Source organism: Pygocentrus nattereri, chromosome 28, assembly GCF_015220715.1.
Source record: "Pygocentrus nattereri isolate fPygNat1 chromosome 28, fPygNat1.pri, whole genome shotgun sequence".
Taxonomy (NCBI): domain Eukaryota; kingdom Metazoa; phylum Chordata; class Actinopteri; order Characiformes; family Serrasalmidae; genus Pygocentrus; species Pygocentrus nattereri.
The window spans coordinates 14,586,260-14,691,496 of record NC_051238.1 but is presented as its reverse complement, the minus strand read 5'-3'; the positions used below and the strand labels follow the sequence as shown (position 1 = coordinate 14,691,496).

Below are 105,237 nucleotides of genomic sequence, written 5' to 3'. Positions count from 1 at the left end.
CAGCAGATATAATACCAGCCGTGGTGCACATTTGAACATTTCAGTGTTAATTCTAATTTACAGAACTGGGAAATAACAGGTAGATTTAGTCATGTAATTGTGGCCACAGAGTTTCAGTCTGAGTTTCTTCTAAGAAAAGGCGTGAATCAGCAGGAAAAATCTAATTAAATGCATGTTGAGTGTCTTAGTGAGGGCAAATGTTGAGGAATGGCTGCTCTTCCAGAGCTTTATTCCGCCTGTACTGTAAGAAAAGCCATACTGAAAAGCATGTATGTGTGTGCTAGAGTGCTAGAGTGAAACACAAGTCAAATTATGGCAGACCACGTGTGTATGTGCTTAAGTGGGTGTTTATTGGGGTTAGTAGGAGGTTCATGCTGTTTAGGAATGTCGGTTTCGTGTGTATGGATGACTCAGGGCACTCCCTAAAACACGCGGTGCTCTGACGTAAGCAGACAGGTCTGAACAGACTGGGAAAAACACTGAGGGCTGGGATCCAGTGCCGGAAATCTTAAAGCTGCAGTGCGTACATTTCTCCCATTCAGGCTTCATATTGGATCCATGTGAATGGGACTCAAATTTACACTCATGCAACTTCAACCACTTTTTCAATCTCTTTTTCATATTTCAGTCTTGTGTCACTCTACACCACCAAGAGAAATCAGCAGCTGCACTTTACATTGTATGAACATTCCATAACGAATTTCTGCTGGCCAAAATGCCTTGCATTTAAAGTACACCAAACTCAGGAAAGCTTTCTCCGTCCATTTCTATATCATTTTGTAATCATTTTTGGAAATGTCTACAGTGTCACGTCTATAGTGTTTTATGTCTAATAACAATGACTCAATTGGTGCAAAGTTCAAACCATGGACTGGAGGCCTAACGAATTGTTTTTGCTGTACTACAATACTTGGTACATTGCACTACTTACTAACTTGAGTTAAGAAAAGTAATTGCCATTTGGCAGTAGACTGTTCTGTTTCCTGCAACATTACTCATCACTTTTAAACCCTGGACTCAGGACTATGTCCTGCACTGGCCTTGTACACCTCCACCCCCACATCTCTGTGTCTCTCTACCAACACAAACAGACACACGTAGACAGTCAGATAAAATCAGTAATATCAATGTTCTAATCTGCTACCTTGGTAAAGGTTTACTTAACCAAAAAAAAAAAACAACCATAGCATAAGTTTTTAAGTCAGCTTTGCTTTTGTTTCTTTGTTTTAGTACAACCCGTGCAAATCCCAACCTATATAATCTGCTGATATAGGTTCACTAATCATTCACTCGGCTGGCAAAAAGCTACCCCTGAGACAAAGAGACAAAGACCCTTCATTTCTTTAATTTCCAGTCCAAACAGCCATTAAGTAAAAGGTACAGATTTTTTAGAATGAAAACTATAAACAGAATATTATATAGAAGCCTCTTCATCTAAATATCACATTTTCAATATGTTAGTATTCTCCTTTTGCCTTTAATACAGTTTCCATTCTTTGATTTCAGGTTTTCAAAGAAATTATTTCTCTACACCAAGTTCCAATTTTCAGTTTTAGGAGTTAGTTGCATTTTCTGCTTCTCACCATCCAAGTATTCGCAAGCACATTCAGTAATGTTGGTCTGGACCTGTCTGGTCTGTGGTGGCCAGTCTGTTATTCTTAGAGGACCAGCAGGCCCTTTCTTTGATTAGCAAATTTTTAAAATTTTCAAAATTTTGAAATTCTCAGTAAGTTTCTTGGCAGCTATACTGTCAGAAATAAAGATACTGTTCAGGTACATTTTTCACCGTTCAAGGTGCAAACCATGTAGATTTATCTTCAAAGACACAACAGTTGTTTTAAAGTCCAGTTTGTACCTTAAGTTTTTTTTCTCAGGGAAAGTTATATATTTGTACCTTTTTATAACCTATTGTTTGAAAACACAGTAAATGCAAAAGGCTGCAGACGTGTAAACATCCTTTCAGATCCATAGCGTTTTTCAGATCTGACATGAGAGTGGAGCTTGATTTTCTGCTCTCTTTCAAAGATGAAAGCTTCACATACTGTTTATCAGATGGTCACAGTTTTAGTGATCTTGCATGGTTGTTAGGAGTTCCATTTTCTCTCTAGAAGGCAAACAGAAAGACAGTGCCTCAGAAGAAAAACAATAAAAAATCAAATCTAAAATGAATGATTCATGTAAAAAAATAAATGAACTTTCACTTAATGACTGTTTTGACTGGAATGGTCTCTTTGATGGGTGGTCTCTGACTTTTGCACAGTACTGATTGCACAGCACTGTATTGTACTATGTAAGCTCTCAAAGTAATATTATGCTTTACAAAAACAAACTTGTATGCTAGAGTCACTCATTAGGTTAAATGGGAATTCATGCTTTATAAACAAGAATGTGCATAGTTTATAAACACACAGACATACGCTGTGTTAAATGATCTGGTCAGTGTTCAGTTTTCAGCTGGACAGTGGTGAAATGAAAGCACAACTCTTTGCCTTACTTTGAAAGCCAAAGACAAAATTGCTGAAGTTTTGATAAGCACTTCAGCAGGTCAAAGTGTGTTAGCTTTTACTGTGGTCAGATATGGGCTGATAGGAATGTGTGTGTATGTGTGTCACCTGGTCTGTGATTGAGCTTCACTTCACCTTATGGGAATCAGTTAGTCTCCTCCCACAATCCCCAGGGGTTATTCATTAATCTGGAGTTTCCAAATGTCCACGAGGCCAGAGGAATCTGTCAGGAGGAGCATGTGTGTTCAGACTGTGGTTTGAGGGATGGGGTGATCATGACTCACCTAAATTCATTTTTTATTTTTTATTCTCTCTCTCTCTCCCTCTCCCTATATGAAAATTGAACATATTTCAATGATTTGTTGATAAGTGCCAAAATAGGAGAATAATACAGGCCTGGTGAAATATTTAGTCTATGATGAAAATTCAGTATATTATATATATATATATATATATATATATATATATATATATATATATATATATATATATATATATATATATAATATACTGAATTTTCATTATATTGCACTCTGTCTCATTTTCTCTCTCTCTTCCCAAATAAAACAAGAATTTATTACAATGTGTTGTTGATAGGTCTATTGTAACTTTTTGAATGGTTCTCTCTCTCCCTCTCTCCTGCCCTATGAAGATGGAATATATGCAGTGTACTGAGAATATATTTCAAGAGCTATAAGCAATATATTGTATTACATTTTCAAAATTACAATTTTGTACTAGTCTCTCTCTCTCTGTCTTTCTCTCTCTCTCTGTCTCTTGCTTGCTCTTGCTCCCACCGCCCCCTCCCCCCCATGTGTGATAAGAAAAATGAATGTAAAAATGAAATATAAGTATTGCAATATGTATTATTTGTTGACACATTCCAAACTCTGAAAGGAATACAGGCCTAAGAGCTTAACTTTCTCCCTCCCTCTCCTTCTCTCTATAGGGAGGGAACTGTTCCAGAAGCTTCTGGTCAGCCACTCTTCTTTCATTATTACTCTCCAATTTCCTTCTTCATGCTCCTACCCCTCTTCCCTCCTCCCTCTCCTGGACTTTTCATCTAGAAGATTTCCTGGGAAGTGATGATTGCGGAAACTCCTGGAAAACGAAATCTGCTGTAATACAAGGCAGTGCTGTTTCAGCGTACTCACACACACAAACTCAATGTTTGCCTCAAAAAAGACACACTGGCAGCTTTGCAGCTTCACTCCCTCAGCAGCAAAAAAAAAAAAAAGAGCAGCAAAAGAGCCAGTAGGTCCAGGATTCTATTCTTGATTCTCAAGCTGCATTTACAATCACTACACATTACATACATGGTTATACTCCAGCCAGTTCACTATGGATAGGTTTCCTAGTCCCAGGTTAAGCCTAAGTCTAGGCTAAAAGAATTTCCAATGGTTTAAATTTACAAAAAGATTTGTGCAAGTTTAGCCTTAATCCACGTCCTGAAAAATGTCTATCTAGAGTAAATGCTATTTAATGAATAGTAAATCAGCAAGGGGCGGTATGGTGGCGCGGTGGGTAGTGCTGTTGCCTCACAGCAAGGAGGGCCTGGGTTCGATTCCCCCGGCTCTGCAGTTTGCATGTTCTCCCCGTGTCTGCGTGGGTTTCCTCCTGGTTCTCCGGTTTCCTCCCACAGTCCAAAGACATGCAGTCAGGCCAATTAGACATGCTACATTGCCCCTGTGTGAGTGACTGTCTGTGTCTGTCTGTCTGCCCTGCGATGGACTGGTGACCTGTCCAGGGTGTATCCTGCCCGATGACCGCTGGGATAGGCTCCAGCAACCCCCCCAGAAGACCCTGAGGGAGAAGTGGTTTAGAAAATGGATGGATGGATAAATCAGTGAGTTAACTAGTGAACCATTCCAAAGACAGAAAGAGTCCAGTGCTGGTTTGCATTGTTTTCCATTCAGTTACTGAATAATAAACTTTAGGATGTACTAAGCTCTGGAAATTTAAGACTGGAAGTTCAAGGGCCAGTTTTCTAGACATAGATTAACCCTAGTCTTGGACTAAATTGCAATGGCAATGATCAATCACATTTTTACGGCCCCGCTTTATCCCTCAGAATTGAACAGGCTGTTTTTGTTATTGGACCTATAAGACACATATGAATTACCTCTGTTCTGATTGACTATCCTGCACTGGGCTTCATTCAAAAAACTTTAAACAATGTTGATGTACTCCATCAAATGCTTTTTTGTTAAAGAAGGACAGTCCAGTTTTCCATGATTGGGCCCTTAAATTCATTTTTATTCATTAAAATGATCAGATATGTTTACTTCTGTGGGCTATTATTTCTTCAATCAAGCAAAATTGCATTTCACTTAAAATGACCAACTAAAGTACAAAATGTCTAGAAATACACTATACATGCCAATTCTGTCAGTCATTCAATCATGCACACAGCTTGTATAGTCTCCACAAAAAAGCATTGCCAGGAGAATAGGCCACTGACAACCACTGCAAATCCTTTTTGGTCTAGGCTTAGGCTTAATCTGGGTATAGGAAATCATTCCTAAGTCAGGTCCTTTGGTTTGTTGTGTTTGTAGGCCAGCATCAGGGTAATTTCCCCTTTGTGCATGTTTCTTAGGTCTGGGACTTTGTCACAGTAAAATCAGGAGTTACACTGAACCAACACCCCCACATAAGTGATTTCAGATCTGTGAAAGTCAAAATACACTTCGGTTTACATAAATGAAATTTCCTGACTTGTGATGAGACTTTCTTTTTCCCCAAAGAGAAAAAAAGCCCAGTAGGAGCACGGTGCTCATTTTAAAAGGGGTCTGTACTGTTTCTGTGCCTGATCTTAAGCAGTCTTCTCTCATTCTCCCATAAGGCCAGCTGCCATCGCTGCGGTGCTGAACGCTGCCAAAGTCGGCAGAATAGTAAAGGCATGCTGACCTTTGACCTGCATGCTCCTCGATCAACACACGTCTGGCCACAAAACCGTCTGGACCAAAGGTCAAAGGTCAAATCTAGTCACATAAAGGCTTAAAACGACCATAATAGATGGCTGCAATTCTTGGACTGAAATGCAATCGCACACGATTCCTTTTCACACTTCTCTACCTGTGTTTTGTTTAAGGCGCACCCCCCATCAGCGGTGCTTCGGCCTGGTGCACTTAGCGACCCGTCCTGCAGCGGCAGGCTAAAATTGGCCAAACCTGACACAGATGCGGCAACATAAACAAATGGAAACTAAGTGAGGTTAGTACATGTTGATTTGAGTGGTGAGTTCTTTGAGGGTATCCTTCAACCGCATCTCAGTATTTTTGAGGTCGGTCTCCATGGCGACGAACGTCTGCTTCCTGCTGTCCCCCGTCACAACTCCGGGGAGCTTCTGTTCGACCTTCGTCACGCTCTTCGGTCCTGCTCTGATTGGCTGCCTGCCGTGTGCTGGTGCTTCCCCTGCGCTCTCTCGTTCTCTCTGTCTGTCGTGGCCTGTGCTTCCTTCCTCCTCTCACTGACGTGCTTATGCAGATGCGCGTGTGTCTGCGTGAGCATGGTCGCAATGTAAACACAGCTTGACCCGTAACCTTCCACAACAACAGCACTCATGTAGTTTACCATGCTAACATAAGGGGACATGCAACACCTTTACCGTGACTAATATCGCTCACGTCTGGGCCGGTTTTAACCAGACAGAGTGGAGCAGCTTTATTTTTTCCTTTGGCAATTTAAGCCTGCGATCACATTCTGGTTGCACAGCGAGCCGCTGCCATAGACTGTGAATCATACAACAGCTTTCAAAACAAAAATTGTTCAGCATTATTGTTACCATCTTCTCTGTGCTGCCAGAGTTCTTCAGACTGTGAAAAAGTCTAAGGACAAAAAAAAGTCTAAGGAAAAAACTAATGTGCAGAAACCCACCACTCCATTAGGAGCTCTTTGACAGTCAGGTCTACAAAAATGTATGAGTTCTTGCTATTTTAGCTGTCTAACTTAGCACACTGGAGTTGCAGTTCAGTACTGCAGCCTTTCAGCTTCATGTTGAGGGTATTTACGTCCAAACCGGCTGAACTATGGGAAAATTACAACCATTTGCATGCAACACATTAGCCAAATCAATAATCTGGTACAGTTGTCTGGTGATGTTTGTAAGTTCCAGACTTCAGACAGACATGACAATGTAATTTAGGATCATGGTAGTTTGTCCAGTCACTCATGTGCTCCTCAAAATATGGGGCGAGAGGGGCTGTGTATGAAGATGATTGTAATTCCTACATCATTCACCTGATTTGGATGCAAGTTCCCGCAAATTAAAGCTGAAAGTGTGCACTCTGAGCTCATATTAACTAGTCAAGTTCGACTCTAATATGCTGGTTGACAGCTAAAATAACAAAAACATGTCACTGTGCACATATTTATGGATCTGAGCAGGGCATTGGCTGGGCGTGTAAAGATCCAGAGCTCAGCGCAGTTCACTGTGGGATTGTTTTGAGGTATCTACCCCCAGAATGCTTTTAAATTAGCCTGTAAAATGTGTAGTTTTTCCTTTTTTACACACCAACAAATCTTGCAGTGTTTGTGCATTGTTGATTGAATAGCTTGTAAAAAAATCCTTGCAACAAAAGTAGAGGACATTTCAGAAATATAGAGAAATATAGAGAAATATGTAACAGAAAGCATGTCAAAAAACAGAGTTGTTTCCCCAACAATGATGTTCTCATCACATTTTCTCTCTCTCTGCTAATAGAGCTCAATGTCTTATTTTCTTTGGAAGATTTGTTAATAATCTGTACTTGTCTGGTCTGCTTAGCATATCACACATGTGTTTATTTATCAAGACAAAACATGTACCATGCTTGGTCTAGCTTGATCTAGAGTCTATAGCTCCAGGGTTTGAAGAGTGTGTGAATGTGCCCCTGAATGAAATGGACAGATGATGAGAGTGATGCATGGATGGATGCAAACAAGCTATAGTGAAATGTGTGACATGTTACTGCTGTTCATAAAGTTCAGGGCTGGTTAAAAAAATATTAAGTGCTGTAGCCCCAGAAGCCCAGACCAGGCAACACCCTTCGACCTGACTGTATGTCCACACTTTAATTTCATGCTTTCATTATTATAAAACCTAGACAGGTGACATGACAAGTGCAGATGCTTCCAAACAGGTCAATTGTATGATAGAGTTAAGCAACAGACATCCTACCATGCTCTTTGGCACGTACATAGATACTGAGTAGGCCTGGTTGACCTCGATCTTAGATTAAGATGGCAAAAGGAAAAAAATGTGTGACTTTGATAAAGGGGTTCATTCTTGGCAGGAACTTCTGTCACAAACACTGATCACTGGCTAGTGACTTAAGTGATCTTTGCATTTAGGTCTGTGGGAAAGACATCAGCACATAGGGTTGGAAATTGTGGTTGAAAGTGCATATTCACTGTCTGTGATGCTCTTGCATTAGTGTGATATGTAAGAGCAGCTGTTCCTCAGGTGACTGAGAATGTGAATGAAGTAGAGCATAAAAACAAAGACAAATTACAAAGACAAATGTACATTTAAGAGGACAGTGGTAAACGTCACTTTCAGGATGACAATGCACCCCATCCTCAGCGTACAAGGGATCACTGATTGTAGTGTGATAGCGATAAATCATATGCTACGGCCTTCACATTCTCCAGAACTCAGCCCAGTGGGAAATCAGTGAGTGATTCTGAACTGATTAGACTACAATCTTTACCACGACACAGTGACACATCACTAGGACATTTGTTGTTTTTGCCTGTAATTTGTCACACATCTGTATTAGTTATTATTATCTCTGAGGAGCAGCTGTCTGATTCAGAAACTGTCTTCAGGAGTTACTGTCTATATGCATCAAAGGCAAAAAATGACCTTTAAAACCTCAAAGTGTGCCTTTAATGTTTGCGAAGTCACACACAAATCGTGCCGACCCATCATGCCCATTTACACTCTTGAACTGTGTACATTTGACTATAGTCTTTCACCTCTGGCCACATCAGATGTGGCAGCTTGGGAGGTGTGATGAGGAGGCCGCATTTGCAAAGAGAAAAAAAGAAAAAATAAATCTAGTAAACACTAGTTGGCATATGTATATTTCCTGTTATTGGAAATATGGTAAGAATATTTAGTGTGGGTGCAACTTCTGAAATGCCTCATAAAAAGAACATGCAGATATGTTGACATGGGTATGGCTGGTTGTAGCACATGTGCTGACAAAAGGGGAGGCGATAGAAAGGAAATTAATATGCTAGCTCACAGTTCATAGATTGATCTGGTTCATACTGGTGTGGAAGCATTTCCTTCTTCACTGCAAAAATAAACAATTTTCCAGCATCTTAAATTTAGGCAATATGTCAGTTTTTTCCACATAGAGATTGTTCTTTAAAGGACCCAAATTCAATATTTTTCTTATTTTTTATTTTTTCCCTTTACAACATACAGATATAAGTATTTATTTATGATCATTTCCCGACCTCTCTTTATCTCTCAGAATTAAACAGGCCGACTTTGTTACTGTGCCTTTAAGACAGAGCTCTCTGGTGGTCTTCTTTGCACAGTAAGTTAGAGAATATTAAACTGGTGGCTCATTAAGACTTCCTTGGAATTTGTGAATGACCTCTGTTTGTGCCACAAATAAAAGACACTCCTTGTAACTTTAGTGTGAATGGGCAGAGATTTACTGATTTAGGCATTTTGATTGGATATATGGGGAAAAAAATTATTCAACATGGGTTAAAAGAGTGAATGACACAAAATCCGATAGTATTCTTACAGTGATCTCAAAATCTACATTTAAGATAGCAGAGATATCACTTTTTCCAGTGTTCTTACAGATGTGCCAAGCTCTGCATGTACACTAATGATTTTAGTGCCACCCACTCACTAGAAAGGCTTTTATAGAGGAGCAGATAAGTCATTGTCATTTTGCGGTAGTATTCAAATGTTTTTACAGTAGTGTTATTACATTAATGAGTTATGTCATGACGTGTGTTCGGTTTACAGACTGCATTGTCAGATTTGAGTCAGTTTGTTTGTTTGTGATGACAAAAACATGAAATAATGGCTTTTCTGTCCAAAACAAGACTGTGCACAATATAAATAATAGTTTATCAAACTTGAATCACATTAAATGTGACCGATTTGAATCTTTAGAATCCTTAGAAGTAATACAAGTGAAATATATTACATAATAAAGTTATAGAATGCTATTGTTAGCACCCTCACTTTAAAAAGCTACTAAGGTTGCTGCAAAGCTCTACATGTAAACTAGCAGATTTATGGCCTTGGCTATTTTGCTCACTCGTAGTGTGTCAGTTTAGCTGATGTAGTAGAATTGGATGCGGTAGACGTAGGGTGATAGAGGCTATTCTGCGAGAGGCTGTTCTGAGAATCGGCGTGTGGGCGCTCAATCGGCATAGCTCAGGTAAACTGTAGAGACAGGTAAGGCATGTAGGAAGGAGTGGGCGTATGAACAGGGACGAGGGGTTTGTCACTGCTTTGTCGTGACACGAGTCCTTACTAAATCTCACTCCCACACAGACACTTAGTTTCCTGCTGGGTCTGCCAGCTGCGTGTCTTGGTTTGAGTGCGAGTGTGTGAATAAATTCACGTATGCAATTGTGCGCGTGTGTGTATTTGCATGTATCGTAGCTACAGGAATGTTCTCAAAACCACTCTGCTGTGCAGTTATCCACTGTAGTCAACTGTAATAGACAGTGAACACTTTGACCACTGAACTTAGTGACCCCCTTGGAACACTTCTCTGTTTTCTTTTCTGCTTCTCAAACTTGCTCTTCATCCATTTTTGACGCCACACTCTGTGAGGAATTTTGACCCATGCCTCAGTTTTTCCATTCTTTCTCGAAGCATGACTACACATCCTCACTTCAGATAGCATGACTCAACTGATATTCTTCCACAGGTGTGGCAAGAGACACACAAAGGCAGAAAAGGGCAGAGCGCTCCAACAGAAAGCCTACAGATGATGATCACCCCATTCATGTCTAGCTTCCTTCTGCCAATTGGGTGATCTTTCCTAGATTGCATCAGGGAGTTGTGACGTAAGCACATAAGCAAAGATCTTAATGAGGCATGTACAGTATATTAGAGTGACTTACCTGTCTGCTGGTGTGAATAACAAGAATTTAGAAGAGGAGCTTGAAAGCAATTGTCATTTTGCAATACTATTTAAATGTAATTACATAATTATATAATTACATAGTTAGGTTAGTAATGACATACGTTGGATTTACATTCTGCATCAGTGGGTTTAAGTCACATTATCTGTATGTTTCAACGTCAAGAAATGACCAAAAAAGGAAAATGAAAAGAATGTTCTTTCTTTTTCACAAGAGAGACAATAACTTTTCATCACTGAATCTAAAATTTCAGCTTTTAAAATGAATGTTCTTTGTATGATACCATATAAGAATCAATTTTGGTTCCTTAAAAAACACAGATAGGTGAGAATGTTCTAGGAAGAACCCTTATATCGGTACACAACCTTTACATTATGTGAAGTTTCTTTAAACCTTTTAAATCTTCCTCACACAAATCTCTTTTTCAAATACAGTTATTTTAAGGAGCCAAAACTGGTTCTTCTATGGCATCCCTCAAAGAACCCATTGTGGCATTTTTTAAGAGTGTATTTAAAAAAATGTGGTGTTGATTGAAAGTTTAGAATTTGCACTTTTGACAGAATTTCTCAACTTTTTTGTGGGTCAGTGGCTGAAAGCTTAGTGCCAAGAAAGATGAGCCAGCAACCAGAAGGTTGTGGGTTCAAACCTCAGGACTGGCTGGGTATTTCTGGTTGTGCTCTTGGGCAAGGCACTTAGGCCCCCACTTCCCCAGGTGGTGCTGTTCGTCTGGTGATGCTGTGCTGCAGCCAGACTGGGCATAGCTAGACAGCAAAATGACAGATTTTCTATAAAGCATCATTTAAAACAGTGTGCTTTTGGTAGTGCCTGCTATCAAAGGAGAAGCAGTCCTGCTCCAGAAGCAGAACTCAAAACCTTAAGTGTAAAGTGTGTGCCGTTAAACAATTTCTTATTAAAATGTATCCAGGTTCTAGCTGTTCATGGCATATGCACTCTGGACACATAGTGTAGGTTAAATAATAATAATATATTTATATATTTATATATATTATATATATTATATTTTTATATATATAAAAATGAGGATCGTCACATATATGTATATCATCTCTCAGTCTCAGTTTCTAGTCTAATACATTTTCTAGGGAAAAATGTATTATACTTAAAACGTTTCAATTTCGTGTTTACAATGTGTACCACTGTTTAACCCTTAAAGAAGGTGGCTGTGTCATGTTTCACTTCCCCATCAACAGTTAGAGGGAAACTAAAGCACTTGGGTGAAATCTTGTAATTGTGGAGTTTTTTTCTGTATTGTACGTGCAGATGATAATACACTAGAACATGTGGTACAGATGAGACGGTCAAGGTTTTTTACTCCAACCATACAATTGTAGCTTTAATAGCTGTTATCCAAGTTTGGGCCTAAAAGTCTTGATGAATGTTTCTCTAGCATTGAGCAACAGCCCTGCAGGGTGACGACACTATGCACATTGTTTCAGTAGATGAGCTGAACAGAAGCACTGGTTGCCAACACTATATATCCAAAAGTTTCTAGAAACCTGCTCACCCAGTGTTTCTTGTGAAATCAAGAGTATTAAGATGCAGATTGTCCCTCCTTTGTCGCAGTAACAGCCTCTACTCTTCTGTGAAGGCTTTGCACTAGATTAGAACACTGCAGTAAGAATTTGATTGCATTCTTGTGATTGCATCCACAAGAGCATTAGTAAGGTCAGTTCAAGATCGCAACTGCCACTCCAACTTGGTTGGAGCTCCATCCTTACAGAGAATGCAGTTCTACTGCCCAATGCTGAGGAGCCTCTTTAGCTGACACTTGACACTGGACATGGTCATCTTAGGCTCACGTGCAGGTACTCTAGAGCATCTCATTCTATTGTAGTCTATTTTATTCTTGCACATCTTTATGGAGATTACACAAGTCGTGTGTAAAACTGAACATGTTGTGGATGCAACTTAAATTAGCTGAATTAGCTGATTAGAAGCAGGGCCTGTGCCTCAGGAACTAGAACATGCATAGAGCTGTGGGGTTCCTGGTTTGCATCTTGGTGAGTACCAAAAATGCTGATTTAGTACTGGACGCCTGCACTGACACCAAACCCTTAAGCAAAATTTGATCAACATTTTAATATTTTAGACATACACATATATAGATTCAAGAATTTTTCTTGTCATATGTACAGCAGAACAGGCAGTTACACTGTACAATGAAATTCTTACTCTGCTGTTCCTCCGTTCACCAAACATAATCTTAGAAGAGAATAGAAAAATATATATAAAAATAAAACATACAATTAAATAAATATATAAAAAGATATATAAAAAAGTAAAAACAATAAACAGTTATATAGAGATTATTTATTTATTTATTTATTACCCTAAAACCAGTCTATGTGTTGTATCATGGTGTTCCACCCAGGTGTCACTTATATTCCCAGATACAATGCGTTGTTTCACTGGCTCATTGTTCATTTATTCAAGCCAGGCAAGCCAGTGATTTTTTTCAATTGGACATGTCTCTGGACCTTCCCTCATGTTATTTAAAGAACTCAATGTGCCCAGCTTTGCTGTTCTTCCTGGCACATACTTCCTGATTGAGTAACCTTATTTACTATTCTGTCAGTTCTACTATCTGTTCTACTACTCAAAGATGTATATATTCCTTATCTTGTATAATAAACGCAAAGCATACAGAACTGCGTCATTCAGTTTAATGGTTCAGTCAGGTGTGACTGGGCTATATAGTTGTATTTGTTCTAAGACTTGTAATCAGCTGTGCCAGCTTACTTCTCCCAGTTCACCTGCCTAACCTTTAACATACTTACCGTCTGGCACTGGGAGGATGAGAGGAGAATGAGAGAGAGACAGAGAGTCAGGTGATGAAATCCGGTGATGAAAGTACTGATTATACACTTACATGTTTCAGCAAATGGAGCAACATTCAGTACCTTTGGGATGAGCAGATTTGGCATTTTTGATCCAGTGTCTGTTTTTGATCCTATATTCATATTACAAGCCTCACTGCTCAATTCAAATTTCTTTGCTCAAATCTGATCTTTCTAACTTCACGGTTTACATTTGCATGGGTAACAGACTTGTATCTGTCATTAATGTGAATGAACCGGCACCATGAAACGACCCACATACGCACATGCAACTCAATAACGTCGTGTGAATGAACCCTGTGCATCATGAATAAAACTATCTAATAGTTCAAGCCATCATCCCAAAGATATTTGACTCTGCTCAGCTGTTCATTGTTAGAGTGAGACAAAGGCCAAAAAAAGGTCAGACTGGGAAAAAAGTGGCTCAGATCTGATTTGAAAACATCAGATTCGTCTGTCCACAAAGCTCTTAAAAAATCAGATCTGTGTCATATTAAGACAGAAGAAATCAGAATTGTGCCACTTCGGCCTGGTAATGTGAGTGTAGCCTAACACTGCCATGGCAATCAAATCAAATCCTCACAGCAATGTTCTAATAACTAATGCAAAGCCTTCCCATTTAGAATAGAGGCTTTTCCTGCAGCAAAAAGAGGACAAACTGTCAATTAGTAGCTTTGATTTCAGAAGAAATGTTGAGTAGGTTTCTACAAACTTGTAGACATATCATTTAGGCAGGGGTGCTGTAAGGAGATGGAAGATTAGGACACCTACAAGGGCCCCTAAGAGACAGGGGCCCACAAAGTTTGTAAAAGCCAGGAAGACAGTTTCACACAGCTTCAGAAGTAATGGGGGGTTTTATCAAGATATACTGAAGCTGTAAATAGGAAGGAAGCTTATGCTATACCACTTGCCTTGTCAAATGGAAATGCTGTCACGGAGCTGCTGAGAGAAAGCCTTATGTCCTACTGTGAAAGTGGAGCATACCTTCTTTTGTGGTAAAATGTCACACCTTCTCAACCACTTTTACAAGCTAAAAATGCCAAAATAAGGCAATACAATCTTTATTCGACTCAAAGTTAGCTTAGCAGTAACATACTATTTGCAGAAATTAGCATTATCATAGAGGTGTTTTTTTTAACTGAATTTCATGAGCAAAAGCTGGAGAAACAGGTGTATTTGTGGAGATTTTAGGGGACATTGAATCACATATCTATACAAGTCAAAAATAGTTAATTATAAAATTTTGCTTTGACTGCAATTTCCATAATTTGGCCAGTTGTATGTCATATTTTGAAATGTGTCATGTGACAGGTTTTCCTAAGGGAACTGAAGTGAGGCAAGGGGCCCATGTATAATATTTTCAGGGGGTCAAAATTTCCTACCAGAACCCCTGTGTGTAGGCCCAAATGTAATGTAAGTACCAGTTTAATTTAAACTTGCAAAGTGCTAATGTGTTAATACTCTCCAGGTTAGTATTATTTGGCCTCATGCAGGAACATGTATACTTTTCGATATCCATAAAATCTACCCCCATCCACAAGGGAAAAAAAAAGAAAGACATATTCAGGGAAAACAAATAGCAGGTTTGGCTTAAGTACACATTCTAAAGTACACATTTAAGAAATATATTGACTTTTCAAAGAAATGAATCCAGGAAGTATCTGAGATTTTAAACGTCATCAAAACTGTGGCCCATACCCAAAGGAAGTTATTGAAAAGGTTATGACTCATCTGATCAGGACTGTGTTGAATTGCAGAGCCTTTTCTTGCTTTCTTTCTACCTTTTTTTGCTTTGCACTCATTCGTGTTCATCTCCACAGGAAGGAAGAGATCCAATATCACTGTGGGCAGACGGTTGAGATTCCACCACGTGAGTTGTTGAGACGTGGTTTCTTGTGCCCACATATGCTCTTACTCACAAAGTCATTATCAATTTTGATCTGATTGTGAAAGTGTCCTATTTCGAGCGACCTGCATTGTTTGCCTATCTCATAGAGCGAGGAGCAATGACATCAGACACAACCTTTACGTTAGCACCGCGGGGAGAGTGCCATCGCTCTGAGCTAGACCCACATTTCAGAGGTGCAAATGCATGAAATCCTCTACCTAATGGAACACAACAAGGTATGGCTCATGATGAGTCTCAGCTAACAGTTGGAGCATACCATCTGAACCTTAAAGTTGCTTCCATTTTCAAGAACTCTAAGTTCTAGAAATACCAAGAATCAGTTACTTGTTCACTTACATAAACATTTCTGGAACCATGACGAAGTAGTACAAGTGTACAGGTCTATTGTTTGAGGTACCTTCTAATCATCGCCACAAGGCTTTAAGAGTGACAGCTGACATAACGTTTAGAGTTCGTGGCTGATGATTCCAAATTATGAATCATTAAACCAGTTACTGCTGTCATATACACCCACAGGTCTGACATACATCACATCAAAACACCATGTGAGAACGTGCAGTGTAAATATAATTTACGGCTTTGGTTTGAGTGTCTTTTGTCCAACTGACTTCAACCTTTGTTATTGTTGATGCACATTTGTCGCACATTCACAGGGCATTTACTGAGGTGTTACCAGGATAATTCTGAATGAATTATTTATTGCACATTACTGAGATGCAACCCTCAGGGAAACATCAGGGCCCTCTAGGCCATTAGAGAATTACATTTCTGCGAAATGCAGGCCTGTAATTTTTAGTTCACAGTTCATATAGTTCATTTTTATTTAGTACAATGTTAATTTTTTTTACTCCATGCTATTGAGGTAGATACAGCCAAGATAGCTCAAGAGCTGAACTGAAGGCCTAACACGTCAGACAAAGGAACAATTTTACAAGACAAAAAGTTACTTAATGTCTTCTGGATATCCTAGATACATCACTGACTGTGAGTATGTGTGAAAGCCTTATCCAAACCAGATGTTAGAAATAAAAAACATGGCAGCTCTATATTCAAATTAAACATGGGATGTCTTTTAAAAGCTTCAAGTGCACAGAACATGTACACTTTTTGATATCAACAAAAGCTCCACCCACCCCTTTTCTTTTATAAGCTGTCTTTTACAAATGTCAGTGTTTAATCTGGGACAGCCAAAACTCTTCATGTGATTCATAGCCAGTTACTACTAGAATCCTGACGTGTAGAGGTGTTTTTCCTTGGTATTTATGCCATGAACTGAATGTCTAGCTCTAATAGTCATGGTTCACCACTGCATACTGTCATGATGCCCACCAATACCAATATGCAGTGGTGAACAATGACTATTAGATTATTTTTTACTCTATAGAAATTAGGTAGCTCTTTTACTCATGGTTCACCACTGCATATAGTCACCAATACTGATGCACAGTGGTGAACCATGACTATTATTATTATTTATTTTTTTTCACACAGCATACATGAGATAGCTCTAACAGTCAGGGTTCACTACTGCGTATCGGTATTGGTGGGCAACATATTATGGTAATATCATGATACACTTTTCTGAGTTCATCAGGGGTGTTGTTAGTGCATGTACAACATTGAACAGCTGTACTGTTTCTACTTATGGTAAAACTGGCTCACCTGCAGATAACAACCAGTGTGTACTAACTGTAAACTAAATAATACCTGCATAATAGCTGATTATATTAAATCCTACTTTATGAGTTTATTTTGATAAATTTTATTTGTTTAATTTTTGCACATGCTAACTTAAAAAAAAAAACCTTAGTATAACTACTGTTTTGCTGTTGTATTTTGTCCAGTGAAATATGTTCACAGGTGTCAAAAAATCGAAATATCGTGACACATAATACGTGTCGTAAACACATCTTAGTGTTATGCCATATTGCCCACCATTACATACAGGGCTCGGCATGACATGACTATTGAACATTAACTTGTTGCCAACCATTGGATAAACAAAAACACACATCCATATGCACACTTGATTCACAGTAGGCATATACACACGCACTCTTGTGCGTTGGATGACACAGCGCTGTTCTCCAGTGTTGCAAGAACAGGAAAGCATGCCGTTGCTCAACTTTGGGCCTTATGATGTGAATCGTGTGGCCGTGCAACACGTCAAGCGAGTGCTGCTGCTGTGCAGCCACTCGGCCCAGAATTGGAGAAGTGTGGCGGTGGGTGTCGAAATCTGGGCCAGCATGAGGGTGGGTCAGAGCTCCGCCCTTTACGGACAACACGGACAGATGAGTTCCCGACAACGTTGCCACGAGAAACCGGATGTCCGTCCGCATGGACGCGTTGCGGTTTTTCCTAAAGTCACACATGTGGGCCCACTAGAGGTCCGCGGACCACAAAATTCCTCTTGCTAGCACCATAATGGACCAAACAGAGAGAAATAGAGAAAGCGAGATGGCTATTGCTAGATTACAGACTTCACTTTCTAGTCTTAGCTTCCTCTCTGCAGGGCGCTGTTATATTCTGAAACTAAACAACTTCAGTAAACATGTTTTTGTACACTTATACACACTTCAAACACCTCATGACATGTATGCATTGAATTAACTGTACAGTGCCATGAAAAAGCAGAACACCCCCCCCCCACCTCTGTTTTCTTGTTTTTGCATATTTGTCACAATTGCTTCAGGTCTGCAAACAAAACTTAATATAAGACCACCTGATGCTTTTTCTTTTATTGAAGGGAATAAAGTTATGCAACACCAACTGAACCCTGAGTTACTCAATCAACCAATTACCCAAATTTAGTTGATAATTGGGATCAATTAAGCTAGACACGCTCAGGCTTGACTACTGCCAGCCCTGTTGAACCTAAACATCACTTAAATAGAATCATTCCAGTAATGTGAAGTAGGCTAAAAAGTTACAACACCATTTCTAATGACCTGGGACTCCAGGAAACAACAGTGAGAGCTCAACTCCAAATGCCTTAACTCCAAAATGAGATAACTTGAAAACTTGATTAATTGCCCCAGAAATGGCCAGCCTACCAAAATTCCTCCAAGAGCAGATAGGTCAGTGTTTATGATTCCACTGTTAAAAGAAACTGGGCTAAAATGGTACCCAAGGGAGAGTTGTAAGGTGAAATGCTAACCAACACAAACATAAAGGCTTGTTTTACCTTTGACAAAAAGTTACCTGATGACCCACAAGACCTTTGGAATGATGTTCAATGGACTGATGAGTTGAAAGTGGAAGTACTTGAAAGACAGGAGTTCTTTTACATCTGGCATACAGCTAACAAAGCATTCCACAATACGAACATCATACATGCTGGTGATAGGGTGGTCTTATGGAGAGTCTTCTGAGCCTGGGTGGCTTGTTGAAACCATGAATTCTGCTCTCTACCAGAAAGTCCTGCAGGAGAATTTTCGGTGATCAGTTTGTGGTCTGACGCTGAAGCACAATTGCGTTATGCAGTAAGACAACAATCTGAAGGGCAAGTGCAAGTCCATCTTGGAATGACTAAAAAAAAAAAAAAAGTGGCCTAGTTGAAATCCTGACCTAAACTCCATTCAAATGCTATGGTAGGGCATTAAATGGTCAGTTCATGCACAAAAACAATCCAATTTGAATCAGTTAAAGCAATTTTACAAAGGATATTGGATTAAAACTCCTCCACAGCGTTGTGAAAGACATGTGGGTGATATGGGCGTTGGAATTTTTTTTCTTCAAGAATGAAATGATCATCGTTATGTGTTTCCTCATATTCTTTTTGTCTTAAATTGCATTATGTGTGAGGATCTGAAACCATTTAAAGTGACAAATATGCAAAAATAGAGGAAATCTTTCATTGTTTCTTTTGCTGTTTTTCTCATCATGGTGTTGGTAAGCTTTTGTTCATCAATGGGACCATGAACTCAGAAGTGTAGGCATTTTGGATGCAAACCTGCAGAAGTCTGCCAAAAATTGTTTAACGATAACAATCTAAACCAGCAGACTTTTGAAAGAATACTTTGCCACAAAAAAATACAGTTTTCCAATTGGCTGGTTAAAAATGCCACCTAGTTTGACATTGTTTCCTAACACAATGAACTTAGTAAATTGTCAAGAAAGGCACAAATGTACAATTTCTTGGGGGGGTTCACTGTATATTGTGGAGTATTGCAACATGTCTTCAACATGAGCCTGAGTCGGACAGAGTGGTCAGCAACATTGGTGTCCCGCAGGGAACTGTCCTCTCTCCCTTCCTCTTCACCCTCTACACTTTAGTTACTGCACAGAGACTTGCCACCTTCAGAAGTTGTCTGATGACTCTGCAACAGTTGGATTTATCAACAAGGGTGATGAAGAAGAGTACAGGGCAACGATGAAGGACTTTTTCGCATGGTGCGAGCTGAATCATCTGCAGCTCAACGCGACAAAGACAAAGGAACTGGTGGTGGACCTAAGGAAGGACAATGCACCGGTGACCACTGTGTCCATCAGGGGGATCAGTGTGGACACTGTGGAGGATTCCAAATATCTGGGAGTGTATATTCACAATAAACTGGACTGGGCTAAGAACACTGATGCCCTCTACAGAAAGGGCCAAAGTTGTCTCTATTTTCTGAGGTGCCTGAGGTCCTTCAACATCTGCCGGACTATGCTCAGGATCTTCTATGAGTCTGTGGTGGCGAGTGCTATCCTCTATGCTGTTGCATGCTGGGGAAGCAGGCTGAGAGTGGCAGATGCCAACAGACTCAACAAACTGATCCACAAGGCTGGTGATGTTGTGGGTGTGGAGCTGGACTTGATAATGGCAGTGTTGGAGAGGTGGATGCTGTCTAAGCTGCAGGCCATTATGGACAATGGCTCCCCCCACCCACTCTACTACACGGTGATGAGACACAGGAGCTCATTCAGTGCAAGAGCCATTCTACCAAAATGCACCACAGAGCGCCACAGGAAGTCATTCTTACCTGCAGCCATTAAACTCTCTAACTCCTCCCTCTATGTACAATGACTTAGAGGTTTTATACAGTATGTCTCATATTTATTATGACAGTCACTGCCACTTTACTGTATTTGTAAGAATTTAAATTTGTACATATCGCGGATTTCTCTTTTTTGTCTTAAATTATTAAAGTGTTTATAGTGTATATAGTGTTAAGTGTTAAATAAATGGTTGCAACTGTAACAACTGCAATTTCCCTCTGGGATCAATTAAGTACTCTGATTCTGATGATTCTGATTCTGATTGCTAGACGTAAGCAAACTTAAGGACAAATAAGTGTCATTTTTATCCATGTGGTAATTTTATTGTGTTAGCAAGCAAATAGGCCTACTTGTGACAGATAGGGTTATAAGAGTTCAATGAGAGAGACAATGACAACAGCCAACACAATTACACACAAAGCTCTGCTGTGGCCTGTTACCATGCAAAAGGCAAGAAAGTATTCAGCAGTCTTTTAGTTCCTTAAGTTCTTGCATTGTGGACGTTCTGAGCAAGGGATAAGAGCTTTTCCTATGAATCTTGACTTTCTAATTGCTGACATTAGTGTCTACTAGGCTAAAGTTCTGCAAAAACAGCTTAGATCAGTATGTAATATCCTATTATAATGTATGACATGCTCAGGTTATTAAAACCCTATAACCGACATTAAAACAGAAATACAGTCTAGTATTACCCCTGGCTTGTTCCTTGTAGATTCAGGTACTGACCCAACCTCAAAGTGAGAGCCAGTTAGTAAAAGATCTGAGTGTTAATCAGCATTTTGCATGGCATGACTGTAGACTATTTGGCAATGCTGCTGTTATCTCTTTAGGGCATGACTAAGGCTGCTAGAGCACTTCTAGTGAATAAACAATGATTCTTTATTCCACTACCAAGGTAAGTTCACTGTCACTGTTTCACTGTCACAACTATTTTAACAATGTCACCTAGGGGCATTGCTAGGCCAGTTTTAGCTCCTAAATGTTCCTTAAATGTTATTTATGTTGATACCCAGCATATGTGCTCAATATATGTATCACAGATGTGGGTGTGGTAATTCAACAGACACTTGTTCCTTAAGATGTTTTAGCTGCTCCTCATACAAACAGCCATGTCTGAACTATTTAAACAATGTCACCAAGAGCATTGCTAGGCCAGTTTTAGCTCCCCCTAAATGTTATTTGCCCCCCCCCCCCCCTCCCTTAAAAATGAACGTTTTTAGTTCAAATCATCAATAGTTTCTCATTCAACTGTGCTACTGTGTCTCCAAATTCACAACGTACTCTGATAGCAAGGAGCTAAGAATTTGGGGAGGCACTGCTGCTGCTCTCATTCACCGCTGTCTTGGCGTTGACACCAGAGATTTACTAACATAATTTCAGAGCAGACAGCAATCCTGCTGTTAGCATTGTGGAAAAGAGTAACACCTGGCCCTGTCAATCATATCAGACCATATAAGTTGTAAGCCAATTATAACAGGAGGTGAGTCTCTAGTGCTACTCATTCTGCAAACGTCAGAGTGTGCTGTGACAGGATTTAGCTAAAAGCTCACCGCGATAAACATAAGGGCTTTCAAAGTATATGTTCAAAATATACATACGTAAATACATAATATACATAAGTAAATAAAATATGCATAAGTAAAATTAGTAAGTAATTACAGAGTGAAGATACATGCCTACAACACAATTCTGTGAGAAATGGTACATATGGCTGGCTATTGAGTTTTTACTAGTTAGTTACTGGCTTGTTAGTTAGCACTAGTTACGTGAGGTAAATAGGTGGGTGATATGACACTAACATTGGCGAGCTGACAAGCCAACTATTTTAACGATTTAAAGAAACTTTTCAAATAGGAAGAGTGTGAAGTGAAAGAGATAGGAATGAGGGTATTGGCAGCTAGTATTATTCTTTCTCTTTAGTATTTGAAACTGTCACATCAGTAGCCATAGACCAGTATTTACAGTACGGTAATATCAGTGATATTTGAATTTATCACAACACAACTTATACATATCCCTCGATTCCTCAACCTGTAGATGGGCAGCTCAAGTGAAGACCAGTAGAGTGAGAAGATTCTTGCCAGTTGTAATAAAAACATCACTTGTAATTCTGAGTTCTCATAAAACTAAACACAGACAAGGAGAGGAAGCAGAGGGAGGGAAATGAGCTGATGGAGACTTACAGAGCTAAAGGAGTAGGTATGATCAGGGACTAATCTATAGTCTGTATTTGAATAACACATTTAGGAACTGCAGTTTGACTAAGAGAAAAAAGACAGGATTGTCCCCATCCCACCAGGAATGGTCTCCTATACATAAATCACTAGTAATGCCCTTGACGTGACTTAATTCTGACTGAAATAAGTGATGTGACACTTTTTTGGATTCCACAACCAGGGAAATTCCACCTCCGCATTTAACCCATCCGTGAAGTGAAACACCACATACACACTAGTGAACACACACACACTAGGGGGCACACTTGCCCGGAGCGGTGGGCAGCCGTATCCACGGCGCCCGGGGAGCAGTTGGGTGTCTTGCTCAAGGACACCTCAGTCATGGACTGTCGGCCCTGGGGATCGAACCGGCAACCTTCCGGTCACAGGGCCAGATCCCTAACCTCGAGCCCACGACTGCCCCCTTAAATAATTAGCAGACTCTACTTTTATGCAGGATGGGGTGATCCTGTGGATTTTAGGTTATATGGACTGAAGCTGTCATTCTCCAAACCCTAATCACCTCAGCCAATATACTGAAGTTCATTTTTGGTTTAACAAGAAACCTTAGGTGAGGGGCAGTGATTCCCCCCCCTGACTGTCTAAAATGTATCTAATCCTAGGTTAATATGACCTCCTTAATACTCTGATTACATATCATGCTTACATATATAGATGTATTTACACTCATGTATATAATGAATTCCTGGCAACCTTCTGTCAATCTTCATTGACAACTTGCTTACAATCTGTCATACTTGTGTCCTCAGTGCACTCAATGTGGCCTTTTTTGCTGTTCTCTTTGTGTTTTTTTGTCATCATTTGTTGTGTTTTGTGTCGTAGGGAAGTGTGAACAGATGTTTGAATGGTAAATCTGAATCATAGCTGCAGAACCCATGATTTGAATAACAGCATCAAAGTGTGAAGTGAAAGAGATAGGAATGATGGTATTGGCAGCCATTATTCTTTCTCTTTAGTATTTGAAACAGTCACATCAGTAGCCATAGACTGGTATTTACAGTAAGGTAATATCAGTGATAAGGCCACATAGAGTTGATCACAACACAACTTATATATCCTGGAAGTGGGTTTGGAAGGTTCACTGTGAGTTTGAGAAGAACGAGTCCGCCTGGTTAAAGAAGGCAGTAAGTCCAATCTAGTTATATCTCTGTGATTTTGCAAAAACAAAACAAAAAAAAATGTAGCACACCCCCTCTTCCCAAAATTCCACCGGCATTGCATCTACAAAAAGTATATGTTGATACCCAGCATATGTGCTCAGAGTAAATATGTGTATTACAGATATGGGTGTGGTAATTCCCACATAAAGGGAAACCTTACAGTGTTTGGAGCGTAGAACCAACAGACACTTGTTCCTTAACATGTTTTAGCTGCTCCTCATACAAATAGCCATGACTGAACGTACTGGGTGCCATTTCACCTATACATACCTCTAGAGTGAGAAACAAAGATGGTAGAGGAATGGTCAAGGCACAAATTAAAACATGCCCTTATTTCATTTATCTCTGTCTTGCATTCACAAGGCAACCAGGTCCTTGAGAGCCGTTTCAGTTCTCTCCTGCTGTAAAGCTCCAGCTCAGCTCATGAAGGTTTTGGCTATTTGTAGATTAACTGAAACTAAAACAGAGAAAATACTCAAAATACCCACCCTTACACTGAAAGTACTGCCAGCATGTGCATGACAAATCATCAATTTCACTAAAAGGTAATTCCACCAATTCACTAGTTCACCATTTCTGCATCATTCAGTCATTTAGATGTAAACAAATGTATTAGCTTGATGTGAAGCACTAGAGGAACTTACCAAGTCAGAATTGTTCACAGTGGTGGTGATGGGAACCAGACATCTAAAGCGCTTAAAACGACCTCACATAAAGCGATTACACAAACTGGTTAAATACACAGCCTGTACCTGAAACAGTTTTACATTAAAACTGAGATAAAGTTTTGGCCTAAAATGTGTTTGTAATGTATTTGCAGGCCAAGGTGTGCGGTGTACGCAACAGCTGAAGATGTTAGAAGACGTATTAAAATACTTAAATAAGTAATACGTATTTAAACCCATTTGATCAGGCTTCGGAAACCTATCAAAAAGAACGCCAAGGATGACCTTCTCAGCTGCCATATTTGAAAAGCTTGTGTAATATAACAACACAGCACCCTTTCTGTTTAAATGAATGTTTTGCTGTGTTTTGGACAATGACCGTCTGCTTCAACACTGGTGGGCCGCCCAGAAATCGCTGATCAACATGCCAGCTGACCGCCAGCTTTGCCATCAGAGGGCCAACAGTGGCTAACTACCCTCTAGTTAACACGGACGCTCCATTTCACATCAAACCACGCCAGATGACTGTGTTTACATCTTAACGACTGAATTGTGTAGACATTTTGCAAAAGCGACCCACTTCCACTTTAACACAGGAAATCACGTGGTAAAAGTAGAAACGGCAGCGTGTGATTGTTTGATTTAGGATGAACAGCTAATGTTTTGATCCATGTATCCACTCTGAATTTTACGGAATCAAAACGAAATAAAAACAATGCGTGGGAACGAGATCGCGGCTTACTAGGTCGTGGCCACACATTAAGATCTCGGTCCCGCGCTTTACTAAGTTGTGGCCACGACTTAATCATCTTATTCCCATGCCTTACTAAGTCGTGGCCACGCATTATTTTTATTTCTACAGGATGTCACCAGCGGGGCTCCATAGCATTTACATTATCCGCCGCCGTCACAGCTCTTTACACAGCTACACACACTTTAACTCTTTAAGCTCTGGTGAAAAAGAACTTTCTAGAACAGCTAACAAACTGCGCACTGGAGGCAAAGAAGTGTTTAAAAAAGACCTAAAATAGTTCAGTGAAAGGTATTTTGGTAAAGTGCATACTAATGAATGATACCCACGCTAAGATATGTTTATGGGAAGTGTGAGCATCCTGTTTTACTAAGTTCCTTGAAACGTTTACCGTGCTGTGGTGGTGCTAGCTGTGAGCAGTATTCCCAGGAAAAAAAGGCCACAGGAATTGCCCATGTAGGGAATGTGTTTCTCGGCTCGGAGGCCTGCAGTGCAGCGCTCTTGGGAAGCAGGGATAAACTGAGCCGGAGGAGTCTTTTGGACACTTCGCTTTGTTTGGCAGGAGACATTGCGCAACAGCCCGGTTACGGACACACGCCCCACCGCTGCCGGTAAACTGTGCTTGGGGACAAAAGGGGGCGGGACTTTGGAATGTGGGCGGAGACTGGAGCGATGGCGTCAGAGGGAACGTGTGGGAAAACCCCACGCTCGCTAGTACTGCGAGTTCTAGGACGCGGATAAGGATCACGTGACAATAGTGGGCGGGGTCTGGTTCAAAGTTAACTATTAATGTACCAGAACACAGCAGATAGACTGAGTTCAGATTAAATGGGACAGTTAAGCTTCTTGGAGCTGCAGCGTGTTGCTTTTGTCAGTCAGTGTGTTACAAAGTTACAAGGGTCACATGTTTATACTAAAAGTGTAGTGGTTGTGTATTTTCTGAATATGAATAATTGTTTAGATTTTGCTGTATCTGTACTGAGCATGAATAAATACATTTGACTGACATCAGTTTTTAAAATAAAATGCACTGTGAAAGCTGATGATAAATATAAAGGGAGTAATTTTTGACCTTGATTAAAATGAATAAGCATTGATTCACACACACACACACACACACACACACACACACACACACACACACACACACACACACACCTTCTAAGTTGCTTATCCTTCTGGGTCGCGTGCTGGAGCCTATCCCAGCAGTCACTGGGTGGAAGGCAGGATACACCCTGGACAGGTCACCAGTCCATTGCAGGGAAGACAGACAGACATTTTAATAGTGACTTAAAATTTTACCTGTGTGTGTTTTAGCCTTTGATCATAGACTATTGATGCATTTAAATGAAGAAGTAGTGTCGCAGTTCAGCTCTCCAACTGTTGCGCTCTGATGGGGTGATGGGGCAGATCCTCTATACACAGTTACAGCACTAGGAAGCCTTTGAACATCTATGTAGAACTGTACTTAAGCCTCCACTGAATCTCAAAATTGGTAACTTTTCAGAAAATATTTTTTTTAAACATTCAATGTAAGTTATTATAGTATAGTTTTATTCCAAGTCATTTTAGGCTTTTTTTACTGGAAATGAACTTTTCATACAATATGAAGGGAAGCTAGTATGAAATGCAACAATGGTGAGTTTTTAATCTGACAGTGATGATGTGAACACTGTTAATGAAAGAGCATTGCTTGTGAGAAGAAAAGAAAAAGCGGTCTCTCATTTCACTGCTGTGATGGAGCCATGGATCACGCCTATATCAAAACGACTCGCTCAGACTAGATGGGTTTCCCAGCTTCCTTTTTTCACTAACTACAGTAACCTCAGGTCACCTGTGAACTAGTTTACAGCTAAAAAGTGACTTCAAATGTGGGCAACATAGACGGAGAATAAAGTATATGTTGTGGTTTTGTTGGTCTTATATACAGTACTACACTGAAAAATGCTGTATCACAGTTGAAATGGGTTTTAACACAAATGAAATGATATGTGATTCTGAACTAATGGGGAAATCTAAGTGAAATGTACAGATATCTCTCATAGAGTAATGGTCAGGAACATGCATTCAGTTCATCCTTTCATTCTGACTTCATTCGGTGAGTTCGTTCTGTCTCCTCATTCATTTTCTGTGAGATGCTTCTGACAGCATAGACTATAGTAGTGGTTGTTACTGTTGTAGAGCTATAAATGTCTGACTTTTGGCTCAGTGTAGTAACTGTACTCGAGTAGTGCTTGTGAAAGTTGGGCAACAAAAAAATAGACCCACTTTGAAGGAGAAGGAAGTTGGAAGTATTGAGCAACACGCAGCGACCCTGCGCTCCTCCTTCAGAATGGGAAGTGTTGTGAAATGTTCTGTACTCACAGCAACAGTGTTTCCCCAGGTCTGCAGTAGGTTCACCATGGCCATACTCTCAAACATTGAAAAAAAAACTATAGCTTAAGCTTTCTTACTTAACTATGACATCATCAGCTTGAACACAGTGTGCTTTTAATGACACAAACGTGACACGCTGAAGCACAGATATCATAACCTTAGTGTCATAAACTTAAGGAATTGTTGTAGCACACAGGTAGAGCAGAATAGACTCTGAAGGCCACTCTCTCACTCTCTCTCTATAAATATGATGTGTCCCATATGATGCATACATTACTGTGTGTTGCACTGGTATGAGTGGATCAGACACAGCAGCGCTGCTAGAGTTTTTATACACTGGGTCCACTCACTGTCCACTTTATTAGACACTCCTGCTGTAATGTTGGTCTAGATGTAAAGTCAGAGACAGTAGCTCATCTGCTGCTGCAGTTTGTGTTGGCCATCCTCTAGTCCTTCATCAGTGGTCACAGGACGTTGCCCACAGGATGCTGTTGGCTGGGTAGTTTTGGTCGGTGGACTATTCTCAGGCCAGCAGTGACACTGAAGTGTTTAAAAAACTCCAGCAACACTGCGCTGTCTGATCCACTCGTACCAGCGCAACACACACTAACACACCACCACCTCAGTGTCGCTGCACTACAATCCTGTTTACATTGTATACATACATAAGAAGCTATATGTAATAATCATGTCTCATAATAATTTCCCATACATAGTATGATAAGTGTGTAAGAAGTATATAATATTATTTTAGTATTTCAGCATCATTGTAATGTTCTGTATCAAATAAATATATGTAAGAACCCAAGGATGTATGTATTCATACACAAACACACACACACACAAACAAAACATCAACTATGAATAAACATATGCTGCTGTTAATATTTTGTAGCATGTTTAAAAAGCAGCTAGAAGCTTTTTCTTTTTTGCTTCTGGCAAAAGAAAAGCCAGCAGAGGTGGCTGCAGATAATATAGAATTCTGTAACAAAGTAGATACACCCACACATACACATGCACACTCCTCAGATTCACCCCCCCACTCCCCTTTCTTGCTCTCCCACCCTCCACTGTCATTGTGATGACCTCTTCTTCCACCACTTTGACCAGTCAACACCTGTCTATCAGGTTTCTTCCTTCCACTCTTCTCTCTCTCTCGGTTTCACGCACTCACATATACACACCCAGGTGGGCTTCCCACCCCTTCAACCCTAAAGAATCCCATACCTGTTCAGTTGGATTCACAACATGGCGTACATGACAACGCCCCAGAATAAACAGATTCAACCCACTTGCTGTCCTAACACAACCCCTAACTCACCATAGAGCGTAATTTTTCACAATCATGTTTCTCATAGACGCTGTTTATTGCAGCGTGATGCAATGTATGGTGCTTTTTTTTAAAGATTGTATCAAGCTGTTACAGCACCAGTGCTTGAGGAAGTTCAGTTTAAGTTTGTTTATTTTACTCTGGAAGCTTGTGCTCTTGACTGAGAATCAGTTTATGACTCGCACTGTAATGGAGGGGTTTACTGAGGCCTATGGCGCTGACTCCACAGGTGTGGCTCTTTAATGACGCCTAAGACTCTCAAATTATGTGCTTAATAAGCTTATCACTGACTTTGTGTGTCAGTGTGGAAAGAAGAAAGAAGTGATTTGGACAATTAACCCTTCAGTGCCTGAGACTGTATGCTCAGTGATATAGTATTAGTGGTGCTATATTTATACTTGTTTGTTTTTTTTTTACATCATTTATAAACACCAGCTTCCCTTTTACATTGTGGGAACATTTAATGTAGAATGGACCAATAGAAATGCTCCAGTTACTTGGAAAGAAATCTTTTTATACACACACACACACACACACACACACACACACACACACACACACACACACACACACACACACATATATATATATATATATATATACTATACTGTGTATTAAATTATACATGTAGTTGGGTTAACTAAAGGAGGTTATGTTAATCTCTCTTAGCTGTTTATATCTAAACACTCTGACACCTTAAAAGTTTTGACACCCATATTATGATGTTTGTTTCCTATAAAGCACATGCTATCTTGTTTTTTCGTCCTCTTTTGTTTTCAAAGAACTATAATTACTGAAATCTTCTTATGTCCACTTGTATGACTGTGAACAGAGTGCAGCATAGTGGGTTGCTTTGGGGGCTCTTAGATGGACATTGATCCAGCCTTGACCCAAGAGCACTGAACTCATAGACTGTTGACAGTGCCTGTGTGCTTTAGATAAATCTGCTTTACTGCTGGTCGAGGTGGACAAAGGACAAATCAGTTAAAAGGCTCCACAAAGTCTTCCATACTTGCAAAGTCTTCAGTAAGAACATAATGTTCTTAATATTCTTAAGAACATATTGTTTTTCATCAGGCACCATAAGCTAATATAATCATGTTCAAGCATAGATTGTTTCATAGCATCACATACGTTGGTACTTTTGAGGGGAGGGCGTTAAAATCCTCTGCAAAAATATTGCTGTGGACATTATGGAGGAATCTGTCGCATTATTTTTTCATCCAAGCCCTTCGTCGTGCCCATAAATATTTCAGCTCGATCGGAATAATAAACTAAACCCCAAAACATCTGCATCTGCTCACATTCAGTGTGATCTATAATAATCTAGCTGTGGTGTCTGTGTGTCCTAAGCTGACAGCTCTTTCTAGACAGCAGAGAAGGGGGTGTGTCTGTGATTAGGAGGCAAACAGCAAACAGATGCAATTAGAGCCAAGGTTCAAAGGTGTAAAAATCATTTAATCCAATAAAATATTATATAGCAATAGAACATTTGTACCCTTATTCTCTTTAGCAGACTACTTCATTGCATTGCCAATACTGTTACAATGAGTTGCATCATACCTCTGCAGTACAACTCTTCCCTTGACAGCCACTGCCCCAGATATGGGGGAGAAAAAAAAGACAGGGTATTTTAAATAACAGAGATTTTTTCTTATCCCACCCGTACAAAAATACTGTACCGACCAAAAAACACATCAACAAACAGGACACCAAAAAGTGACATAAAAAAGAGTCCCCAAGCACGAGGAGAGTGTTGCGCAATCCTGTGCGCGCGCCGTTGTCCATTTTCGCATGCTGTCTCGCGCTTGTAAACATCATTATTCATATTATTTGTGAAAATAATAAACAAAAATAAAACAAACAAATGGTTCATCACAAGTCCGTTTTGGAAACCTGCCCTTTGCGCTCGAGCCGTTCACAAGAGTTCAGAGCAGAGTGGACACAGATCTCAGATCTCGCCCGGGTCAGCACTGTCCGGTGGCGGACAGTAGGTTGCGCAGCGTGGCGAGCTCGCGCGACAGCTGTTCCACGCGCTTCTGCAGCCGGTCGTTTTCGGCGGCGAGCTCGAGCACCTTGTGCTGCGTCTCCATGTTGCGCTTCTTAGCCTTGTCGCGGCTCTTGCGCACGGCCAGGTTGTTGCGCTCGCGCCGCAGCCGGTACTCGTCGCTGTCCTTGTCCAGCCGCTTCTTGCCCTTGCCGGAGGGACCGGGAGCCGCCTTGCCGCCTTTGGAGGCGCTCGTCTGAGGCGAGGGACCCGGAGTACCCGGCGGGCTCGAGCATGAGGACGACGCGGCGGACACGTCGCCTAGGCTACCGCCGACTGCACTGCCTGCTGCCTGGTAAGCCGCCGCCGCGCGCAGGTACGCGCCGCCGTCCATGCGCCCCTCGTCGCCGCCCCGCCAGCAGCGGCCCAGGAAGTCCGCGCCCAGCACGGCGTCCAGCCGCGTCTCGTTCAGCTCGGCGTAGTCGAGCCGGTGCGCGGCGCGCTCGTGCTCGCGCTCAGCGCGGCCCTCGCGCTCCGCCGCCGCGGCTGCCGTCGCCTTGGCGTCCTCGGTCGCGTAGTCCGGGAAGAGGAGCTCGTGGCTCAGGGGCGGCTGGTGCTGCTGGTAGTGCTGGAGGAATGGGGCGTCCACGTAGATGCTGATGTCGATCGCCTTCTCGTGCTCCGAGATGCCCAGCTTCGTCATGGAGCCGTCGGCCAGGTGCCGGTACGCGTCTTCGTACGTGTTGCCCGGGTGCAAAGTAAAGCAGTCCCGTTCGTAGATGCCGGCCACTTCCATGGATCTCAACAGCCAGGAGCCGGAGAAATCAGGGGCTGAGTGCCCTGACGAGCTTTTACAAGTCACGAGCGTGTGGGGAAACCGACGGTCAAAATCTGAGCGCGACTATAAACACACATAAATACCTCTGGTTCAAACGTCAGCGGTGACTATACGGTGCTCAGATGTGCTCGGGCTGGCCGTGTGTGTGTGTGTGTGTGTGTGGAGGAATGCGCAGCTGTCAGTTCCCATGTTTGCAACGCCGTGTTTATATCCGCTTCACGAGGGGGCGGAGCCTCGGCTGACGTGAACTTCTGAGCGACGAGTGCAAACCGGCCTAAACCTGATGGTGTGCCTGTGTGTACTCTGAGTGATGCTCCCCCCTCTACAGCACACACACGCACACACAGGAGAAAAGTTTCCGTGCCCATTTAACCAGACCCTCACAAACAAACAGTCTAGTTTCAGATGGACGTCCTACAGCATAAAAAAAATTATAAACTGCTTATGCGTTTGTCCCAGCAGTTACTCTAGAATAAATGAAGCCAATTCTCTCATACTCTCATTCATTTCCCCTCTAAAAATTACAGCTGATTTAGCCTATTCACTGTCCATATTGCTCATTCATATATATACTTTATATATACTTTAGAACATTAATTGAAACTGGAGTAAAGAAGTTTTTCATGTGGCCACTTACCTGATGCTCTGTAAAACCCGAAGCTGAATATTTTATTCAGTTTTGCTCCAAAAAAAATAATTTGCCAATGAGTTAACCTATTTACAGTCTACATTTGCTCGTTCAGAAAGAATGCACTGCTTGGCATCATTTGAAACTGGAATAAATAAGAATTTCCTCTAGTGCCACTTTACCTGATACTCCATAATATCTGGAGCCAATTCTTTTATTCTCTTATTCAATTCACATCTAAAAATGTTTTTTTAATTGAACTCATCTATTCACTTTCCAATTTTGCTCATTTAAACTGAAAACTAGGTTAAGGGTCATTGAAACTGGAATAAAGGTTTCTTAAAGTGCCCCATTACCCGATGTCATACGATACCTGAAGCGAACTCTTTCATTACTTTATTCAGTTTCCTTATAAAACACTGTTTTGTAATTGAATTAGCCTATCAGTACTCTAATTTTGTTCATTTAGAAGTAATACACTATAAAGCATCAGCTAAAACAGGGAAAAACAAGAGTTGTCTTGAGGGGCCTCCTACCCGATGTGCCAAAATACCAGAAGCCAATTCTCTTATTCAGTTTCAGTCTATTTATACTCTAGTTTTGCTCATTTAATAAAAATACACTGCCTAAGAAACAAATAAACCCAAAGTAATGATACTGTAAATGGTGGCCAATAATGCTTGAAACCAATTACTTTCTTGAATATATATATTAAGTACTTTTGTAATTGAATTAGCCTTTTACAGTCTAATTTTATTCATTTAGAAATAATACACTATTAAGCATCAGCTAAATCTGGAATTAACAAGAGTTTCCTTGAGTGCCCTCCTACCTGATGGCCCATTGTACCTGAATCCCCCTGTATAACACACAAAAGGAGTTGCAGGTGCTCGGCATGGCTCAGATGCCACTTTTCAGGAGAAACTGGACATTCTAAGATGTTAAGCAGACAGCAAGACACACAATAAGCTGGATCTAGTCTTCAAATCTTGTCAAAGTCAGATCCTCAGCATTGTGCTGTTTCTACTGCTCTAATACACCCCCCTGGTGTAGATCTGAGGCTCTGGAGCACACAGTTAGGTCTTTCCCTGCTATTACACATCCAGATCACATGCTACAAGGTTTATTTATTAGCTGGTTAGTTTAATTAGGTGTGTTAGAGCAGAGAAAAGGCTAAAATGCCCAGAGACTCCAGAAGCAGAACTAAGAAACATTGGCTTACACAGTTGAATTGTAAGCATAGATTTTGACCTATGTTGTACAAAGACAGAGGAAACTTCACCTCACCTGCCATGTTAAATAATCTAAGTACAAAGGTGTGTAAAGTGGTTTTGATCTGTACTCTAATAAAAATATGGCTACTGTAATAAATTAATGATTTGTATAAAAGTAAAAGCACCTTTCCAGAAAAAGTACCTTCCCAAAAATAAGTAAAAAAGTACCAGATAAAAAAAAAACTTAAGTACTGAATAACTTTCAGAACTGCAGTGGAATTTCTTAGCACATACAGCTTCTATCATCATAGGAACTGAGGTTTGTCAGGTGCTGTCCTCCATTTTTGGGCTTCTTTTATTCTAAAATCAAACTATACAGCTCCACAGTGAGATGAGCGACCAATCACAAAGCTGACAGGAGCTTCACAAAATTAAACAGAGAAATGAGTAACTAAATATTATACATACCAATGTGTACGAGGACAAGTAAACGTATGAAAATAATCATCCATCCCAATTTTACTTGGGGACATGAAACCGAGTGACTACAACCAGTTACTAAGTGGCAAACAACGAATTAATGAACTAAACCAAACTATTCTGTGACATAGTATAAATGATCCATAGCACAGGTCCACCTGATTTCCCTGCTCAACTACACCTACTAAACTGAGAAACTGACCAATGAATTGGAAGTGTACAAACACCGTGCCGAACTCCAGGCCTCCAGGACCAGAGTCAGACATCACCGCCCTAGTTTATCAAATTCTCTATTTCACCATATTTCTAAGTCTTATGTGCATTAATATTTAATGACACTCTGTAGTGAACATATATAAGCAGTCAGTGATGCCTATAGATCTCAGAGCACTGCAGCGACTGTCAACTCCAGTCAACTGAGTTTGAATGTCCTGCAAAAGACAGTTACTGTACTGCCATCTAATGGAGGCTTTTTGTCTATGCAGCAGAAGTTGGGCCTCCACGCTGGAATGTCTCTTACCTGTAAAATCCTTTCTAGCTGTCATCTGTCATAGAAGATGCTAATCATTCCCAAATGATTTCAATCTGTCATTGCTTTTATTATTAGAGATGCCTCGTATACATGCCACTAAAGACATTATAACTGTGTTTTTTTTTTTTTGTTTTGTTTTTTTTAGGGGCAAGATGGCTTACCATAAATGATACATAGTCATACTGTTGCACCTGAGTACTGGCTACTCATTACTTGTGAGATTTATACAAAATGACTTTTGCATTCTCTTTATCACATACATAGTCGATCAAGCCATGTTAAGACGTGTAGTGTCCAAAGGTTCCTTCTTTAGTTTTGCATTGGGGAAACGAATCGTACACACTTACAAAAGATGGTTCTTCAAGGGTTCTTTAATAAAGGGAACAGCGCTATTCAGAGCCACGAGGTCTATATATAGAATCATTTCAAGTTTGCATAGTCCTTTGCCTGGTGAAATGATTCTTCAGATTGATGGAGAATGTGTTGTATATGTTTCTGTTTATAGAACCTTTTTGAAAACGGTCCTATATAACACTAAAAAGGGTTCTTCTATTGTTAAGATGTCAAGCTTGTAACAATAGAACCCTTTTTGGTAATATATATATATATATATATATATATATATGTGTGTGTGTGTGTGTGTGTGTGTGTGTGTGTGTGTGTGTGTGTGTGTGTGTGTGTGTGTGTTCTGTATAGAATCATATACAACACATTCTCCAATGTGTTGGAGAAATGCCTCTGATTATAACTCGTGGTTCTAAACAGAACCACTGCGTTTACCAAATAAACATGTTTTAAGTGTGTAACGTTAACTAAAATGTAATGGACGTCTATGATACTTGGTGACCTCTGTTCTTTTACCCTAGTAGATCCATATCAGTCCACCTGTAGCACCTCGCTGTCTTGTCCAGGTTGTTCGGTGAACCGCTCTTTCTTCGTTTGACTGGTTTTATGTTTTGAAAGGCGCTGGAGTGTAGTGGGCTACACCCTTATCTCGGGATAAATCATAGGCATCTAAAGCTGTTTTCCGATTGGTCGCAAACGGGTGGGGTCAGGATGTGCGTGTGCTCTCTCTGCAATTTGATTGGCTTGTTGGCCTGTCACTAAAGTTATGTCTCGTTGCTGATTGGCTAAGCTGCAAACGTGATTGCGAAGCGGCGTGGCCTGTGGTTGGAGGCGTGGCCGTGTGTGGCAGGCTGTGTGTGCGTGTGAGAGCGGGGAGAGGAGAGGGCTGAACCCGGAGTGAACATGGCGAGCATCCTGAACGAAAACGGAGCCGGGGAGGACTTTCAGAAGAGCGAGCCGAACGGCGCGGTCCGTTCTTCGGCTAGATGGGGTCCCCAGCACGCCGGTGCTCAGGAGCTCGCCAAGTTATATTCCCCAGGTGAGCGCGTGTCTGTGGTATTCGGGCTCCGCCTGGCGCCGCTTAGCCTGCCTGCTAGCCGGTTGTCATCCTGCTGCTGCTGCTGCTGCTCCTGCTAGCGGGGAAGGAGCCGTTCAGAATGAGCTAACTCGCTAGCGTTATGGGTCACGAGTTTCGGCCGGAGAGAAAAATGGCACAGCAAAACTTTGAGTGCTCGCTTTGTAATAAACACAGCAGTCGGCGAGAGAAGGGAGACCGCGTATGGCGCGGCTGAAGCCACGGGGTGCGTGTAGCGTGTAGCGAGTTAACATTATTTGACTGTGTAGTTGGAGCAGAGAGTCAGCAGCGCGACTCGCATAGGGGTTAACTGGGTTAGCAGGGTGAAATGTGGCTTAATGAATAAATGCCCGAGATCAAGATATTCGAGTGTGTTCATGTTTGAGCCAGTATTGAGAAATGCGTGCGTGCAACCAAAACCACAGTAGGTTAAGTGTCACCCGCGTATGATCGTTCTGGGCGGGTCGAGTATGTTTCCAGTGTCCACATCACTTTGGCGGGGGGGCGTCTTTCATTACGTTTTAGCTTCTGAAGCAGTTTTGTGCTTCTTTGGAAAACCTGTTGTTTTTAAGACTGTGACTGACATGAGGTGACGTGGAGGAATAAGTCATGAGGTTCCGCGCAGCCTGTTGGTCTTTTTTTCAGCCCCGCCGACTGACCTGAACAGGTTTTAATGACAGGCGAGTTGGAATATGTTAGAAATGTGCAGGCGCAGCCGCGGAAACACCGTCTGGTGGCTTTAAAGAAGCTTCCGTATAGACTAATGGCATTAAGATGTAGGGAGCACAGTCCAAATGACGAAATGACCTACTTTTAACCAGAGGTTAACCGGGAACAGGACATGTCGATATTGGCACGTGTGAGGATGTAGAGCTCCAGAAGGACAATACAACCAACTGTTTTTCAGTTTTATTGCATGACTTTGCCCTGGAGAAGTCGTGCAGAGTGGCTTGATGTGAAATGGTTCATTGTAGAGAAACTTACCAATTCCTATTTCTTTACAATTTTATTATTATATTTATTATTATTACATTGATATTATTTTATTATTATCATAATTTCTTTTTAAATATTTGTGTTGTTTGGGTTCTATTTTTCTCTACACCAGCCTGCTAAACCTCTCTGCCATGAAAGTATGTTTTTAAGAAAAAAGTTTTAGGCCAACACCTGATCTCAGATTTACCGTAAAACACATCAGGCATCAGTCAATATACTGTATCTGTAACTACTTTTAATGTAATGATTTTGAGAGGTGTGTGTTAGAGGCATTAAACCCGTTGAACTTCTTCACCTAATTTACTGTCAATACTGTCGTGTGCTATTTTGGTTCTGTAACTTGTGGTAGTTTTGTAAAATAGATCAGAGCAGGTTGACCATACTTTACCATGCAAGGGTTCAATGTGTGTGATTTATAGTACAGTGAATACTCACCTTTTGTACCTGGTCACTGCCAGTATCAGGTACTGTAACATGAAGTCTGTTGATGGGGAACTGTAAATTTATTTTACTAGCACTTCATTAGCATTGTTTTTTATGCTGCCCTTTCTTCTTTTCAGCCGATGCAAAGCCACATTGATCAAATCAATGCTAAACAAGCTACATTCAGTGGTATTGTGGCACACATCTTGCACCAGGTGACCTAAGTTCCTTTCTTGTACAGTAGTGTCCGTGATGATGAAGAAAGTGGTTAAGTTTAAATTTTGGCGTCTGTGCAGCGTGGCATCTAATGAATAGACGTCTTTGTCCTAAACATGTGATAAATGAAAAAGAAATCAGTTTGTAGAGGAGTAACTGGGCTCAGAAGCAGTAGACGAGTACAGCACTGAGGTTGTATTGTGAACTAAGGTTACTAGAGAGAGTAAAAAGCGTGGAGATAAAATAATAATGAGTATTAATATTATATGCAAATTACTGGAAAAGACAAAGCAAGCACTGTCATTATGTAGCTGAGGTGTGGAGTATGGAGCTTAGCCATAGTCCTATGAGGTTGGCCAAGCCTCTCTGTGCTGGCCAGGCCACTGTGTACATCTTTATGAATTACTGGTTACACTGCATTGTTTAGTACTTGAGAGCACTTCAGTCCTAAGAACCTCTGTTGCTTCCTAGCTGTTGATATTTATTAGCTCCCAAATGAAGACAGACACAAATAAACAAGCAAACAGTACTCACAGCTGCCTCCTAAAGGTGGTCTAGTATTAGTCAGAAGATAGAACGTTTTTGGTTTTTATAAAACCCACAATGCATTTTCTGCTGACTTTTATTTACATGTATTTGTATCACAAATGATGGGCCTTAACCTAATTTTTGTTTTATTTTCCACAATGTAAAAACATACAACTGTAAAGGCTAAACGCTGTGGACTGCAATCAGACAAAATAATTGTGATCAGCTCAAACAAGTGCGATCAGGCAATAATGTAATAATTGTGATGGGCCCACCTAGTGTGACACACATTGAATTGAAGAAGAATGAGTTATCAGACGTAAGTACTCTGACATTACCTTCTTTTTTGTAGAGAGAATGTAATGTAACAGCTGTGGAAATTTACTAGTTTTAAGCAAGCAAGTAAGTAAACAAGAAAATAAATGCAGGCAATACAGAAAGTTTTTATATCAGTATCATTATCGACACAGACAATGTGACATCGTGCCATCTTTAATTGTGTAACATCTTTGTTTTTCTGCAAATGGACACGTTATTCATTCTTCCTCATACATAGTCATGCAGCCTAGGTGCTAATCCAAGTGGAACACATCCTTGAAACATTTTAGACCAGCGTTTAACAGGGAAAAAAATCTGTAGCCTTTAACTTCAGCCCTTATCCAGCACAACAGGCTGAGATATTTACACTTGGCTGAAACTGAAAAAAAATGACAGTAAATAAAATTATTGACATAAAATAAACTTTCTCAAATTATAACAGTTGTTAGCTACTGTATGTACCACAAAATCCATTGACCATGACAGCAGAGAACGGTTTGTTACTTAAGGCAATGAATTTCCTTATTTTTAGTTACAGTTTGTGCACTGGCTCTGTCGTTTGTGAATCTTTTCATAATTTCAGTAACTACGGATTGTGTTGGTATGTTTGTGGCAACTTGCTACTTCTGATGTTTTTCTGTATTCTCTGTATTGAGTGGGATGTTGTGTTTTCAAATGGTACATTAAACCTGTAATGTAGAAGTTCTAGGAGGTTGTTTCCTCTCTTGTTATGCAATGTGAACAGTGTTAATAAACGCTTGCGTGATGTCCTATAACATTTTCAACATTGATCTGCTGCTGCTCAATCTATTTAAACGTGTCTGTGCTGACATGAATGGAAATTAAAGGAGTTTTTTAAATCACTGTTTCTCATAGAGATGCAACGATACAACCATTTCTCTTCTAATATCGATACCTCATACTTAAGTACTGGCCGATACCGAGTACCCATACCAATCATAACTCTGTCTAACCAAATTCACCTAAAAGTCCTGATATTTACAATTACATTTACATATACACTTTTCCTTTTTTGTAAATACTTTATATTGGTAAAATCTATTTTGCATTACAAATAAAACACACTTGGCTAGATGGCATTTACTTGGATTATATTTATTAAGTGTTTCAGAAAATATATTTTTATTTACTGTATATATTTAATTTTTAATGTTATATAATTAGTTATAAGAACCATGTTTAACAACTTACTGTAAAGCTTCTCTATTGTGTAAAACAGTTGAACAGAACTGAACAGCATACAGATAAATCTGTGGTGTTTACAAAGCGGCACACAGCAGCTCCTCTCGCTCAAAAACGGAGCTGAATGTTGTTTTACATTCTACCCACCCAGAGAGCGAAGCCAATTGTTAGACAGTTGCACCACTTGGGACCAACAGAAGTTCACGTCCACTAGCAGGCTGCTATGCTAAAGGCTAAATCAGGCTAGGGCCTATCAGTATGCTGAGAGTCTGGTTGTTTCTTCCGATCTCAGTAGCAATAGCTAACTGATTGTAGATGACCACACCGCAGCAGGCGAGTGATTACTGAAAAAAGCACCTCAGCCGTTCAGTTAAGTGGTTGCTTTAACATTTTTTAGACCATATACTGCTGTTACAGATTCTGCCATGAGCATTTTTAGTGCTACTTGTCGTTCCACACCACTGACGTGTTGTTAAGTTCCATGTTGATGTGTGAATTTTGTCTGCGTTTTTGTCCATTTTTTTCTGTTTGGGATTACCTAACAGCTCAACACAGTTTGAGGCAAGTGTTTGATGATGCAGTTTACACGGTGCCCTTTGGTGTGGTTATACGCTTCCATGTCTTAGCTATATTAGCTCTGTAGCTTTGGTGCAAAACTAATGAACCAAGCATATCTTTGCTGTTCAACGGCACTGTCTAAAGGTGAAACATCAAACCACCACTTAAGCAGCATAATCTTTTATAAGCCTGTTTTGTTGTATGTTCTGTTGCCAGGCATCCTGATGCAGAAGATGTGAGTTGTCATGCAAAGGTGTATGCCTGGAGGTAGTGAGAAGCAATGTGTTTCCAACCCTGGAATGCAAGGGCAAAAGCTTTGTTTTTCATTCTCTTCCTTTGAATAGAAGCACGGATTGTGGCAAATTATTTTGATTGATAACTGACAATTATATCTGTGATTAAGTATCAACTAACAAACCTATAATCACAAACATGACACATAAAAACATAATGTACAGCTCTGCATTTTAATTAAATTACAAAAAATCAAAGCCTGGCATAACAGATATTAGTAACATAATGCTTACATTTACCACATACAGGTAGCCCCAGTTAACAAACATGTGGCTTGACTGGCACTAGCTTTAGTTAAAAAAACAACAACAATAAAGTTAAAGATGGTAGCTCACACATGTTAAACTTTTTTGTCATAAGACTTACAAGTAAACTGAATAGGGTCACTGTCAGCTAATAAACACATTTTTAGGTTATCGTTTAAGGCTATGCTTAACATGACCTATATAAAACAAAGAGAGAGAGAGAGGCATTTGTAGCCTAGCATAGCAGTGTCATGTGACTAAATATCCTAGTTGTGATAATGCTGTAAACTACATTTAGGATGGTTTAATATCTGCTATATGCCTTTATCAATAGCTCTGGTGCTATTGGTTAAAATTAGGTGGAGTCAAGGCGTCAGCTCCAGAAAAGGAGGAGTGGAGAGTCGACTCCAGAATAGCCGGTACAAGCTGCACTTTTGTGCTCTCATGCATACAGTTAAAAAATGGTGCTCAAATTGAATGAAAAAACACTTATCAGAAATTATATTAGCCTTCTTAACCAAAGACATTAGTTAAACAGTATGCATTAGCAAAAAAATCTTCATATATTATATATCATATTCATATCTTCATAAATCTCAGTTGGCTTGAGAGTACCAGTGGGAGGCACACACAGTGACATCAGAGTGTTTTCGCTGTTTGGCTGTGAATGGCTCTTTATACATCCACAGTAGATGCAAATAATCCTCTTACTCAGTGATCGGAGTGGGCAGAAGGAAAGAAATGCCACAGAAATTTAATTATAGGGCATGAGGCCAAGTTGTTGGCCCATCAGAGACACACACATGCGTATAGCATACGCCCTTTCCCTACACCCATGAACAGCTATGCTCAATATGAGGCATGTGTTTGTATGTAAACATGTTAGCGAAATATGCCGATGCAAACACAAGGTAATGACATTTAAGCTGGCTTTTGGGTGTAAGTCTCTCTCTCTCTCTCTCTCTCTCTCTCTCTTTCTCTTTCTGTCTCTCTCCACTATTCATGATATATTTTGCAATAGGAAACTAGACATGGCGTTCTACACACAAGCACATAATTTTGCAGCAACCATCTCTAGGTTGGATGACCTTTATAGAACATTGTCTCATTTCACCAAATAAAGAAGTGTAGCAGTTTTTGGTCAGAGTTGCTACATAAAAGCACCTCTTTTACAACATTATTGCAAAACAAATTGGAAAAACAAAATTGGGTAAAATGAATGGAAACAGTGGTAAGTAGAACAAAATATCAACTGTAATAAAAATTTAAATATCAAGAGTTAGAGCAGTTGTATCAAAACTGAAGTGTAATAACTCTGTCACTTGGTTTTCAAGTACCACTTTAGTGTAGCAGCCCTACAGTTTTTTCTTCATACATCTTTGTTGCCACATGTGTACTGAAATGCAGTGCGCACTATAGCACACCCAAATGCATTTTTGCTTCATAACTTCCAAAAAGCAAAATTTTTAAAGACAAAATCTTTTCACCAGTTCCGTGGCTGAAGACAAACTAATGTGCAATTTGAACCATTTAGTTCTGCCTTTTGCATGATATGCAAAAGCTACTTTTGCAAACTAGTCCTAGGTTTTTCATGCAGTCCTCATGTAACTGATACAAAAAAATCACAACAAGACCCTGAACCTCAATAATTATAAAAAACATATTGACTTTTGGAAGCAATATGACTGCCATAGCCTTATGAACTCGAGAATGCTTCATCCAAAAAAAAAAAAAAATCATGAAACTTGAATGGTGAGTCTATGTAGGCACTTTCCAAAAGCCAGTGAAGTTTCAAAATGTTTGGCCACAAGCAGGTGCTATTGAGAATGAAAGCACTTTGCAAAACAGCTCTGTCAGAAATTTGAACATGTCATGTATTTTTACATCTAAAGTTGACCATTTTTGGAATGTTCTGCAAAGCTCAGTATATCAGTAGATATGAAATTAGGCATGCGTCATGTTTAAACACCACAGCTCAACAGTAATGTGATAATGATTCAGAGGGATTGCTGCAGGAACATGGATCAATTTTGCTGACTTTGTGATACAGAGATAACTGTGTGTCTTCTTTGTTTCTCCTGATTAGGGAAAAGGTGTCAGGAATGGATCAGTGTTGTTCTCTGTTTTGCGCTCATGGCCTTTAATTTCTTTCACCTCCTCGCCCACTTCCACCTGGGCCATGTCTGGTACATCCTTTTGGGAATCGGTTAGTACCATACACACACACACACACACACACACACACACACACACATACACACACAATGGACAAACAAACAGCTTGTCTGTTCTTTATTGATGACCAGCTATGACTCAGCACATGTGTGTGTGCATATAAGCAAGCAGACTGAAACTCAAGTTAGGTTTATATTTAGAGTTTTCAGTCAGAGCCTCAGCTGTCTTCATACTATGACAGATTTGTGTGGTGGGAGTTAAGGTTGTGCATTTCTGACAGCACTTTGCATTGATGAAATGTGCAGCAGTTCTATTTATATAATGTGTAAATGTTTTACTATGGTGCTTTTATACAGCTGGGCTAAATTCACAAAGAATCTGATTAAGCATATCCTATTTATAGCCATTTTAAATATAGATAAAACAGCAGTCTGTCTAAAATGGACATTACATCAACCTCTCTTAAAGGGATGCTCGTTTGTAACAGATTGAGAACCAAGTACTTTTATCAAGGTATTTTTTCAGGTATTTAGTTGGTTATTGCATTCATGTAATATCTGTATTAATTTCAGTATTTTTGTATTTTCTGCACACAGTGGGCGGAATCTTAACTGCAGACTTTGCATCTGGACTGGTCCACTGGGGGGCTGACACATGGGGATCGGTGGATCTGCCCATCTTTGGAAAGGTATGGGGTGCATTGACATGACTTCACTTTTCTCCCCCTACATCATCTCCTCAAATATGTTGCTGGGGTTGCACAAAGGCAGTGTACTGACAGCTGTAATTCTCAGTTCATACAGTTAATTTTAGTGTTGAGCATTTGGCTGGATGAGAAAAGAGAGACGGTCTGGTGTTTGTGTTTGTGAGATGCTTTGTGTGCTTTGGGGAGCAGGTTTGCAGGTCTCTGTGTGCTGACACTGCCATTCCTCTCCTCCCCAAGGCATTCATCCGGCCATTTAGGGAACACCACATCGATCCTACAGCTATCACACGGCACGATTTCATTGAGACAAATGGTGATAACTGTATGCTGACTATCGTCCCTCTGGCAAACATGGCCTTCAACTTTCATACGTTAACACCAGGTAAGACAGCAGAGCAACCGTGGGACACCTGTTCCAAGCCTCGTCTTTCACCGTTATTTTGCTATACTATTTAAGTGTAACTACATCATTAATCACAACATTACGTTCATTCAGTTTACATTTTACAGGTTTGAGTCTGCATTTTTTGACTTTTTCAGTGTGGTTTGGTATCCAAAGTATGAAAAACAACAATGTATGCACAACAGTAGGTTTATCTAAAATATGTCCTGTAACTTATGAACACGTGTGCTTTCGATGGAAAGATTAGAATCCACACTTTCAGCAGAACAGTTTGAAGTGATATTTTAACATGCTTTTGTCAGAACTGGCTATAACTATGACTTTTAAGGGTTTGTTGAAAAGAACTTGTTTCTTAACTTGTGCCAATTTTATCAGAGACTTACTTGAATGAATTCCTAACATTTTGATCTAACTCTCACTCTTTCCAGTGGAGATTTATCATATCTACCCCTGGTACTGCTATTTGTACGCGCTGGCCATCTTTGTGACGTTGACTAATCAGATCCATAAGTGGTCTCATACTTATTTTGGCCTGCCATGCTGGGTCACGTTCCTCCAGGACTGCCACATCATCCTCCCTCGCAAACACCACCGAGTTCACCACGTATCACCTCATGAGACCTACTTCTGCATTACCACAGGTACATAACACTTGCACACCTATGCATCATCACCATTTATTCTGTCTTGCAAGTGATGTAGCTCTAGGCCATGTTTACATTACAGGGCTGAAATGGCACAGATCTGATTTTTTTTCACCTAAATGTGACATAGACCTTTTTTTTCAAGGGCTGTGTGAACACACATATCCTGTCTTTTCAAATCGGATTTGAACCACTTTAATAGGTCATCCTAGATTGCATGACTGAAATTCGTGTTTGTTTGTTTGTATTTTTGTTAAACATCACTCTTCACTGCATGCAGATATCACTGTTGTGCTGCATCTTCCCATGTGGACATTTTTAGACATAGAGATAGATTCAGTTTGCTTAGAGCTTGTTTACACCTTGCATTAATATGTTTCATGTCTGGGTCATGTCTGGATGTAGTTTGTCTGAATTCCATTACACTTTTGTTTTATCTCAGTCAAACGCACAAAACAGAGCAGAGCATAAGACTTCACTGAAATGCATACATGGTGTGACCAGATGAGATCTGAACTAACTTTCCCGTGCATACATCAGTAAATGTTATTTCAGTTTTACTTCCAGTAACGTACTGTAGACATGATTTCTAACTTATTACTGTCAGTGATTTATACACTGGCAAATATTGGAAAAAATTCTGTAAAATGGGCAACTAATCGTCTGCCTCTGTGGAAGAGATGGCTTTGTCTTGAAGCCGATGTGATTTCTGCATTGGTAAGAGTCAGTACTGTGTAAGACTTGCTAGAGAAGTTAATAAAGTAAATAAACTTGTTTAAAGTGAATTCCTGAGTGTGTATACCCCTGGCTTTTCATGTGGTCAAGTGAAAACCAAATGTGATGCAATGACCAAAACGTATGCAAGCTGTAAACAGCGTATTAGACACAAAAGTGAAATATAAAGGTTAAAGGATAGAATTTGACTAAAAAAAAATGATTTGCGAGTTTTGTAGCCATCTACAGTTGTCATTGAATGTGTGTTTGCTCCCTGGTGATAATGCAACCATCTGTGGTTTAGAGTCCAAGACAGCATAGTTGGCCTCTCTCTCTCTGAGTGGGTAGGATGGCACTCATTCTCCCACCTTCACTCACTATTAGCCAGTAGAGCTGAACAATTTGAGGAGAATATCTGAGTTATTTTTTGTTGTAAGTGCAATTTAAAGGCAATTATTTTCTATAAATCAAGGTCTAGGCTTGTTATTTTGGCCAAGAAGACCAGTAAATTGTCTTTTTCTTGCTTGTGGCCTGAATGTTGAACATTATCAGTTAGTTGTGTGGTTTTGTAAACAGTACTTGTGTGTTTAATTGTTTCTGATAGGTCAGTTTATCTACAGACTGTGCACAAGCTCTGCATTATTGAGTTAAAAAGACAATAATTATGTAAGCTAAGTTACTATAAGCTAAAATTAAAAATGGCACTACTTCAAATTGCAGTTTTAATGAATAAAGATTCATTTTTAAACCAGCCAATTCAGATGTCTGTTAGCTGGTGTAACAGAAGTGGCAGTTAGCATTCTGCTCCAAGTGCGATGAGCTGTCCAATTACTATGCATTAGTGGCACTTTGGAAATATTCAGTGGCATTTCATGTGCTTCAGAGGAAGCATGTGCTAGCCTTCACCCTTCCAGCTTGGTTGCATCGGTTAGTACTCCACACACAGTGATGGGTGACCTAGTGAATGGGTGGAATTGTCCATGACTGACTTTTCATGAACCAAAAGAATCAGAATTAAAAAAATCAGCCTTATGACGTAAAAACACTGTTGGGTTGTCCATTAAATAATGGTGATTGTGTTTATGTGCAGGCTGGTTAAACTATCCACTAGAGAAGTTTGGTTTCTGGAGGAATCTGGAGGACATCATCCAGGGCCTGACGGGAGAGAAACCCAGATCAGATGATCTGAAATGGGCTCAGAAAACCCAGTAACCTCTCTCTAACTGGTGCCAGACCCCTCTCCTACCTCACACCTCTGCAAAGGGGACCAGCCTCCATCTCCTCTTCATTCAGCTCCCATCAATCTCCCTGAGCAGTGGAGCAGATAAGAACTTGCCACCCTTGCCAGAGACTGAGTGAACACCAATAAACAACAGAAAAGCTCCAAGCCCACAGAGAGATGAAAGGAAGAGAGGAAAATTAACAGAAGGTTTGAAAGCAATACTGCTCCACACTTCTTATCCAGCAACAGCAGTTTGCTCTCCAATCTGTTTTATATTTACCCGTATTCACCCTTTTCCTGCACAGAGAAACCGTGAAGCCATTTTACCCCCTTAGGGGTATAAAGCGTCCAAAAAAAAAGCCCTGTCGAGAAACTTGACCCTACGACAAAAATGAATATAACTTTCTCAAAGCGCAAAAAATGGAAAAATCCAGATTGAAATACTTGAACAGAAGTGAGCTCCAGTTCAAATGGATGACTTTGGTTTGTTTTATTATTTTTATTTTTTTTATTTCATTATAAAAACTGCTCACACATCTCTGCACACTGGTTGGTCTCTTTGCTCACAAGCTCTGTCGGTTGGTAAACTGTGGGACTGGACCTGTCTACACAAACTTCAAGCAAAGGGGAGCAATCTGCCTCTTTTTTTCTCCCCCAAACACTGTAGTGTCTCTTTGTAAGGACATCGTGGCTCGTTTTGAAAGAGGGCTGGAACTTAGTGTCTTCACCTGTCGCTGGTGTCTGAACGGACATAGCAGTCGCATATGCAGTCTTTTCCTAGGTCCGCCTTACTTATGCAGTACATGCAGAAGAGACATTTTTCTCTCACGTACGCTCCACAATGTGCACTTTGCACTCCATTATTTACACAATACACTTCACAATCTACACTATACACTCCACATACACTCCATACAAAGCCTTTTGGCCTATGCCTTCTAATCACACACTTTTCTGTTACATGTTACAGTAAGTTTTGCCTCATGGTTACACACAGGACACACACACACACACACACACACACACACACACACACACACACCCGAAGCAAGCATCAATCATTAAGGAAACGCTTTTTTTGCACAACCACTTTTTCCATCACTAATGTTCTAGCTGTTCTACCTGTTTATAGGTGCTGTGAAAACAACCAAACATGACAAAGACAAAGTGAAATTTTTTACTTGTGGTCTAGGCTGCAATTTGATTTAGCCATCTGTGCATCATGGTAGGAACAAGTGGTCTTAGCTGTACTAAAAACTAAATAGATGGTGAAAAACAATTCATAGCTTAGGTTAATGTTTAGGAAAGTCATTTTTAGGAAAGACAGGTTGTATAAAGAGATGTTCTTGTCTTGAATTGCTACACATAGCTAGGTCAGTTAAGTTTTTTATTTTTATTTATTTTTTTTCCATTGCTTTACTTGTTTTTTGGTGCCCAGACATATACAATACTGTGCAACGGTTTATTCAATTTCCAGTCAAAATGACAATTAAGAAGAAATTATTCATTTTCAGCGTCAAAGTGAAAAAAAAAGTAGAAAACAATTTTATGTAATATTTTTCAGTATTTATTGCATCCACTCCTTTTCCTTTAATACAGCTTTCATTCATTTTTGGAGTTTTTAAAAGAAATCTGTAGGGAGATTTTTCCACACCTCCAAAATTCAGTTTTACAGGTTGGTTGCAATTAGTTGGTTAATCAGGTCTAATTTTTAAAATTCTGGTCTTAGTAACTTCCCTGTATGGAAGTGAATGATCTTATATCTCCTCAGATACATCTCCAAAAAATTAATTACTTGTACTGAATGGACGTTTTGACTGGATATAAAATAAAGGCAGGGTGCACAGTGCTGTGTGTAGATGCATTACTAATGACTCTTTTTGAGGAATACAGATGTTTAGGTCAGTTTGAGCATGTTTAGTCACAAGCTGTTATAACAGCATTTAAGGTTTTATAGCAGCATTTAAGGTTTTCAGTAGCTCTAAGGCTACGTACCATTTGTCATAACAAACCAGACAGCACGTTATAAAGTCATTAATAATGGCTTTGTAACTGCTGAATGTGTATAAAACAACCATGAGAATATTAATCATGTCGTGTTATTATGATGTAATTACTATGTCTTAATGAATGTCATCAAAATCAATCAAGATAGTTACTCATTTTATTCCACAGATTATGTTTAGATTATTTAAAACTTTTAAGAACCACAATATGTTTAAGAAGCAAGTCGTATAACCCGTGCACAAAATAAATGTCTCTGATAGGGTAGTATTTACCATGAAGAGACCACATTGCTTTGTTTAAACCTACAGATAAACCTAGTATTTTTCCAGAGATTTGTGTACATAGATTATTAGCTAGTGCTGGCCATGCAGATGAATCCTCCTTATCACGATCCTCACAATGATCATTACTTGAAAGAGGATGGGAGATCTATAGCAAGTGATTTGTGTATAGAAAGATATCTAACTATGTTACATAACAAAGGTTTTGTATTTAAATTTGTAGAACTGATTGCTTTTTTTACACCTTGTCAAATGTGCCATTTATCCTTCCTGCCAGCTGTAGATCCTGTACTTTAACAGAATGTTCTATGTGGAGTAGCCTTACCAAGTTGTGTCTAGCCTTTCGGAAATCCAGTCTTTTCCTCACTTAATGTTTTTTGATCTTTACCCCTTGAAAGCCAAAACGTAAAACATCTGTGGTCAATTCAAAATGACTAAAACAGGGATTAAGGTGGGCGTGAAATATTATGTCATAAGCTTTCAAAGCACTGCAAAAGGAAATAAGGAAATGTTGCAGTTCTTTTCAGTTATGGGTCAACATAGAAAAGTATTAGGACATGTCTTAGGTCAATACTTTAAAGGTCATTCTTTATTTCAGATGCGTCAAATAACACACAACATTAGAACAATTGCCAAGAGTTTCTATTTTTACATTTTTAAAATTTCTTTACCACTTAAAGCAAAATGCGTTGTGAAATGATGTGATGTGTACATTGAAGCCTCAGATATGCTTTTTTTTTTCTTTCTTTTTTTTTTTCCCCCTTTCCTTTCTTTCTAATGGGTGTTTGAATGGGATGTGAGTTTGTAAATTAAGGTTGATAAAGTGTGGCCTTTTCCTAATTTGATGCTGATTTGAGATGATTTAACCTACTTATCATGCTGTAGTGTATTTAGGCTAATGTTTATTTAAGCCTAGGAGAGCTGAAGAAGGTGGAATTCCATGATTCTCACAGAAATATATTTATTTCTTAAAGAAAAAAGGAATACTCTGTGTACATAAAGTATGTCTAAATCTGTGGTAATCTGGAGCTCCGTTTTGTAATCAGTGTAATTAAACGTTTGTTTCAGCTCTAGTATAAGATTCCTAGATTATGTACCTCTCTGAGATATCCCTCATGCTTATGGGGGGAATTCTGCCCATTTTAAACAATTTCTGTATAATTCAATCCTCAAGGTGTAAACTACATCAGTGTGTCTTGATGTGAAATGGTTCATTGCCAAGTCAAATTTCTTTACAGTGGTGGTGATGGGAACAAGGGATTGTGGCATCTAGAACAAAACTGTAACCATTTTATTTGCTATCCAAAATGACAAGTGAACTTAGTCATGTCTTAGTCATGAGTTTTTATGTGTAATGTCAGTAATGGTAACTATTTTGCCTTACAATACCTTGCATATACCTCTCTGCTTTTAAACATACACTTTAGGCCAAAAGGTATTGGTAAAATCATTATAAAACACTGTCTCAGGCATCAGACACCATTTGTAACCATTTAATGTTATCGCATTCTGTGAGGCTGCTTTTAAAAGCATCAAACCCTTCAGATGTCTGGTTCCTATCATTATCAATTCTGGCTCTGTACGTTTCCCTAGGATGGCACATTTCATATCAAACAACTTTAATTAACTTTGTTTACATCTTGACCATTTAATTGTGCAGACATTTTGACAAATCTGCAAAATTTCCCTTGAAAGGAGGATCAATAGCTTCACTGATTTTTGCAGCTTGTTAATTACAGTAATAAAGCTGATTTTTAATTATGGTTTAACCAGTGCTAGTGCATTCCTAGGCTTTAGGCCATCATCAGTGATGGTCCAGACACAATATATGCTCCATAAGCTACCAATATTTTAAAACAGTGGACAAATCAAACTACAGAATGCAGTTTTTCTCTTTACCTGTATTAGATGGAAGCCTCGTTCAGTCGTGTTGGTGCATAAATGACTTGTGACCTTGTGTGCTGCAGTCCAGTAGACTGTAAAGCTCTCATGTGGGACTGTATGGACTTTAGGAATTTGAGTATGAAGTGTCATAACATTGTGTACACATTTGAGGAACACTGTTACTATGTTATTATTGTTATTATGGTGTACTAAAGGGGCTAATTTTATCACTGAATGTGGCTTTAGGTGTGTTGGGTGATTGATGAAGTGACTGTGCTCAGGCTTTCAGACTCATGCTTATTTAAATGGAACACACTGCAATGGGATAGTGTCTTTCTCCATCCAGTCCTGTGGGATAACACTATACATACGTAAATTGTCTGCTTCTGAATCGATTGTGCTGAATTGTTGCAGCAGCATTAATCGGCCATTTGATTGTACATGGCCCATCGAACATTGTGTTGTCTCTCAAATTGAATCACAGAGAGCAGAAGTTGACTGCAGGCTCTGTACGTCTTCAGCACTGTCTTATTTGACGTTGCCTCACACCTCAAAGTCTGAGATCAAGTTAACGTAGATTAACTTTTGTTCTGGGTTGACATTTCTCATGTGGGTTTGGTGGGAGTGGATTTTGTGGTGGTCTACTTAAATATCAAAAACAATGCCTTGATGCCTTTCTGTTGTCTCCCATTAGGAAGACTTTAATGTTACCATGTATATATTATATTTATAATGAAATTAATAAACTACCAGAACTGTTATGGTCTGATGTGGTTAAATATACTGTGGAGTGAGACTGATGACTGGTAGGTGTAAATAAGTTAAGGATGAAGCTATTTATAATACTGTTTTTAGATCATTGAATACTCAATACTTTGATAAAAATCTAATAAATAGCATTGAATTTATATATTTTAAGTCTCCACAATCTGAGTACGCTAACCCTTTGTGGTGCGCTCACACTCATTCGCTGTAGTGAAGTGAAGATCGATTCAATTTCTTAGAGCCGATTCTTTTGGACATTACGTTTCAATGAATCGGACGTTCGATCCAACGATTCATTTGTATACAATTTAAGTCAGTTCTTTTCTACTCCATATACAGCGGCGTAATGTTCTGCGTGAATTGGTCTGATTTCACTCACCTTTTCTACTCAGTAAAGGGGTTAGACCCGTCTTTCTGAGCGCAGGTCTAAAATACGCGCAGCACGTAACAGGAAGACAGAACAGCTGCACCCTACAAAGAGAAAATGTAAAGCGATTCAAAGAGGTGGGTGTTAATATGTCACGAGCCGGCCTTTTATGCTATAAACTTATGAGATTTCATTTTAAAATGATGAATAATGGTTCATGTTCGGCGTTTCAGCCTCAAACACGGACGGAAACATTAAGTGACGCTACAAAGTTAAGTTGGACTCGTGAGTCGGTTCGACTGATTGATTTAAAAACAACCGGTTCAAAAGAACGATTCACGAGTCGGACTTCGCTAATTCACTGTTTACTCACAAGATGGCGGTCGCCGCCGGATCAGGTAAGTCATCTCCCTCGTTTTACAGCTCGCTTTTCAAGCATTTTATGAGTTTGTTCAACAGCTACCGATCAGGACTCGGAGGTTATAGTTGCTGTCAGTTCAGCCAAGTTTTAAGGCTTAAGTTAAGGGCAGTTCAGCTGGCCAGCACGCCGCTGTGCTAACCTACCGGCTACCGCGGCATGTTGAAGTAGCTCTCGCCAAACCGAGTCTGAAATTATTTAACTGACATCGTATGAAAATGCGTTTTCAGAAACGGTTAAACAATAAATTGCCTTCAGCTCGGTGGCTGCCTTGCAGTTATGTAGTTTGAACGGCTGTGTAAGCGTGGCTCGGTCGGACTGGTGGGTGTACTGAGCTGCCAGCTGCTTTGTCACCTATGCGTTGCTGATAGACCAAATTAAGCCCAACCCGGCTGCTTTCAGACACTGCTGCTGTACGACATGTTCGCTTTATTCATTTACCTTCGCCTCTCGTGTGATAACACATTATTTTATTAACTGATAACAGGCGATAGCTGCACCGTCGCTGCAGCATCATTCAGGCAGTGTAAATAACCGAGGACAAAGACCACGCTGTCTGTGTTATTATTGGGGGTAGTGTTATATCCACACAGACGATTGGTGCATTTTAAATCCTTCCTGAGTTTGTAGCACGTGTTTTAAAAGATTATTTGGATGCCGTGAGGTTGTATGTTCTAAATGAATGAAGTCTTAAGTAAAAGTGGCTTTCCGGCCTACTACTAGCGTTTAATTTGTCATGTTATGCAATATTCTGTGGTGCAGCATTGCATTGCGAGCCTCACTGACTAGACAGAATCCAGGTTGTGCATCCTTTTGTATTTCTGGCTATTCATTTTCTATCACTACAATACCCAGCATGCCATGTAGAAATCCAGACTGCTAACGTACCAGATGTAAAGGCTAAAAAATACAGTCACAATATTCAGCTTCCTAGCAGAAACAGTAGCTGTCTGGCTTCCTTCTACATTTGCCTGCCATCGAAAAACTCATTTAAACAGTCCGCCCTCAGCTATCCACATCAGAGCCCTAGGAATTTTCACAAGTTCCTCCCACCTTCAAGATATGTCATCAGACGTTTGTTTTCCTAAACTTTAACATGTAAAAACCTCACTCTGGAGACTATTGCGGCACTACATAGCATGCAGATAGACACGTTTCCAACAGGTGTAGCAATGGTTACATTTTTCATATTGGCTGGAGTGTCTCTTTAAATAACATAAGATAAGATAAGATAAGATAATCCTTTATTAGTCCCACAGCGGGGAAATTCACAGTATTACAGCAGCAGCATAGTAACAGAAGTAAGGTGCTCAGTAATAGAAACGGCAGGCTATAAACATTATAAATAATAAAAATTAAAGTTAAATCTCTAGATAACAGATACTCTAATAACAGTAATATTCACTGCATAAGCACTAGTCAGAAGCCTCGCTTAAAACATTTTAGCTTCTAAGATTTTTATTAGACCTCAGATGTTCCAGATGTTTGTTTATAATGGGGTTCACATTGTAATGGGAGAGAAAAATGCCAGAACTTAGTTCAGTGATTCTGTTAATATAGTGTGACTCAGCGATTTCTTACAGGCCACTCTTTTTCACAGTCTTATTCAGCATTTCTTGCCTGTTTGTATTCAATAATGGAGCCAACTCATCAAGCATTTTAGCACTGGACTTAAAAATCTGCATGAAGCAAAAGCAAAATCATCAGCTGATTTAATAATTCTTGGGAGTCACTCAATTCACACTAACCTACACTGTTAGGAGAGATTTTGCATTAGCCTGTAGTCATATTTTAAGCCCACGATCAGGCCTCTGTGCATGAGATCAGTAACTGATGCATGCATTCTCATCCTGAATGTGATGATCAGAAGCTGTGGCCAGTTTTGAAATGATACCATCACAGGTTATGCCTTCTTGAACAGTTGCCATTGAAAGAAATAATGAAGGTCCTGTAAGGAATTGTAACTAGACGGCCTCTAACTTCCAAGAACGGGAAACATTGCCTGCTGAAACCTGAACCCAGCTAACCAGGATTGTAATTTTCATCTAAACTAGTCACATTAGAATCTCAGTCTGACTCTTTGGGTCAGTGAATTTTTTTTTTGGGGTGCTGGTTAACTGTTAATCTTGTTTATTGAGAAAGCAGATGTCTGAACTGAGGTGGACCTACTGAGAGAGCAGAAATTGTTTGATGATATTGGCTAGATTTGTGCATGCAAGTATTTTGTCTATGTTATTTATTGTCAGAAAGGGCGTAACCTACAGTGTTGGGGGTTTTATGTGGTTTTGTGTGCCCAGGCGTGAAGGTGCCACGGAACTTCCGTCTGCTAGAGGAGTTGGAGGAGGGCCAGAAGGGAGTGGGTGATGGAACAGTGAGCTGGGGGTTGGAGGATGATGAAGACATGACCCTCACACGCTGGAGAGGCATGATCATTGGCCCACCACGGGTAACACACACACTATGTTGTAAACACCTTGCACTTACACTTTTTGTCCACTTTATGAAGTCCACCTACATTATATAGTCACTTCATATTCCATTAGTTTTGTGCACAACTCAGAGACCACCCTTCATTTATTTAATTCCGAGTCAAAACAGCCATTGATGTAGAATTCCACAGATTTTTCTAAATTTCAATGTAATTTAATGTTTAAGTAAACAAGGTCATTCAGATTGGTTTGTGATGGAACCATTTCACATAAAAGCACCCTGAATGACTTTGTTTACATCTCAATGTCTCAATTACAGGTGCATCTCAATAAATTAGAATATCATTGAAAAGGTTATTTGTTTCAGTAATTCAGTTCAAAAAGTGAAACTCGTATGTTATATAGATTCGTTACACACAGAGTGATCTATTTCAAGCGTATTTTCTTTTAATGTTGATGATTATGGCCTACAGCCAATGAAAACCCAAAAGGCAGTATCTCAGAAAATTGTAGAATATTGTGAAAAAGTTCAATATTGTAGACTCATGGTGTCACACTCTAATCAGCTAATCGGCACAAAACATCTGCAAAGGTTTCCTAAGCCTTTAAATGGTCCCTCAGTCTGGTTTAGTAGGCTACACAATCATGCTGCTGTATCCAAGCATATAAATGGAAAGTTGGGTGGAAGGGAAAAGTGTGGTAGAAAAAAAGTGCACAAGCAACAGGGATAACCGCAACCTTGAAAAGATTCTCAAGAAAAGGCGATTCAAGAATTTGGGGGAGATTCACAAGAAGTGCTGCTGGAATCAGTGTTTCTAGAGCCACCACACACAGACGTGTCCAGGACATGGGCTTTTCACATTCCTTATGTCAAGCCACTCCTGACCCTAAGACAACGTCAGAAGTGTCTTACCTGGGCCAAGGAGAAGAAGAACTGGACTGTTGCTCAGTGGTCCAAAGTCCTGTTTTCAGATGAAAGTGAATTTTGCATTTCATTTGGAAATCAAGGTCCCAGAATCTGGAGGAAGAGTGGAGAGGCACACAATCAAAGCTGCTTAAGGTCTAGTGTGAAGTTTCAATAATCACTGATTGTTTGGGGAGCCATTTCATCTGCTGGTGTTGGTCCACTGTGTTATATTAAGTCCAAAGTCAGCGCAGCCATCTACCAGGACATTTTAGAGCACTTCCTGCTTCCCTCTGCTGACAAGCTTTATGGAGATGCGGATTTCATTTTCCAGCAGGACTTGGCACCTGCCCACACTGCCAAAAGTACGAAAACCTGGTTTAGTAACCACAGTATCACTGTGCTTGATTGGCCAACAAACTCCCCTAACCTAAACCCCATAGAGAATCTATGGGATATTGTCAAGAGGAAGATGAGAGACACCAGACCCAACAATGCAGACAAGCTGAAGGCCACTATGAAAGCAACCTGGGCTTCCATAACTCTTCAACTGTGCCACAGGCTGATTGCCTCCATGCCACACGGCATTGATGCAGTAATTCATGCAAAAGGTGCTCCAACCAAGTACTGAGTGCATATACTGTACATACTTTTTCTAAGTAGGCCAACATTTCCATATTAAAAATCATTTTTTAAATTGGTCTTATATTCAAATTTTTGGAGATACTGACTTTTGGGTTTTCATTGGCTGTAGACCATAATCATTAACATTAAAATAAATAAATACTGGAAATAGATCACTCTGTGTGTAATAAATCAATATAATATAGAGTCTCACTTTTTGAACTGAATTACTGAAATAAATGAACTTTGTGATGATATTCAAATTTATTGAGATGCACCTGTATGTAGAAATTTTTCAAAGCTTTATTAAGGTATTCCCTTTTAAGATATAATTTGCATGAGATATTTAGGGTGGGAAATTAATAACTTGTACTTAATGACAAGCAATAAAATAAATGTAAGAGTGGTCTCTGACTTTTGCACAATACTCTATATGGGTATACAAATACACACTGCGGTCCATATGTTGTCATGCATAATTTGTAAGCCTCCTTCTAGCTGATTCACCATTGGTCAGTTTCTGCTGTTCAGCAGTGACGCTGATGTGGTACAGCAGAATTGATTAAGCTGCTGTTAGATTAAGAGTGGTGCACCACCCAAAGATATCTAATAGACCATTGATGATGAGGGGCCAGATGAAGACTAAAACTAAATATACATATAAAGTGGGCTGCAGTCTCTGTCTGTATGCACTCTTGCTCGATCATTGTGAGAGGCGTGATCATCAGGCTGCCACTGGCAACACACATCAGGGTTCACTTGTAAGCGGATTGAGACCTGCCGTTTTTGGTGGACAACCATCATGTGGCTTAGGGTGCACCCGAGTACAGGTGGAGTCGCATCTTTGAAAACAGACTGAATGCAAAAGTTTGATTAGTCCACACGAAACAAGGTAAGTGTGGCAGCAACCATAGAATCTACGGTCTCAACCTTGTTACTGCAGTTACTCACGTGTAGGACTGAGTACCTGAGTTCAGTACCTTTATGGCAGTGACCGACTTACTACAGTAGTACCGAGCATACATTATTATTATTTTTTTTTATTCGGTACAAAATTTCAATTCCTCAGCTTTCATCTTAGCATGCATGAGCCAATAGTCAGATCAGTCATGGGCTGGAGGTTAGGGAACTGGCCCTGTAACCGGAAGGTTGCCGGTTCGATCCCCAGTGCCGACAGCCCATGACTGAGGTGACCTTGAGCAAGACACCTAACCTATAGTTGCTCCATAGTGTGTGTGCATTCACTAGTGTGTATGTGGTGTTTCACTTCACGCATGGGTTAAACGCGGAGGTGGAATTTCCCCGTTTGTGGGATTAAAAAAAAAAAAAAAAAATAAGTATCACTTAAATTACATTCCGCCTGCATGTTATCAACATCAGTGATCATTTTTATTAGTCTGCTTTAAGACACACCCACTCTTTTTACTCTGTAATTAAAAGGAAGGTAAGAAAAAAGTAGATTTTTGGAACTGCTATAGAAGTCAAGGTATTAGTACAGATATCTATACTGAAAATCTTAACGGTACCCAGCCTTACGCATATACCTACTTAACACTGAACTGTTTATTAAACAAAGAATTGCCCATTTTCAGGCATGTTTTGTGTTCTGTTAGACCTGTGACAAATGAAACTCATCAAATAGGCTCGTGAGAGGAATGCTCCGTGTCATCTGCTTTCTCAGGAATGAGTCACATCCTTTGTCAGTCAGATATTTCCTGTATGCCAAGACTAGAACTGTTAAAATCCAAGTCATTGTATGACAGCAATTAGACAAAGGAAGTGCATATCTGTTTTGTCTTTGTGAAGGCTTAAAATGGAAATGTTAGCTTTTTATCTGTCATCTGTATCTTTCTTTTGATATTTCTACATTTATTTTGTCTGTCAAATCTGCCAAATCAAACCTTTTTGTTATAAGTCTGAACACAAAAAGGCAAGATAGTTTTGTGAATGTTTTTGAGTAAAAAGCATTTGTGTGCCTTTCAATAAAAGATTACAAGTCAGTAACTTGTTATTAATAAAAATGAGAAGGTGGATTAATAAAAGAACAAAAAAAATGATTGAGAAGTACGTAAACATATCTGGCTCTCTAATTAAAGCACTGTGTTTACAGCTTAACTCTTCCAACTGTATATTTGCTCTTATTAGTGTTGTATTTATCTGTCTTTTCTAATTGGTAGACCATCTACGAGAACAGGATGTACAGCCTGCGAGTTGAATGTGGTCCCAGATATCCAGAAACACCTCCATTTGTGCGATTTGTGACAAAGATAAACTTGAATGGAGTACACAACTCCAATGGTGTGGTAAGTTTACAGCTCTTAGTTTCTTTCTTAAGAATAACATCTTGAGCTGTTTTTGGTGTTGTTGCCATACAGAATATTAGCATACAGCAGTTCTAGACAGACAAGACGGTTCAAGGCAATTGAGTGTAAATAATATGTAAATAATTTTCCCTTTACTCCAAATATGATTTATAAGCAAGTATGTGGTCTGACATTTACTTGGACTGGAACTACAAGGCTGGTGTACACTATATGGTCAAGAGGTTTGTACCCCTGACCCTCACACTTATATGAGCTTGGTGGACATCCTATTCCAAAACCATAAGAATTAAAATGGAGTTGCCCCCTCCCTCATTTTCATCTGTAACAGCCTCCACGCTTCTGGGAAGGCTTTCCACAAGATTTTGGAGTCTGTCTGTGGGAGTTTGTGCCCATTTGTAAAAAGAGAGTTCATGAGGAGAAGAAGAGAGTTCTGTCATGTATATGTTGAATGAGAAGGCCTGACTCTCAGTTGATGTTCTAGCTCATCCTAAAGCTGTTCAGGTGGGTTAAGGTCAGGGCTCTGTGCCGGCCACTGGAGTTCCTCTACACCAAACTCCACACCAATAGCCTTTTTCAAACTGTTGCCACAGAGTTAGAAGCATATAATTGTCTAAAATGTATGGTGGCTGACCAGGCCCTATGCAGAATACAATTAAAAACATGTTGCAAACTTCTAGGCGAATTCAGAAAACACTTTCATCAACATGACTACGCATGAACTACATTTCACAAACATGCTGCAAATATCGAGAACGCATGCAACTTCACAAATGCTGCAAAGACAGTCACAGAAAATGTAAGTAAGCCACAATACAACAAACAGAAACGTTTCTGGAAGACTCTGAAGGGGAAGGAGATTTCTGTGATGGAAAATCACGGACAAAATTCGATAAGCTTGATAAGACTGCGGAGGCTAACAAGGCTCGTTTTGATTAAAGTATTTTGTGAGTTTGCAGAGTATCTACAAATTGGCGGTGTGTTTTATTTTGCAGCTCCTTTGTAAAATGCAGCACATGTTGTCATTTTGATGAAAGCAATTTCTGAATTTGCAGGTCATTTTTTATTTTAAATTTGTTGGGTTGTCTCAGCCACTATAAAAATGTCTTTGTATGTTATAGCATTAACCTTACTCTTCACTGGAAGTGAGAGTCCTAGCTTAAACCCTGATAAACAGCCCCAGATTATTATCCCTCCTCCACCAAACTTTACTGTTCAGTGAAGCATGACTCATCACCATAGTGAACACATTTCCATGGTTCCAGAGTCCAGTGGTGGGGTGCTTTACAGCATTCCAACACTTGGCATTGCGCATAGTGATCATAGGCTTGTATGCAGGTGGTCTACTACTCTGGCCGAGCTGTTGTACCTAGACGCTTCCATTTCACAGTAATTGCACTTATAGTTGACTGGAACAGATCAGGGCAGAAATTTCACTGCCATGTGGGAATAGTGGTATCCAATGACTGTGCCACATTTTTAGTCACTGAACTTTGCAGTATGACTAATTCTACTGCCAGTGTTTGTCTACAAAGATTGCATGGTCATGTGGTTGATTGTATGCACTTGTTAGCAATTGGTATGATGGAAACCCCTGACCTCAATAATTAGGAGGATTGTCCATATATGTGCATGTAATGTAGCTAGCAAGTAAAGGAAGACTATGTACAGTTATTAGCATCCTGAATCATCACATACCTGCCTCAGATATCTCAATTTGCTTAGGTGGTTTCTGACTCTGTTCAGTACAGAAAAAGTAAGGCTTTATGGAACATACGTTTGCCCATATTTGCACAATGCTAATCAATGTAGATAAGATTGCATTACTTAGCTACATTAGTCTTGTAGCTCCAATGTAAACAAGTAACAGCAAACATTTTTGCTGTTTGATTAAATTTGCAGTAAAGGGACAATTCAGAGAAGGAATATGTGCTGGACCGTGCAAAGAATCAAAGATGACTATTTATTTAATATCTGCAGTACTGTGCAACAGTCAAAGACCTCTGTCAAAACAGCCATTAAGTTATTAATTTTTCAGTGTCAGAAAAAGGAGAAAATAAGTATTTAACAGAAAATTACACAGAAAATTCAATGTATCAGTATTTAGTGTGTCCTCCCTTTTTCTTTCATTACAGCTTCAATATTTATTGAGAGACTTGCTTGCAATTTTTAAAAGAAATCTGCAAGGATATTTTTCCATAGCTTTGAAGTTCAGTCTTCAAAGATTATCTGTATTTTGCTTATCCTGATCCAAGTAATCCCAAACACATTCAGTGATGTTGCGATCTGGACTCTGGGGTTATCAGTTCAGAGAACACCAGCAGCTTTGTTTGGTTTGCAAATGTTCTTACTTTTTGTGTGTTTCATTTTCTCAGTAGTCACTTCTTGTCAGCTACACATCCTTTCAGACCTTCTGAAAAATCTAGAGAATACTTTAATGGCTGTTTTAACAGGAAATTAAATAAATAATAGGTTGGTCGTCTGTAGGGTGCTTATGTAAATAAAATGGTTTGATCCTTGAAGGTGACATGTAAATATGTGAAGTGTGTGTGTGTGTGTGTGTGTGTGTGTGTGTGTGTGTGTGTGTGTGTGTGTGTGTGTGTATTTAGGTGGACACAAGGGCGGTGTCATCCTTGGCAAAGTGGCAGAACTCCTACAGTATCCGAGTGGTGCTGCAGGAGCTTAGACGGCTCATGATGTGCAAAGAGAATATGAAGCTACCGCAGCCGCCTGAGGGACAAATATACACCAACTGAGACTGTACTGTACTGCAAACGCACACACATCCCCGTCTGTCCGTCTTTCACTACTTTTTTTTTTTATCTTATCTCATTTGTATTCATTCTTTCATTCCTGTCTCTGCTCACCTTCTAGTCATCTCTGTCGTCCTTGAATTCATTAATGCACATACCCTCTCTGTTCTCTCTCTCTTTCTTATTCTCTCTCTCTCTCTCACTCTCTCTCTGTCTCTAAAGTACATACACCATCTGGAAAGAACTCATGCCTCAGCTCAAGCCACATTATGGCTCCATTTGCTCATTTTTTGAACTTCAGTGGACCACAGAAGATGAGTGATTGTATCTCTGGTTTGTCTTAGATCAGGTCATTTGAATACTGTACATCTTACTAATCTTTTTTTTATTATTGTTTGTTATAAATTCAGATTGTACAATAACATAAATAATCTTATTGCGTGTGCCCTGTGGTTTTGTGTGTTTTGTCATTTCCATATCAGAAGTCTTACCTGGCTGGAGAACGACCTTGGTCATCTTTAAGCCTTGGAATGTCATTGTAGATGTTTGATAGTGAAGTCTTGGTATTAGCATCCAGAATTGGCAGGAGAATCAAAGATGTCCGTGAAAATGTCACAATCTGTCAACAATCATTATGGCTAGTGGTATCAGCATTTGCAAACGTCCTAAAAATGTAGACAAAAGAAATTCAGTAACTCAGTTTTTTAGAGACGCTAAAATAAAAGTGCCTCAGATTCTGAAAATGAAATATTTTGAGTAGTACTGATGTACAGTACTGTGTAAATGTTAGATACCAACCCTGATTTATTTTATTTCCAGGCAAAATGGCCATTAAGTACAAAGTAATCATTTTTCAAGAGATCTTCCTAAAGAGGTTAGATGTAGAATAATCCACCTGCCCAAGGAAAGATAAGGTCAAAGAAAAATAAATGAAAATCCAGGATTTTCCTAAACCAATGTTTTAAAAAAAATCACTAAAGGATACAGAAGAATTAGGCACATCTATGCAAGATCTCATAGACCAGTGTTTCCTACTGTGCTCTCAGATGCTGACTGTTCTGCATGTTTTTCATTAGCTCTAAAAAAAAAAAATATGCACAGGAGTTTCTGTCCATCCTTCCACTGTGAGAAGACAACTTAATGCTGTGGGTCTGAAAGGATGTGTAGCTGTCAAGGAGCCATTACAGACAGAAATAGACAATAAAGAAGAAAAAATACAAATCAAATGAAGAAGCCGCTGCTATTCTCAGCATAATGGACTGACCACCCCAGAGTCCAGGACCCCACATCGCTCAGTGTGTTTAGGATTATTTGGATCATGAGGAGCAAAAAATTCAACCAACTTCTTAGACTGAACTTTGGAAGCAAGAAAAATATCCTTGCAGATTTCTTTGAAAAACTGAAAGCAAGTCTCAAAACAAATGGACACTATAATGAAGGCAAAAGGTGGACACACTAAATACTGAAATATTACGTTTAGTTGTTAAAGCTTCTGTGTAATTGTTTAATGTATATTATGCTTTTTTTCCTAGCTATGAAAAGTGTCCAATAATTTGAACTTAATGAACATAATGTTTTCACTGTAAAGCTAATAACAAACAACAACAGTTGCAAAACAGCATTCAAATGAACAAATGTTTGATTAAATCTTATTTTAGGTTCCTCATTTACTCATTTAAATGGCTTTAGGTGCATTATGATGTGACATACATGTAATCCCGCTCCAATCTGACACATTTCAGGGTTATTTTGACCTTGACAGTGTACCATGGCAAATCTAAAGTGACCATTTCCTACATTTGTCTTCTTGTTAATTTTTCCCAGACAAATTATGGCATTTGTGTGGGTACTTATACCAAAAACACTCACAATTATTTTTTACATGATCTAATGGGGGGGTGGGGTTGACATCATACAAACAATAAACTGAAAAGGGGCTGCTTGTGAAGCTTGTATTCCATATATAGACTGTTTGCATACTACATCAAATTCTTTTATACAGTCCAGTTAAAACTCACTGATTTTATACAGTCCATTTAAAAGTTCACTGATAGCATTATTCATTTATGTAACATCAGCGCCTGGATAAACACGCAGTTATCACACCATGACCAGTGGTACATTTCCAGTACTTTGTTCTGTGAGCTATAATTACTCCAGGTTTATTGTCTAAGATAGAGGACTTTGTTCAGCTAGGATTCCGAAAAAGGTAGTATAGATTATATATGGCATTTATAAATTGATGAAGTGATTGTGGTCCCTGCTTGATTTAAGTATTTATTAGGCAACCAAGGAAGAAATCAACCATGGAAAAAAAGATTAACATGACTGAACAGCATGGTCAAAGTTCAGGTGCATCATAACAACTACTTCATTTACAGCTGTAGACTGTCCACCAGGAAGCAGACTTAGGTCTTGTGCACAGGAACATTCCTGTAACTATAACCCCTGCATGCTCTCTGTCTACTGGAAATCACACAGCACACACAATTTAGTTTAAAAAGAATAGCTTACTAAAAATGAATTTATGAAATTAAATGAATGTTTTTCTTAGCCAAATTGACCAAGACCTGCTGTCTGAAGTTTGCTTCTTTGATTTTGCACTAGAGCCACAAGGCTAGACAAGGGAAGTCACCAGAGCATTTATTTTTGATATTCATCCTTTTGGCACTAATAACTGTTGAATGTTATGTCTATGTTAGCCATTAGAGACTTACATATTCACAACAGTACAGTGAACAGAGAGTGATGCACACCTTTGGGTGACACTTAACATATCCTTCTTGTGTTAATACTGGAAATTTCCAATTGGAATAAAATGCATGCACTTCTAGACCGTGCCTACATCTGTGCACATGCATTTGTCATTAAATAATTTACATTTAATTAAACATTCATTCTAACAACAATGAGCATACCTTACCTGCAAAAAAAGTGATATAGGTGACCATTCGGTAACCTTCAAGGCCTTTGGCCTGACTGAGAGTGATTCTTGCTGATTTTTAAACTGTAAAGTTGAATCAGATATACTGGAACCACTCAAGGTCATCAAAACAACAGAACAACAAGATGTTAATTTGACACTGCCCAGTCCTGATTTTGAGTCATGCGCAAGCAGGCTGGAGGTGCTACATGATGATCTTTTAGGTTACCACCCTCTTTCCGGAGTTAAGGTTCAACAGAGGTGAGCTCTTGTGTGATATCACAGAGAACCGCTAGAGCCACTGACGTGCTGTGATTTCTGTTCAGCTCTCCTGTATGTCGTGTCTGATGAGTGGAGCGAGGAAGTGAAATTGATCGTTTCCCTTGACTGACTCGATCTGTGAGTAGAAGTGGGAATTTCATGCCTTACTGAACTTTATAGCAATGTCATGCAAAGTTCTCTTTGACGAAAGCTCTGAGTGGTCACAAATCAGTGTGTACATAGGTCAGATTATGCTCCTGAATATGACCATGGGCTCTGCCTCCAGACTACTCACACATGGGAAAGGAATGTCAAGTGGTTTTTATTTAGTTCCTTTTAATATTGGTTTAGTCACAGCCAAATGCAATCAGTACGTAATATACTCTTATAATGAGTATGAGTATGATCTTTTATTCTTATAAGATTTGCCTTCAGATTCTGGGTATATTTCGAAAATGTACTGAAGCTAAATTGATCATATTGATCGCAATGTTTAAACCAGTGCTATTGTCTTTTACCAGTGCTGTTGTCTGGTAGACCAAAAAATCAATTGGTGACTGGTGTAATGTGCACCTGAAGGAATTTTTAAGCATCTGGCCAGTACTTGGCTGAGGGAGATCTCAGATTGCCTATCTCCTGTGAATGTGTACCAATGTAGCTGCCAATCCAGGCATCCAAATGTTATTTTACCTTATTAATGCACCCTTGCAGAATAAAAGTGTGCAATAAATTATGGAAAAGCAACTGCAAAGAGCATATAAATGAATGAAATAAAAACTAAAGATATAAATTGAGAGGTGTGATCACAAACAAAGAAATTCAGGCACCAAGCCAACAGAACACAGTTCTATAAACTAAATATGAAAAACTGAAATTGGGCAAGATTATTTTCCTTACAAATATAGAAACAATGTAAGTACAAATGGTAACATTTGAAAATTTTAATTTTTAAAATAAATTTTTAAAAAATCTGAATTTTACATGATGTTAATTTAACTGTGTAGTTACTATTTACCCTCTCATAGGATAAATGGAACAGGCTCAAAATTGTTACAATAATAACAATAATAGTAATAATAATAATAATAATAATAATAATAATAATTGAATCCATCAAATATGTCAGTTCTAAATGAAATGGAAAATCTGAAGGTAAAATGATCAGCCACTGGATGTAGATTGTACAGTACAGCTTTAAGGCCCATCATCCCTGTATTTTAAAGAAGGAAACTAATTGCGCAATGTGACAATTTTGTGGACTTTGTTATATGAAGATGTCTCTCTCTGTCACATACACACAAACACAACATGACAGAAGTTATTAACACATTTTAAACCAAAAAACACCTAATGTTTTATTGGTTTGCACGCACAGTGTACCCAGCTCTTAACTCTTACAGCATCATTGCAGAAAGTGACCCTGGTTAATCAGTCATGGAGAGTATACACTTTTAACACCTTTAACTTCAGTAATGTGGCATCTGAGGCCTGCGAACTTTCCCCTAGTTTAGAGCATATTACAAAAAAAGCAGATGACATGGCCCTGGTTGGAGTTCTTAAAATTTGCTGAACTGAATTGTTTTAAACAAGGATTAATCATCAATTCAAATTAAGAGTCACTGCTTAGTCCTAGTACTGGCAGATAACACCATCAATGACAGATCGCATCTTCCTAGACCACAAATCCAGTGCATCTAAATGATTTAAAAATTAATTGAGGCTTTATGTGTCCCAACAGGCAGCGAAGTAGTGAAAAGAAAGAAGCATGAAATTCATGTTACTGTGAATAAAATGTCCACCATTTATTGTGGTTTATAATTGGAGGTTATTATGTGGCTTAAATGATTTTATTTGATCTCATCTTTGTTTTATATATGCAAAAATCAAGTAATGTTCTCTCAAAGAATGAGTCCAGCTGTAATGCGTTTAAAAATGAATGCCATCTTTGACCTCTAGAGAAGAACATGAACAAACCTCTGTCCTTTAATATGCCACTACTCAGAATAGTTACTCCAAAACAAATTTACAGCTCCAACAGAGGTCGAAACTGTGGCAGACATATTTTTGCTAGTGCTACTTACATGTTCTTTTTTATGGCTGTTTCACCATTAGTAAACTCACAAAAAACAGATAAGCTTGCACGCAGATAACACCTGCTGAGAGTAACTCCAGCTCTGCCTTTCTTGTTCTAATTATAGAAGTCATCTATCTCTTTCTTTGCACAAAGCTTAGCAGTTTCTACTTCAGCTTGCTCTGCATTAACAGCAGCGTAAGCATCTGCACAGTGGCCATAGGGATCCTTTTTTATCCTTCTTCAATTGTTTCTATTCTTGCCGAAATCCTCCAGGAGTTGCTCTTATTATTTATTTCCCTGTTCTTTCTCTAGGGTGGATAGTGGATGACAGAGGTAAAACAGTGATCTTCTACACTGGATTGGCCAGATATTCCTGAAACCTCATTGCTGTCTGACTGGGACTCTGCTATCCACCATGTCTTTGTATATCCATATACTGGCCTGTGCTTTCGGCTTGGGATCCTGGGTGGCCATTAATGGACTGTGGGTGGAGTTACCACTAATTGTAAATGTTCTGCCAGAAGCATGGGACTTGCCCTCCTACCTTACAGTCATAATCCAGCTAGCCAATCTCGGCCCCCTCATAGTGACCCTCGCTCACAAGCTGTGCCCTGGCCGATTGCGTGAGAATGTGGTGATCTGTGTTGTACTGACCATTGGTGTGGTGGTATGCATCCTCTTGACAGTGTTTTGGAGGAACACCACTGTGTTCCTGGGGGCGCAGAGGAGCACGGCCTTCTTCGTCCTTACGTTCTTCCTGGCCCTGGTGGACTGCACATCTTCCGTCACTTTCCTGCCCTTTATGATGCAGCTCCCTGCCAAATACATCACCACCTACTTCATTGGGGAAGGACTGAGTGGCTTTGTGCCTGGGCTGGTAGCTCTGGGACAAGGGGTTGGGATGTTCAAATGTGTCAACGTCTCTCAAACATTGAGTAACCTCTCTCAGCCTGGGGATGAAAGCTTTGTAGTGGAGACTCAGTATCTCCCTCCCAACTTCTCCATTGAGGTCTTCTTCTCCTTACTGGTAGTCATGATGGTAGTGAGCCTTGTTGCTTTCGCACTGCTAAACCGGGTTCCCCGAACCTATGAACTTTCCACTGAATGTCTGGTGCACAAATCAGGCCCTGTAAATTCAGTGTCTGGGGGCTTGGATAACCCTGCAGTGAGCGATCCAAATCCAGAGAAAAAGACTCAAGAGGATGATGTCAAAGACCAGTCTAGACCACTGGTGGTGAAGCCATTCTACTCTTGTTACGAGTTGGCCTTCATTTACTTCATGGTGGTGTGGATGAATGGCGCAACTAACGGTCTGCTGCCATCAGTGCAGACGTACTCCTGCATGCCCTATGGAAATATGGCTTATCATCTGTCAGCTGCTCTGGCATCAGTTGCCAACCCACTGGCCTGCATTATCGCCATGTTTGCTCCCAAACGGTAAATGATAAACACATTTATCATTTATTTATCAAACAGATTCCAGTTACTGTGCAAAAAATATCTTGGCAAGTGAAAATCTTAACTCTTATGATGCAATCAATTACTCTAACATCTATGAGATTATTCTAAGAATGTAAGAACATATTTAATTTATTACTTGTTTTAAGTAATTTTATCTGGAAAAATGGTGTTATTCTTATGGCAGATTATTTTAGTAATTTTTTTGATCAATTTAGTCATCTTGCCTAGTAATGCAAAATTACCTGCCAATACAATAAGAAAATATCTCTAGATAAAAAGATTTGTCTAGAAATAAGTTGAATAATCTCATAATCATCCCACAACAATGTCAAAATAAGAATTATTACTTATCATCACTGTCAAAACAAAATGTCATATATACAAAATGTTAACTTTACAGGGAAAGGAAAAACATTATCAACTTATAATGGAAGTTAAGATAAAGAGATTTCTATTGGTCATCATGAAACCTTAACACAATGTAAAGCAGTGGTCTCCAACCCTGGTCCTGGAGAGCTACCTTCCTGCAGAGTTTAGTTCCAACCTTTTTTCAATAAGCTGCCCCACCCATTACTTAACTCTAATACATCTGATCCAGCCAATCAGGGACTTGGGAAGAGGTTGATAAGTTGGAGCAGGTGCAAATTGTGGTTGGAACTAGGCTCTGCAGGAAGGTAACTCTCCAGAACCAGGGTTGGAGATCACTGATGTAAACTGGAGTAACTGGAGTTTTCACATTATGCAAAAGCAATAAAAATGGAGATACAAGGTTTCTGAATGAAAATAATGATATATTGACTAGATTTAGATGTAATGTAATGTAACGTACCCTGCGATGGACTGGCGACCTGTCCAGGGTATATCCTGCCTTCCGCCTGATGACCACTGGGATAGGCTCCAGCACCCCCCCATGACCCTGAGGGAGAAGTGTTTTAAAAAGTGTGTGTGTGTGTGTGTGTAATGCAATGTAATTTAGATGTATTCTTTGCAGTGTAGTATCTGTAGAAATCCCTTTTTTTAAACTTTTTAAAGTTTAACTGATAAGCATTTGACTGAAAAACGTTTTGAGCGAAATTGATCGAATGCTGTTTGCTATGATGTTTTGATGTATGTGATTTCTTTTTTTTTTTTTTAGTTCACTGGTGTTCTTGGGTGTTCTGTGCCTGCTGGGTACTGGCTTTGGTGGGTTCAACATGGCCATGGCAGCCATGAGTCCCTGTCCACTACTGCAAGGTTCAACTGTGGGAGAAGCTATAATAGTAAGTCACTGGATGTTGTTGGTCATAACTTATATAGGGTCTTCACAACATCGTGTGAGAAATCTGTCCATTCTCGTTCTGTAGGATTACTTTTTATTAAGACAGCTCTATCAAGATACAGCCAACCCAACTTGGAATTTAACTCCGTGGTACTGGGTTGCAGTTGTTGGCCTTATTCACTACTAAATATGTGATGGCTGACTGATCATGGTTTGTCAGTTATGGATGATTTAAATGGCTGGTCTTAATACACTTTTTGTTGCTGCTTAAAAAAAGTGCTCTATGCTATTAACCTTGTAAATTGTAGTGTCTGATTACTGCATCACCCAAACACATGTCTTGCATCTCTCTTAGGTGCTGTCATGGGTTTTCTTCACTGGCCTGCTGTCATATGTGAAGGTGATGGTGGGCGTCATTCTAAGGGACCAGAGCCACAATGCCCTTGTGTGGTGTGGAGCTGCAGTGCAGCTTGGCTCACTGGTGGGGTCCCTCATAATGTTTCCTCTGGTCAATATTTATCATCTGTTTCAGTCAGGGGATTTCTGCAGCACCAAGTGCCCATTATGATCAACTCATGTGGTGCTGGGAACAGTGCCACCATGTGGTATGGGCACATACAGCTGATGAATGATCAGTACAATGTAGTACTTCACTTTGTACACTATTGGTCCTGAGATTTGCCTGTGCAATAATGTGTAATTTCAATGTAATCTGTAATTAATGTCTGTAATCCAGAATTCATGCATAGGTTAAGGAAAAAAAAATTGTTTCAGCATTTTTGATATTGAAGTTTGAATCTCCATCTCCAAGGTTCTGTTGGAGAATGACTTCTGATAGTACACCAGCTTTTTAAAATTTCAGCTCGGCTGAAACAAACATGTAGTCTAGAAAACAAAAAGTAAGTTTTAGCCAATAACTTTAGCCAATAAGCTTGTCTTTGATTAGGAGTCATGTTAAGTGAGTAAATTAAGAACTTGGTTGTAGAACTAAGGCCTTACAGTCACTTGAATAAAACAAGTGAATTTTAGCCTTTCAGGGGAATTCCACTAATTTTTCAAAATTTGGTGCGAGATGGTTCTTTGTAGAAAACTTGGATTTATTTACAGTGGTGATAAGAACCTGGGGTAGTGGTGTGTACAATGGAAATATAGCCATTTTATTTTTTAGGTAAAATGACAAGTGAGCCTACACATGCCTTCTGGGATCTATATGTAGTGTTGATGATGGTAAAATAGTGATGCATCTGAAAAAAGTAAGATTTCTTTACGTAGTATTTTGCCTTTTGTCTTCTCCACCATGGATGGATTTAAAAAAGTATGCTTTAGGTGAAAGCCTTGTTAAAACTATCGTGAAACAGTGTCTCAGGCATCTGGCAGTGCATTAATAACTATTTCATATAATAACTTTGTGAGGGAATTTTTAGAGACATTGAGCTCTTGAGCCATCTGGTTCCTGTCGCCATCACTGTGAACACTGTGAAAGGAGCATTTCACATCAAACCACTCTGAATGACTTTGTTTAAATCCTAATCATTAAACTGTGTGGAAAGTGTGTAAAAAAGTGAGCTGCTTAAAATCTTTTCAAGAAAATGTTTAAGTGGAAAGTGCAAAAAAATATAATTGTTAATAGAGTTTTAGACCCAAAGTTAGTTTAAGCACAAATACAAAGTTAGAATTTAGATGTGTACCTTTTAAGTGTACACTTTAAGCTGTTAACTTAAGATAAATACTCAGTGTTTTATGTAACTGGCCACTGCTGTGTGGCTAATGAGATTATACTGAATTGTACCGAAATTGCACTGCACTGAAGTTAGCATAATGCAAAATGTTATTTTGAGAGTATTTCTCTGGATTTCTTTCACTGAATTTCTTATTTAGCAATGCACTACATTGTGCACTTATGTCTGTTTATTGAAATGTTGCGTTTTCACAATTTTGAATCCATGATCAATTAGCGTGCTTGTGTCTCTGACAAATTTAAAGTATCATAATATTTAGACTGCAGGAGTGATTAACATATGATTTCAAACTTTTGTAATTTATTTGCAACATGCATTTATTTCAGTTTGAATGTGAAAGTATGAACAGTTATACGTAATCATTGATTTTGCTTTGGAAATCCTTTCATCAGCGGTGACCTGAATTTATTAAACAAATGAGCAAACACGACCACTAGATGGAGACAGATAATCACTTAATTCTTCATGTATTCTTGATCTTGCTAGTAGGTTTCTTACAGAACTGGTCCGTCTTATACTTACTTCACTGTGCTATTTCGCCGGAGCAGCTTCTAGCTGATTTTTACAGACATTTTTAGTTAAAAAACTAAAAATCACCACTATCTGTGAAAGACTTTTCCCACCATTAGGTTCTTGGTAACAAACCTGTACAAATGCTGTGATGTAAAACCAACTGAAGAGTTTGTAGAAGCACTCTACAAGTGTCTTAGGGCCTGTGAGGCTCTGAGGAGCTGGATGCATTTTTGGCCCAGCTGGGTTTGTGTCTTTAGCATGCTAGGATTTAACACTGAGACGGTGAATGGAATTTCAGCCTGTGGAGGGGACAGTGTGCTTCAGTGAATGTGGTCAACATAAGCACAAATATCTGAATGCCAAACCTAAACCATTCAGAATACCATTTTTTTGTGCATGTAGCTTAAGGTCCTCTCCTTAGTCCATCCCCCAGGCCCCATCTCTCACTGCCCCCCTTTTTGCATTAGCATGCTGCCGCAATCACTGCTGTTCCTGCTGACGGGCCTCGATGGGAACTGTTCTTAGGTGTCCAGTCAGCAGCTGCTCTCCATCGCCTTCCCCTCTGCTCTGCTGAGTCCAGCCACATGGACAAAGACATGAGACCCCACTGACTCAGGGCAAGTGGGGGTGGAAGGAGAGGAAAGGAAACTGTAAAGGCCAGAGCACACCGACCATACATTCTGCAACAAACACCCAAATTCGATTGTCCAGCATAGACAAACCAATCGCATCATAGCTTTTAGTTAAATCTGAACAAATCATTGCCAGCTGATTACTTACAGTCTTACAAGTATATTATGTATAGATTTTTTTTGTATAAAAATACAGTTAGATATGCAAATAAGATATAAATAAAAACAAAAATGCAAAGATTTAGATTTTGGATGTCAGAATTAAAATTTAGATACAACAGGTGAGAGTTTGTCAGATAGATTACTGAAATCACATTTTTAAATAAAGAAATCATTATGCACTGTTATTATAAAACATTTTTCAGGTTGTTTTGTAGTACAAAATCATAAATTCAGCTACGAGCAGTCTACTAGAATATCCTTCAGTAATTTCCTGCAGAGTAAGGTTGGGAATAAGCCTAAGCCTTCAAATTGCTGATTTACACAAGTGGTTGCAAACTGACCAAACATGCTGAGATAAATATATTTTTGTTTTTGACTTTTTTTATTATCAAAATTTGAAAACTCTGAAAAATGACATCATTTCTGCCGGTAGCGTCGTCATTCTTAAACTCTTGTCACAGTAATCATAAAATGCAATTCATGCCTGTTTAAGAACAGTGAATTGTTTTATGTTAATAAAATACATTTTGATTGAAATGTGTGCTTTTACAAAAAAGTTGTGTTATCTAAATTATCTAGAACTGTTAGAAAAAGGTTACTGAAGAGTGGTGGTGTCCTAATGGCACTTATGCAGCAATAACAAAGGCTATATATTGGGTGAACTTCATCTAAGATGAAACGTCATGTTGACATTTGCACAACTAAATGATTATGCCATTATGTCAGTTACTGAACAGGGTTAAACACAATGGTGGACAGCAGTGGAATTATGACAGCATGCATAAGTATTACAATAAAAACTATTGGTAATACGTTTGATAGGACTGAGGTGTTGCTAAAAAAAAAACCAACCAAACAAACAAAAACGGACAAGCTGCAAGTAACCAGTAATAATACACCTGTCACCAATTCAAGAGCAGCGATTCTTTGTGGATGAGTCATTTTCAGACCCTTCATGTGTTTTCATCCATACCCATTGTGTTCTCAAATAACCAGTGGGAGGGGGTCCACGCAAGGAAGATGGGGAGAGAGAGAGAGAGACAGAGGGAGAGAGGATGTCAGCTGCTGACCCTGGCTCTTGGTCACTCGGGAACACCTGGCTGACCCTAACGTGAAGTTTAAAAAAAGAAGAGATGCCTCAATTACCCCCAACACACAGTAATCTGAAAGGTGAAAAGGTCATGCAGACGCCTCTTTCTCACTGTAGGCTGGACCCCAGGGGGCACTGAGCTTTTTCCACAATCACTGCTGCATCATGGCTAACAAGTTAAAAGAGTCACTGCCTGCCTGTTAAAAGTCTGTCTGCAACATATTCAATCTCAACATCACAAACTGACACCAGTCAAACTCTCTATTAATAAAAACGTATTTTATTAACAACAGTCACTTTTTTCATAGTTATTCATTTTTCAGGAGATCGTTTGAGGACATTATATATGAAATAATCCACTTACACAATGAACGGATAAATCAAAGGAAAAGAAGTGCAAAAACAGGAGCTTCCAAAATTGGAGTTCAAAAAACGATTAAAAGATACAGAGAACATTGAACTCCTATCAACCATGCAAGACCTGATTACCATCAGATTCACTGTCACCATCAGATAAACAGCACTTAAAGCTTTCATCTTTGAGAGAGAGGAGAAACTCCACTCTTACTTCAGATCTGAAAACATCCACAAGTGTTCAAGTGTTTTGGTCCATCCACTGTAAGAAGACCGCTCAACACTATGAGTCTGAAAGGATGTGCAGCTGTCAAAAAGTCATTACTGAGGAAAGGAAATAGACAAAAAAGAACATTTGCACTAGAAAACAGAAACGGCATCTGAGATGTGGAGCAAGGTTTTATTGACTGGTGAGTCTAAACCTATATTTGGGATTACACGGATCCTCAGATGCAGAAAGACTGAACTTTGAAAGTGTGGGAAAATATCCCTGCAGATGTCTTTGAGAAACTGAAAGCAAGTTTCTTGAAATGCTAAAAAATGAATAATTTGTATTTAATGGCACAGCACTGTATACAAACTTGTTTTTTTTTCTGAAACAAAGCTCAACTGCTGTTCTTCTGTGACAGTATACATGCCCCATTTGCTCTATAGCATTTTACTGCAGGCATTGTTCGTGTACATTTTGGGTCTGTTATCTCATTATCCTCTTGGCATTATGCTCTCGAGTGCACAAAAAAAAGCCCACAGAAAAAAGAGCAGACTGCCACGATAATTAGCTCTGTTCCTTGATTGGCCTCCCTCTCTCTCTCTGTGTTTTATTGTACCGTGGAGGTATTGACATGCAAAGTGTGTGCTGGGGAAAGTGTATCATTTTCTCCCTGAATGTCAGATGGCCCATCACTCTCCCAGCTGGTCTGAGGGGCCGTGGCCACCTGGCTCCCCTCAGCCCGCTAGTGTGGGACTCCAGCGGCCCTGTCGAGGGGCGAGGGGTCCCCCAAAAAACGCTGCTGCGAGGCCCATCTGCTCTGAGCAACACCTCAACACTAATACAACCCCCCCCCCCCCCCACCCCACCCTTTAATGTAGATCCATGCACTCAGTCCAGCTCAGTGTCAATAGAAATGTAATTTTCCTTTTTTTAATAATTGTGGCTTAATGAAAGAGAGGAACGTGTTGGGAGGAATATGGATTCTGCTAATTACTCACTGATCTTTGTATAAAATGAAATTATAGGCCACAAGCCTATGCGCAGTCTGGGTTGTGGAACAATCCAATGACAACAAGGTTCAGAATGATGTATAGATAGAGCACACTCTGAAGTGAATGAGGGTGACAATCAGTAAGTCTGTATGATACTGTATATTTGACTGACTTATGAAAACTCCACAGCGTCATGTACTACATCTGTGAACATATAGTAAAACTAACATGTAAGTTAATATCAATAAATATCTGTAAAGTATACAATAATTGCACTAAATGAGGCTACAACAAATAGCACTTACTACATTTACTACTGATTTAACAGCCCAAGTTAAAGTTACTTATCAATAACACTTTAACATGATGCTGTTGTTTCTGCCTGTAAAGTGTAGTTAGTTCAGTTTGGTGTGTGTAAATATTTCCTCCCATCTATTGTGCTGGAGAGGTTCAGCAAAGGTCAGCACAGCTCCCCCGGGGACTTTTATGTTGTGAAGGTTTACAGTACCACATATGGGAAGCACTTATGGTGTGACACAGAAGGGGAGGGAGCGAGACTGTGTTAGGGTTTTGTACTGAGCTCATTATTACTCCATTATGTTGTGCAGAGACCAGACTGTTCCAGTTGGGCTTTCAGCAAGAACGTCAGAGAAACAGCACTCTGTTGAATAACTGCAAAGTCTACATGGAGTTCATCTGTTTAATAATTAGCCAGTTTATTTGTAGTGTTTTATAGAGACTGAAACCTCTACACCTGCATGAGTGTAGTTCCCAGTGTATCACATAATTCTATGACCATGCTGAGTGAGGGTAGAAGGTTCATATAGAGGAGAATGGGCATGGCTGATGTAGGGCTTGGTTGGCACAGTGAGAAGGGGAAACTTTCACAAAAATGTAACATAAAAATGATTGTCCTCTCAACCAACACAGAGCCGAATGCAAAGGTTCGAACACCTCTGGTCAAATGTTTTGTCAATTTTTTTTAATAAAAATAACTGTTCACACCCTGGGATGGGCTCCAGCAACCCCCGCGACCCTGAGGGAGGAGCGGCTTAGAAAATGTGTGTGTGTGTGTGTGTGTGTGTGTGTGTATCACACCCTCTACAAGGAACAAAGAGAAATCTGGCATTTTCTGCACATTTTTGTATGCAATTTCTCTCATACTGGAAAAAATATTGATTTGTTAAAATGATAACCTTGTGAAGTACCAACCATTCCATAACATATGCTAACCAACCAGATGTTAAGGCTGGAAGGCACAACATCAATTTAGTTGCAAATGCACTATTTTCAGGAAATAGTTTCTAAGATGTTCAGCTTTTATTTGCTGCAAGTTGGGTTATCCTAATGTAAGCTACACTATATTGCCAAAAGTATTTGCTCATCTGCCTTCACACGAAAATGAACTTGAGTGACATCCCATTCATAATCCTTTGCAGCTATAACAGCTTCAACTCTTCTGGAAAGGGTTTTCACAAGGTTTAGGAGTTAAGGAGGGAAGTGTTTATGGAAATCTTTGACCGTTCTTCCAGAAGTGCATTTGTGAGGTCAGACACTGATGTTGGATCAGAAGGCCTGGCTCACAGTCTCCGCTCTAATTCATCCCAAAGGTGTTCTATCCGGTTGAAGTCAGGACTTTGTGCAGGCCAGTCAAGTTTGCTCATCCATGTCTTTATGGCCCTTACTTTGTGCACTGGTGCGCAGTCATGTTGGAACAGGTCCCACAAAGTTGGGAGCATGAAATTGTCCAAAATCCCTTGGTCTGCTGAAGCATTAAGAGTTCCTTTCACTGGAGCTAAGGGGTCAAGCCCAACTCCTGAAAACAACCCCACACAATAATCCCCCCTCCACCAAACTTTACACTTGGCACAATGCAGTTAGACAAGTACTGCTCTCCTGGCAACCGCCAAACCCAGACTTGTCCATCGCATTGCCAGACGGAGAAGCATGATTCATCACTCCAGAGAACACGTTTCCATTGCTCTAGAGTCCAGTGGCGGCACTTTACACCACTGCATTCAACGCTTTGCATTGTGCTTGGTGATGTAAGGCTTGGATGTAGCTGCTCGGTCATGGAAACTCATTCCATGAAGCTCTCTACACACTGTTCTTGAGCTAATTTGAAGGCCACATGAAATTCTGAGGTCTGTAGCGATTGACTCTACAGAAAGTTGGCAACCTCTGTGCACTATGCACCTCAGCATCTGCTGACCCTGCTCTGTAATTTTACGTGGCCTACCACTTCGTGGCTGAGTTGCTGTCATTCCCAATCGCTTCCACTTTCTTATAATACCACTGACAGTTGATTGTGGAATATTTAGTAAACTTAATAAAAAAAAAACAGGAAATTTCATGACTGGACTTGTTGCACAGGTGGCATCCTATCACAGCACCATGCTGGAATTCATTGAGCTCCTGAGAGCGACCCATTCTTTCACAAATGTTTGTAGAAACAGTCTGCATGCCTAGGTGCTTGGTTTTATACACCTGTGGCTGTGGAAGTGATTTAGATGGGTGAGTGAATACTTTTGGAAACATAATGTATATCTGGTAAAAGAGTGAAAAATGTGCCAACCAACCCCACTCCCCCTCCACCTTACTCACCATGTATTGTCTTCCATCTCAAAATGCTAAATATTCAACAGGATGTATGACTGCAGACACCTGTGTCCTCAGGGACACCAGCCATGGAATCACCTTATCCTGCTGGGACTCGAATGTATGTTTTAGTTGCAGGTCAATGCTCAGTGCTGTTTGTAATCCATAGTGAGTAGAATAACTGTTAGCATTACACTGTTATTTAATATTAATCTGTAGTATAGTTGATTACCACAGACAATTTCCCAGAACTTTGAAGACAGCAAAAAAGATTCTGGCTTCCTTAGTAAGAAGGGGTCTTGCATTAAAAATTATTGTATGGGATATTCGACTACAGGCTACAAATGTGGCAGATAGAGATTAGGTTGAAAAATGCTCAAGTATTCCTTTAATATCAAATTAAATGTATTTAGTTTATTAATTGTATGAAGGAAAGTCAGCCTCAAACTGAATTATACTGGCTAACTGGCTAGAAGGGCAATCATACCCAGGCCGAAAAAAACAAGAAAGATTTCTGCCTTGATTTTTTTTTCATGTGAGAAAATACAAAACCTTCTATCAAATGGGATGTAGTCTTTTACTCTTGAAATAGACTGAGTGCTTAAACTGCCCATATCATGGATAACCAAAATTTCCTTAGTGTTTCAACCCAGACTGCTTTTTGAATGAGATACAATACAGGACTGCCAATCAAAATAGAGATCATTTACATATATCAATCCTAACAGCACAGTAATAAAACAACCTATTTTAGTCTCAGAGCTAAAGAGAGGTTAGAAAATGATCATTTAAAAATGGATTATGATTGTTTTGGTACATAAACACAAACAAAGAAAAAAAATAATGGACAAGAAAAATGTAGGGTATGCTCCATTTGAAAATGTCCTAGAATGCTGGACATTCAGTTAAAGAAAGAAAAGGACACAGAATAGCTGAGGAAGAGAAAGTGTGTGGTTGTTTCATTCAGTAATTTCTTATCGAGCTGAACGGGGACTTGTAAAGAGGCCAAGCGAACCTCTGGCCTGCATGCAGGGTTAATAAGACTGGGATTAGGAATCTGGGGAAGCAGAAGAGGTCCAGGAACAGCTCGTTTCTGTCTGCTCTGAGCTATGGCTTGGACAGCTTAAATAAAACATGCTACTGTCATGCTGGTGGAGAAGTTCATTCCATAATTAGTCCCTTAAGTGGCCAGAAGCTTGCTGCACTGTGTTCCTGTTTGCGTGCATTCATGGGGAGGCTACCTTTCGAGTACGTATGTGTTTGTGTGTGTACGTGAGATAAACAGCAGAGACCCTGAGGCTCATGGTAGTGCTTAACAGCATTCCCAGTGTGAAGGATTAGAGACAGAAAAGAGGGATCATGAGGAAACAGAGGAAGTGAGCAGCTGTGTGGTTGTATTTCACACCCGTTTGTGAATGTATGCTACATGCTAGACTGCTGAGGTGAAAGGTGAAGGCTGTTACTGCAGTTTCTGAATGAATGCCCACAGTTTAAAGGCACAGAGTCTGCTTTGTGTGTGCGGAAAAGGAATGGAGCAGAACAGTGAATAGCTAGTAGGCTAGCTGGCCTACACAGCCTACCTAATACTATGTGGACCATATAGCAAGCCTAACATTTTAAGTAGTCTGAAATCACATCACTGTACCTTCATAATCTGCACCCTAATTAGTACAAACATGTTTCAAAGAAAAAGCAAGCATAAAAGATCCTCCTTAGCCATTAGCCAGAGGCAGCCTGAATGCTAATCATGGTTTATTAGCAGGTAGAGATGACCTTGAGGACAGGCACATCTGGAGAATGCAACATTAGCGTTAGCGAAGCACATTAGCGTAGCATAGGCCCATTCACTTTTTGCTGACCACTGTGCTTTTCTCATTGAGTTCATCTTCACTCAGGCACATTTAGCGGGCTGTGTGTGTGTGTGTGTGTGTGTGTATGTGACCTGAATTATGAAAAGGTTCTGAAGTTGCCTTACATCTCCATCACTACTACAGATGGCTATCATTCTGAGTTCACCTCAATTTGACTGTCAACACCAGCAGGGCTGTTTGGTTTGCTTTTGGATAACAGAGACTAATATAGGCTGTGGGGAACCACAAGGCCTTGTGATTCTTGTGAACTTGTCTGGAATTTTTGTTGATTTTATTTAATGGAAACATCATACTTACATTTTAAAATGTAAAGTATTTTTCTGTCTCTTATGTCATTGTTAAGTTTTGTTTGGAAACAGAGTTTTTTTTCCTCAGTGGTATCTACTTAAGCACACTATATGGGCTTTCCCATTGGTTGGGCCTTCAGGAGCTGCACTGAAAGCCTAATGTGTTGCATTAACATAATTAAGAACTGGAATCAACCAGTCATGTTTGGATTTACAATGGGGTGGGACCAACTTCGTGAGGAAAAAACATCACTTTAGGCCTTCTGGAAGTCCTGGACAGGTCACTGACTGCGTAGCCTTACCAATGGGTTTCTGTCAGATGTTAGAAATAGAAAACAGTGGCAAGTCTGTGCCAGAGCTCTTTACTGAGTAACTGTAAAACTGTTAAATATGTTGAATTCTGTTGCAAGCTTCAAAGAAAACAAATGTATTTCCAAGCTTCAAATGTCTATTTATAATCTAGAATAGACAAAAAGGTTAATGTGTATTGACATTTGCTCAGTGCTCACACACCACTAGAATCCCTTATGAGCATCAGCAGAAATTAGGATTATCATAGAAGTGTTTTTTGAGTTTGGACATTTAATATCAGAACCCGGAGGCCTAGCTCTAATAGTCATGGTTTGATATTGTGTTTGGGGTCATATTTCACTGCCTGCTGATTGGACTGTTTTCTTTAATGACATAATGACAGGCATGTTAGGTAACTAAGCATCAGGGAAAGTGGGTTAATCTTGCCAGAATGTGAACAGACAGCAATGGATTACTGGCCAGCAAATCCTCGTTACTTACTGAAAAAACTCAGAAGAGAGTTTAAGCCAGCAGTAATGATTTGCCATGCCAACCTATTCACTGAAGCAAGGTCCTCTTTCAATGAATTGAACACTCTCACAAATTTCTTTAAATGTCAAGCAGTAAGGCAAGAGCACATGCAAAGTCTCCCTGGGAAAGGATGCAGACACTCAGTGGTGTGATGCAACTGCTTGGAATACAGTAATGGTTCTGGGTAAGATGGTGTAACACAGTTCTTGGTAAGATCCTTCTGGGTAAGATGACTCTCAGTAATCCTAGTTCTGAATAATGATTCCTAACAATTAGGAACTTGTGAAGCCAGTCCTGTTTACTTCACATTTATGACAGACACACACACACACACACACATATATATATATATATATATATATATATATATATATATGTGTGTGTGTGTGTGTGTGTGTGTGTGTGTGTGTGTGTGTGTGTTGGGAACAAGATGAAACAAACAAAATGCATCAGCAAAACATTTGCCATGAAAAAATAGGAGTACACTATATTTTTGTTTAACATTTGCAAAAATTCACTGTTTAAGAACAAAGAAAAATCAATGAATTGGTCAAATTAAATGGATAAAATATCAAACTCTGAAAATCTATCTGAATTAAGTGTGTGTTAGCATTTACTTTATGTACTATGGTGATATATGTGTGTTTGTTTAGCTAGTCAGCAAGTCTAGGAGTGTTTCACTGAGTGTTCAGCTGGAATTATCTCCCCCTTGCTGTTTTCTGGGTGGGCCAGTTCTATGGCTAGCCACCAAGTGCACTATTACAGTACTATAAAATGAGTAAGCTGCTAAATAAAAAGCACACCATTTTCCAGTATGCTCCCTGGTGCTGCTTTTCTTTGTCAAAATGTTTTATTTTCCTACACCAGCTACACCAGTGTGAGTTAAATTTATTGGGGTTTTGTTTCACTGTTCGCAAAAATGCATACGTAAAACAGCCCTTTAGAGCCTTTAAATCTGCTCCTTTATGTTACTGAGTGCCAAATGCATCATGACAGATTGTGAATCTGTTTGTGGCTTTAACCAAGCAATACAACCATGCTTCATCCCAGGTTGACACAAGCCTCCTCTCACGTAACCTATGGCCCTGGACACTATAAACTAAGTCCAGGTGAAATCTCAAGAGACCCATTGAGAATAACCACAGCATTCACTGTAAAACCCAACAATAAAGGTTCTTACTGTGAGACTGTGTATCATATTTACTGCTGAGTAGCCAAATTAAGGAACAAAATTATGTAAAAAAAATGAGCCAAACCAAATAAACTCATCTCAGTTTGTAGCTATTATGCTGCTCATAAGAGGTCAAATGAATGAAGGAGCTCATCTGCTGAGTTTTGTAGAAAACATTGAGCATATCACCAAAAATACTCTTCCGGGAATCAATCCACTCAGCTCAAAAGGGTGAGACAGATTGGGGGCCAGCCTCTACTTCTCTGTCTATGCCTTCATCTCTTTGTCTCTTCCATATTTTCCGATTTATTCTCAGAGTCGGACGTCTGGTAAGGACACCAGGTGCTTTTTAATAATGGCGGGATGGAAAGAGTCCATTTGGATCAGAGCCAGCAGAATGCAGTGCATCATCATCATCGTCACCATGGTGACTTTCAGAGGTAGTTTCACCTTTCGGGTTTTATATCATGGGCGGAGTCACCTCTACTGTCAGCGAGCTATATGATGTGTTTATTAACATATGTGACCCGTGCCAGCCCAGATCCCCTGCCTTCCCTTCCGTCATTTCCTTCCTGCTTCAGGGTCACGTTTACGTTTCCATCATTTTAACACTGGATTTTTCTGTGTCTGTACTTACTCGGCATAGTTATTATCACATAATGGAGTATTAGGGGTGGGCAAGCACAATATTTTTCAATACACAATATTTGCTTTTGCAAGTTGTGATAGATTACATATAGAATGATTTTTGAATGAGAAGAAGAAACAGGAGGAAAAATCAAACAATCATAAAGAATAAATGAAGAAAATAGACATAAAAAGCTAACACCAAATCAGAGACTCCTTACCACAATTACTCTATACTGGTTGTTGTTATTTATAGGTTCTATAGGTTTGGTCTAAATCTCTTTTCTTTGACATATGCAGCTGTTCAGTGTCCTAGAAGTACTGACCATACTCAAGATAAACTCAGAACAGTGTATTGTGACAAGGGATAGATCATGGTCTGGCGAGGCTCCTTGGCACAAGGGGCTTTGGAGGCCCCTGCACTCTAACAATCCGCAAAAGAAAAGACAAAACACCCAAATATGAAATTAAATTATATTTCATGTTTATGTTTGTTTGTGATTACATTATTTAAAAATTTTAGTTTAAAATTTTAATCAAAATTTCTTCTCATTTTCCTAAGCCAAATCAAGTGATAATGCAAAAACAGAAATAATCTTACAAACGTGGACAGTTAAATGCAAAAATTTGAAAACTGGTCTTAAAACGGACAAGATTTCTTCATTTATTACATGTATTAATCATTTCTGCATATTCAGTAGCTACACAATCATCTAATGTTTGCAATGTAGTGGATTGTCTCAAGTGTTTGAGCGCACTCGAGTCATGTGGTCTGAAGCCTCCTGAACCCCCAAATCCCCTGGCAGTCAAAGGTCCCAATGGCCCAGCCAGTAACTCGTCCCTGATAATGCTGTAATTTATGCCAATGACAAATAAATCATTGGCATAATTTATAACAATGACAATTAAATCGTTGTATTGCTGATCTCTGTTTCAGTGTTTTCTCAGTGCAGCATGCCTTATCATTGATTCTGGATCAGCAAATAAGAGAGTAGTTCTGGGGGCCTCTGTGGGCTGAGTTACTCAGATTAAATGATATTATTTCCTATCTCTGACCACACTGATGAAGCGATTTGCGTTAAAATGTTAAAGACAGCCAGTTCCAGGGGGATAGAGAGAAAGAGAGAGAGAGAGAGAGAGAGAGAGAGAGAGAGGTTGCGTGTTAAGCCTGCGATGTCTCTTTGGTGCTGTGGGTTGTATAAATAATGTAGCCTGCAGTCCTTTCAAACCAAATGATGCACAATAGTTACAAAGCTGAAAAATGCTGGCAGCAAAAAGCTCTCTCTCAGAGACAGCATCACACACACACACACACACACAAACACACACACATTGGCAGTATATGGAGCTCTCTGGTTGTTTTAGGGCAGTCTGTGGTATACAGCTACATTGATGTATACTGTACATACCTGTGCATTTTAATATATGGTTTTCTGTGCGAAAGTCAGAGACCACCCTTCATTTATAAGGCAATCAATTTTCATAAAGTAGGAGAAAGCCAATAGAAAAGTTTCCAAAACGGAGGTTGAAAGAATCTGAAGAAAATATAGAAAAAAATGGAACTCCTAACAACCAAGACCTAGACAACCACCAAAACTGTCACCCTCAGATAAACAGTATTTAAAGTTTTCATCTTTGAGTGATAGGAACAATTCAAGCTCCACCCCTGTTTTGGATCTGAAAGCATCCACGGGTGTTTCTGTCCACCACTGTCAGAATACAAATCAGCTCCAGGGGTCTCTCTCAGGCACACTGTCCAGAAGCTGTTATTGATAAAAAGGAATTTGAAATCAAACAAAGAGGCTGCTGTGTTATGAGAAAAACAGACTGACCGCCTCACAGTAGCAGAAAATGAAACCAACTTCTAAGACTGAACTTTGGAGGTTTGGAAAAATATCCCTGCACTTTCCTTTGAATAAATGAAAGCATGGGAACACATTAAATACTGAATAACTCATGTTATTTTTAGTTGTTCAGGCTTGTTTAGAAGTTTATGAGTAATATATGTTTTCTTTTTTTTTCCTGACTCTGAACAACAAATAACTTGTATTCAGTAGCCATTTTGCCTGAATTTAAATATATATGAAAGATGGTCTCTTTTGCTTTTGCACAGTCATGCAATCAGTCTGATCAAATTTGGGCTGAACTAAGTGTATTTGGAACAAGTCCCTATAGACAATGGAGTTTGTGATGGATTTTAGTAAAAGATGTCAGGATAGCTATACAGAAAAGCCTATGAGCTCTTAGCTTCCAAAACATTACTTTTGTAATAGCATCATTATGCATAACAATTTGTAAGAGCATTTACAGTGTATTTTAGATTTACAGTATTTTAACAGTATTTATACAGTAACACGGAAAGAGGGAAGAGAAGTACCTCACGGTTGCTATTGGTGACAAGAGAACATCCTGACTGGTCTTTGAAGGTAGCGAAGCGCCAGACAGCGATTTTCCACCATGCTGGCTTTCTGCTTGAGTGGCCCGCTGAAGCTGGCAGAGACGAGGCTTCCTGTGAGGTCTAGATTTATAAACACCTGTTACTCAGCCTGTCTGTGGAGCTGCATCACCACGTAAACAAGCAGGAGAGAGAAGCTCGCTGAATGCATAAGAAGGAAGTAAACACGCTAGACTGCAATACTTGTGTACTGTAATATTGTAAGATTGCTTACAAGCTTAACCTTATAATCTGCAGGGTTATTATACAGTTATTAATCTTAATATTTAACTACTGTGTTTTATTCAGTAACTTTTCCGAAATAAATATATTAGTTATATAGTTTTGAAAAGGTGAGTGTATTTTTTCACTGAGAGTTGCATGGATGTTGTTGGATGTAAATGGTGTTAAAGTTTCAAGGCATGCAATTCCTTCCTCAGTTCATTAGGTCAGTGGATAGAACACTAAAAAGTAGAGAAACAATAGAAAAACAAATACTGCTTTGAAGTTACTGGATTCAAATTGATTCCACATGAATGAAATGTATTACATCAATACAATACTGTCATTTATTTAACTTCTGTCAGGAAGTCTGTTGATGTACTATATTTTATTCATGTGTAACACATTTGAATCAAGTAAATGAAAAGCAGCCATTTACTTGAATGAATGATTATAAGCTGTGAAAATGCACATTTAAGATGATGACTCTTCAAGGGTTCTTTAGTATCGAAACTGGTTCCATGAACTCCCAAAAGGGTTCTATTATTGTGTCAGTCTTGACATCATAACAATCAAAGAACCCCTTTTGGTGCTATATGGAACCATTTTCAAAAAGGTTCTATAAAGAACCATGGAAAAGGTTCTTTGAGTGTTTATGCTTGTATGCCATTTTCTTTACTTAGGAACACATAAGGAAGCATCATTTTTAAGAGTGTTGTAATAATAACGGAACCTTGTTATATACAACATCTTCTCCATCAATCTGAACCATTTCACCATGCATAGAATCACTCATGGTTCAACAAACAGAAAACAGAAAATCAACAAAACATGACATCTGACCAGGGCATTCAAACTTTTGCCTGTGGCTTAACCACCACTGTAGAGACTGAACAACACAGAAGAGGCTGCGTGCTCTCAAGAAGCTCCATCAGCAAGAGGATTAGTGGGGCCGAGATACATAGAGTATCATAGACCTATGGACTTGGTAATTTAATTAATATATTTAAATTTCACATTATGGTGCGTAAAATGTTTTAATTTCTTGTTGTGTAAAAAATTCAATCGAAGAGGAAGTCAAATGGAAAATGAACCTTTGAATAAACATGATTATGCTAAACATTTTTACTTTCAGCCCTGCCATGCATATTCATTAAGATTTACAACATTTCATCTCGGAGAGAAAGGGAAAAAAATCAGGTCACTTTAACTCATGAAGGAGAATGAAAATGTTATTCTGAAGTTGTTGTGTAAAGTTCCCTGAGGCTGTGACAAACTCAAACTCAGAAGAGCGCAAAAGTATGTCATAATGTTCCTCACAAATAATGTGCAGCTTTACGCTAAAGTGGTGATGTGGAACTTATAAGGATATAAGAGATCAACTGAACCCCAGGTGACACATGCTGTTCTTTTCAGACAGTTCAGCTACTGCCGAGTGCTGTTTATGGGGTTATGGGAGAAAACGCTATAAACAACAATGTGCAAGGATTTCATAAAAAGTCCTAAATACCAACTTAAATGAAACATGGGGATGGATAACGTTAGAGATAGAGGTGGGCTCAGCGGTGTTGGGAATCAACAACAGGGTGCCTGACCAAATACTTCTGATAAACTTTTGTGCTGTTTTATGATATAATATATAACTTTCTTTTCTCTGTTTTGTGATTCATAAAGATTCAGCCTGTTATGTCATGTACTTTTGTTGGATGCTGTTGTTTTATTCTATATAGAGCCATTTCATGATTAAATGGTTCATTACATGGTGAATTTGATCTTCAGATTAATGGAGAATCTTGTATATGGTTCTATACAGAACATTTTTGAGAATTTGTTACAAACTTGACATTCACTCCAAAAAATTAATGATGGCACTTTTAGTAAAGAAAATGATTCTATATAGAACCATGAACACTCAATAAACTCTTTGCAGCAGGTTCTTCAGATTGATGTAGAATATGCTGTAGATATTTCTATACAGAACCTAAAGGGTTCTATATAGCACCAAAAAGGTTCTTCTATTGTTTTGATGTCAGGCTTGTAACATTAGAGGAAACTTTTTTGGCGCTATATAGAACCATATTCTCGATCAATCTGAAGAACCCTTTCACAGTGAAAAGAACCCTTTAATCGTGAAAAAGTTTCTTTCAGTGTTCATGGTTCTTTATAAAACCATTTTCTTAACTAAAGAAACCTTGAAGAACAATAATTTTTGAGAGTACTGTAACAATAGCAGAACCTGCTACAACACATTCTCCATCAGTCTGAATAATCTCTTCACAACGCAAAGAAATATTAAAGCATGCAATTGTTCTATATATAACTAAACAGAGCCATTGCCTTTACTAAAGGACCTGGCAGAACCATTTGTGTATGAAATATACTTTAACAATTACGATATTCTTCCTCTTCTTCGAATATCCATTTCCATCTATTCTTAATTCCAATGGCACAAAGTTGGAGGGGAATGGGGCTTAAGGGGGACATGCCCTTCCCACTTCTTGAAATTATACAAAATAATTTTGGCGGGGGATGGGATGGTTGTTAAAAACAGTTAATACTTTTTATAACTGACAACTTTTTTTTATACATAAATTCTCTCATGCAACTGATATCGCTGCTTCATTGCAAGCTAGAGTAGCCATGTGAATGAAGATGCCACACATACACTGAATTTGGCTAAAACAGCTAGCCTAACCTTTTATTTGTATCAGCATTACATGATTATTGTTTATCTGTGCTACAAATTATCCACATATGGATGGAGCCTTCATTACAGCTTCCATTCTTTCCAGGGAACCTGCTTTCCATTTTACAAAGAAATCTCCAGGGATGTTTTTCCACATGTCCAAAGCTCACGATCCAAGCAAATCCAATTACAAATTAGACTCATTAGTCCATAAAACCTTAATCGACAGTCTAGTTTTAAAATATGCAAATTTTTTTTTTCTCAGTAGCAGCTTCTTCACATCTACACATTCTTTCAGACTCATAGCGCTGAGTTGTCTTCTCACAGGAAGGATGGACAGAAACACCTGTGGATTTTTCAGATCTGAATCAAGAGTGGAGCTTGGTTTTCTTCTCTCTCTCCAAGATAAAGAAAAAAAAATGAACAACTTGTAATGAGTTATCTGATTTTTAATGTTTAAATTTATTTATGTAGGCTTTACCCTCTCAAAGGTGGTCCCCACTTATCAGACCAAATTTGCCCCCCCTTCTTTATTCTATTCTATTCTATTCTATTCTATTCTATTCTATTCTATTCTATTCTATTCTATTCTCCCTTTAGTTTATGTTTGATTGACTGTAAAAAGTGGTGCATTGAATTTACTTGGTTTGAGTATGTGCATCATGTCCACATATCTTTCGTTTGCCTGATTTTGGCAATAATCATGTTGTTGTAATATATTTTATGCACATGTAAATGACAAGTGATCTGTTTTCTGATGCCATTTCTTTTTCCTTAACTGGCCTTGGATCAGTTTGAATGACTAAGTCCACTAATCATCTAAGTAATGCTTCTCCATGGTGGAGATGGGCTTAAGTGGTGCTGAATGTCTGTAAGAGGATGACAACCCTTTGTCTGTTTCTCTTGTCAGGCAGGGAAAGTGCTAATCTGCCGCTGAGAAATCAAACAGGTGTTCTAGTAGAGGGGGATGCGGCTTGGGTAGGGAGAGGGAGGGGTCACATTGGACAGACTAGATGGACGGATGCAAATGACTGGGCAGACGATTAGAACCATCCCATATGTCCAGTGTGTGTCTGTGTGCATGTGTGTGTGTGTGTTTACTGTTTGTTCTTACTGTCCTGAGTCTGTTGGCAGGCATTGAGAAGCAACATGAGAGCCTCTCTGAAGGGCACTATCATACCCACTTTCTCTTCTTTTGCTCTTTTTTTCATCTTCTCTTCATCACTGAATCAGCCCCAGCTTTGGATAGAAGCATTTGGGGCCTCATGCCTGAGGACTGCTTCTTCCATTACTTTTTTAACCATCTGCATTAATTGTTTCTTCATTGCAAAATTATGCTCTTAATTTGTTGATTCTTAATGTACGCATTTTAATCTGTTGTAATTCCTCGATGAATAGTCTTGCTTGGGGGCATATGGTGAAAACGGACTATTATAAAACACAGCTCTTCTTTTGCGAGTCTTATTATCTGTCATTATTAACACTGACAGGTTCCTACAACACAGGTTTAAAATAGTTCAGCAGCCAAAATAGCAAACCTAAGCAATAGCAAAACCTGAGCCAATAAATAAAAAGAGATATTGTTTAGTGCCAACATGTGCAGTCAGGTAAGACAAAATATCACTTAGCTTGTCTTTTCATCCCTATTTTTGGTGATGTTGTTTGCAGAGAGCTTGTCACAATAGACTATTTTAGGCTTTATAATAAGAGGCTCAACAGCTGTCAGCTACACATTCAATGATGCAGAAAACAAATTCCAACTGGGAATTAACTTCATGGCTTATTAAAGAGGAGAATGCAATAACTGACACTCAGAAGAAAGACCACTTCTAAAAGTCCAATCCTTTAGCAGACATCCTAATATTTATACACATAAATGGGTCTACCTGGTCTCATGTGGTTTACCTACACTAACAACTTGTCCAGACTTCTCACAAAGTTCATCTTCATCTTCTTTTCTTCATTCCTTTTCAGACTACCTTCAACTCTCTGTTAACTTGGCAGCCGTAAACCTTATTCAGGGAAGATCTCTGTTACTCCAAACTTGGAAATGTGTTTCAAATGTGTTGCCTCACTACAACGGTAAACATCACTGTGGGACTAGCTGAAAATGTTTTACGGTGATGTTCGTGCACTGTATAAATAGCTTTGTATTTCTGGTAAGTCTGTGCTCTCTCAGTGGGCTTGGGAGCACTGAGGTATGCAGATGCAACAGAGTATTTTTATCAGAAAATAATTTGTCAGTGAGTTAAAGTCAGGCTGCTTCCCTTGGGCTGGGATATCTCTATGCGACTTGTAGAACTGACTAGAACAAGAACTCTTATCCATGAACATGTACATGCTGTCCTAAGACCAGCTCTGTATATCCTCTACAGTGAGGTGAATTAGAATAGCGGAAAGACACAGTGGCTTTGTCAGCTAAGCTTTATTTATTTATTTTCTAATGACTTATGCAAACACCCAGGTCAAATTACATTTTTGGTTGATTTTTGTAAGTGAAAGTAAGTTAACACATTCTCTAAAGCATGCACCACTTTATTGCACAACTACTATGTATTTGTTAAGTTTAATGTATTGGGGAAAAAATAAAACGTAATTATAAAATGCTCCACAACTTTTTCAAAGGCCACACTGTATTTTTATATATATATGTATATATATATATATGGATGTCTTATATATATATATATATATATATATATATATATATATATATATATATATATATATATATATATACACACACACATACACATTTTATATATATAACTACCTACTAGCTAAACTGTATCTATGCAAACATATCTGCGTACATTCTAAATGCAAGCCTTGACTGGCTAGTTGAATCCTGGAATCTGACTGTGCTTTGAGAGGATAGCTGAATCCTGCAATCCTACTGGCTATTTAAATTCTGCACTTAGATGAATCCTACAATTAGATTGCTGTGCTTTAATGGGTTACTTGAATACTGCACTTTGATTGGCTGTACAAATGTTGTGCTATGATTTGCTACTTCCTGCAGTCTTGCTGGCAATCAAATTTTACAGAATTTCAAAACTGAGATGATGTGAGCTGGTTAGAAGAACCAGGCTCTGGATGTCTTTTTGACCTTCTAGCCAAACTGTATTATGTAATTGCATTTATTATAATAGTCATGATTTTCTGAGCAAAAAAACAATTACTGGAACACATTAGTTAAACACATTCGTATGTGTATTGCCATGTATGGTGTTTCTATATATTAGACAATGGGCCGCATGCGTCATTATAAAAGATAGAATTATGTGTGTGTGTTTGTTATTAATGATAAATTACATGTTCATCCCATCATTAAAGTACATGGAGCTTTTTGCAGAAATATCTCATTAATCTGATTTCTCTTGCATTACTCCTCTCTCACCATAAACACGGCACATGTAAGACTGCTTGCGCATGCACCCAGGTGTACCCATGTATTTGATTGTATATGAACAAAACAGGGTTATGGCAGGATAGTCTCATTCTCTAAGGAGCAAGGCAACCCATCTGGGCCTGAGTAATTGCTCTGCTATTCATATTGCAGCAATATAATGGCCTAAGGCTACGCACACACACAAGTCAGCTAGTTACAATGAATTCGGCTGAAGCTGAGACTGACCTTAATGTCCTAAAACTGAGAGAGAGAGAGTGCAGAGAGAAGGAGAGAATAATTGTTTGGGGCAGAATCAGGCGAATCTCTCATAATGACTGACCTTTTACTTATATCTGCTCTGGATGGCTTACAAAGTGACTCCCCGAAGTGAAAGCACGGGTTGCCAGATCCATCATCAATAGGCATAGATTAATTTCAGGCTTGATATTTTATTTTGGCACTTGAACGCATTATGTTGGCAAGAAGCCTGAAAGCCCATAAGCTGGTCCTGAAACAATGCTGTAGCAAAGTGCTGAAAGAGCTGAGTGAAATTCATAAGCATACACATATTTCACCACTGACCCTGCTGACATTAAAGACACAGAGAGAGAGAGAGAGAGAGAGAGAGAGAGAGAGAGAGAGAGAGAGAGAGAGAGAGAGAGAGAGAGAGAGAGAGAGAGAGAGAGAGTTGTGATTGCTTTCAAGTCACTCCCTTACACTTCAGTTACACTTCAGATGGACATTATGAAACATAAAGGTGTTACAGCCATAAATCATACCTGATGTACAGTACTGTGCAAAAGTCTGAGGCCACCATTATTTATTTCATTTACAGTCAAAGCAGCCCTTAAGTAAGTTAAAAATATATAATATATAGACAAAATGGGCCTCTTAACAACTGTGTCAGACCCAGTAGTCCACCATAACTGCCCCCATCAGGTAAACATTACTTAAAGCTTTCATCTTTGAAAGAGAGGTGAAAATCAAGCTACACTCTTACTTCAAATCTGAAAGAATCCACAGGTGTTTTTGTCTGTCCAATACTATGAGACTGAAAGACTGTGTAGCTGTCAAGAAGAAAATAGACAAAAAAAGAATAAAAAATTGCAAATCAAGTAAAGAAGCGGCTGGAGTTGTCAGAACTCAGAGTAGTCCAGAACTCAATATCGTTGAATGTGTTTTGAATAACTTTGACTGTGGGAATCAAAAAAAATGTGACCAACTTCTAAGACTGAACTTTGAAAAAAAACATATCTGCAGATTTCTTTGAAAATTGAAAGCAAGGCTTCTGAAAAGAATGAAAGCTATAATAAAGGTTATTAGTGTATACACTGGGAATTTAGTTTTCCTGAACCTGAAAAAAATACGTAATAGCTGTTTTGGCTGAATATTAAATAAATGAAGGGTGGTCTCCGACTTTGCTATATTATTACACACATTGCAAAAGGAGCTTGCATTTTGAAATGGTGTAGTATATATAAGATCTTAATGTTCATATCAAACACCAAAAACAGCACATGGGGAAAATGCAATCTAAGTGACTTTGACTGTGGCATGGTTGCTGGTGCCAGATGTAGTGATTTCAATTTTTGACATTTACATCAAATTAAATTTAGTATAGGAAGTGTGAATCATGTTCATGTCCTTTTTCCCCTTGAGCCCCTGCCCTCCAGTTGTGTACTGGCCTGAATGTCAGCAGGTCAGGCTGGTGGTAGTGCTGTGAAGGTGTGGGAAATGCTTTGTTCACACACATTGGGCCAATCAAGTATTGTTTGAATGCCACAGCATATCTGGCTATGTGTACCCTTTTATAGCTTTTATAGCAGTTTACTCATCTTCTAATGGCTATGTCCAGAACGATAATGCACTGCATCACAAAGCACAAGTCAAGTGAGTTCAGTATACTTTAATGGTCTCCCTAGCCACCAGATCTGAATCCAATAAAGTAGAGGGATGTGGTAGAACGGGAGTTTCGCAGCATGAATGTGCAGCTGATAAATCTGCAGCAATTACATGAAACATTGCTGTCAACATGGAGCAGAATCTCTAAGGAATGTTTCCAGTACCTTCGTACCTTTGGTTCATGCTGTGCTCCAAGAGAAAAGGGAATTCTTGATAAAGTAAATTGTGAGTGTGTGTGTATATATATATATATATATATATATATATATATATATATATATACAAACACACACACATAAAATCATGTAAACCATATTTTAAAAGGAAAAGACAAAATGTTCAAACTGAGAAATGTTATTGTTTTTTGAAAAATATACGCCCATTTTGAATTTGATGCCAACAACATGTTCCAAAAAAGTTGGGATGGCTTCATGTTTATCACTGTTTCATCAATATTTGTTGTTTTGAATGTGAAATGTTTTCCCATTCTTATTTGATATAGGATTTCAGCTGCTCAACAGTTCCAGGTCTCCTTTATATTTTTTAATTTCAATTCAATTGCTTGTTAACACAAATAGCTAATCAGCCAATCACATGGCCACAACTCAATGCATTTAGGCATGTAGAGGTGGTCAAGACAACTTGCTGAAGTGCAGACCGAGCATCAGAATGGGGAAGAAAGGGGATTTAAGTGACTTTGAAGGTGGCCTGGTTTTTGGTGCCAGACGGGCTGGTCTGAGTATTTAAGAAACTGCTGATCTACTGGGATTTTCACACACAACCATCTCTAGGGTTTACAGAGAATGGTCCGAAAAAGAGGAAATATCCAGTGAGCGGCAGTTGTGTGGACGAAAATGCCTTGTTGATATGAGAGGTCAGAGGAGAATGGGCAGACTGGTTCAAGATGATAGAAAGACAACAGTTACTGAAATAACCAACCAAAATCTCTGAGGAATGTTTCCAACACCTTGTTTAAAGTATGCCATGAAGAATTAAGGCAGTTCTGAAGGCAAAAGGGGGTCCAACCTTTTACTACCTAATAAAGTGTCCGGTGTGTGTATATATATATATATATATATATATATATATATATATATATATATATAAAATGCCAACACTTATTCTACAATTCTTAGCTATGATTATCAAAACGGGAAACAGTTTTGACAGTTTAAAGCTGTGACTGCAGGGATATCCACATTGTTTGTTTAAATTATCATAACATTGACAGCTTACCAGACCATGTGTCCTACTGTTGCACCAAGTATAGGAAGTGAAAAGGGGGTCTTAGCTGAGACTACCTGATTTATCCAGGGTGATAAAAATGTATGACAGAGTTTATGGAAAGTATGGAAGCAACCTTTTTATGGAAAATATCATTTGAAATTCACTTCATGTGTTCTGATCTTGCCCTGCGATGGACTGATGGCCTGTCCAGGGTGTATCCTGCCTTTTGCCCAATGACGGACGGGATAGGCTCCAGCACCCCCCGCGACCCAGAAGGAGAAGTGGCTTAGAAAATGTGTGTCTGTATGTGTGTGTGTGTGTGTGTGTGTGTGTTCTCATCTCTTGCTTAACCATTCTTTTCATCTGAAATTTATAGGTACGCATTTGTAGCATTTAGAAAAAACCTTTTTGCCAGTTTGACATTGTGACCTCTTGCTGAGGAGAAGTTAGAAGTTAAATTATAGAGCCTGTATTTTAAGAAATTGTAATAAAAATCTTTAAAAACATACAAAATTAATTTCATTAGCATAAACAGGTCTTTCAGATTGAACTTTTAAAGTATTTTATTAGTATTACTTTCATGATTTTTAATGGAAAGAAAACTTTTTTACGTAAGATATGTTTTGTTCCTCAAGAAGTCAAAGTTAGAAATGTCTTTTTCTTCTCCTGAAAAGTTACTATCTTGGAAAGTTTCTAATCTTCCCACATCCATGCTTTTACTTGAAAACTGCTTAAATAAAACACCCCCTTATTTAACATGCTATATTTAAAATGAGAATCTATAGTGCTGTGCAGATGATGCAAATGAGGTTTGCGAACATTTTCTGAACAATGAGTTCATTTACCTGATGTGCCACAGCTGAAAGATCTTGATGAGCCATTTGGCAATCAAATCACCATTCAACAGTTAAACCTACAGGCTGTAGTCAACACACGCACACACACACACACACACACACACACACTGTCTCTCTCTCTCTCTCTCTCTCTCTCTCTCTCTCTATCTCTCTCTGTCTCTTTCTCCCATTTCTCAACAAGATGAATACAGTGGTCAGTGCATTGAGAGCCTCAGGGGTGACAGGTTAGTTTGGAGTGGTGTATTTATCACCGCGTCTGCATGTGTGTGCGTGACACTGCATGTGTGTGTGTCTGAAGTGGTTTCTTTTTCATTGAGTGTGTTGAGTGGTGGCGCACACACTGATTATTCTAAGTGAGAGACAGAGAGGACAAGAGCGACAGGGGGAGTGGAAGGGAGGGGGGCTTCTGCCAGACTATTACCAGCTGGAAAAAGGCACAAGAAACACACACACACACACACACACACACACACACACACACACACACACACACACACACACACACACTTCCTATTATCATCCATCAGAACTTCTTCTCTGTTATGCTACTGAAGCACTTGTAATCCACATAAGCGCTACTGAGTGCCAATTATACCCTTTTTCTTGCTTTCATTTTTGTTATATTTCCCCGAACTCATTATGTCTGTATTTGTTTAAGGGCATTTCCATAATTTTTTCTGATTTTCTTGCATCTTAATAAATTGTTGAACACAGTCATTCAGAGTGGTTTGATATGAAATGCTTCATCCTAGAAAACAATTGTTCGCAGTGGTGGTGACAGGAACCAGAGGAGCTTAATGCATCTGAAAGCTACCTGACAGAAAGTTATTACATGAAATGGTTACATATGTGTTGTCTAATGCCTGAGATTACCACGTATAAAACTCAGAAGACATAAAGAAGTTATTCTGGTCATTCTGGATAGTACATAAAATGTCTATATTTTAGCTACATACATCATGACGCCTGGTTCCTATCACCACCACTGTAAACCAGTTTCAGTCAGTAAGTCTCTCTACAATGAACCCTGCCACATCAGTACAATTGGAATGACGTTGTTTACATCTCATTTAATGAATTAGGCAGTAATGTTCTCCTTTTATAATCTTGCATACTTATGTCATTTATGTATGCTCTCATCAAAACAAATCCATTTTACATATAACATACTTAAGGAAATAAAACTGATTCAGTGCACCCCTTGTTCTTGTTCTTCCTCTCATCTTCTGTCACCTACCATTTAGCCCCCCATGCTTCTCCTGCTCTCTCTCTCTCCTTTCTCTACCTCCTCTTTGTCACGTCCCAGCAGATGGATTTAGGAACAAAGGGGGTGAGTGGGACCCCCTCTTGCCACCCCACCCCCACCATACACACACACACACACACACACACACACACACACACACACACACACACACACACACACACAGAGCGTACCCCATCAGTATCCCTGCCAGGAAAAGCTATTCTGTAATCTGTTTCATTCTCTCCCTCTCCCTCCCTCTCTCTTTCTCTCCCTTATCGCACTCTCTGCAGGCTGGATGAGCGCTGGCCAGTCCCTCTGATAAAATCATCACCCTCTTTTTCCCACTCCCACACTATCATTCTCTCTCTCTTTCTCTCTCTCATCCCCCCCACACCCATTTTCTCGATGCACCATAATTGTTTCTTTTTTACACCAGTGTTTGTTCTCTTGTGGGAGTGTGAAAGCAGTAATAGGGGTGTTGTCTGTTTGACAGCTGTTGTGTGCCGAGCGTTCGGGTTTATCTGTGCATGTGTGTGTGTGTGTGTGTGTGTGTGTGTGTGTATGCTGCCTGTTGGGCAGCTGGTGTGTAGTTTGGTGTGGGTTAGCAGGTCAGCAGTAATATAATGAAGAGGACAGAAGTTAATTTGCTCATCAACAAGCTGTATATTAACACCCTCCAGCTCAGAGGTCCGTATAACCCCACCACCCCAAAAAGCAGCCCACTGGAGGAAGAGTGTCATCAGCTACCATGTATACTACAACTCATAAAAGAATAATAACACAATTTCTTTCTCTAGACTAGTTTATCATTTTTTCTCTATTAAATGAAAATATTGTGCAGGTCTTTTCTATTAATATTATGTGCAATATGTCACTATAATCTCTTTTTTGTTTGGTTATTTAAATTCTTTCTGCCTCATAACACTAGGCCTTAGACACCACAGTTTAGCCAGATTAGCTAATTGACTAACACTGGCAAATACATAAAATACAAATGATAAAAATAACATTACAATAATGCAACAATGTAGAGTAAAATAGCAAATGAAGATGTTGTATTGTGTAAATGCAGTAGAACATGCATGGTCCTAGTACTGAGCTCAGAGGCACTCCATGGACGTCTCACAGCTTGTATTCTACCAGACTCATTAACCAAGTGAAGAAGCCACTGTAGCTTCAAAGAAGAGTGGTCTAGAATATTTGAAGACTGCTACAATGATAGATTAATACTCTTGAAGACTAGATTGGAGGACAACATGACCTCAATGTCCAGAGAAATTGGGCTCATTTGAATGTATTTGAAGTCCTTGTTTGTTGTTTAAATGGGCACTGAATGTTATGTCCTTAAAAGAGCAGCGTTTAACCAAGTGGCCCATCAGCAGTTCTATTAACTGCCCCTCCAATCAAACACAAAGACACCTGTGCTCTGCACTGCCCCCCTTTCCTACCCAGTGCTCCTCCAATACTCTGTTAAAATATTGAGCAGGTACTTAAGTGCTATTTGGCTGAGAGCAGGTCACACTGAAGGGTTCTCCAAGCTCTAAAGACGCCTTCAAGTGACTGAATCAGGAAGCCATTGAGCTGGCTGTGATGAAAAATGCTGCAATCAATTATTAATACAATAATAAAACTTTCATGTCATTTTCTCACAATCACAGACATATATACTAGCAAACGGGGATCAGAGAAATGGTATGTCACCTTTGTTGCACGGTTAAAGTTATCAAAACCTTCACACTATTCTCATTCCTGATAACCTAATGAACTCTATAACCACAACTGGCATTGGAATGTGTGCTGCTATTTTGAAAAAATATATCGTAATTCAATTAATTCTCTTTTTTTCACCCCCTTTTTGTACCTATCTTTAAAGTCACCCTTTACACTGTATGCAAACATCATGATTCATGGACCAAGAATAAGAGCAAATCTTTTAAGTATTTATTTTATATTAACAGGTTTTAGGTTAAAAATTTGTTTCTTCAATAAATTTTGTAGTTTTTTTTTCATGACAACAATTTTGTTACAGTTTTGTTACATTTGTATACACTCTTAAAAATAAAGGTTCCTTAGTGGTTCTTGGCTTGAATGTACATAACTTCAAAAAGGTTATTCAATCTCACACATCTCATTTATAAAAAGATTTGTTAAAGAACATTCTATTGAGAAAGGTTCTTTGGGGGACCAGAAATGGTTCTTCTATGCCATCATTCCAAATAACCGTTTTTGGCACATTAATTTTTAGGAATGTATGGCAAAGACACTCACTGACTGAAATGGTACACTATATGTCTAAAAGCCTGTAGGCACCTACTCATTGTTTCTTCTGAAATGAATGGGGAGTTTTTCCCTCTTCACTGCAGTAACAACCTCTAACCTTCTGGGAAGGCCTGACACCAGAAGGTTCTCAATAAAGTACATAGTTGAGTTGCAAAAGAGCTGTCAGATATCACTTATCTGCCAGTTACATTTTAAAACACTAAATGAAGAAAAAACAATGTTTTGTTTTGTTTAGTTATAGTCAGTAATTACAAAAAGAAAGACCTGCAACAAACAACTATTTTGATAGCCAAATAATCTATCAATATCTGAAATGAATAATCACTTATTCGGGTTATGAATCACTCCATAACTCTTATGTAGCTATTAGCTTTAAAGTTTAGCTTTAGGTTGTTTCATGCATTTGCTAACTAGCAATGAAGACAGAAAAGATGAATACCTCTCCTGCTAATGCAAAAGATAAATTAAACAACAATATTGTTTTCTTGTCAAAATTTAAAATTAAGGATGTGCAAAGTAGCAGTAAAATGCAACAAAACAATCAGTTTCCCCTTAATCACTACCAGCAGGTAGTATGTGCTTCACCAACCACACGGCCATATCTACACAGAAACATCACCCAAACATGACTGTGCATCTCTGCATTCCTGCTGCTGTATAATTCTATCTGAGTGAAATATTCTTAAAATACTATCATTTTTTCACCGTTGACATGCCTGGCTGATCCAATGTGGGTATGTATATCTATGAGCAACAAAATCTCCAGCGAGAAACATGTGTGATGACATCACCAACTACTCAACTATTGAATTAGTTGCCAAATAATTTGGTCGTCAAGTAGGTCGATTAATCAGTGCACCCCCAACCTTCATTATTACTGGGAAGTTTTGCTAAAATATTTATAAAAACATGCAGATCAGAGTAAGAACGTTAGTGACACAATGGAAGGAGAAAACAATCAAATTGTACTGAATTTGTACTAGCTGTGTGCTGAATATGTAGGATATTATCATTTCTGTTGCTAATATCATTTATTTTTGTGTTTAGTCTTGACATATAAAGCATGAAATAAAGCAACATCAGTCAATCTGATAAGTGCAGTTTTAGGGTTGCTTACCCAGTGTTATGTTTGACTTTTTACAGGAGCAAAAGTCAGTGCATTACATTACACCAACAGCACCACACACACACACACACACACACACACACACAGAAAGAGAAAGAGAGCGAGAGAGCGAGGGAGAGATTTATTTGGTGTGAAGGAGAGTATACATGGGTTTCCCTGCCATTAGTGCATTCATATCCGTCGTCTCTCCAAACAACAGCAGAGCTCAGACAGCTTTCACAGCAACAAGCACTGGGCCATTATCTTCTCACAGTGAAGTGGTCTCGTTATAGCAGGTGCAAGAGAGACAGGGAGAAACAGAGAGAGACAGGCAAGAATACATATTCTTAAGTGCTACTTCTATTTTTTGACCTGAAATCCTTGTCTATGTGCTCTTGGCTTGATGGTTGGCTTGTGGCTGCAATTGCAAACATTGTAAGGCTCATGTGCCTTTTTCACAAGAGGAAGAGGTATATTTGACTGACTGATTAACCATGTTAAATTTCACAAATGAATGATCGTAGAACTTTAATGCTGCTACGTATCATTGACGTAACCATGCCATAAACATGTGATGATGCAGATGTCTTATGATGTCATAAATTATCATAGTAGATTATGTCACATATATTGATGATATGTTACTATTATTGTTACGTGTCATCACATATGTCATAATGTATGATGTCATGATGACTCACTATAGTACACAGCAAAAATTAGGCTGTGATAAGCCTTGAAGGCAACAAATATTATGACATCTGTTATTACAATTATTGGTAAAGGCAATATGCACTGTTAAATTAACTTAAATGAACAAAATCTGTCATTGTGACAGCATATGACATCTGCCATGACTGCTTTATGGCATGGTTATGTTAGGTTGTAGCAGAATTCAAGTAAAATGTCACCTAGATGATAAATATGTATTTTGAACTGTTGAAAATGTTGATGTAGTGTTAGACAAACTTCACAGAATACTGTCAAAAATCCCATTCAACTTAATTACACCATAACACCATAACATTCGAAAACATTTGTTTATCTGTATACTTTGATCATAGTTGATCATAGTGTAGTGACTTTTGTTGCCTCTAAATGCTGTCTGAAGCTTGATGGTCTCAAAAAATTATACTAACCAATAATATTTCAGCATGTTTTCCCTCCCCATCCCACCACCCTGATCGGATCTATCATGGACCTAGGACACCCATCATCACCTCTGCTTCTGGCTCCACTTACATGCATGTTGGCAGACAATCTCCTTTCTTCTTATCGCTTTACTCTCTCTCCTACTCGGTTTTTAGACCTGCTGTTTTCTTAAGTTTGCTGCTGTGTAGTGAGGCTGTGAAGCAAGTCAGCTGATGAAACAGAAATGCACACAAACACACACACACACACACACACACACACACACACACACACACACACACACACACACACACACATTTATTTTAATAAAAACCTGACATATTTTTTTCCTTAAGTCTTTTCTCTTGGTTTTGCAGGAAAAAGTATAAGAAAAGTGATACTTAAAAACTAGCCTATTAACCAGCAGGCTGCCTCATTAAACAGCAGAAAAACATATTAAAATCAAGCTTTCAACAAATAATGAATCATGTTTTAGAAACTACTAAAAATATAAATCTAGTACATTAGTGTTTAACCAAGAGGTCAGCGGTTTTATCACCTGCCCTTCAAACACATGGCCCTTGGGTTCTGAATTGCCCACTTCCTCCTCAGTGCTCCTCTAATACTCTGTTAAATTATTGAGCAGGTACTTAAGTGCAGTGTTTGGCCTTTTTAAATAAAAACAAATAAATACACTGGTTGTTTTTAATTGGAGTATGCTTGTGACTGTACTATGATTGACACTCAGACAATCTGAATCGTCTCTAAATGCTGATTGCTCCTTCAACTAAAGAAAAACTCCATTAGCACTCCTCAAACCAAACCTAATATGTCTGGAGTATTAGGCTAAGAAATGGAGTAAGATGTTATTGAGAAACTTTTACTACCCAACACCCGCAATGCTGATGATCTGCAGGGATGTGGTATTTTCATTTCGTTCTTCAAGCTAAAAACGTTTTGGATTAATCTAGAGTTAACTAGCTAGCTAACTAGCTACATGGAAGACACTGCCCAAACTATTAAGAGACAGAATTACGATGACTCAGGTCAGATAAACCTTATCTCGGTTGCTGTATTTGCAAGCTAGCTAACTAATAAGCTTTTATTACTTAGCTAGCTGCTTGCTGTTACCTTGATAAAATAGATGAAACAGGACTATACTTCGCTCACATCTGTGATTAAAGGTAAACATATACAAACTCTTAGCTAAAATACGTTTTGTAAAAGACTAATGGCGAGTCCCTCTCAGCACTTACTATATTACACCAATTCCAGCGTTAGCTAGCGTTAGAGTAGCTTCCATCACTAAAATATCCTCCTCATTAGGAACAAAAGCCTTTTAAAGAAGTGGCCAAGCAATATATTTTGTCAGATTAAAGTGAACATGGCTTCCAGAATCCGTTTTAGCAGCGCTCAAACATGTATATCTGTACTGAACATCTTGTAGCCTGCTTGGTTTTGAAGGAAAATGTTTCAAATGTACTCCTCTGTGTGCTTTTACATTTTCCTTTGTATCACTGAACCTTTTAGTCTGTTTGTACAACTTGATGCTAATGGTTAGCTTCAGCTGAAAGTCTTTGGGCGTAGCAGCTGAAGTGGGACATGCCAGAATTTTGCAAGTGGTCAGTTGTTTGCATCTTTAGTTTGTTGTACTATATTAAAGTCTCACTTAGAGACCTTTGTCTCTGTAAATACCAGGCCAGTGTGAGAGGTGACTGACTGGGTGTGCGTGTGAAAGAAAGCGAGAGATAGATGCGTGTCAGTGATCGAGGATGCTATTTTTCATTTCTGCTTGATGGTGACTGATGAACTGCGATACTCTCTGTTCTTCTCAAATTCAGATTTGTCCCAGCATCTGTGACATGGGACCTCATGTACCCCTGAGATACTCCCCCAGAACACACACCCAAACAAAGAAAGAGCAGGCGCAGGGGCTGTTCTGATTGATGAGTGGGTGAATGAGACAGAGGGAGAGATAGAGAGAATCCCTTTATCAGTGTGGAAAATGAGTGGATTAAAATGTAGTTGGATGGCCCCCTCTGGCTAATGCATAATGCAGCAGGCAAGAGCACTATCAGCAGCAACCAGAAAACCCTGGGTGTCACCCCAACACACCCAAACAGATGCAGCAAGTTGTTGAATGAGGTGACAACAGATGCACTGATATGACCTCTGAAAAATGCTGTTAAACAACATTCGCTCACAATTCTCTTAAATGTTACACATAATTCCTCCTATTAGCAATGAAAACACATTTTTAGAGAGATACACCATGTGCAGTGTCATTTTATTGGAGTTAATAAGAACTATTTATTGAAATTATAAGTCTGCAGTTTGTTAAAGGGCCCATATCGTGGACAACCACATTTTCCTTACTATTACAGTTTTCAAATGTTTCCGCTCCATACGGTACAAACATGGAAACTAAACTGGGAAGAGCCCATTTTTAAGGGATTACTTTTTTGATGTCACAAAAGTGGTTGCATTAACATGTATTCGCCTGTAGTTGTTTAGCCTCGGCCATTCACAATTAACTGTCTCAGCCTGGACCTCTTTTTGAGTAAAACACAAAACAGGACAGCCAATTAGAACAGAGGTCTTTTACATATACAGTACAAAGTGAGAGCTTCTTTAATCCTAATGGATGGAGAATTTGACAAATGGCATGTAAAAATGAATTTTGATTGTTTTAAATAAATAAAACCACACAAACGTAAGTAGATCTCAGAGGAAAACATAAATACAACAAAAATAATAGTAAGAAGAAATGCACAATATGGGCCGTTTAAAGGAGACTGAAGTCATGTAGCTTTGGCTAAATTTCTCTGAACATAAAATGGCATCAAAGAGCTCTATAAACCGTTTTAGACACATACAATTTTAAACATCCCTACAGCAGCTGTCAACACTGCTTCAAGTTTGAGTCTTTCATTACAAATTAGCTCATCAGCTGATTTGGAGGTGAGCAAGAAAGGCGCAAACACTGAAATCAAAGACAGCACAATGCTAATTCAGTTTTCTACATTCTGAAGGATAGTTGGCAGGTGGCATACACTGTATTGCCAAAAGTATTTGCTCACCTTCACACGCATATGAACTTGAGTGACACCCCATTTTTAATCCATAGGGTTTAATATGATGTTGGCCCACCCTTTGCAGCTATAACAGCTTCAACTCTTCTGGGAAGGCTTTCCACAAGGTTTAGGAGTGATAATGGGAATTTTGACCATTCTTCCAGAAGCGCATTTTTGAGGTTAGACACTGATGTTGGATGAGAAGGCCTGGCTCACAGTCTCTGCTCTAATTCATCCCAAAGGTGTTGTAACAGTTGCAGGCCAGTCAAGTTCTTTAACACCAAACTCACTCATCCATGTCTTTATGGACCTTGCTTTGTGCACTGGTGCACAGTCATATTGGAACAGGAAGGGGTCGTCCCCAAACTGTTCCCACAAAGTTGGGAGCATGAAATTGTCCAAAATCTCTTGGTCTGCTGAAGCATTAAGACTTCCTTTTACTGGGACTAGGGGGCCAAACACAAATCCTGAAAAACAACCCCACACCATAATCCCCCCTCCACCAAACTACACTTGACTACATATAATCATGCAAATACAGGCCTGCAGCTTCAGGAAACAATCACATCAACCATCATAATGGGGAAAATGTGTGATCTTGATGATTTTGACTGTGAAATGATTGTTGGTGCCAGATGGGCTGGTTTGAATATTTGTATAATTAATGATCTCCTGGGATTTTCACGCATAACGATCTCTAGAGTTTACTTAGAATGGTGCAATATAGATAAACATAAGTGAAATAAACATCCAGTCAGTGGCAGTTCTTCCAATGGGAATGTCTTGTTCATGAGAGAGGTCGGTGGAGAGTGGCCAGACAAATTCAAGCTGTAGTAGCTCAGATAACCACTCTGTACAGTTGTGGTGAGCAGAAAAGCATTTCAGAAAGCACAACACATTGAACCCTGAGGTGGATGGGCTACAACAACAGAAGACCACATCGGATTCCACGTCTGTCGGCCAAGAACCGAAAGCTGAGGCTGCAGTGGGCACAGGCTCATCAAAACTGAACAGCTGAAGACTGGAAAAATGTAGCTTCGTCTGATGAATCTCAATTTCTGCTGAGGACCACAGATGGTTGGGGCTGAATGTTTACATCTTGTGGAATCCATGCCATGAAGAATTGAGGCAGTTTTGAGAGCGAAGCGAGGCCATACTCAGTGTTTGTATAGTGTTCCTAATAAAGTGCGCAGTGAGTGAGTGAATACATCTCCAAAACTGATATTTTACAGGAGGAGGCACATATTCTCATCTTTT

General features: G+C 39.2%; 4 protein-coding genes and 1 long non-coding RNA gene across 5 annotated transcripts; 3 read left to right on the top strand and 2 right to left on the bottom strand.

The window, feature by feature from the left end:
* Positions 1-30,319: 30,319 nt before the first annotated feature.
* cebpb (CCAAT enhancer binding protein beta) lies at positions 30,320-31,906 on the bottom strand. Its single transcript, XM_017693419.2, has one exon. It carries the CDS (start codon positions 31,663-31,665, stop codon positions 30,850-30,852), a length of 816 nt encoding a protein of 271 aa, XP_017548908.1. The 5' UTR covers positions 31,666-31,906; the 3' UTR covers positions 30,320-30,849.
* Positions 31,907-35,773: 3,867 nt separating this feature from the next.
* Positions 35,774-51,559, top strand: peds1 (plasmanylethanolamine desaturase 1). Its single transcript, XM_017693462.2, has 6 exons — positions 35,774-35,945; positions 42,849-42,968; positions 43,534-43,625; positions 43,881-44,025; positions 44,475-44,687; positions 46,495-51,559. Exons 1-6 carry the CDS (start codon positions 35,810-35,812, stop codon positions 46,614-46,616), a joined length of 828 nt encoding a protein of 275 aa, XP_017548951.1. The 5' UTR covers positions 35,774-35,809; the 3' UTR covers positions 46,617-51,559.
* Positions 51,560-52,201: 642 nt separating this feature from the next.
* LOC108425074 (ubiquitin-conjugating enzyme E2 variant 1-like) lies at positions 52,202-61,824 on the top strand. The gene is made up of 4 exons (XM_017693461.2): positions 52,202-52,328; positions 54,646-54,794; positions 58,483-58,608; positions 61,236-61,824. Exons 1-4 carry the CDS (start codon positions 52,307-52,309, stop codon positions 61,380-61,382), a joined length of 444 nt encoding a protein of 147 aa, XP_017548950.1. The 5' UTR covers positions 52,202-52,306; the 3' UTR covers positions 61,383-61,824.
* A 2,734-nt stretch (positions 61,825-64,558) lies between these two features.
* slc52a3 (solute carrier family 52 member 3) lies at positions 64,559-71,525 on the top strand. Its single transcript, XM_017693418.2, has 4 exons — positions 64,559-64,701; positions 66,950-68,074; positions 69,234-69,357; positions 69,712-71,525. The coding sequence occupies exons 2-4, from the start codon at positions 67,053-67,055 to the stop codon at positions 69,922-69,924; spliced, it is 1,359 nt and encodes a 452-aa protein (XP_017548907.1). The 5' UTR covers positions 64,559-64,701; positions 66,950-67,052; the 3' UTR covers positions 69,925-71,525.
* A 721-nt stretch (positions 71,526-72,246) lies between these two features.
* Positions 72,247-86,376, bottom strand: LOC119262668. Its single transcript, XR_005129805.1, has 3 exons — positions 86,365-86,376; positions 84,250-84,252; positions 72,247-72,376 (listed from the first exon to the last, which is right to left on the bottom strand). It is a non-coding gene; the product is annotated as an uncharacterized LOC119262668 (long non-coding RNA).
* Positions 86,377-105,237: the final 18,861 nt, after the last annotated feature.

What these genes read in the sequence shown, in the direction of transcription:
- peds1 (XM_017693462.2), top strand. Translation starts at nt 35,810, where the DNA reads ATGGCGAGCATCCTGAACGAAAACGGAGCCGGGGAGGACTTTCAGAAG. An exon ending in CGCCAAGTTATATTCCCCAG is followed by an intron (nt 35,946 to 42,848) that starts GTGAGCGCGTGT and finishes TCTCCTGATTAG; the next exon opens with GGAAAAGGTGTCAGGAATGG. An exon ending in GTACATCCTTTTGGGAATCG is followed by an intron (nt 42,969 to 43,533) that starts GTTAGTACCATA and finishes TTCTGCACACAG; the next exon opens with TGGGCGGAATCTTAACTGCA.
- LOC108425074 (XM_017693461.2), top strand. Translation starts at nt 52,307, where the DNA reads ATGGCGGTCGCCGCCGGATCAG. An exon ending in TGATCATTGGCCCACCACGG is followed by an intron (nt 54,795 to 58,482) that starts GTAACACACACA and finishes TCTAATTGGTAG; the next exon opens with ACCATCTACGAGAACAGGAT. An exon ending in TACACAACTCCAATGGTGTG is followed by an intron (nt 58,609 to 61,235) that starts GTAAGTTTACAG and finishes GTGTGTATTTAG; the next exon opens with GTGGACACAAGGGCGGTGTC.
- slc52a3 (XM_017693418.2), top strand. Translation starts at nt 67,053, where the DNA reads ATGTCTTTGTATATCCATATACTGGCCTGTGCTTTCGGCTTGGGATCC. An exon ending in GCCATGTTTGCTCCCAAACG is followed by an intron (nt 68,075 to 69,233) that starts GTAAATGATAAA and finishes TTTTTTTTTTAG; the next exon opens with TTCACTGGTGTTCTTGGGTG. An exon ending in CTGTGGGAGAAGCTATAATA is followed by an intron (nt 69,358 to 69,711) that starts GTAAGTCACTGG and finishes CATCTCTCTTAG; the next exon opens with GTGCTGTCATGGGTTTTCTT.
- cebpb (XM_017693419.2), bottom strand. Translation starts at nt 31,665, where the DNA reads ATGGAAGTGGCCGGCATCTACGAACGGGACTGCTTTACTTTGCACCCG.